We start from the raw sequence: 144,179 nt of genomic DNA, 5'->3' as shown, positions 1-144,179 counted from the left end.
TGATGCATCCAATCTATGAACATTCATGCTAATCTATTACTTTAAAATACACATATATCTTCAATTCAGCAGAGTATTTGTAATGGTTTACAGTAGCTAGTTTAATGCCACTTATCAATGTGTTGGGCTAATCCTGTATTGCCCGTGTTTCCGAAAACAGGATAAAAAGGAAAAACGGTACTGACAGTCATAACGTATGGAGAGAATCACAGGGTATTTGTCAGAAGTGTTCTACCATTACATAATGAATTATAGAGTAATAAAATTAAAATTAGGGCATGTGTGGTGTAGGTGTATCATTTAATTACATCAAAAGCATGAGTTCTCACAGTCACTAGCATGCTCAGTAGGCATTCCCATTCTGCTAGTAGTTTCTCTTACCCTTCCTGGCCAGTTCCTGCTATCACACCATTCTCCTTGTGCTATGAAGTTGTTTGTGCCTTGGAAGAATTGATCCAAAAACCATTGTGTTGGGCTTATGGATACCTCTCATTTCATGACTGTCAAAACAATGGTGGTAGCATAGTGGAGATATTCAGTTAAAGGTGAATTGTTGCTGGATTGTGTATACCAGCACAGAAAGCTGCTCTACTGCACAACGATTCATTTCACTGATGAATAAGTTTGGTTTCTAGGATGGGGCTGAGGGGTCAGAGCTGCAGTTAGCAAGGTGCATTTGGAGCATAGTTTCCTAGGGCTGAGTTGTTTATGCTGAGTTTTTTTTACTGTTTCTCAAGTTTTCTCGAGAGAGAGACTGAATTCAACCGTAGATTCATTCTGTGTCATTACAGCCCTGAACTACTAGCTTCAGAACAATCCAGATTGTGTAATAACCATGTTCCCTGTTTGATAACACAATCACAGAACAACTGTTATGTAATAATTAAAGAATTTTAAAATGAGATAAAATTGGAATGTTTTTTGTAAACAGCAGGAAAATGGCCCACATGCAGTTTTCCTTTTAACGGGAAGAATTTACGTAAGAGTAGTCGCTGAGTTTTAAAATCATCTTCTCTTGTGGACACAGTATTGTTACTTTTCAATTCTGTTATTTTCGATCTTTCATCTCTCAGGTGCATGTGCATTAAAAAGGTGTGTGCAGATTGTAGCATTGCTTACATTCTTGATAATTTCTCTCAACTATTAAGTGAAATATCACTTTTTTATCAGCAGTTTTGATATTTGAGAGTCATTTATGTATATAAATAAAACTTGAAGAAAAACATGAGTTCAAAATTCTTACAGTACCTTCTGTAAATGTGTTGCACACCTAAATGTTTTTTTATCATACACGTTAGGTATGACAGACCTAGACCTATGTGTCTCAAATGGTTCAGTCCAGCTCACAAAACCTGTCATGGTTAGGACATTCATACACAGTAAATGACTGATAGTTTTGGTCCATTCCAGGAAGCTGAAAGTGTCAAGTATATCCAACTTACCAGAGATGTAAAAATCACACAGCAGAATTTTGCTGCTGTTGTTTGTTTTTGAGGGTGTTAGGGGTGATATCTTGCTTTCACCCTAGCATTTCAATCCCAGCGCAGTGATCACTGAAGCCTTTGACTTCATTGTGCAGTCAGGTAGGCTTCAGGACAGGAATTCAAAATGGCAATTGGTACCACTTTCCAAAAGAAATATTTTACTGGGCAGTTCACTAAAACAGAAATTACAAAAAAAAAAAAAAAAAAAAAAAAGAAATTCAGAGCAAGCTATGTTCACTGGTGGAATCTTCATAGGTACCTGCAAGTATGCTGCAAGTGGTTCCTAATTTTTTAAAATTTTGTCTTTGGAATAATGTTTTGTTTGTTTTTATGTAACTTCATATTACTTCTGTCAGCCACCTGGTTATCTCTGCTATGGGAAGCTGTGAAAGACTACTCATGTCCCTTTTAATAAATAAATAAAATGAGGAAGTGTCTGTATCACTGACAAGGAGAGCATCTGTTCTGAAGCTGTGAGGGTACATTATCAAAATCATTCTCTTAAATCATATGGATCTCACCTGTTTTTATGGGTGAATGGGAAATGCCACATTCAAGGTGTTAGCATCCTGGAAGCTATACAGGGCTGTAGTCCCAGGTCACTCTGGTGAAATAAATGTGTGCTTTCACTGGCCCAGATGGCCCCCTCTTTACTTTCTGTATGTCCTGGCATGACTATTTAGAGGAGAATTCTGTTCAACCCAAATCTCAAAGCGTGAGCCTTCATGGGATTCAGTGGTCAGCGTTGTAGCAATGCTCAGCCCTGGATCTTGCTGAACTGCTTTGCTGCATGAGTGAAAGTGTGCTCGGTATACATGTAGCTTGTTGCAGTATCAGTAATACATCTTATGTTGTGCACCTAGGAGGTCTTAACAAAATAACTGAGTTAAGATTGAAATCTGTAGGGGAGAGAGAGCAGAAGAGAGAACGCAAAACATGTTCTCAGCCAAAGGATGAAGCTGTCTGGAGCACGAATGTTGTGAGGGGTTAGCAGTAGATGAAACTTCAAGAACGACAATTGCAGATTCCATCACAACATTCCATTGACTAAGCTTTAGAAATCTCATTAGTAGTGATGTTTTATAAACATCTAGGAATAGGTGCTCCCATCTTTAAATTACATGAGGATAAGATCAACTTTGTGCGTCTTGTTTTGGCTTTGTTTTTAGAAAAATATTTGTAGTAACTGCTCAAAGAAGTCCTTGGAAAGGGAAGAGAGGAAGAACATTTTAAGACTATTTTTTTGGGAAAAGAGGAATGGAGGAAAGGTTCAAGATGGGGAAATCTTTTACTTCTCCTGTAAGAGCTTTTTTTTTTTTTTTTTTGAATAGTTTTGTTGTTTTTGTTTTTTACCCAGTAAATTTGTTGAGCATTTACAGCATTTTATTGTCAAGTTTTCCTTCTTTGGTAGAAAGACCAGTTTTCCTTCTTTAAAAAAGTGTAATCTAAAGCTCTAATTTTCTGGGCAATAAAATGTCATTTTCATCTATCTTTTAAATAAAATTTTTAATAGTTATTTCTCTTTTAAATAAATTTTTAATAGTTTCATGAAGTCTTCTATATTCTTACTGTAAAAATGCCACCAGAAATTACACCTGAAGAAGCCATTCAAAACATTTTATTCAAGAGGAGGGCAGCATCAAGGGGAACAGTGATACCTCTGATAACGAGCTCCTTTTCATACCTTGTATAAGTGTAAAAAGGGTGTGAGGAACTTCAGCCTGCAAGTTACATTCCTTCCCTGTATTTAGCTGATAATTATTATGTAGACTTCAATATCCAAGACAAAGGCAAATTCAAATCAGATGCCTGTGAACTGTACATTAAAATAAAGGTTTCAACACACGAGTATGGAAAGGCAGACATGTTATTCTTTATTCCAAGTCATCGCTACATTTTAAGGCCTAAGACTACTATGCCAGCATCTCATTAAAATAAATAAATAAATACTGTTTTGTATCATATAACAAAAATAACAGATCGAGTTGTTAAGAAAATGTTTTGACATAAGCTATGTGAATGCAATACATATGGTTTAGGGAGTTCTATACCTTTCTATTTTAGTAGTTGTAATCCATTGAGATCTTAAACGTTGAAGTATTTGGGCACTGCATATGTGGTAAAAAGGGCCATGTAAATGTGTTCTGAGGGTGGCTGGCTTTGCCAGCAAGACTCAGATCCTCTGAAGGTTGCTGCTGTGGGTTGGTGTGTGCTGCCGATTTGTATTCAGCACCATGTTCCACTGAGAATTATTCAGCACTTCTTGCATCTGAAGTGGCAAGGTGGCAGGTGGAAAGCCAGTTGTCATTCATTTCCTTGTTAGAAATCCAGAAGCTTGCACAGCCAAAAGGGTGCTGCAGCACCATTCAGTGAGGTCCTGAGATGAAGAAACAGCTTCAGGACTGTGGAGCCCACAGAAGAATGAACCACTTTGCCTGTGAGATGCAGCTCAAGTGTTCTCTGCCCCTTGTCCTATGTGCGCCTTGTCCTATGTATCTCTTGGTAAATGAAAGCAACGAGTCTTGCTTGTTTTTGATGTATATTAAGTAAGAAAAGCCTTTCAAATATATATATATATACATATATATATATATATATTTGGTGCTTTCAAGCCATTACATCTTATATTATTGCAGTATCAGCAACTCTAAACACAAGCTAGGTATAAATGTGGATGCAAACAAAAATACCCATACTGTAGAGCTTTACCCCCAAGGAGTTCACAGTCCTTGCCAGGCTCACACTCTAGTTGTTGAGCACCATTTGCTGCCAGCACATCAGGGAAGTTTCTCATGAACAGTTTTTATTGTAATATAAAAATAATGAAATCACTTCAAGAACTTCTCAGGGTTTTGAACTGTGTGGAACAAAAAATGCAAGACAAGCAACATTTTGATATTACTCAGCTAATATCTCAGCTATTAACTTATGACCCTGTCCATTCCTTTTTGTTATGTTAGTGGTGGTGTTTATGTGACCACCATTTTTGGGTATTGTTTTCTGGTTTGCTATGACTTCGCCATGACCTTGGATGAATGTGAGCTTGAGGGAAGCTACAGGGAGTGTGTAAAAATGGGGAAGGAATGGCTGTTCCTTGCCAGTGTTGTCAGAAACAGCATCATGCTGTACCTTCGTGCTAACTGGCAATGTGAGGACTAAAGCAAGAACTGCTGGAATTGTTGGAATCAGAAGAAAGCAAATGGAGAAAGTCAATGAAAAGCACTTGTGGGCACATTGTTGCTGGGAAGATTTGGCTTCCCTTGTTCCTTCTGTATCTGTCTTCGTGTACTTTCTTTGTTGCCATCTTTTTTATTTACAAACACCTGCCTCCTCGTAGCAGAATAATGCAGCAAAGACTTCCAAGGCTAATGGGTAACAGCAGGTTATACAGTATAAAGTACAGAGAACAGATGACTGCTGGTAAACTGCTGGCACATGAGCTCCCTGCAGACACATACATGAGCCCACTAGCCTAAGAAAGGATGACACCTGGGAGCAGGAGCCGAGTTATGAAACTAATCTTTAGCATATCTTAGCAGCAAGCTAACAGGCTATAAAATAACTTCCTTGCTTGTATAATTCCTTGCTTGGTCCTGATTGAATAAATTATAATTTAAATAATTGAAAATGCGTATCTGCAAGCCTCCTAATGAATGTTTTCATTTTGTATGAGAATGAGCAATGCTTTACAGAAACTAAAATCGTCACAGAGGATGCCTTAAGTTGTTGAAGTAGAGGATGGTTATGGCACCTCAGCAGCCCGAGCTAGGCGATAAGCTGCGCCTCAGCACCTTCCTCGATTCCACTCCAAACACATCCTCACAAGCAGGATGTTTGTTTCTTGCTCAGTGCATCCTTAAGCGATAACAGGGACATTTTAAATTGAGAATGTGTACAATCCCTTTTTCTCCTGTAAAAAAGGAGGCTTTGTGGTGGCAGTACACTCTCCCATCCGCACTGTGCTAACAGTATGGACTACAGTTCTGTGTCCACTGTGTCCCCAGATGTCTCTTTTGTGAGAGTTTGCATTCATATGTTATAGCCACTGGACAAATTTGAACTTGAGTACCAGGTAAAATCATAATGCAGTATGAACATATTTCATAGCTTAAGGAATCTGAAAATGTGTATGAATTCAGCTGTGGTGTTGGCACTTGTCTTCCTGGGGATAACTAGTTACCAAACCTGGTTATACTAAGGTGGCTACAAAGAGAAATTTTAGTGCTAACAACACCACAGTCTAAGCTTCCCTCAGTAGGTTAACTTTTTGTTACAATAACCCAATATACACAGAAGAATTTAGCGTGGGAATGCACCAGGATGCTTGTGAGAGCTCATACCTACTGTACCAGAGCTGTACAAGTGCAGAGAGGTGCTAGCCCTGCCGCTCTGCCCTGAGTGGGCTGGAAGCTGTGCTGGGGAAGCTTATAAGAGCTGGGGGAGTGCAGGTTGTATTCCTCTAATTATGACCATAGACAGCATACATGGAAGTTACTAGGACAACAATCTTTTTATACCCATGTTGGGAACGCTTATTTGATGTCCTTTGGTGAGCAGAGGTTACAGTATTTATGGAAAACTCATGCCACTTACTCAGTGTTTAGAGAAGTATCAACCTTGTGGTTAAGCTATGAGACTGGATGTGAGAGGATTATGACTGTCTACATGGCTTTGACATGAATTTCTTGTTTAATCTCATGAAAAGGAAGCACGGAATCTGTGCCTGCACTTAAAGTACCTCTTTTGAGTTTTGTGATGTTAATTAATTTAATTATTTCAGTATGTTTTCATTTCCTGGTACTCTGTAGGGACCACAGAAATGCTAGGTATTATTAGTTCAGATGATATTTAATTTTTAGTTATTTATTTATTTATGTGGGGTGGGGGGACTATTTTTACTGCTTTAAGGAGCGTTTTTCTTCCCGTGTCACCAGATGGATATATTTATTTGACTAAGAAAAATGGTGACAAAATTTGCACACTGAGTTTATCCTACATAAAACTATAGTTCATCCTTCTATCTTATCTTATTCCTTGTGATGTATAATTTCCTTGATGTGAAAACTTTTCTCCTAATGATTTTCAGGAAAGAACAAATAATTTTTTTTTTAATGGAGGAAATTTTGGTTGTTGAGAATATATACAACAGTGAATAACCTGTTTATTTCTTTCCTGCAGGTTTACTTTTTACCTAACTAGGGACTATTTGTTTAGTGTTATGCTTTTCTTACCTTATATTTAGGAAAAGGCTTATTTCAAGTAATTTCCTCTCCATTCCTCACTGCATACTGCCTGAAGGATTTGAAACTCGCTCAAGGCAAACAGCCTCCAAAGTTTTGAAAACATTTATTGGAAAGCATTAGTACCAAAAATATAGTTCAATATGTTGTATGATTTCAGTATAAAGGGCGTGTTACCAAAAATGAGAAATGTCAGACAATTTCCATGGGACTACAGAAGGTTCAAATCAAGTTAGGAAAAACAAGGACACTCATCTATTTTGGCTTTCAGCATGGTTAGGTATTAGTTTCTAGTACTAATTCAACCGGTGTTTTCAAAGAATATATAGTTTCAGTTCTGAGAGCTATAATTACTCACACAGCTCAAAGGTAGTAATAATTTGCAGTGCCCCCACCCACCCACAAAGTAAACAGAATTTGTGAGAGGTCAAGCACTTGTGATCAAGTTATTATTGGTATGTCCAACTATAGATTGAGGAACCTAATTCAGACAGACATGCCATTTCAAGTCATGTTTATATTGTGTAAAGTGCCATAGGAGCATGTTGGATAAAGGTGCTTTATTTAATAGTAAGGTGAAGGAATACCCCTGGTGTGAAATGAGCTTTCTATTTTGACTTCACGCAATCCTCTCCTCCCACCCTCCCCACCAATATCTGACTGCATCTTGTTATATAATTTGTGTCAATTTTGTCAAAAAAGACAGCTTGTGTTACTTGGAGGGCCTTCATGCCAATTCTAAAATGAAAAGCAACGCACACTGCCAGTGCAGCAATTGCCTTCGGGCTTATTGAATTTCTTTTTTCACTCCCACTCACCACCAAAACCATCTCAGGAAAAAAAAAATCCCCAAAAAAGGCTTGTTAGAAGTCAGCAGAACTGAATGCTGATAAAGTGCTAAAAATTGAATTTCCTAGGGAAAAATAAAATTGTATTAAACATTATTTATAGCCTGATCTACATATAGTGATTTATAGAGCTAGACTCAATGGGACTGTTTGACATATAGGCAGAAGAAGCCACAAAGAGGTACACATTGTTTAAACACAAGGGTTTCAGTATTCCACTGTGTTCTTTATACCTTTGCTTTCTCTACCAGAATCTGACTTTATCCTGTGGAGGAGGTCACTGCCTCTGTCTCTTTCGCTCCCTCTATATGTTATCTCTATATGTGTCAGGAAAGTAAATAGGATATTAAAAAGATATCTATAAATTGTCAGTATCCATCTATTTATCTAATGGTATCCATCAATTTAACTAATGGTATCCATCAATTTGTGTAGATTGCATCAAAATCACCAACTATACCACAGTGGGGAATCTAAGATTTTTTTTCAGCTCTGTGATATACCTGAACCGATGAAATTTTATGGACTTGTATGAGTGAGTCCAGAGGAAGGATGCAAGGGGAAGCCATGGGGGAAAGCCTCTGTTCCAGAGGAGAGTTTGAAAGGGATGTTTAAAGAAACAGGACACAGCAAGTGATGGAGAATCCTGGGGAAAGTATAAATTCAGCATGAAACAGCAGGAGGTGTGTTAAGGAGGAGAGAGATAAAGAAAGAAGCTGTTGAATAAGAAGAATCAAAAAGTACTAGGCAATGGTAGGAGGAAATCAGAGCAGAGATGCGGACACAATAAAAAGTTGTTAAAAAACTTGTTAACGGCTATGGATATGCAGGAGAAGTGTTAAATCTGAACCAATGTTAGGGGGTTGTTGGCAAGTGGCACTGCAACATTTTTTCTAAATTTCTGTCTGCTTTAGTTGCAATAATGAGGCTGTAAGAGATGGGCAAAACAGGATGGGAAAAGAGAGGATAAAATAGGCTCTAGTGTTTGTCTCTTGATTTTATCCATTTTCTGTGTGTTGGCTCATTAAGAATCCCACCCGTCTTCCAAGAGAGAAACCAGTTTAGTTTCTCCTTGAAAAACTTTGTTTTCTCTCTAATGTAAGATAAGATATTTTAGGCACACCATACTGTTTGCATGGAAATATTACAGTTGAGGAGTTAAATGGCAGAAACTGCAATGGAATAATAAGCTTGAGGAAAGTAGTCTCTGGCAGCTGGTTGGAGGTTTTGGTTAGCAGCTGTAACAATCCAAAGGCTTCTAGTACCACAAGCTTCTTTCTTTCCTTTTTGGTTTATTTGTGATGAGAGAAGAATGACAGAAAAGGTCCAATTTTAAATTTCCAACATACTTGTATTTTTTTTTCTCTCGTGTTGGAAGGCTGATTTATTAAGTGACACCGAAGCAGGCTCACCGCTGGGGGAATGGCACACAACAGATCTTGCTATCAATCTGACAAAAGCTCCAAGCTAGAATTTGCATAGAAGCTCCTGTACAAAATGCCACAAATAAATAATATCATGTGGGGATGGCTGAGAGCAAGGAGTCACCAGAGTCCAAACCTCCCAGAGCTAGAGGAGCAGTCTGGCTGGGACATCACTGGTTTGAACAAAGGAGAGAATACTTCTCATTCTGGGGCAGCCTGCCAGGAACCATAAGAATCAGTTTGTTATTGCTAGATTGATCTGAAATGAGGATAAAAAATTATGGAGCGTGGTTGTTCCAAGCACTATAGGTGGCTTGTTGTCCTGATGCTGTCAAATGACCTGGAATATCAAACTAGAGATGTAGCTGTCATTTTGGTCAGGATCTGCTAGCCCCAGAGCTGCCTTTTAGGATCCTTCCACAAGTGTCCTCTCACATATATCTGCCAAACTGCTGAATGAAAAAGGCACAAAGTTAACTGAAAAAATAGGGTCTAAGCCTGTTCTTTAGATGCACCTGACCTGCCCATAAAAATGTTATGAGATAGCTGTGTGGTCACCCCTGTACACACACGAAATGGAGGTGTAACCGTACCACGTGAGGGTACCCCCATACTAGCTGATATACACCTGATCTGGATACCAGAAGCAATGCGGATGCTACCTTTCAAGACTCAGCAAAGATTAAGTATCTACATAAGGTCCCAGTGTCCTTGGCAGCTTGTACAGCCCATGGTGAAGACCACACAGCTAGATCATACAATGGCTTGGGTTGGAAGGGACCTTAAGGATCACCTAGTTCCAGCCCCCACAGGTCTTTTCTAATGTTTGCCTGCCAGGCAAAACAATCTGCTTGCAGTGCATATTTAATCTTTGTTAAAAACACCTGCCATAACCCTTCAAACTATACCAGTGTTAGGATTGCCCAGTAAGTATTAAAAAGTCGGGTTATGCCAAGGCTGCTACAGCAGTATTGTCCTAGCCACATTGTACATTCCTGAAATTTTCTGTCTGGCTTTGAAGTGAACAGTGTAGCTAACTATACTTTTACATCTGGTGTCAAGTATATGAGAGATTTACTGCACATTTTGCTTGGATCCTGTAAGACTGAGAGTATGGCTTTTTCTTCATTTTTAATTTTTGTTTTTAACCACAACTCTGTTGATAAAGAAACCAGAAGGGAGAAATGTGTTAGTTAGTATATTATGTTGTATGTGTTAGTTTAGCAGGCAGAAATGTGTAAGAACAGTCAGTGTTCAATCATCTTTCTTCAGCCAGCCAGTGGGATCACACTAATTTGGGAATCTTGTTGATAACCATTACACCATTTGTCACCAGCAGTGTCACCATGTGACACCATAGGATGAATTAGTGATTGAAAACCCTACTTTCGCTTTCAGGTGCCTAAATCCAAAATTTAAATCTGCGAAACCTTTCACAGCTGCAATCTAACCTTTGAGACTCTTGAACTTCCCACGTGGCTGAATTCCCAACTTCATGCGTGCAGGCAAAGCTTTCCAAGAGCTCACAGCGTGACCTGCGTGCATGCAGCGTCCAGCCTGCACCATGGGTACTCCAGGAGCATAGCCCTCGGATCTGGCCAAGCAGGAAAACAAAAACAGACAAAGAAAGGTATGTCTGGTGTATAGTCTGGGCACATGCCTGAGACACTCGGCTGCAGGCAGAAGTCCACCTTTTGCTGATTTGGAACAAGGATTTGAAAAGAAATATCTCGCCTCTCAGGAAAGCATCAGAGTGGCTTTTCCTTTGACTGTTTTTAGGCCTCCTATTTGGAGCAGTTCTGCTCCAGCAAGTTTTAGAGTCATTCCCTTACAATCAATGTTTAAGTGCTTTACTCAAAGTGAAACAACTATGTCTAAGAAAAAGACAAACTATTAATCTACAGGCCGCTAACCCAACCACAAATACTTTTTTTATACCTCGTGTACAAGACAGTACAGTTCATGGAAAGGTTCTGGTTTAGCCAAAACTCCCCACCACGGTAAACACAATGACAAAGTGGATGTTTTTGACTGAGAGATATCAGCTAGTGATATTGGAGGCCTCTGAGACATCCATGAAGAGAATCATTCTTAATATAGCTATTCTAATGGAGGACATCAGGTAGTTAGTTGGCTGGAAGGGTAGCTTTGTTCTAGTGCTTTTTCAAATAATTTACACAGTATTGCAGTATTTTGCTTATGTCCACAGTCTTAGCCTGGACATGTACAACATATATAGTTATATATTTTACTAAAATGATTAAGTTACTTTCATTAGCTGCGATGGCATATTTTATTTGCTATGGTACTGCTTGCTTTTATGAAAACTGCTTCCTGAGTATCTTGCTGGAAGACTGAAAAAGCAAATCATACAAATGACTCAACTTCTCAGTCAATATTACATTTGCATTGCAGTATCAAATGCAAGAGCAAAAATAGTTGTAGACCATTTGAGATTTAATTAGGCATGCTGCAGCTACATCAGCCAAATTCCTGACTCTGTACAGGCAAATGCTATCAAGGTAGATGCTATGTTCATGATGACTTATCAGCCTGCCTGCTGAGGTTGTCCATAACCAGGCTCAGATTTTTTGTCCTTGGGCTTCCTAATTGCCAATCTTATTTTGCTTTTCTATGCCAGCTCAGAAGAACCACCATTCATCTCCCTAACTTGATAGAGAGATGGGCTTACAGAAGAGAGCTGGGAGAAAGGCCACAAAGTTTATTAAGGAGTGTCTTTCGTATGAGGAGGGGCTGAGAGTGATGGGACTGTTTAGCCTGTAGAAATGAGGGCTCAAAGAATTATCATCAAAGTGTATAAATGAATACCTGATGGGAAGGAGGTGATCAAACACTGGCACAGCTTGCCCAGAGAGGTCTTGGAATCTTCATCCATAAAGCTATTCAAAACTTGACTGGTCAGGATCCTGGGCACCCTGCTTTGGGTGTCCCTGCTTGAGCAGGGGGTTGGACCAGAGGGACCTCCAGAGATCCCTGCCAGCCTCAGCCATTCCGTGATTCTGTGATAATCTTTTTTATATTTGGGACAGCTGAATGGAAATGTACCGGTACCAAACAGCACAATTTACCCATTCTTTAAAGTCAGGATGGCTATGCCAGGACTGAAGTCCCAGCTCAGGGTCACAGAGCATGCTATGTGTTCATTCTTCAAGGTTCACATGGCATGTGGAGGGAGGTTCAAGATGTCTATCAGCACAAACTGTCTGCACAAGGGCAATAGCTGGGAATGTCTAAAATAAATTGGTCCCTACCCAACAACTGTAATATCAGTGTGGCTGGGATCTGACATGGATCTGGCCAGTGCTGACTTCTGACAGAACAAATTTTAAGGACACTGATGGGTCCTCTGGAGACAAGAATGTCCTGCTTCTGTTCTGAACATCTGAGCCATACCCTGGGCATGAACAAGAATAGAGGGTATTGCTAATATTACCACTGGTGAGAAAGATGATTTGCTGCCCTCCCACCTGATAAGTTTAGGATTAGCTCTTCAGAAGTTTTATTCTCTTTCCGCATCCCTCTTTAATTATGGCTGATTTTACAGTTGTGAGTTGAGGGTTTGCTTTCTTTCGGCAGGTGATGGGTGCACTGCTGCTGGTAGGCCCTAGCTCCTGCTTGTGTCCCCCCTGGAGACAGCACCATTTGCCTTTCTCCAGGACTCTTCCAAACAGTGAGTGAGCAGTTTGGGTAAAGCAGCAAGCAGGACAGGCTTTCTTGACAAAACTATACGTTGTGACTCAATAAATCTGGTCCTAGGCCTCTTTCATGCCCACTGTTTTTGCTCCAAGTTGGTCACATCCCAGCACCTGGTGGAAAACTTGAGAATTCAAATGCAGACACAGACACAGCAAACATTGTTTATTACAAAAAGAAAGCGTGAAAAAACTTATCTAGCTGGACTGATTTCTGTGCTGTTCCCTGCCCTTCTATTCCATCCCTTCCCTGCAGATGATCATAATTTAATCATCAAGCATCTGACAGAACATCTGTGGTGATAAATGAGAATTTTAACCTGAGGTAGCAAGCCAGTGCTCACCTAACATTTCACAGAACAGCAGACTCCTTGGCTGACCCAGCAAGCAGTTGCCATATCAAGTAAATGATACCAGATAAGCAGATATCAATACAAAACCTATTGGTCTGGTATTTTTTAAAAGTCTTGAAACTGTAGGTAGCTGCAAGCCAGCATTGCAGAGATCTCTGCTCTGTTTATTAGAACCTAAAAGCCTTCCCTTATCTGTTGCATGGAGAGCTGCTCAGGAAATTGCTGAAGTCATGGTGGAGCTGTCTGAGTGACGTGGTGACTGAGGGTGCTGGGGAGGCAGCACAGAGTTCCTTCCTGCATAAGAGAGCCACCATAAGGGAGACACTACCCCAACCAGCCAAGACCTTTGGAAAGCACAGGCAACATGTGTCCTTACTATCAGCCACACTGTCAAAGAACAGATCAAATCTGACAATTGTATTATAAAACAAGGCCAGGGAACTCATATCTTTTGTCTGTGTGATAAATTACCCAGGGAGGGAGAGAGAGTAGGGTACTCAGACTTGTCCCGTTCTTTGTGTCCTTATCCACTTCTGCCTCCTGCGGGCTGGTAGCCTGATGTTTTTTCCTCACTGAAGGCTAGCAAGAGATGTGTTGCTTCTTTCAGTCACAGCAACTTCATCATTATTGGCCATAAAGAGAGTATTTGTGGTCTGACTGCTCCAAAGCAGATGTAAAGGAGACTCCAAGCAACCCCTTCTGAAATGGTTTTGCATGCTGCACTGAGGAAGGTAGAGATTATATAACCCCGCCTGCCTTCCCTAACTGCTGTACCTTCAGGCCTGGAGGTTTACATTTTCCTCTGATGCATTCTGTGAGTGGACTGTTCCAAGATATTTTCTCAGAATGCATCCAAAAAAAGCACTCTGAAAAGACTAGGATGATAGAGTGAAAACAACAATACGCATTTTGTGCTTGTTTTGCATTTGGGCTTTGAGAATGCTGCTGTGAGAGATCTCCGCCTTTCACATTTGCTGGTTTGAGGCAGAGGCATAACTCCAAAGCTCTGCTACTGAAGTATCCTTGAAATCAATCTAAAGGTTGCTTTTGAGGTCACAGCCTTCAGGGTGAGGATCAAGCTTAAAACAGTTTTAATTTTATTGTTGTTAGTTCATTTTTGGATCTAGGTGCATCAATTTGGGTGAAATTTAGCTGCAGACATTCAGATCTGTTCCTCTTGAACCAAGGTTCTTCAGGGGTTTAGCCCCTAGTTTCTATTCCACATGTATGCAAGGTATAAGATATAAAGTGTTTCATATTTTCCTACTATTAAAAAGATAAATTGTAAGATTTCTGATATCTAAAAAAGATAATGACAACGCTAAGGGGACAGCAATTGCCCAAGTTGAATTCACTTTTAAAATCCATTGCCTGAAACTGTCCCAGCCACATCTCTCTGCATCTCCCATGCTGGGCAGATAAAATATGGATTTTGATACCGCAACGACTGCTTACTGTGCAAGATGCTGTTCCACAGAAGGACTAAACAGCGGGGGGTGGACTTGGGCCCAGTGTTATTATTAGTTGTGTTCACCAAGCCAGCTATCAGTCAGAAAATATTCAGCTGCCAGCTGTGGGCCAAACCAGGGCTGGGGTGAAGGAAGGTTTGGGAGTGTCATGAGGGCATTGCAGATGATCAGTAGCTGTTTTTAGACTAAGCCATGTGATTTGTTATATTCCCTTTGTTAATTGTCATGCTGCCTGAAAACTCAAACCTTGTGCTTTATCCAGGGAGAGAAGCTGACATTAAACATGGAAATCAACACTGAGTTCCATCTGACCCAAAAAATCCATTAAAGAGGTGATAAAACTTCAGTGTTGAGTTCTGGGAAAACAAAGTGAAATATCTCTGTTTGGCACGGCCTATTTATTCTCCTGCGTTAAAGGGCTCTGTGGAGAAAAAAAAAAAAAAAAAAAAATAAAAGGACAATCCGAAGGAAAGTAGAAATTAATCATGGACATCATCTACTAGATTACCATATGTATTATTTTGCCAGTGCAGGACTGAGTCCTTTAATACTTCTTTAAGCCTTTCAGTCCCTAGGGAGCATGATCTATGGACTCTCTGCTGATCAGCAGAAGATAGGCATGGTTAAAGGCTAAAGCTACTTACATACTGTTGCTCCTCCTTTTGGCTTCAGCAGTGCTCTTCTCTTCCCTGGGGGACTGTAGAAATGGCAGACACCGCAGTTCCTCCACCCCATCTTAAAATTTCATTTTACTCTGAAGAAAGATGACCGTAAAATCATACCTTTTTCCTCTCATAGTTTAGCTTTATCTAACTGTAAGGACAGAAATGGGTCAAATGTTTGTTTCGACAGAAAGGTGTGATTTGGCTTTCTAAAACTTGTAATGGAGCAAAAGCTGGCATTCACTTCCCATAGTCATTAACAGAGTGTAGAGTCTAAACAAAACAGGATTCTAGTGTGGTTTGTGCACTTTTTAAATTAAAAATAGTATTTTGTGGCTCTCAAATTCTGAAAACACTTCCTTGGGTGCATCTGTGGAATTTCTCTGACAAAACTGAATGTAAACTCTTTTCTTGCCCTTTCACTGGAAACCTTCATTTCTGTATGTAGTTATTTGTCCCAACAGTGTGTCATGGGCTGGCATCCTGAGCGCAATAAGATCTTACATCTGTATCCCATTAATGTCACCACTGGTGTGACACATTGGCTCCTCTGGTGTAGGGTTGTCTACTGATCCAGGCTTTCTTTTCAGCTAGGCTAAAAAAGATGACTGTTTCAGAGAGGATGTTAATGAGTTCTCTTTTAATTTGTTTCCCTCAGCTTTGTTTGTTAGATAAATAAGACAAGGGGTAATCAGTGAAGTGGCAGTGGAGAAGTATAATATTCTACAGATTATACAAGTATCTTGAACATATGCTTTTATATTAATGCAGGCAACTTTACTTCTGAACCTCACTGCAGATAAACTACACAAATTGTTAGGATTTTATCTAGGGATTCTTAACTGTCCAAAATTCTTCTTAAACTCCCTTCTTTATTATCATTTGGCAGAAATGTTTCTTCTATATTCCAACAAATATTGCAATCACTTTATTGCTAAACAGATATGCTGGAGAAAGCATGTGCTTAACATCACAATATTTAGCACTTAACATTTGTTAACATTAAATAGTAAAGGTCTCTAAGTCGTACTGGAAGACGTTTCCAAAACCAGTTACTAAATTAGCAGGCTATTCAGATGAGCTGTTGAATACAAAATATGTCTATGCTGAACAACGCCTCTGTTACAAGAAAATAATCTGCAAACTGACGTTTTCACAGCCACTCATTATCAGTGCTCATGATTCTAACAGTTCTGTTTCTATTGGTATTCAATCATTCTTGCTCCTATTTTCTTCTCTTATCAAGAGAAACAGAAAACACAAGGTAGGTGTCTCATATATAGGGCTAGTCTCGAGAATGTCATTTAAAAATGACATGGACGGAGACAAAGAAATGGAGGAGGTGGAAAAGTAGAAATAAAAGAAAAACATTTTAAAAAATATCCGTGTGATATATAAATATAAATAGTTATATAAGTGAATACATAAACAATTATATAAATATACAGATGAAGATGGAGTGCACAGAGAAAGGCCAAGGGGCAGTGTTTACAGCTTGTTCTGGATACATGGAAATGGTTTTTCACCATGAGGTTGGACAAGTCCTGGAAGAGGTCACCCATAAAAGCTGTGGAATCTTCATTCTCGAAAATGTTCAAAACTCAGCTGGGACAAGGCCTTCAGCAACCTGACCTAACTCTGACGTCAGCTCTGCTTTGAGCAAGAGGTTAGACTTGATGATCCTCCAAGATCCCTTCCAAATGGGGTTACTCTGTGATCCTGTGTGGGTGTGTTTGTATATGTACAAGACAGAAAACAGTGATCATGTGAAGTGTGGGGGCAGAAGATGTAACATCTACATAAAAGTATGCAAAAGAATATGTAAAAAAAAAGTTCATTTTTCATCTTTGTATTCTACAGGTCTTTGTGAAGCCATTTTTGAGGCCATATTAGAGCAAATTTGAACTCACATATGCATGTTGCAAACCTCAACTCTACAAGTTAGGGTGTGATGAATCGTATCCCAAAACACAAAGTCTGACAGGCTTGGTATATACATTAATTTTTTAGTCATTTTCTGATCTATATGCTGGCAGCCTGAAAGCACCATTCTCCAAGTGAAGTGGATTATCGGCAGCTGCAGAGCTGGAATTTGAACTCTCACCTTAAGAATGCGATATCCACACACGAGCAAACTGGAGCATGCACTCTCCAAGAGAAATATGGTGTCCACAGCTGGCAGACAGGAACTGGTTGTCTTGTGCCAGTCTAAATTGGGAGAGGAGGATACACATAATTTAGAGCATACTTTTCTTATTACTTTTTGTGTTTCTTTTCTATTTATTTTTATTTTATTTTATTTTTTAACAGATGTAGCTGGAAATTAAACTCAAGAGAGCTATTAAAGTTATTTTAGAGATGTTACCTCTTCTTTCCATTTGCTTCACTGAACCCTTAATGAAAACATAGAGCTTTAATGATTTTGTTCTTGCTCAGGCAAAGTGCTCATGAATACTGCTGGAAGTTTTGCCTGAGGAAAGCCTGCACAATCAGGACAAAAACTGTGAAGTTTGGTGGTGGTTTGGAGGGGTTGGAGACTCAGTAGGGTGACAATCTTTGATCTCTTACTCAATATGGAAGAGAATTTAGGTAGATTTCCTTCTAGTTGCAGTCTCTTAATATCTATGGTCTTCCTCCATAAGGCATTGGGTATTTTTGCTGAGATCCAACATTTTTTAAAAATGAAAATAGTTTTCCACCTAGACTATTGTAATCTCCATGGCCTGACAGAAGAATTTGGGATAGTTTTGCTTCACTGGCTTTACACAAAATAAATAAATAAATAAAAGCTCACTGCAGCTTAAAATTAAAAATGGATTGCTTGGAATCCTTCCCTTTGCTTCAGACCCAAGAGACAGATTTATGAGTGTTTGTTTCTTTGTGTACTGTTGTACACTCTACAGGTGTACAGGTGGATGTTGTAGAGAAACCAGGTGGCCACATACGGCTTGAAGAGAAGCTTTGTGGGTGTATGGGACAGACTTCTCACCCTATTTTGGCAACTCATGTTTTTTCTAACATTGGCAGGGACCTTGAGAGGTCCCTAGTGCAACCTCTTGCTAGGCAGAGTTCAGAGCAGGTTGCTCAAGGCCTTGTCCAAGGAGGGTGATTCCACATCTTCTCTGGGTGAACCTCTTCCAGTGCTTATTGTCCTCACAGGGAAATTTTTTTCCCCTCATGTTTCTGGTGCAAACCCCTCCTGTTTCATTGAGTGACCACTGTCTCCCATTCTTCTGCCTGGCACATCCATAAAGGGTTCACCTGCCCTGCAACCCTCCTTGTAAGTATGAGAAGTAGCCACTACATCTCCCCAAAACTACCTCTTCTCCAGGCCAAACTAGCCCAGCTCCCTCAGTGTCTCTTCACAGGACAGTGCTCCAGCCCCCAGACATGTCGGTGGCCCTCCCATGGCTGTGCTCAGTTTTCAGGAGGAATTAAACAGAGCACAATATTCTGGTATAATTATTTATTACTTCAGATCACATTTTGAAGAATTTGTGAATTAAGTGTATTTTAAGAATTTAAAGGAGAGAAAGACTGACTTGAAAATACAGAGCTGGAAGCTGGGTTGTATGTAACTATTTCTTTTTAAACTTTAGATATAAAGCTCATCAGGATCTCTCATTTCTTTCACTGAAAAGATACATCTCCTCTACTGCAGCATAAAGCTGCATAGACTTTCATGTTATTGTTGATACTCTGGTCTTGGAACAGATTGTGATTTAAGTGTGGGAGAGCTGAATCTCCCAGGTATAGCAATATGGAGTGATATAGGAATATTTGTTAAATTAACTTTGGTATTGTTCATTTTAAGATCTCTCTCTGTTATGTGATGAAGTTAGGATACTTACAGATCACATCCTATGGAGCCCTGTAAAGAATGGATAGGTTCAATTACTCCATATTGCAAAAGCAGCAGTGCTTTGGCTTTAATACAGCCAAAATGTAGAAGGTAAAATCTTTTACAGTCAGTGAACCCCTGTGGAACACAAGACATGAAACTGAATTTTCAGTGAACAGGATTCCAGTTCTATAAAATAATGAGTTCAGGACAGTGTATAATGAATCATCTCAGCACTGTTAAAGTGCATTACTCAGGTTGCTGAGACTTCTGAATAACCTATCTAAAACACACCCCTTCCTAGCTATCCACACAGCTGAAGCTGTTGCCCAGACTCTCATTTGGTATTTCAATTATCGCCACATCATCTTCTCGGGCCTTGAATAATGTATTCTTTCTATGATGATGTCCATCAAACACACTACTGCTCAGATCATTTTCCCAGCTCCTCACTTTGACAAAGACTCCCCGTAGAAGGCAGCACACAGTAAACATTAATAACCTAATTGTAGCAAGATGACACACACAGTTCAATGCCTACAGTGAGTTCTTCTCTGCTGATTTCAGTGGGACTACAGACAGACACAAAGATCTACCATATAAATGTACTACAGAACCCATCCCAGTACCTTTCCTTCCCCTGCTCTTTAACCTCTCAAGTCACCTCTTTTCCCTCTTAAAATCAACATGCTCTAGGCTCTGCAGACTCTAGTTTGTCTTCTGAGCTACTGACATCATTCTTTCCAAAACCTTTAAAGACTTTTTTCTTAATCCAATCTCAGTTACCGTTACTCTTCCTGATTTATCGACCATCATAGCTAGCTAGCTATGTATTTGAATGTTTGTCCTGCACTAGCTCTGTGGTTCCTCTTGTTCTTTTTGGCCTTGTTTTCATGTTATCATTCCTTCAGAAGCTCACCCAAAGATGATCATGTGGTGATCCTCGCCCACATTCCAGATGCCAAACAGGTTGAATAGTCTCTTCAAGATACTTATTTTTTCCTCCTTCAACCCTCTATATCTGGGTAGTCTTCTACTGAAAACACAAATTCAGATATCACCTCCATAGTGGTGACGAACTGGGATGTATTTTTTCTGTCTCTTCCTGCTGAAGACATTATTTAGGCCTGTCTCAAATGATCATGCAGATAGTAAAAATAAAGCTCTAAGAGACTTTTCTTGTACCTTTAAACATGACATCTGTGAACAACATTGCTGTCTCATTTGAGAGGTGTGGAGTATTATGGTCATCATCTCAGACTTAACTGTAGGTTTGACAACTAAGCTATAGCCAGTGTACACCTAGAAAGATTATTTGTATGCAGCCTATTTTAAAACATGGATTTTCCATCCATCATTATGTCAAAATTATCATCAAAATATTTATTGCTAAATACTTTTTTTCAACATTGTATTCTGTGAATTTAAATCTAATTTTAGCCTGCTCCCTAGAATTTTTTCTTGGACATTAACTTTGATTGTAATGCTCTTTTCCTTGCATACTTCCACTGATTATTCCTCGTAAGAGGAAGCATTAGCTGCTTGACTTCTCTTCGAAAGCAATTCCTGCCTATCATATCTCAAGCAACAGTGAGAGTTTACCATTTGATCTCCATCTTCATTTGATCCAGGATGCAGGCTTCCATCACCCACATTCTGGTTCTTTCGAACAAGTACTTTCATACTGTCTCCTTAACAGCCCATCAAGCTTGGACAGAGCTCTTGAGAAGCATTAGAGTTATATATACATGATAATTATATACTTTTAAAGTCATCATCATTGTGATTCCTACCAAAGTCTCAAAAATGCCACTTGTGCTGAGCTGCCTGCCCATTACAGACCAACAGTGTCTCACTGTCTGCAGATGCTCCCCATCAGCTCTCTTGCCATAAATCGTGTTAAGAAGTCTCCAGGAAGGAATCATGTCCTCTGTTTATATGGCATGATAGGATGCTAGCCCATGGCAAGTGCTGCCAGATTTTACAAGGGTTTCTGGGGGTTCTCTAACTTTCCTGGCTCAAGATGTTAGTGTTGAAAGCCCCACCAGCTCCTGAACCACTGATTTCAGGCTTCCTCCACAGAGCTGGCTCCCATCTGGGCTACTGCATGCAGGAAAAACTGAGTGCTGAGGCACTCCTAGGCTTGAAGGTACTTCGGTACTTCATCTGGAGATACTTTGCTCAGAGGTATTTCTTCTCCAGGTCTGGAAGACCTCAAAAGGCCAGGCTAGAGAAGGGTGACAGGTTGTTCTACCTCAAGAACTGGGGAGATGGCTGAGACCTGCTTCCTCTGAAAGTCTGTACTACACTTGGAGAGACCTCAGTCTTCACTGTCAGCAGGGAACCTATCTGAAAGCCCATTTATACATTAATGTATTTCTGACATATCCAGGTATGGAGCTGTTTGGAGATCAGTTCCTGGAGGTCTCTCTGAGGTGTAATTAGTACCTCTGTTTGATTTCCGCCCCCCTCTTGCTGTCTGGCATACCTCACCCTTGCACTGCAGCTCAGAAGGACCTGTGGGGTGGTGCTACATGATCTATTTCTGCATCACAAAGTGCTAACAACACACCCTAAGGATACTGTTAGTGCAAAAAGTCTGTCTCAGCTTGTGGCATAAAATATGTCACATGAAGCTAGACTGGGTATGTGGACTACACATCCTGAAGAACTCTGGTTGCCAGTAAATATCCTCCACTAAAATAAATTATGGCCTCTGTTGCAACAAGTTGTATATGTATGTATGTGCATGTATATATATACCCGTTGGAAAGCTTCACTGTGTAAGTAGGCTGGAGAAAACAAAGACCACAAACCACATGTATACAAGCTTTATTTTTTGCACTGTTTCCCTCAGCATCCACTCCAAGTCCACTTGGAGACCACTGCCACTGAGCCAGAACGTGGCCTTGACTGACCCAGTTCTGAGGTTTGTGTTAATTAGCAGAAAGGTCCCATCCCTGCCGTGCTTAGGTTGTAACAGCACTGATGGGCATGAGGTGCCCTGTGTGGGTGCAGAGTGGGACCTCATTCACTGAAACCCCTCAGCAACAGTTATCATAAATACAAACTTATCATCAGAAGCTATTATTCTGTACTTTCATGTAATTTTTAGAAGTCTTCATATTTCATGCTAGCAGTTGCATGAGTACAGCACTGCTCCTGTGCTGCAGGTAGGTGTAAAGCAGGGCAGCCCAGGGCTTACAGCACTGCCCAAGAACTTGGGAAGCCCAGGATCAAGTTTTGACTCTGCCACACACCTGTCTTTGGGTTTCAGGCAAGTTATATCAGCCTCTTTCTAACTCACTCTTCCGCTGCCGACTGAGCACCGATGCTTCTCTGTGTTAGAGGAATATTATGCTGCTAAATGCAGTCTCAGGACAGTATGGCAAACACCATACAGCCAAACGTCATCTCTCTGTGGTCAGGTTGTCCAGGCCACAGCTGAAAAGTCAGCGTGGGTCTAACAGGATTTATTAGCTCAGGCACAGTGCCATGTGAATGCAGTTGGGCTGCTGCTCTGGAAAGAGTACATCTGCTTTTGTGAGCCCCTGGCTGGCTATGTCCCGAGGCAGCTCAGGGATTTCAGCACCGCGTTCCCAGAATCAGAAGTGTCGGGTGGAGGGGAAAAGAGACCCCCAGCAGAGAGCCAGCCCAGGGTGTGCAGGAGCTGGCTTGGTGCTGGCTGTGCCAGGCCCTCGCTGCCTCCCCACCTCGTGCACCTGCTCCCCGTCACCCCATGTCCTGTGGGGTTCGTGGGTCAACCCCAACAGGTCCAGCTCTACAGCCGAGGAGCCACGGTGTGTCGGTACCCGTGGTGCTGTGGGGAAGCAGAGAAATCAACGTGTCCCAGATGTGGGGTCAGTTTAGCCGATGCTATGAGGAGTTAACAGATGGGTTGGAGCTAAACGCATCCAGAACCTCCTGGGTGCTTCCTTACTTCATCCTCGCTTGTCTGTACTGTTGGGTCCCCGCTTACCAGGGAAGCAGAGTGCTTTGCCAAATAGAGATATGGCTAGAAACCGCTAGAAATCGCTCACAAAACTTATACTTCAGGACTTCATGAGCGATTTTCCCGGGGTAATGAAAGTGGTGTTTCAACGAAGAGGCTTGGGAGGTTGAGAGATTGTAGGAACCTGGCAGAAAAGAAAAAAAAGAGGGGAAAATAAACGGCTCGAGGTCTTAAAACCAGGGATGAAAGAAGGAAACAGATTTAATTACCACACACTGCGGGAAGGAAAAGAGGGGGGGGGGAAAGGGAAAAATGAGGGAGAGAAGCGAGCGGGACGAGGTTTCCCAAAACAGCTCAGGGCGAGGACAGGGCGGCGTTGCGGGGAGCGGGAGCGAGCGGCGGGGCCGGGAGCAGCCCGCGGGGGGGGCTCGGGCAGGGCTGGGCGGGCGCTGGGGGCCCCCGGGGCTGCGGAGGGCGGGGGCGCGGCGCCGGGCGGCGCTAGGGCCGGGCGGCGGGGCGGCGGGGCGGCATGGCTGGGAGCACAGCACCACCTACGTCCCGCGCATCCCCGCCGAGCCCGCACGGCCCCGCTGCCCGCGCCGCCGCGGCCGCCCCCCGGCATAAAAGGGGCGGCCGGGGGGGGGACGCGCACCGGCGGCCCGGTTTGCCGCCGAGAGGAGAGGATAAAGAGAGGAAGGTGGGGTGTTTTGTGTTGTAGTCTCTTTTTTTTATGTTTTATTTTATTTTATTTTTTTTGGAGGGGGGACACAGAGCTTGCATGTGGCCCGGAGCTGTCGCCCCGTCGGGGCTCCTCCGGCCCGACGGGGCGAGCTGGCGGCGGGGCCGCCGGGGGAAGGCAGGGGAGTAGGGGATAGGGGATAGGGGAGGCGGCTTCGCCCCGCCGTGCCCGAGACCTGGGCGAGTGTGGGCGGGGTGCGCCCCCGCGCCGGGATAAATAGCGCCTTGCCTCGCCTGACAGCCCGGCCCCGGGGCGCACCGGGGAGCCGGGAGGGAGCGAGGGGGAAAAAAAAAAAAAAGTTGGGGGGCTCTCTGGGACTCCGCTCCCGCCGGGACCTGGCTTTTTATTTGCTATTTGTTTTTATTATTTTTTATTTTTTCACCCACGGGGAGAAACAGAGGAGGGGGAGGACGAGGGAAGCCCCGAGCCCAGCTTTTCCCCGCTCTCTCCCCGCAGCGCAGGGGCGATGCTGGAAGCCGCCGGGAGGTCGCAGCGTGCGGGAAGGGGGGTGAGAGGCGAGTGAGCCCCCGCCGGGCCCTGCGGCAGCCGCCGAGCTCCGGCGCCCCCTCCCCTGCCGCCCGCAGCCCCGCACCGGCCCCCGCCGCCCCTCGCCGCCAGAGGAAGGGAGGGAGGGAGGCTGCCCTGCCCAGCGGCCCAGGATGCAGTTTCGCCTCTTCTCCTTTGCCCTGCTCATCCTCAACTGCATGGATTACGGCCACTGCCAAGCCAGCCGCTGGAGACGCAGCAAGAGAGGTGAGCAGGGGCTCCCGCCGGAGGCACCCCGGGCAGGTGAGCCCGGCCCCCGGGGGGCGGTGAAACTGGGGGGGGACACACCGTGTTGGGGACTCTGAGCCCCGACGGGGACCGCCGCTGCCAGCGCCGTCGGGCTAGATGTTCGTCCCGGGGGGGCAGCGAGCCCTCACCCCGAGAAGCCGTCGGGGGTCTCCCCAGGGGGCTGCAGTGTCCCCGGTGTGCTCCGCGGACACTGTTCAGGACGCCCCCCGGTCCCTCTCCGCGCAACCTGAGGGAACCCCGCGGGGCGCAGGGCTTAAGGGAGGGTCGTGGTCGCGCAGGGGGCTTGGGCTGAGGGGGAGCCCCGGGAGGGATCCTGAGCCCCAGGGTGCGGGTCCGGGCGGCTCGGGAGAGATGCTGGAGCCGGGCTTGCCGGAGTTGTGCGGGCGGAGCGGTGAGACGTGCCAGTACAGCACCCATGTGGACAAAAAGGTTACTGCAGCTCTGCCCTAGCTGTCAGGGCTATCGGGGGCTCCCGTTTGATTCCTTTTTTTTTTTTTTTTTTTTGGGGGGGGGGCGGCGGTGATTGACCTTCGGTGTAAAATGTTTTTATTATTTGCATATCCGAATTATTCTGTTGCCCCTTTTCCTGTGCTTTTCTGGGCCATGTCTGCCCCCCTGTTTCTAAAGTTAACTGGAAATCAGGTGGCTCCACTGCCAAGAAACTGGGTTTTCTCACCAAATTGTGCTAAAGCCTTCCTTGGAAGGGGAGGGAGCTGACATCTTCAATGTTAAGCCAGTACAAAACTTGCAAAAGGAAAATAGTTTGCACTTTCATGCATGTGTAAGCCTCAGAGTGGGTACAAATGCAATTGCAAAGCAATTTGGTTTTGATGGGTTTTCAACAGATGGTTTCCAGAATTTAATTTTTGTGTGTGTGGCTAAAACGATAGCAGTCCTTTAAAGTGACCAGGCTATCTGTGCTAACAAAGGGGATACTGTGTCTTTAATTAAATGTGGAACTACTTAGAGTGCTGGCTAGACAGCGGAGGGTGATAGTGGTATTTCTGCTTTACAACAGAGCTTAAGGATTGCATTGTGGGAGTACTGAAATGAATAGACATCTAACTTGAGTTGTGTGAATTGTCCTCCTGCAAAAACTTAAGCTGGTTTTAATTGATCTCATGTTCGCTGATTGATCTTAGACCAATTGTTGTGCTTGTTGAACAACTGGCTTTTCCAAAGGAGATTGATTTAAATTAGGTTTTAGTTTAGTTATTGGATAAAATAACATCGGTATTGACAGTTGACTTACTGGCACTGTTTTGTGCTGTCACCTTAGGGTTTTGGTTCGTGCTTTGAAGAATGCAGTCTTTTCCAGTTAATAAGCCTAAAGAAGTAAGCACAGCCAGTTTTAAGTACTGAAAGCAAAATCTAAGAATGTATTCAAAACTGTAATAGACATTTGCCATGACACATGCAGTCTGAAGTAATGCTTTCATACAGGACTCAAAATTCCAATAATTTCACAATTTTTCCATATCCCATCTGCAAATAATCAGGCATTCACTGTGGGGTACTGGCAGTTAAAATTTCTCTGGCATTCTGTTTTGTCTGTTACATGATCTCAGATGCTCCATAATATCATTTTCTTAATGAAATAAAATTTTTGGCATAGATTGAGTCTCCTGTGCGGTAGAAATCGATTGCATTCAGTCTGGAATCACGGCAAATATCACGTGTAGCTGACTTCTTTCTTTTCTGAAAAGCAGTTAAATTGCGTACCATAAACTTTAAGTATATATATATGCCTGTGTTGGTGTGTGTGTGGAATACTCTAGTAAACAAGAATTTAGTAAATCTGAGTGGACATTTCCAGACCTCTGTATCCCCTTCTGCTTTCAACTCTTTCTCAAACCAAGGCATGCAACATTGCAGTAGAAGGGGAACAAAAAAAAAATCTGTGCTTAGAATGTGGATCCTACCTGGCATTGACTTTTGCTTTGTTAGTCAATGCCACAATCTTAAAAGTTACTCTTTAAATACTTTACAATCAACAGATTCTGCTAGCTCCACTGCACGACTTAGTTACTTTTGCAGCTCATTTAAAACACTGCTTTGCCTAGTTCATTCAAACCGGAGCCTGTACTTCCCTCAAATCACTCTAGCAACTTCTCCCTTTGGAAGTCTCCATCCTAAGAAGGTGATTATGGTGGCTTGCCTTTCTTTCAGAAGCTATTCTAAAATATACTTAAGGGTTTTATACCATAAAGGTCAGTAGTCCAATTTCACAGCTAGTTTATTTAATATCAAAGCACCTTCTTTCCCTTTCTTGTTTAATTGTATAACTTGATTTCTCACTTCTTTTAGATACCTATTCGCTTGCTCACTTCAATGAAAAAAATTAATCTTTTCTTTGGATTTCTCTTTCTCCTTAGGAATCAGTATGAGCAACTTCATGTCTTAGCACTTCACTAAGTCATGAGAGACCAAGCATGATTCTCCTCCTCTTTGAGAATTGAGGAGAACAACTTTCCTAAACTTGAGATCCAAATGGTGGTATGTAGAAATAAAGACTGTCAGCCTGGTTTACCAGGAGGAGCAATGGGTTTCTGCAAAAGCATCAGCTGAAAATAATATAGGTTTCATTGTAAACAACCACCAAAAATTAGTTGCTAAAAGAATTCTCTAACAAAAAAGTCAACACGGTAGCAGTGTCTGCATTGACAGGAAGACTTTGTAGTACAGAGAGACTATCTGGAGTTGATGAGACCGCTGCTGGAACAGCAAAGAAGACACATTCATATGGCAATATTGGAATTTTCTTGCAGATCTTGGATATAAGTAAAGCTGTGAGTGTAGGAATTTTGTCTCTCTAATTAGTTCATAAGAGTTCGTACTTAAGGAGTGTGATAAAGGTTGCCATAAATACTCATCCTCTGGATGTTCTCACACTGTGCTGGATGTACATAAAGAAAGGGACTACATCTGCGGCCATATGTGAATGGTAAGTAACAATTGTGATGGCAAAATATCCACAGGCAGAAATAGGAGAGCCTGGGAAGGGAAGCTTCCTCAAGTGTCAGCAACCCAATATAGCTCTTTGTAGGGTGCTCATAGGATTACATGCATATATGGAGGAACGTAGTTGCTGGAATCAAAATTATGTGGATTAAATGTGTATCACCTTAATGGAAGATGGATATCTTGACCATGCAGTGGTAATTAATTTGTTACATGGATTTTCAACTAGAGGAAAACTTATTTAGATATAAGGGCTGTAGCTTTCCTAATATGCTTGCCTGAGAAGCAGGTAATCTTGGAGCCCTTCTCAGCTGCATGGGAAAGATTGAGGATTTGATCCTTAGGAAAAAGAAACCTGTGCTGGAAATACCTGATTAAGGTAAATACCACATCTGTTTTTACAATAATTTTACTGACTCCAAAGAGCAATGTACTACCTTAAACAACAAAAAATCATACAATAAAGAATATTTTTTCATTGTCTAATAGTATCCAAACATCTTATCTGATCTAACCTCCTCTCTTTGAACTTGAAATGTGTTACATTTGGAGGACAGTGAATTTTTTGTCTGTAGATCAAGGCTTAAAATCCTACTAGGAAGCTATACTTTGAACTCTATGTTTTCCTCAGGTTGTACATTAAATACTCGTAACAATTTGTAAAAGACATGTTAACACTTTCTGGAGTGATTACCCAGGTACCTGTGAGCAGTAGAAGGTAGCTTCCCTTTTTCAATCCTTCAGTCTTACCACTTAGGATAGTTAGTTATGAAACATTATTTATATACTCATCCTACTACACGAGTAAGAATATCGTAATACTGAAACTGTTGAAAAGTCAAGCTGTAAAATTTTTGGCTATGTATGCTCTCTTGTCTGGTAAGTCTGAGGAAGCTTCTTGAACTTCAGCAAAAGCCAGAACTTCTGTGTGAATGAAGGAATAACAAACTAGGTAACGATGCACCGTGCTGAAGTGGATTGTGAAGATTTGCAGAAGGGATGCTCAAAATGCCAAGAGTGGGATTCAGATTGAAAGTGGACATCTAAGTTCAGATGCTTGATTCAGTTGCCTCAGGTAGACTTCTAGTGCTGTGTGTGATATTTAAGATGCCCTTCTGTGCCTGGCAAGTTTGACAGGTGATGTACTTGATGTCCTGGAGCAACAACTGGAGACCAGGCAGGATAGCGTTGGAGCAGGTCACGTGCATCTAACACCCTGAGGTGTTTTGAGGCTTGTTATGATGGATGCTGAAAATGGGGAGCACATAGCATAATACTGATGTATGTATGCTTTTCCTTTCCTGTATGCATCCATTTGGCTTCCATTATAGGTCACTTGGAGTGAGGATACTGGGCTAGATGGGTGTCTGGTCAGACATAGTAAGTCTATGCTTTTATTATTTTGTATTAAAACCTGTAGGAAGATTTTCAAAGTGCTCTTCAGTGTGATGAAGGACATATTTATCTGCTTGACAGCTTTGGTTTAACTGTTTGCCTTCCAATTTTGGGGAGCATGCTTCCTGGGGCTTAACTGAAACCTGTTGCTAGAGCAGGTCAAAATTCATGACAAATACCTAAAGTGAGGGTGCTTACTAATTAGGGATGATAAGGTCATAAAAATAAGAATGTTGTTTCACACTTAAATGTATTCGCTACAGTATACAGGGCTGTGTAATTAGTATGATAAAGTAAACTAGCACGGTGTTGTTTTATAAAAGTTGCTTTTATTGAAAAAATATGATGTTTTCTAAAAGATAGAATGTGGAAGAGGTGATCAGTATCAAAACTGAAGGCATAAAGAAAGAGAATGGTCTTTCTTTAAACTCTTTTGTTTTGTTTCATTTTCTTTCTCTCCCTACTTCTGCCAAAAGTCTGACTATCCCATGGAGGTCTGCATTTCATTTCTGATCATCTAGGTATTTTTTTTTCATTATTAAAAAGAAAACTTTAGCTATGTAAGTTGATTTGTTTCCATAGATTAGAGGGCAATGTCTAGTCAAACCTGCAGATCATCACAGGTTGTGTATTTTTCCCAGTGGACTGTACATCAAAGTCAGAAACTTGTAGCTGAGTCATAACATCCCTTTCCAAAAATGCATCCTTGATTATAAACTGGGGGGGGTGGAATTCACGTGACTACACATTATTATCTGCAACAGAAACGTCTACGTTTTCTTTTAGAATGGATGGAGTGTTAGTCAGTGGGGCCTGTGGAGCTTTTAGTACAATTTAGTTCACCCTATAGTAGATGTCTGCCTTTGATCAGATAAAGCATTCCCCAAACTCAATAAAATTTAAATAAGATGAACATTTGCCTCTATCTATAATTGAAGTGTAATTCAGATATGTATTGTTGGCCTCTAAGGGAAGCTGAAATCAACACCAAATGAGAGGAGATGCACCACATCCAACCTTCTGACCTTTGCTATTAAAATTACATGTTGGTGCAGCTCTTTTAAAGTTAACAGATATAGTCCCTGAAGAATTTATTTTGTATTAGTTGTGTGTTTGATTTTTAGACATATAATACTAAATTAAATAACTTTTTTCCTCACATATGCCCTCTCTTTTAACCTCAAAGATTTGTTCAGGCACAGTTGGAGAACCTTCTGGTATTTGTCTAGACTCCAAGTATTTGCTAATCCTTTTCTTGGTGAAAAGCATGACTTCATATATGTTGGCTATTGATAATGCACAAGTGTAACAGCTTGATCCTTTCATCATAGGCTGCTTTAGACACCAAAATTAGGTGCTGCCATGGTGTGTATACTCATTGTCTGTGTAGTGTTTGTTCAGCAGATGCAATGCTTTGGAAAGCATTATTTGGGTGCTGCAAAGTTGCTTTATGCATGTGCAGTGAATCTATTGCTTTCTGGGCAGTGGTATTGGGTTTAAAGCCTGTTAAATCTCTTCCCAAAGAATTGTAGGTGTAGTGTGTGGAAAAAGGGTTGTGAAGAGAATCCAACTATAATAAAGTTGGATTCTGACCAATACACCTTACTAAGTGAAGTGTCAAGTGGATCCTGCTTCTGAGCACCATCAGACAGATGTGGAGTTTGGGTTGTACAGCTACTGCTCCTGTCTACACAATGGCTTTGTCCAGGTAGCTCCAAGCATTAAGGCCATTTTTTGACCAGGGTTTATTTTTTTTTACCTATTAAACTTCATATATCTGTGGGCGGTAAGATAACTTGTGGGTCTAAATTGAGAAAAAAGTGATGCAGCTATGTTTCTCTGATTCAGCTGTTGCATGGTTTACCATGAGGTGAACAATCCTGTTCATTTTCACTAACACTTCTCCAAAACTCTGAGGAGAAGTGAAGTTGAAACAGATCAGGGTGGTGGCCTCTCCTGTGTGTGCTCCCCCATAGGTAGATAACGGTGCATCTGGGTGTCAAACACAGGAGAGGCAAGAGTGAGAGTCTGATGGACAGAGAATTTAATGCCACCTTCCCAATATAGTTTCTCCATGGAGATGGGAAAGGGGGAATTACAAGAAATTGGTGTTTGTGTGTCGTGTATGTCGAAAGTACTTAGCTGAAATGAAGGTTGATATCCTGAGCATGGGGTGGAGGCAACCACTGTAACTCATCATGTGATGGAGTCATCACAATCACAATACTACTTACTGTAGATTTTCTGACATCCTGTGCAACTAGAAGGTTTTCGGAATTTAATTGTATGTCTTTAATTTTGGATTGCCCCATCTCAGCACCTTGATTTCAAACATATGCACACCTCTGAGCTTCATCCATCAAACTGTGGTCCATGGAGCAGACGTCAGCATTTTATGTACAAGCATACATCATCCTTATGCTAGTACTTAAATACTCTTGAAGACAAGGCTAGAATTAATCTATGTGGCTTTGTGCTACTTTATTTTGTTGGAATTCCTTGTTGTTTAAATGACGAGTTGTCACTTCAAATTTCATTTTGGGTGGTAGCGTGGGGAAGGTATTGGTGATTAAATTTCTGGGCCTTTCCTCTTAAACTTGAGTGTACAAATTGTAAGGAGTGAAAGAATGTAAATAAAGGAATAAAATAGTAGTATGAGCAAAAAAGTGATTTTTCTTAAGATATCTTAAGTACCCTGATCACAAAGAAAAGGGAGGTTTTTAAGATCCCATTTGTCAAGATGTGGTGAACAGTACAAAGATATTCATGATTTCTGCTTCACTATAACAGGAGAAGCTTGTTAAACATCTTTTGATAGCATGCAGTTTGGTATCCAGTAATTAAGCATGGCATCCATTAATTAATCAGTTATGTATTCCTTTTTGAAATACTGATTTCAGTAGAACCAAATACTTGATATATCTGCAAAACTTTGTCCTTTTATAAGTGAATGGAATTTAAGCTATCCACTCCTTTTGTTGTTATTTTGTTTTTATGGGATGGTGTTTGTCTGGTAAGGTACCAGACAATACCATACCAGACCATAATAAAGTGTGATTAATTACAGCCAATATTTAGAACAGGCATGCAATTCTGTAATTACATTTAAGAATAAACACTATTAATATGAACACTATTTGAAGAGGGCACCAGCAAATATTCTATATGGTTAATATAGATTCAAAGTGCTGTAAAAGTCAGTCTAGTAAAATTTTACTGTGTTTAAATAATAATTTTTGCTCTCTGGGGTTTTTAAAATGTAAACTGAAAAATAATCCAGAGTCTCACCGTTACTAGTCTCAAATTTACCTTGCAGAAACTTTTATTTTTTTTGATGAAACATCAAGCTTTTCTTCGCCTTGAGGAAAAAACAGACACAAATGTAGATATAGTGAGACAGAGTAAGAGACCTAAAAGATAAATAGTTCTGGGAATGTAAGCTTCTAGGTGTTGTCTAAAATGTATTTATTTTGTTTAAATCACTGAGAGGTTGCTACTAACTCCCACGTAGGTTGCAGCAATGAATACCTGTGCCTCTGTGTATACTGGGAAAAACTTCTACAGATATACACTGTAGAGGGACAACAGCTTTTCCGATAGAGAATTGCAGTGGTGCAGCAAAGTATAAACTTCCTGATCCAGATTTTTTTTTTTTTTTCCAGAGTTGAAATACTGGCTCAAATATGTTACAGACAAATATATACTCTGCACTAATGCATGGTCTCTTCAGCCGTATGGCTGCCACCTTTGACATACCAAAAAAAACCACCAAAAACAGCCACATCAGACAAATGGCTGTTGTGCATGCACAGATTAATCTGCACATGTATAGCAGGGCTGACAACAGCCAGCATGTCCGTTCTGAAATTTGCTGGGCAGGTTGGAAACCACTGAAACAGCAACTATGCTTAGCAAAGATAGGCATTACCGACTTGCACATTTCTTTTTTCAATTGCTGCAAAATTTTTGATAGATATGTTTTTATTATAAACCTACTGACTTTCCTGTTGAATCTACTGGCAATCATGTAGCTAACACTCTTTTGAATGGGAATTATGGTTTAATCATCTTTCACATTATCTATAATGAGGTAGCATTTAAGGATCCCAGCTACAATGGGGCTGTGCAGTGTTGGCATTACTTAGACAACAGCCAAGGAAGAAACCCTGAATTGAAGTCACCAGAGCAGAATCTAGGCTGGATTTCCCCCCACTAGCAGAAATGTTCTTTGGCCTTTCATGACAGCTAGTTCAGACCTGGTCTATGTCTCATTTTACACAGTGCATGCTAATAACATGGTGGGCATAGACTCAGTTTTGACTCCACAAAAGTAACTGTAACTCAGCAGGAGCACTATAATGCCTCCAAGATGCCTTAGGTTGTGCTTACAACATGAGACAGCAGCTTCTTGTTTCAGTTTGTTTAAAGTTATTGCCTGTTATTGCAAAATACTTTAAAATGGCCTCTGTGTTGGGATGCTTCGCTCTTGCAAGGGATGTAAAAGCAAATAATGTTTCATGGGGTGTTGGATTATTTATCTAGCCTCATGGAATTATGTGTTCTAATACCTTCATCAGGAGCATTCTCAGTAGGTGGTTTCACCTCTAAATTTGGCCTTCTGACTTCCCCGAAACAGCCAGTCTTGTTTCCCCTACTTTGCTGAACTGCCACTTGTGAGGAAAGTTGATGTAAGGAGGAACGGAACTTTTCGTAGTAAGGTGTTTGTGTGTCTGCGCTCTGGTCATCTGCTCCTGGGGCAACAGCTGATGGTGGTAGAGACCTTCATGTTAGATAGGCTCCTGGGCCATCTGAGTGTACATGGTCTAGATGCTTGTCTCCTTTGGTGGTTTTAAGATGTTCAACAAGTACTGATTGCACATGGACAGGTCATGTGGAGCATGCTTGGGATGTATGCCTGGCATAGTACAGAGCGGGGAAGCCTGCCATACTGGTATGTGGGTACATGCCGGATCACAGAGGCATTGCTTTCATTGTCAGTCTGTCCACGTGTAAAAATTTTGGTTAGCACATGTATGCATCAAAGACAGTGGTAACTAAATAAATTCCTGTTTTATGCAAATGCGAAGCAGTGTTTTGGTATGAAAAAATTAATGTCATGGCAGTATGGGAGTTAGTAATTTAAATGTACTTTTAATTTGAAGGTGCTTCTGAGGAGGTATTTTAGGTTAGGTTGGATATTAGGAAAAAATTCTTTGCCAAAAGGGTTGTTAGGCATTGGAATGGGCTGCCCAGGGATGTGGTTGAGTCACCATCCCTGGAGGTCGTTTAAAAGACGTTTAGATGTAGAGTTTAGTGATATGGTTTAGTGGAGGACTGGTTAGTGTTAGGTCAGAGGTTGGGCTTGGTGATCTTGGAGGTCTCTTCCAACCTAGATGATTCTGTATTTTGGGTTCCAGCTGTATTTCTCACAGCAGCAGTGCTGTCTGCAGGACTGCGATGACTTCACTGATGCTGAGATGACAGTGGTCATGGTTTCTTTCTTAAGCTAATAAAACCACATAACTGCTCACTGTAACTCTTTTATTCAGTCTCAGATATTGCTGGACTTCACTGTTGGCCTTCAAAGTTTTTTTTTTTGAGGAAATACATTTTAGGAAATACTTGCAACTGGAAAGTTGCAAAGTAAAATGAGAAAAATTACAAACACATTTTTAGTGTTATTTTTTTTATTGTTCTTTATTTTCCTAAAGAGCTACCTATAGTGTTTTCTATACTTATGCAAGTTTGCTGTGTTCAGTTTATGTTTTCTACAATAATTGCTATTCTAAAAACAAACAAACAAAACCAGAAAACTGTTAACTGCTTCAATGCAATTTGTGTGCTGTGAAACTGATAAGATGTACTGGGTCTGGCTGGAATGTTAACTTTCCCGGCAGCAGCCCATTCAGTGCCGTACTCTGTACTTGTAGCTGGAACAGCAGTGTTATCACACCAGTGTTGTGTCTACTGCTGAGCAGCAGTGGAACAGCATTGGGCCTTTCTCTAACCCTCCTAGGGGGTGGGCAAAAAAGTGAGGAGAGAAACATCACTAGGGCAGCTGACCTAAACCAATCAAAGGGATATTCCATACCATGTGGTGTCACACTCAGCAATAAAAGGTGGAAACAGGAAGAAGAGGGGAGGGGTGGGCTCTCGTTGAGAAGACGTTGGTCCTCCTCTCGAACACCAGCTGCGTGCGTTGAGGCCTTGCTTCAAGGACGTGGTCAATCATCGCTCATTTGTGGGAAGTAGAGAGTAATTTCTTTCCTCTGCACTTCCATATAGCTTTCATTTATTTTGTTTGTTTGTTTTCCTCCCTTTTTCCCCTTTACCCTTTTACTTCCCCTTAGTTAAATTGTTTAGTTCATGGTAGTCTTTATTTAATGATTATAATTATTTCCCTTTAATTAAATTATCCTTATCTCAACCCGTGAGTTGTTCTTTGCTTTACTTCTCCCCCTCCTCATCTAAAGGAGGGGGAGTGAGAGAGCGGTTGTGGGGTTTAGCTGCCCAGCACGGTAAAACCACCACATAAGAATCTTGCAAAATCTTTCCATAAATATAACCTGTGGGCTAGCTAGTGCTACATGTTGTGCACCTCTACTGCTGTAAAGATTTGTAGTAGTAAAATATATGTAATTCCCAAGGGTCTCTCACTACAGGAGAGACATGGACATAGTGGAGAGAGTTCAACACAGAGCCATAAAGATGATCATAAAAACACAGAATATCCTGAGTTGGAAGAGACCCACAAGGATCACCATGTCCAACTCCTGTCTCCACACAGAAACACCCCAAAATCAGCCCACATGTCTGAGAGTGTTGTCCAAACACTTATTGAACTCTAGCAGGCGCGGTGCTGTCACCACAGTGGGCTGTGCGTCTCCTCCTTGGAGTCCTTCAGAAGCCGTCTGGACATGGTGCTGGGTGCTGGGCTGCTCTGGGTGTCCCTGATTGGGCACGGGTGGCACCAGGTGGCCTCCAGAGAGCCTGGCCAGCCTCAGCCATCATGGGATTCTGGGAAAGGTAGTTTGGTTTGGTAATGTCTTAGGTACCTAGCTTGTCCCTGTTTGGGCACAAGAAGGAGACAAGAAACATGGAGAAGAAACATGGGGAGCCTGTGCCCTTCAGGAATCCCTAGGATACATGCACTAAATCCTGTGCAGTAATAACCTTAAATTTGTTAAGAGTACTGAGCAACCTACAGGAGCTTCCTCATATTCAGCGGTGACCCAGGAGTTCCCAGTTCTGTCATTTCTCCCCTCAGCAAGACTCCTTGGCCAGCAGAAGTCTTTAAATAGCACCTGTTCCACCTCTGACTTCCCTTCTCCCACCTATGTTAAAAGAAAACAAACAAACAAACGAAAAAACACAAATAGAACTGCACAGGGGAAGTGAGTGAAATGTAGGAGGCAAAACCAAAAAGAAGATGAAAACCTTGGTTTACCTGGGTGATTTGTATCATTTAAAGCTACTAAGTAACATAAAAATCAGGTTTTCCATCATGTTAATTTTACATCATGGGAATTCCTTGTTCCCCAATGTTATTTTTGGTTTTGTTTTGTTTTTTCTTTCCAGATAAATATTTTTCCAAATACCATAGAGTGGCTTGTGAGTGAAATAATTTGGATACTAGAACTAACTCCGCTCTCACACATTTTCTTGTAAGTCTGTGGATAATGAAAAACGGACTCTGGTGTAGTGAACACCACTGAAGTGGTGCTTGCTCTGGTGAATATTGCACTCGTACAATAGTACTGTCAGATCCTACAGAAAGACTGAAAGTCAGGCATTTCTCTTATTTTAGAGCTGTAGTTCACTTTTCTAATGCTCTATCTGAGAACTCAAACTCTTTTTTCATTCCATTTTGTTCTTTCCATCAGACTCCTGGAAAAAGTCTTGCTGCTTCCAACTTTTAGTTTTTGTAACATTAGCAGTGGCATAAATACATGCAGAGTTTTTCAGCTTTTGGAAAGGGGTTGAAATGTGACTCTATTAAACCTGAATCTGAAGACAGACTTGGTTTCGTATTGTTTTCTCTTAATAGCTTTCCAAGCAGCCGCTAAGTGAAACTACTGCATATTGAGCCTGGTGTAATATGAGGCTCATTGGGTAAAATAACATTAGTCTGTGCTACTTAAACACACTCTGGAAGGCTTAAGGAGGAGAGGAAGGAAAATATTTGAAGAGATCAACTGGGATGTGGTCGAATACAAGTAATGTCACCTGAGAAGGATTAGAATTTGCCAAAGCTTGACCTGAATGAAGACCTCCATTTAGGGCTTGTGTTCCTACCAGATGAGCTGCAGTAGTTTTTCCATGCATGGATTTCTACCAGCAATCATATAGTGAGAAAGTCGTGTGATTTACTTGGCTTCTGTGTCTTAGTGGCAGAAAACTTTAAAGAAAAAATTAAAGAAAAAAAAGAATCCCAGTTTAACATTCCTTCTCCTTATTAGCAGCAGCTGGCTTTTTCTAATTACTAAAGTCTTAACATTTTTTCATGTGCATTCTGTTGCTTTTATCCTCATTGGGAGCTCACTGTAAGCACTCTATCTGATAAACAGCTACACGTCATTCATATCTGTAGATGGAGAGAGCTGAAAAAAAAAAAAGTGCATCACACCTCAAAATCCAAGAGAAGACTCAGTGGAATGGTTTGTTGCACAGGGGTATTTTTATCTCTTATGATCTGTGTTTTTGGTAATGAGGGGTCAGCCAACTCAGTAGCCTCATACTCTTGTTATTAAGAGTATAGCATGCCTGCTATGATGATCTCCTTGAAAATCACTTTTTATTCTGTTTTGTGTTTTGGAGGTGCTTACAGCGCTTTCCTATGCACCTCTCTGAAGTGAAGGGTTATCTCTTAGAGGTGTAATACCAAGTCCTGTTGTTATAAATGCCTGAGTTCCTCTATAAGGTAAAAGACAGGTAAAAGGAGGACAGGAGATGCTTAGTGCTTCTGAAAAAAACAAATCACAATGAACTGGAAGAAGGCTAGAAGAAAACAAATGTTCACCACCACAGGCCATTATAGACATTCCTGCCAAGTCTTGTAGATCTGGCTATTGCAGGGTAACATGGGAAATCTTTTTATATGGAAATCAAAACAATTTACACTTACAAAAATTATAGACCTTCACAGGAACTATTTTATCTTATGCTTTCATTTTTAGAGTCGAGTATGACAGGTCAGGAAAACTAGTGAAAATATGCATTTGCCTTTACCAACAAGAAGTTTCTTACACCTCTCTTTGAACCATTATTCACTGCTGCTGGAGTGAGTAGTGCTTTTGCTCAGTATATCAATTTCCACGTAAAACTTTAATTACAAAGTTCTTATTTTCATAGAAAAACAATATACATCAAATGGTATTTGATTCTAGATTTTTGTGAGATTTAGTATAGTATGTGCCTTTCAGGACTTGATTTTTCTTTAGAATACCTTAGTCTAGCAGAAATGTAATGAGAAAAGGCAAACAGTGAAATGCAGTGCTGTGGAGGAATAACATGTCTCTTAAGAGGCTTGTATTGGAATGATTTAATGTCAGAACCATTTAATATTATCCTTCTTTCTCATTTATGTCTCTCACTGCTAACTTCTGAAACTTTGGCTAAGCTTTACCCATTTTGTTTAGCCACAAACATTGTTGACTTGTTTTTCATCATTGCTTTTTACTGTGTTAATTCATTTCTTGATTTTTGTCATTCATGCTTAGTTTGTAACAGAAACAGTATCTGCTCTTTCCATGTAGAAACCATGTAAAGATCTCCATGATATTCTACTTTATGGAATAATTTCACTGTTTTGTTTATGTATGTTTAGCCAAGGAGAAATCCGATTAGCTGAATGTTTGATAGTATTCAAATACATCCTAGAGCTTTGCATTTTGTGTTTGATGTTCCATTTTATAGCTTTACTTAAATGCTCTGCAGGGATTGTGGTTTAGTGGTGAGAGCATGAAATTTGAATCCAAGGTGCCTGGTTCTCTTACCAACAGAGCTGGTCAGTATGTCTTAAACGTCAGATTCTTCTATCCCACCACCCCCATAATGGATTTTTTTTTTTTTTGTGCATGTCTGCAAAGAGTTTTTTTCTCCTCTCTCTCCCTTTTTCCCCTATGTAAATAAATGCTGAGCATTAACAGCTTAAACAGGAACTGAATGTTTTTGTTTTGTTTCTGTGCCTCAATTGCTCTGTTGCATAGGGTAGTGTTTTATCACACTGCATTTTAAATTGTATCAGTGATTTGCATTGCTAAGAGGTCCTAGAGTGTTAATCTCTAGGCATGTATACAGTTATTATGAAGGATAATAAGCACATAAATTAGTTTCCTGCCTCCTCAGGTTCACTGACTGAGCAAACATCTGCATGTAGAACGTTGCATCCATGCAAATGATCAAAGAGATTTAGAAAGGGTTTGTTCTGGCTGATGTGATATCTTCTGTGTTCTCATGAGAAGATGCGCCCAGAAGTGTTTAAATGTGTTTTTATCCTGACATGTTTTACTAATTTTTCAGACACAAATATGAAACTCTTCATATGCAAGTAGTTATTTGCAGTAGACTGACTTAACAGCAGTGTGAACAATTTATATTTGCATAAAACTGGAATTACATCTTATTTCATATCTAAATAAGATAATTATATGATTAAGATTTTGAAATGACAAAAGACTTGAGACACCTCAGACTTTAGCTGTGAGTATATTATCAAAGAGGCCTGCTTTTAGAGGTACTTAGGTGAACACCTTACTGATTTTTACTATAACTTATCTGAAAATGGAAACAGATTTAAAAACTTAAGGCATTCTCAAAATTAAGAAATGTGTATTCCTTACATTAAGAATAGAAAATGTATATAGTGTATTTGTCTTTACCTCCTCAGAGCTGCCAGTGTCTTTCCTTTAATTCTTGAGTCCCTTATTATTCACATTAGAAACTTCATCTATGTAATGTGAGCCAAGTAGCTTTCAGCTTTTTATAAACATCTTACTTTCCTGTTTTTCAGACTGTATTTGCATTTCCACAGAATTACCGAAAAAATGAGTAGCCCCTTGCTAAATAGTAATTTCAGTTTCTGTTTGAAATATCCTGAATGCTAAGCATGCAGAGTACACAGGTAAACTACATTTTTATTTTTTCTCTTTTTTAATGAGGAAATTCAGATTTCGATTAATTAAAAAAAAAAAAAAAAAAAAAAAAAGCTCCTATGCTCATAAAGTGACAACCTTCCTTGAGACTCATCTTGCTGTGATTTGATATGAAATAAAGAAGCTCCCTTTTTTTTTTTTTTTTTTTTTTTTTTTAATGCGACTTCTGCAAGATAAGGAGATAAAGCTATACGTATCTGAACAGCAAATGACTACATGTGTTCCAATTCAAGATTTCAAAGTCTGGTCCATCATCTTTGTTTGATATCTCTAACTCTGATACCTTGGTTTGACAAAAGGGAAAGACTGACAGATTTGGAAGATGTTTTGAATGTGCTAAGTACAAGCAGGATGCAAAGCATAGTGCTGTTGAGATCGAATTAAAGTGAGATCCTGCAGTAAGCTGTGTATTTTTGTAGTGTGGGAATAGTGCGAGTTTGAGATGTCTTCTTTCATACATAGAATATAGAATACTAAGGATCAGACCTTCCAAGTTATAAACATGAGAACAAAATAGCAGAATATATGTAGGAACAGAACTAGATAATATAGTTGAATTTACTTCTTTTAGGAGATGTGCAGAGTCTGCATGATGGTTAAAACATGCCTCTTGGACTTTAAAGCAGGGTAGTTTCATTTGTTTAAATTGGTCTGTAGGTTCTTCAAGAGAAAGATACAGGAAGAATTCTGACCCTGCTAAGGCTGAGGCACATCCTCCATTGACCTTGGTGGAATGAGAATATCACCACTGGCTCACTTTTGATGTGACTGTTGGATTATATATGTCTGTGAACAAACTTCACATAGGCAGTGATTTTCATGGTTTCTAGTATGACTGTTCCTTTGCTTGTTTGCACAGTACTTTCCATATCTTGTGTAGATTATGATGAGTCTTTAGGTATCTTAGAAGTAGCTGAGGTGATCTAGAAGACAAGTTGTTTGCAGTACCGAGCCAAACTCGTTCCTAATGCTCAATGAAAATAAGAGAATAGAATTTCCTTCAGCTTTCTGAATTTTATTTACTCAGCATAGTTTTAGCATGTAAAATATTATGGGCATGAATGAGATTTAGTAAAACTCTCTTTTGTTAGCATTGTTTCAGATTTGGCAATAAACAAGTTGTGCCGTGTCCAGCCTCTCAGTAGATAGCTGCTTCTTATTTTATTAGAACAATTTGGCTCCTGACGTGAACTGTAGGCCCATTAATCCTGTCATATAGTGAATAGGATTGGAAAAATACAGGATGTAAATATGTTCTTCATTATGCATTTTAATACCAACCAGATATATAGAGTGCATTCTAGAACATGGTAGTCAGAGTGTACTAAGCAACTAGCAAATTGTTGACAAGGCTCATCTGCTATTGGTTTATTTTGGGGTTAGGAGCAAAAAGCATTAAGAAATCTCAACCGTTTCACATTATGTCTTGATGCCTATCACATCTTGTTGGACATAGCTTAAATAGATAGGGCCAGTGGCTTTATTGCCTTCAGCTAAATATTCATTGAATCCAGAATTGAGGCAATTTAAAGAATGTGAAGAGTTCTCCAGTTAGTCTTACAAAAGAAAAAGATTCCTCAGTGATGAGAATAGCTATGTTTGACAGAGGGAATAATTAATATACATATAAATTCCACTCAAAGAAACAGTAAATCCAAGCTCATCTATTTTACTGTGATCTTCTAATTTTGGACTAGTTATTCTTCCCAAGTTTAATGTGAGAGTTTCTCACTTCATTTAAGGAGAGAATTGATCCTATTGATCCCATAGCATCCAATAAATGAGTCTTAAGAGTCATGAACATAATGGTCTCAACAGCCTTACATTAAGTCAATTAGTAAGTCTTATTCAGTTGGAAAATGGACTGCACCAACCTCTACAATGAACTGGTTATAGGAATGTGCTACAAGAAATGTGGTCTTTAAAATATCACTTGGCTTTTTAATTTAGATTAAAAAAAAAAATAGGTTAACAACATGAGATGTTGGTGCCTTACATATACATTTTTAATTGTGTGCTTGTCTCTGAGATCAATTAATATCAATTCACATGAAGTCCCATGTAAAGTGTTTTCAGTTCATGCTTCCTCCAAACTTTGGTTGGGTTCCAAACTAGAAAGTATACTCTAGCTAATAGCCTATGTACTTTAATCTGTAGCTCATCTGTGAGAAGCGTGCATGTGGAAAGGAAGCTTGAAGGCCTTTGAACACAATTTTCATTTTTCCATGTAATGTTTTCCTCTTGGATTGGCACTAACACTGTTAAGGTGCTAGACTTCTGCTTTAAATTGGTGAAGGGCAAAATATTGATCAAGGGCCTTCATTATAAGTGACATTTCAAAAGTTGTACTGCAGAGTTTCATTCTGTTTATACCAAAAGCTCTTTCTTAATAAAGCTTCCCTTTCTGTCATATAGAGTTTGTCCTTAAGATCTTTCAGTATATGGGCTTTCAGGATAGAGATGGTATTTTGGGAAGATGAGAAATGATCCAGTGGATTTGGTGGAGGAAAATAGGAATGTTTTCCAGTGTGTATGTGGGGAGGCTAGGCAGAGAAATAGAGGTGTGGGGGGTAATGACACACTAAAACAAAACTTTTTCATAAGAAGCGATCAACTTTTATTGAAAGCAATATTAGGTAAAAGGAAAAATAATTGCCAAATGAGACATCAGTGTAGAAGCTTACAAGCAGTCACAAAAAAAGGGCATCTAATTAATTGATAAGTGATTTTGGGGTGCAGCATTTATTAGTGTGTTATGATCTCTTTGGAATGAGACTCCATGGAAATACACTAACAGCCTGTGCACAGATTCAGAAAACATTCCTGTATTTGAAGTGGTTTAGCAAAATTCATTTATCCATTAAATCAAGAATTGTGTTTAGGCTGCAGGACCTGATGGCCTACATAATGTGCACCGGGCTCCTAGCAGTCATATGTAAACTGTCTAATCACTCTCAGCTGTGTTATAACAAATAATTGGAAACTTAATATCTACCAGCAGTGGTACCTGTATCTGTAACAGTAGTAGACATTTCTCTTACTGTTTCTTAAAACTAAACTAAACTAAACTAAAATAAAATAAAATAAAAAAGAGAGAGAGAGAGAGAAAACCCTCAGAAAAAAATGTTTAGGTTTCTTTACTTTTCTTCTTGCTGCTACTGTTAAAAACTCCTTTTTACAGATAGGCTGCTTTTTATCCATATTACATTGTTTTCTTTGAACAAAAGCCAGGCCTTTTTTGGCAAGTACTTTGCCATTCGATCAACTGTCAGTAGAGAGAGATATGTGGAGACAATGATGATTTTAACAGGTCACTAATGTAGCAAAAGATGCTCCACAAGTGCTCCTGGATATACAGTTGCAATGCACTGTTCATTTTGAATCCCAAGGTGCTGTACAGTGGGCAACTCTATGTCTTGTCCACTGTGCTGGTTTTCATTTGGGTTAGAAGACCAGTAAATTCTTCTGCAACAACATTTGATATTACTCTGTGCTCACTATGTGTAGGTCTAAATGTGTGCGTGGGTTGCAAAAGCAATGAAAAAAATTGTACCCCATGTTCTGTAGAAAGATTGTTTCTGTTCTTGTAGTGTTATTTGATATACTGGAATTTTCCAGATATTGAATTGTGGAACCCAAGTCTGCTGACATGTATTACAAGGCCTGGGAGAGTAGTCTGAAGGTAGTATTATGGTGGGCAGATAATATCGTTGTTCATTTCTTTTAAAAACATAAAGGACGCGTTTATGAGAAAAATTGTGAATAGTTGAAGGAAAGTTGTAATGAGATCTCTTGAAAACTATCACTGCATAAACTTTCATTCTAACTCTAATATGAAACTTGCATCTGTAATGAGAAATCCTTTTTTTCCTCAACAGACGGGTCTGAGCAGATGTAACAATTTTGGTGTTCTATAGTTAGCCCAGTAATTAGCTGGTGATTGCTCAGCAAAGAATCCAACAAATCAAGAATACAAAGAATACAGTGACTCATCTAAGAACATTTGCTATGCATTATAGTCCAATTGTTAATTCTTGGTTATATGATTACTGCATGACATATTCAAGGTTTTATAAGTACACAAAGGAGATAAAAAGGAAGAGCTGGTTTTAAAGGAAGGTCTTTTCTTGGTTACATGTCGAGATGATCATTCTCTTTCCCATTCAGAATAAAGCCAGCAAGGCCAAAAATAGGAAAGGAAAAAGTTGCAGTAGTGCTGGTGATGGTACCTGATGGGTTAAACTGGGAACCTTACATTCACCTAAGCCTGGCTTCAGCTTTGTTTGCAATATTTAACGTGCTGATAAGTATTGACTGCCCACATCTTCCAGCGTGTCGTCATCTGCTCCTGGTCTCTTCCTGAGCTGAGCCCAAGCCGGTGATGGGCTCAGTGAGACACAGGTCTGCTCAAATCCTTGTGTATTTGCATCTTCAGGGCCCTGTAACACTTCAGAGGCTGAAGGTGGGCATATGAGGAGAACAGTTTTAAATGTCCTGTTGCCTCTCTTGCCTCCCATTTTCAGTGTATCCATTTTTATTGGCCAGCATATCTGTGAGATACCACATTTGCTAACTATCAGATTCCCTTAGGACTCATGGTAAAACCTCATAGTTCTTAGCGCATGATATTATTATGTTAAATTGAATGTGGTGGTCTAAAGGAACTGAAAAATTGAAGTTTTCATTAAGACAAGGAAGCTACTTTACTTCCATTTATGTATTTTAAAATCTTTCTCCTTAGCTACTTGAGAAACTTACTAAACCCAATAGTTATTTTGTTTTAGCTGAATTTGCAAGCAAAAGAATTCTCAGTAAAAATAAACAAGCCTTCCTGTCTTGCTTTCTTCTAGTTAGTTTCTGCTGTGAAGTTTTTGACTCAAAATCCATCCATGCATAAGTACATGTGCAGGTGCAAAGCAGATATACTTTTTTGGATAACTCTTAAGCTTTACTTCTTTTCTGTTTGTTACTTAGGTAGGATGCTCTGCAAGAAGATAGCCACTTGAACCTTGAGCATGCACCCTGACCCTTGCCTCTTGGGTTCTTCTATCATAACCCTGATCTTGAAGAAACCTGCAAGAATTTTGTAGGTTTGTGCTGAATTCAGGAACTACATATAAGGCTGAGGCCTAACTGCTTTAATCAGGAAGTCCAAAAGAATATAGTAAAGAAAGGAATGGGGGAAAAGACGATGCGGGAATAAGTGTGCAGAACATGGCACTGAGAGGAAGTAGCAGTGAAAGCAGTTTTTACTATGGAAGAGGGATCAGTTGAGTTGATTAGTTTCATATGTCACTAAGATTCTTTTTTAAAAATATTTGTTTATAAAATTAAATGTAAATTCCTTACTTGGGAATACTGTGGTTGAGTATGGTTATGCATGTGTGACAGAAGATAGAAATGTATACTTAGAAAAAAAAAACACAAAAAAACTGTTCAAAATGTCAGAAGATTTATAGGAGAGGAACCTCTTTGCTGACTTGTAACAGCAGCTAACTTGTGTGTCCCTGACTTAGTGTCAAAGTTCTTCAGTTCTCATCATGTTAATCTTTTGTTTGTTACAGTTAGCTGAAATACAGTTCTTGATGTTGTTCAAGTGTTAGGTGCTGATGACAAAGTCTCTACATCTTACAAATTGCATGCGATGTGTAGAACTCTTATTAATTGGTGGTGGAAGTTACGATCCATATTTTAAATAAGTAGCATAATACAGCCATTCAGAATTACACCACAAAAAAGAGAGTGTTTTAATGGACTCCATATGTCTGCTTTTAGAACTGGTTGAATAAAACTTTGCTATACCACATAATGGTAAACCATCAGTGCTATAATGTCTTTGGGGTCTTTTAAGAACCTTCTTTATAGACACTCTTCTGACAAAGATTATTTCATTAATGGATTCAAGCCAACAGTATTATACTGTTACAATAAGCAGGCGTTAAGTGTTGGTTGCATTGTCCCTTTAAATTCCTAAAAACTGAAATGTAATAACCCTGCTCTTAAGGAAAACCTCATTTTAAACAAGTAGTTTTTCAGTACATCACTTGTATTTTAAAACATTTGTTACAATGCATATCTTAGTTTATTCTTTTTCAGAATAAAGACTAGGAAGAGTCTTTAGGAAGAATATATAGGAAGTTATGGATATTGGATGTAGTCTTCCTGCATCAGTGACTTATTCATTTATTTTATATAGAAAAGCTAAGAACTAGTTAGCTAGTTCTTTAAAGTTGTTTTGTGGCTGAGCATTTAAAAATACAGCAGCTCTATCAATCACATTTAAGAAACTAATGCTTGCCTACTAACTGGTAGCTAATGTAGGGTCACATTATGTAAGTGGCTAATTGCCTGTTCCCCAAATCCAAATAATGTTTACACCTGGGAGTATTTCAGAGCCCACCGGACTTGGGCTACAAAGGCAGGGCCGCACTTACATTGCCACCCAGCGTAGCCACTTCTGTTGGGTGATACTTCATCTCACTGGCTTCTGTATCACCCTTCTTGTGGGGAGCATGTTAAAAGACCTGCAGCAACCCCTCCTTTGCTTCCACCCCTTAGGCACAGGCTGGTAAGGAACATCGGTGCCCACACTGGGGACGTGATTCTTGGCTTCCCTGGACAGAGTGAGCAGTGCCAGCAGTGTGGCCCTGCAGCACCTACGGCACCGGCTGCAGGAACCATCACCGGACCCTGAGCCTGGACTTCTGGGCCCTTGCATCACTGTACTGCTAACGAGACAAGCCTGGCCCTTCTTGGTAGAAGAGAAGGGCCATGACTTTATTAAAAGGATATAGACAGGAATCTAATCTTTCAGCTTTTCATTGTGTCTTAAAATGACTCTTACAAGCACTATTCTGAAATGAATATGTGTGCATGTAAATGTGAGAGCATACTGCTGAAGTTCTTGCTAAATTCTATCTATCTTGCTAAGTTAAGAAGTCCAAACTTTACAAAAAAAAGTACGTAGAAATGGACCTTTCAAAGACTTCTTAATAAAACTAAGAAATTTAACTTTCATTTGTTTTTTTATTTTTTTTTTTTCATATTGAATTAACTGCTTAGATTTGCTTAAAAAAGTAGACTGACTTTGAAAGGAGCTGTTTTGCTACTTGCAGGTCACCCTCTCCAAGCTGTATCCAGAACAGTTAGTCCTGTATATAGGGACAGACCCATGTTAAGGTGCATCTCCCACTTGTGTACTCCACATGGATGTTCACACGTCATCTCGTGACTGTTGCCTGTGGTTAAGTGCGGTGGCTTGGCCTTGGCTGGCTGCCAGATGCCCACTCAGCCACTTCTTCATCAATTTATCCTTTTCAGAACTGTTTAGTTATTTTTTCATAAGAAATACAGAATGAGCAACTATTGTTTGCTCTTTTATCACAGGAATCCAGAGACTGGGTATTTAGAATCCCATTCTCTCACATCCAAAGCATTGGCAGTACTTGTTTTTGGGGGCTCTGCTCTTGGGCATTAGCACTTTTTTGAATGGCAACTGGAACTAATTAATCTACCAGGGCAGGTCCATCCACACATTTCAACAGAAAAACAGATTGCTGCTGGAAGGAAGAGAATGATATAGCTGTCAGTCAGAGAAAGGAGGGCTCTCATCTCATGGCAGTTTATTTTTTAAGTCCTCCTTTCTGTTTTCTTAAAATGCTGATAATTAATTTACTTAGTTGCTTGTCAGCTCACATTTGAAAAAGAGGTAGTTACTGTAGAAACAAACATCCGTTCGTTATTTCAGATGTTGGGATTTAATACATGCTCCTAGTTACCTTCTGCACATATGCAATGCATTCTAGCTTTTTATAAGGCTGTTGGTTACAAATAGCTTTGAAATAACTACCATGCCTTCCAGCTATAAAATCCCGTAATAATTATTCATTATATCACCATCATTTTTATTATACTAAAAGTGATTCCCCTACAACTCCTCCCACAGCAGAATGATATTGTAGAAGAGATTTCATTTGCCCTCATTAATTCAGGACTGTTCAACACTGCCGTACAGCTATATCATCTTTGTTTTAACAGAAACTGGATGGAGTGAGACAGCCACTCCATGAAACTTCAGTAATTGGATTCATGTTTAAGTAATGTGTGGGCAAAAAAAAAAACCTTCAGCTTCCTAGCTTAATTCTTTTTATTATCTGCATGTAATCTGAGTAGGTTCTAACTAGAAGTTCTCTGAGAATTAGGCTAGCTGGCTTTATAGCTATAATTTAGGCATAGTTATACATACCTCTGACAATTCACCGCTTCCTGTTACATATTCAGAACATAAAAGACAAGGATGTTGAGATGGTAATTTGTTTCTGAAAATGAATTCTGATTCTTTCTCCTTTAACCCTTCTTTCCCCATCAATTTATTTATTTATTTATTTTTAAATTCTGGAGTTTAGGGCCATTTTATTTATTTATTTTCTTCCATTTTTTAAATGCTAACAGAAAAAGGCTGATTTTAAGTTAATTTTAATGTGTAAGTTGTTCTAAAATCCCACTGCTTAAACATGTTTTAGGCTTTAAAATGCAGTCATTTAAGCTGCTTTAGTTCCAGAGTATCTGATTTAGACACTTGTCTATTTGCTTCTTAAATAAAGTGAAAGCATATTGTGTCATACAAGATACTTCCCCCCCCCCCCCCCCCCTTTTTCATTATCTGATCCTTATGTATTTGAACTTGGGCTTCTATGACAAAGACACAGTTGTTTGTCTGCTGATTGAATTTAACAAGAAGCTGGTGTTCTCAGTGCCTCATTTCCTATAGCATAACCGTACAGTAATGCTAAATGCACATATGTACAAAAAAGCATTAAACCCCAGAAAATCCCCTTAAATCTCAAAGCTGGAAATTCAGCCACTGAAAGGTAATTGTATTGAAATTTAAGCCAAAAGTAATTTTCTTATGTGGTTAAGGAGTTTTAAATGTAATAAACGGTGATAAAAGAAATCTTTAGAGGCAACTTAAAAGTGATGGTAAGAATTCATATGCATTGAGTGACCACAGTTTGCAGCTTGAATGTACCAATAAATAAATAAATAAATAAAATAAAGTTCAAACCTCTTGTAAATAATAGCAGGATAGCCCTCATTTTTCTGCAGATTCTTAATTAATCATCTTAGATATTTATGTCAAGTATGTTTTTGGAGCCTCTGTCTACAAAACAAGTACTGCTCGAAGCATCTGTCTGCCTACCCTACAAAGCATACCCCCCTTGCATCATGTAAGTTGTTACAGCAGCTAGAGTATGAGAATGTCATAGAGTAAAAGTTTAGAGTAGGACTCACCTTATGCAGTTCTAGCCATCTGAAGGCTAGATTCAGTCTGACCTAGCCATTAGTCAGTGAAATGAAATGTGAATGACAGTGAAATCTCTGCTGGGAAGTTCAGCCCACTTAGCTTCAGGTCCTTCTGCAGTCGGTGGAAAAAGATGAGCATCTTCAGAGGGGAATTTATTGCATCCTAAGGGGCTGACCTAAGTGAATCCTTAAGATTTCTAGTTGACAAAGTTAGATGAGGTTAATTCCATCCCTAACTTGCTGGACATTGTAACTCATTACAAGTGTGTACTCGGTTCTAACTTAAAAAGAATCCAGGATATCTGCAGTAGAAATTAAAATTCATAACAAAGGTAATTTAGTAAAACAGGAAATTTGTTTTAAGTAGTTGATGAAAATATTTTAAGCTGAAAATTCATAAAATGAAATATCTTCATCAAGACTCAGAATCTCACCAGGTGGACTCAAGTCTAGGAAGTTCAGATAGAGGGTGGAGATAAAAGTTTAAGTGGATTTTTTTTTTGAAATAGCATTCCTTTATGGAGTGATGACAGAAGGAGTTATGGTTGAAAAATGTTTTAAAGATGAATTTTAAAGGGCTTATACGTATCTTACATTGTACAACCTGCATAGGTCCTTTCTCATTCTTTATTCCTATATTTTCAAAACTCTGACTTCACAAAAGTAGATTGGAGCCACTATATCATGCAAATCTTTGTGTGCATAAAGCTAACACAGTTCCTATTCCTGTTCTCACAATTGTAAATGAGTAGCACTTTTTAGATCAAAATACTTGCAAATTAAGAAATCTGCTTATCTCCAGTTCTGTTAGTGCAGCTTAAAAGTTGAAGCCTTTTCAGCAACAGCACTTGTGAAGACTTACTGAGGTAGGCTGAATTTCAAGATTGTTTTGAAAGCATGTTAGGATGTTCTGTTAAGCTCCCGAATCTTGTATGTTCACTTGCGCAGCAATATTGACTTGTCTGCAGTATCCTATATACTCAAATACATTACTCTTTTCTCCTCTGTTTCCTATTTGGTTCTGCATAGTTACCATCTTAGGGTGTGTATGTGTGTGGATTTTTGGCACTAGTGCTTGACTGGTTTCTGGCTTCTGTTTAATTCCTAAATATTTTTTCTTTGCATTGTAGTTACTGATTTCTATCTCTGACACTTATTTGTGGTGATGTGTTTGTTTTACAGTTTCCACACTGTGCTATAATTTGTTCTTTGTATTGTCACAAATATTCATTTGCTGAATTGGAGAGGAAAGAGGAAAAATACAAAAAAGGAAAAACGTGTATATGTTTTTTCCAACATTAGTAGTCAATACAAAATACACTATGGAAAACTGTTGTTTCAACAGACTCTCAAAGCTGAGACCTGGGTAAAGTTTACAGTTTCAATGGGACTCAAGGGACCATGCATTTTCTGCCAACACTAAAAGGACTTGAAAATGTGTTGAAATCTTATATGTATTGTATTTGTTTTGTCTGTGTAGGCAAATGCTTCTGTGTGGCCCCTGCTTTTCCTGATATTCTCTACAGCTGACCTTGTGGGTGGGTTTTATGTCTCCAGTGTTGATCAAGGGGAGTTTGTAAAGTGCATTTTAAAAGTGCTGTAAGAGTTGGTCTGACTCATGTTTCATACGTTGGAATGATTTATTGAAAATATGTTCAGCAAATTCTTTTTTTCTTTCTTTTCTTTTTTTTTTTTTTTTCTTCTTTTCTGTGAAGAATTATATTAGTGTCTTGAGTGTCCCCTCTTATTTTTTCCATAAATAAAATCTCATGGTATTTAAATCTTAATTGAATAGAAGACAGAGAATTCCCATTTTATGGTTTGATTTCTTTTACCTGAGCATGTAATTTTCTCATGGTAAAGTTACTGGCCACATACAGGTGTAAATACTTGACTTGAATACACCTGTGTGTTAAGATGGGATTTTTAGAGTGGAATGCATGGAACTACTTCTTCCTCTTTAGATTCATTATTACATCTGTGCTTGTCCTTTACTGTATCTATAAGTAATTGTTCCAGTTCCACAAACACATGTTGTTAATGTTAGAATAGGCTCAGGACAGCTAGGAAAGGACTGGGGTATTCTGCTGTGCCACTAGAATTGGCGACATGGACTTGCTATTTGATGTCAAGTGAAAGAACAGTACTTCATCTCTGGGACACGGCTTATTTGATTATCTCAGGCTTGCCTGTTTGGTTCCTTATACTGTCTGGACTCTGCTATCATTTTATTTCATATATTTCACTTGGAAAGTTAGTTTACAGACTCACTTTTCCAATTGAATTCAAATTTGCACAGATGTAACTCATTTTAAATATCTAATCAGGCAAGGGTGGTGTAAACACCCTTGGAAGTAAGGCATACTGATATGCTTTAACTGTTGACTCTCTAAGTGTTTTCATGGAACTGCTGTGGGAGGTGGATTAAGCTGGTAGTTGATTCCTATAACTACACATGGAGATGAATAGTGTTCAGCTTCATCCCTATGTTCCGGCTTGTTCTTTAGAAAGGTTCTGTTCTTAGTCTTTGAAAACACCGTGTAAGTATGTGAAGATGAGAGATCTTACAGGATCATACTTAAAGCTGCTCCATATTTGGACACAGATACTTTTTTGTGGTTTATAAAGATTAACTTTTTTTTTTTTTTTTTTTTAAAAAAAAAGACAAACATATATATATATATTTAATTTTCCCAGCTGTATGCCAGAATTTTTCATTTGTGTACTTTCTGGAATATGGTCTGAAGCTGATGGACCTGTTTAGTGAAAAATAGTCTGTTCTCTCATATATAGGTGCCTAATGTTGCCAAAGAAACTTACATACATTTAATTGAGCTTCTGGATGTATTTTTACACATTTTGACACATATTTGAGATCACATGTGTCCGTAAGAGCAGTAACAAGAAGGAAATGAGACAAAACCTTAGTGCAAACAGTTCAAAGTCTAAAGTGATACAGTAATTTGTAGAATCTACGAAGTACTTTGTTACTAAAATCATATATATATTATTTTCCCTATTCCAACAAGTGCATTTTTATTTAACCATTATCTCTATTTGAAAGAGGGGAAACTAGAGAAAGAAGTGAAGTGATTTGGGGTTGGAGTAGGAGTTGATGTCAGTCTAAATTGATCTCTACCTTTTTCTCTTTTCTGTAGTCCTAGTGAGTCACACTCTTCTTGTTTTAGAATAGCACTTCTCTCATCCCTACCTATGGCAGGGGAGTTGGAGTTAGATGATCTTTAAGGTTCCTTCCAACCCAAACCACTCTATGATAGCAAATCGGGGAGTTGTTCAGCTACAGAGTGTGTGCATCTCTCTGTGTGTGTACATACAATATTATTTGGAATTCTGCTTCTATTATAAAAGATTGGGGCCCTAAGAGGGAGTGGTAGAGTCCTATCCTTTTTGCAGAAGAGCTGACGAGCTTTCCTTTTGTGTCTTGGCATTGTTTCTGATATTTACATTAATTTCTGTTTCTAAGAATAGGTACTTTCCCCAAACTCTCCTGTATTACAGTGTTGAAACTTTGCTATGGGTGGGTGGAGAATGATTAAAAAAAAAAAAAAAAAAGGCAAATTGACTGGATAATTACTCCTGCTTCAAAGGCCACAGGAGCCTTTGAGGAAAAGCTGATGAATGGGCATGTATGTTCCCATTGCCCAGCAGGAATCCAGTAACACTTTCTGTCCCTGGAAGATCCCTGCCTTTCCAGCCAAGTGAAAGACCACAGGAATCTCATCCACAGGGATGAAGAACTTCCAAGACTCCTCTAAACCCTGCTAAGAGTGACCTATTCTTTCAATATGCCAGCAAGACAATATCTATTAAGCGGGAGGAAAAGTTTGGGATTAGCACATTTGTAATTTAGTTTCTGTCTTTCTGGTATGGCTCCTCAAATATTTTTGTTTTCTCCCTTTTTTTTTTTTTTTTTTTTTTTTTTTGTAGACTTTATGGGTAACCACATGAGGTTTGGTGGTTAGGTTCTTACATAGCCTAAGGTGCTCTGGTCTTAACTGTTGTGTATGTGACCTTGATGTCAGTTTGGGGTTTCTTATTGAGAGACAGTAGCTGCAGAAGCTCAGGGCAACCTTGAGCAATGTTGGAGGTCAACTTTTTATGCTCCTGGTTAACTTCCAGTTGGATCTTACCAGCTAGTCTGTCCCAGCAGTATGCAAAACAGGTACTTCTCATCTAAGAAGTGAGCATGGAACTGCAACTGTTAGAGAATAAGAGAAATTTGAAGCATCTCTTGAGGCATTGCCTGGAGTTTTGTAGTAAGAATTTCTCTTATAATCAGGTGTCAATTCTGCATCTGTATCTGAGATAGCTAGGGCTTAAAACCAGCCAGCATTGTGAAATAGTATAAACAAGCTCCTTTGCTGGTTTTATCTTAGTGTTTATTTTCTCTTCCCTTTCCCATGAGAGTTTTGTTTTACACCTACTTCTCGGCACAGCACCTTCTCCAAGAACCTCTTCTTGAAGACTGAGAAAATGGTTTAGCACTGTATACAGATACATGCACACAGGGACATGCAAGTGTAATGTCTAGTAGTTAGAAAAAGTGTGACTTTCTGTGCACAGCAGCATTGGTGGTAGTGGGAATGACACAGTTAAAATGCAAAGAGCAAAAAGGCAATCCCCAAAGTATATGCAATTCCTGTAATTTAAATGACCTGTTTCTGTGCCGTTAAACATGTTTAATTAGATACATGGTATGTACATATTTGAGCATCTCAGTTCCTGACTGAGGAGCTCCTAACTCTTCCCTCTGCACCATACTAGAGAACGTAGACCTTGGCCTGGGACTGGGCCATTCTAGGTTGTTTTACAGGGGCTGCAGGAGGACCCTGTAAGACAGCAGTCTGGCTGGAACTTTCACTTACAAGAGAAGGAAAAGGATAAGCTGATGGTGGTATGACAACTTTTTCTCATGGACCACTTTAGGGCCTTAGTGGTCTTGGTCCTTGCAGCACTCTATTGGTACCTGTACCACCAGTAGGAACAAAGCCATGAGGAGGATGTTCATACTCAAAGGGAAAGGATGATACCAACCTGTTCGCAATCAGAAATACGCTACAGCCTACTCATTATGAAGCAAGGCACTTCTCGTGGCCCAGCCAGCTAGTTATGGTGAAGAAATCCATTCTTGAAAAGAAACAACATTGAAACTGACATCTATTTATGTGAGACCCCTTCTGAGCCTGGTGGTTTTGCAGACTTCTAAGATAAACTAAGCAGAGCATAACTTGGACTGAAAACAATTCTTTCTCTCCTAATCACCACATGCTCCAAAATGACCACCCCTCCAATAAAGAAGCATTGTTCTGTATTCCTTGTTTCTTGTGCTTTTGAACATGATAAACTAAGTTTTACCCTTAGACAACCTTGTGTGCCTACAAAATTTTATTTAGATGTCTGCGTTCCTAAAAATAGCAAATGAATGAAATATTCCAAACAGCTAACCGCAGCTTCCTGAGGTAGCGATGGTTGTAGCAGTTTCTAGCTCAAAGACTGTATTGTAAGTGATATAATATTGCAGAATCTATACCCAGTTTTACAGCATTGTTTTGCTGTGCTGTTTGTTCGTATTCCTTTAATGATAATTGAATGCAAAGTATGTGTCATTAGTTGACTAATAGAACATCTCTGCTTTATGTACTTTGTGGTATAGGTGCCCACTCCACTACTTAACAAGGCTTTTTATCTTATGTGTTCTTTACTAGCCTGTAATGCTCAAAATACTGCCCACACATTTTGGTCATATAATTTATTGCTTATTACTGAAAGTGCACTTTATTTTATTTTATTTTGCACAATATATTTAAGACTAAAAGAGAACTTGTGTTTCAGGTTTAGCACTGACTCTTTGTATAAGTACTCGTGTCTAAAGTCCTGCTTACTCAAACTCTGGTAAAAAGGGACCTGGCTGGGATTTGGTTGCCAAATGTGTTCAGAAAAGGCATCGTAAATGATAAATAATGATTTCAAGTCTGGGAGAAATCCAAGCACAATACATGTTATGTTCCAAAATTAATTCAGCAAAATGAGGTGGGGGAAGCAAAAAAAGAGAGAGAGAAGTAAACATTTATTACTATCAAAGTACTTTGCTTTCTTGACAAAGTTCTTAATATTTTAAAACATTTCCATCTTTTGTAAAGAAACCATACACTCTCTAATTACTGGCAATAAAACTAAGTAAAGGATTTAAGACCTCTGAATGTTACAGTTTTAGGAAACTATAATTAAGGCTGGCAAGACTGTTTCCCTAAGGAAATGGAGAGTTCAGACAGCTTTTATAATAAGATGCTAATTATTTTTCCCACTGAACTTATTGATAAATATGTGCTCTCCAGACTTTAAGCAGTAAGTTAAGCACTAATTGTTTAAGTAATTTCTTGTGTTTCCCAATTAGCTATTTTAGAGGATTTATCTAGAAATAAATATAGTCATTATTATTATTATTGTTTTGTTATTGTTATTATTATTTTCCTGATTCTGAATTAGGAATGTTCTATTTTATACCTTATGCTATTTTCTGGAGACAAAAAGTGTTGTAGAACAAAGTGAAGTTTAATGGCTGTGGTTAAAGTGTAAGCTGGCTCTAAAATACTACACTATGTATGTATTTCTTAAAATTAATAATTATTTAAGTGTTGAGGTAGGGATTTGCATGCTTGCTCTTGCAGCCTCTCTGCTTCCAGTGAGTCAGGGGAACTATGCTACCATTGAATACAATTGCAGAAAGACTGTCAGCTATGAAAGAAATGTGGGTGCATGTAAGTGTTGCCAGTCAGGTCATTACCTACATCCAACTCTGGACCATCTCAAAACCACTGCAGAAATCAGTAGCATGTTTATAAATCCTTCTTAGTCTGGTGGCTTAGTACAGTATTTCTTAACAAGGAAAGATACCGTGGAGGCTGAATCCACTCTGGGGCTCCCATAGCGCTCCAGCGCGAGCAGGACTTTGGCTGCACAGGTAGCTTCCGAGGTGGCATGAGAAGAGCAGACTGCTGTGCCATGGTGCTGGGCATCAGGGGCTTCACTTCTGCCCACTGAGTGTCACAAAAGGGAGTGAGTACCTGGGAAGTGCTAGGGATGCCAAGTTGTGTTCCTGTGGCAATTAAATTCTTCTGACAGGTGGACAGCTCCTGAACTTGTTTTATCTTTAAGGTATTTATTCCTACTTTATTCTGCAGTGGGATGAAGTGGGATTTCCTGAATTTGGAAACAGCAAGGGCTTCTGCAAAATGGGATTACAGTTTCCTGTACATCCCTGAAAATGACAAAGGCCAGTTTGTACCATGGGGTTTTCAATTATTAGGTGTTCTCGGATAAGAGTTATACAGTTAGGGAACAGAATACTTCAAACAAACAAACAAACAAAAACTCATACATAGAAAGTCATCATACAACTAAGTGTAAAAGTGTAATATTTACTCTTACTTTATATAACTTTTTAATCAATTCCTTTTTTTTCGCAATTGTTATTGAATTGGCAGATTAGTTGTCGTTTGAAGAGTAAAGCTTTTGTGTTTGTTTTATTTTTGATGAGCAGAGTTTGTGGATGTGTCATGATTAGTTGATTTTGTGAGTGAGCGAGTTCGTGTAACCAGATCGTTTTGCATGTGAGTGAGTTCATCTTTGAGTCAGCTTCATCGGAAAATGAGTGGCTCCCATTAGAACTGAGTGCAGATAAATCGGTTGCTATAATGCTGTGGAGAGGAAGTGTAATTTGTTCATGCATCCTTCTATTTGTTTCTCCAGATACAGATTACATAGTTTTTAAAAGCTGAATTAAAATGGCTGTGTTTTATGGTTCTTGCATCAAAGCAGGGCTAAGCATTGCACAATGTTTTCCTGCAGGTCTACGGCACAATTCTGTTTTTCTTTCCATCTTTGGAGATGGAGGAGGCAGCTGTTCAACAAGGACCATAGTGGACAGTGTGGGAAATCTGTGAAGTTTTGGCACCTGGGATTCTTTTTCAGTTTTTAATTTTCACATGTAATCAACCCTAAGAAGGAAAAAAAAAAAAAGCTAAATCACAAAGTTTAAAAATGTTTTTCCAGGTCACAGGCTGTTTTAAACCAGAGTTCTTGTGTTACAGTTCCTCTTAATATTTCTAGTGTTAGAAACCTGACAGTGCTTCCATTTAGAGTGAAGGAACCATAACTGAACATAAAGATATGTTCCCAACCAAAGCATGCTATGTGAGGTTGTTGCTGAAAAGCAATTAAAATCTAGCAGATTTGAAGTTAGAGGAACATCAACAAGATGGGGAAATTTGCTGCTTTCTCACTGTGCTGCATTCCCAGAAGTCAGGAAATGTACAGTGACAGGTGTATGGTGGCAATTTGGGGTCTGTTTTTACAGGTCACTCTGTGCAGAAACAGGTCTGGATGTATGATTTTGGTTTGGATAGATGTCTTTATTGTTAGATTTTGTTGTGCTCTGGATGTCATTCCATAAATTATGTTCTCGATGGATATTTTAACACCTTATATCCATTTCCTAAATCTTTTGTGCAATTGGTCCTTTTCCTCTGGTTCACCACAACTTTAAGTAGCTCCAGCACACTCTCCCAATTTACAATGTCTCCCTGACTCGCCAGCTGGACTCCACACATAGCCATGGTGCTCCAGGAAGGAAGACTTGGCATCAAGTGAGTCTGGGGTTAATGAAAGCCTGGAGTGGGAGGTTATAAAAATCAGATGGTTATAGTAATTGTAAGGAGCTATACACTGAGTTTAATAGCTCCACGGGGAATGGTGATATATGAGGAGTGTAGGAGGAGAGAATAGGCATAAGAAGGTGCCATTATATATATACATATGTATATATATCCCTCTTTCCCCTACACTTCCATTCCATCTTTGCAGAATATTTTATGTCTTTTTATCAGAATCCTAGTCTGACCAGACTGCACTGCATCAAATGGGAAGCTGTTTCCAAGATCCAGTCTTTTCCTCTGGCTGCAATGAAATATGTAAGCCTGATAATCCTGTGTGATTATCTATCTTGCATATTCCGTGATGGTTCTAAATCATCTGCTTTATCTTTTATCTTGATCAGATACTTATCTGGATTTATTTATTTATTTATTTATTTATTTTTGTTTGGGCAGCTGTATTGCAAGTGTTTTAAAAGGAAAACAGCCACAAAATGAATGTTGCCTTGTGTGTCCCACGTTCAAGGTTGTTCTTGGTGTTCAGATAACACAAGGGTGTAGCTGGAGACAAATCGCCTATAAAGGGTTGGGTAGTCACACACTTCCCACCACTGGCTCCCTGTGATGACCAGTGTGGAGGAAGCAGCAGTAAGCCAGGAGTTTAGAGCTCCACATGGAGACACTGGCAGTTGCTCTACATACAGCCCTTGGTACTCCCATTCCTCTCCTTTCACAGAGGTGCTGCCAGGTCCCTGATCTTAGACATCCGGACCACCATGTCTCATCCCATGACCCCAGCTGTAAAGAGACTCTGATGTGACTTTATAATGAGCATCAAAACCTAGCCATAAGAGAACACTATACTGTACTACACTGAGATGTAGTTTTGTATTTTTGAATAAAGAAAAAGATGAAATAGTATCTTAAAAATATCTTATATAAAATAAAGCCTTTACTCTGGGACTTCCTTGCATGTATAGACTTACTTGCTTCATAGACTTAAAAGTTGCTTGCTTATCTTTTTGGCCTTGTAAAGCCAGAATTTGTGTTAAAAAATGCTTCAGATGCCTGCTTGTATGTTTAAAGAATAATTAAATAAATTTGCATTGTTGATCTCAATTCTACCTTTACTTTCATCTCTTTTTTTTAACTGGCCATGTTTTTTAATTGCTTTAACAGAAGGCATAACGAGTACAACATCTTTGAGGGAGATGCAAGAACCTTCCATGTCATGATTTAATTAGTTGTTTTGTAAGGCTGGTTTTGGCAGGGAGTATGTATGCGTGTGTATATGTGTGCATGTACACATTTACATGTGTGCAGCTCAGAACTTGAGCAAACTTTCTTGCCCTTGAGGCACAAGTGCGGAACACCACAATGTTGTTTTTGCAGTCATGTTTTGGAGAAGAGCTGCACTTTGAAGAATATTCTAATTGCATAATTTATTCAATTTTTTATTTATTTTTTATTTTTTATTAAAGCTTAGATTGGGATAGCCTGTTCTCTCTGTGTTTGGCAATGTCAGGGAAAAAAAAGAAAAACAACCTGCCCTCATACATTAAAAACCCCAAACAAAAAACAACCAAACCATAGAGACTGCTCAAGTAACTGAAAGTTTCAGCTTAAGTAGTTAAGTATTTACATATCAATTTAAATACTAATGTGTTTTTTGTAGGCAGAAGTAACTGTCATGGACTTCCTAAAAATTGGCGTCTGTTGGTAGAGATAAAAATGTGCTTATGATTCTCAGCTTCAACTTTGTGTGAAAAATATCTCATAAAATTCTTAACTAATTAAAAACTCAAGTACATCTGAGATAATGAGAGATGCATTTAAAAATTTTTATTTCTTCCTGTGAAATAACTGTTCGAAGAGAACAGATCACAGAGTGTATTTTGGGATCTTCTGAGGTAATTTTCAGTTCTCATATTAAAGTCCAGTCCTCTACATACCATTACTTCTTTCCTTTTACAGATACTTATGTGAATGTCTTGAAGCTAAGATTTTTTATTTATTTATTTATTTATTTATTTATTTATTTATTTGGAGATTCTAGCAAGTGACTACGGATGTGCTAAACTTTGGACAAGTATATATGTGAGCATGTCTAACAGTTTAATACTGCTAATTTTTAGGATGTTCTAGTTAAATAATGGTATGGTTAGCATTGTCTTTACTCAAATGCTGCTTTTCTGGTTCTCCAGGGGCTTTCATAATAGCCAAATTCTTAAAGAGCTTTTGCCTGTCTTTACAGAAAACTCATGTCATCTGTTTCCAGTGGGAAAATATGTTCTCTTTCTTCCAGTTAATTACTTCAAGTAAAAAATGTAATAATGAGAGTTGTAATCATGATATGAATTAGCTGTCTGAATTAGAGACCATAGTTGCGCCGAAGCTGTACTACACAGTTTTCCTCACAATTAACAAATATTTATCATTTAGAAACTACCAGGAGACTCAGCTGGAGTGGTCCTGGCTCCTACTGACTTCTCTGACATGATTAGAGTATGTTAAAGTACAAAAATGTCAACGAAAACCTCTTTGAATGTTAAAGTATGCATTTAGCTGCCAGGTTTCAGGCACCTCATTTGAAAATAGTGGTCTGCATTTTTCAGTGATTTTTTTTGTTTCTTTTCAATGACTTATACAGTTTTTTACTGCTGGTTTCTCAGATAAAATGTTTTGAGAAATGAGTAAGGGGAGAACTATAAAGAAATAATTTCTTCTCTAGGAAATATTCCAGAAATGATTTTTTTTTAAAAAATTTTAAATGGATTTTTTTTTAATTTAATTTATATATTATAGAAAAATAAAAATATTTATTTTATATTTTAGAAAAATAAAATCATCCAATTTCTTACTTTAAGTCTTTGAAACTCCCTTCCCTCTGAGATTAGTAAATTGCTATTATCTCAATTTTAGCAATGAGGAATTCAGAGTTAAAAAAGCAATGCTACTTGCTGTTCTGGTCTTGTTTGGGATAGAGCCAAGCCATGAAAACAACTGTGGCTGAATTATGACTTGAACCTAGGTATGTTTTATTCTAAGCTGAGTGCTCCCTTGAGTAGTTCATTCCTCCCCTCAGATGTACAGCCTTTATAATAAAAGTAAATTAAAAATTAAGACCAGGAAGACTGTTATAATATATTGCAGATCATACTTTTTACGCAGATCTGTGTGCAGTCTAAAGACTTGAGCTGGCAGAAAACACTTAAATTCTCTGGGGACCCAACTATGTGCCATAGACCATAGCAGCAACCTAGGAGCCACAGAGCACTTAGCGTCCATAAAGGTGATACTTTAACTAAATGAGAATTGCCCAGGCAGTCCCAGCAGGTAAACCATGCCACATGCAGCAAGCCTATGGTGATTTGATGGAAGAAAATTCCAATTTGAATGTAATCTGGTAACTAGCTTGACTCTGAGTATATGGGGGACATACACAAACCAGACATGAGTGATCTAGCATGTTATTTGCCTCTAGTTATGGCCAGTCTGATAATTCAGAGAGAGAAAAATAATTTTGCCTTGTTCTTGGGAAACTACAGTTACAAATTGTGGGTTGGTAAGTAATAATTTCAGCTTACTGGTTGAGTCCTGAAGCATGAGACTCTGTGATTTATAACTACTGTCTTAACAGCTATAGAATCAGAATGGTTTGGGTTGAAATGGACCTTAAAGATTATCGAGTTCTGCCACCCCTGCCATGGGCAGGGACACCTCCCACCAGACCAGGTTGCTCAAAGCCCCATCCAGCCTGGTCTTCAACACCTTCAGGAATGGGGTATCCACAACTTCTCTGGGCAACCTGCACTACTCCCTCACCACCCTCTGATTGAAGAACTTCTTCCTTATATCTAATCTAAACCTACCCTCTTTTAGTTTAGACCATTTACCCATGTCTTATCACTACATTCCTTGCAAAGAGTCCTTCTCCAGCTTTCCTGTAGCCCCCTTTAGGTTCTGGAAGGCTGCTTACAAGGTCTCCTTGGAGCCTCCTCTTCTCCAGGCTGAACAACCTCAACTCCCTCTGCCTGTCTTTGTAGGAGAGGTGTTCCAGCCTTCTGATCATCTTCGTGCCCTCCCCTCTGGACTTATTCTAATACTTCAATGTCCTTCTTGTGCTGGGAGCCCTAGAGCTGAATGCAGGGCTCCAGCTGAGGTATCACAAGAGCAGAGCAGAGGGGGAGAATTGCCTCCCTCACCCTCTCTCTATTGATGCAGCCCAAGATATGGCTGGCTTTCTGGGCTTCAAGTGCACATTGCTGGCTCATGCTGAGCTTCTCATCAACCAATACTACCAGGTCCTTCTCAGGGCCTCTCTCCATCCATTCTCCACCTGGCCTGTAGTTGTGCCATGAGACTACCAAGCCATGAGACTATCAAGGGCAGTCCAGACATTTGTGTCCTGCCTGGGATGAGGGAGACAGGCTGGATGTATCTATGATAGCAAGAAATGAGGCCCAGTGGGGTGCATTTATATATCTGAATAATTAGTTCTGGAGACCTGGTGACTACACTTTAAACAGTGTTTAGGCATTTCAGGGTTTTACTTGGGGCTAGCTTTAATGTGGTCCTGTGAACTGAGTGTATGCTACATGTTGAAGCATGTTAGATGCATAGTTGGAATGCATTTTTCAGTTCAGGTTAATTTGAAGAAAATACAGCTCTAAGACTGTTCCGTGTTGATGAACAAAGCTCAGTTTATAGGGGCTGATTAGGATTCCTGATTTATAAGCACACTGATGATAGACACTCACAATTCACGTATTCTGAAGTGCTTGCTTGACATTTCTAAGGGCAAGAACCAAATATGTTATCCCAGAAGTGGATTGTAAGAATATATCCTCTGAAGAGAGAGGAAGTCTCATAAAAAAGGGCTCCAAGACACTCCAAACCTCTTCCCACTCTCTTCTCCCCTTGCTTCCATCTTACAGGCAACACATTCCAGTGTTTAATTGCAGGGTGGATGCATCCAGTTTTATTTCAAACCTTACTTCATCGTCTAGTTGTCATCATCAACAGAACGGACTGTCTCCATTCCTTCACCTGGATAGCTCGCATTTACATTTGTTCAATTGCATTTGCTGGATTTTGTGTAGTCTTGAGGTTACTCGTACCAGGAATGGTTGCTTCTGATGACATGTTAACCCATCAACTTTTGTCACCTGCAGATGGTACTAGGAAAGATTTATGTTTATTTATTGATCCTCTTTTTGGTAAACATTGAGTAATTCCTAATATATGTATATGTTTAGAGATTTGTTGGTAAGCTAGATTTTAAAATCAAAATGCCATGTCATACTGTCAAATGACTTGAAGAAATGAAATGATAGCTTTGTCAACAGTTTTATTTCCTTCCATGCTCATAGAGAGTAACAGTTTAATTTGATTCCAAACCATGCTTCTTATACCTACACATACATTGCACACATACGTATGTATATTTAGTATCTCTTTCTTGATGATGCAACACTTTCTTAAAAAATTATTTTTTTCCCACCTGAAATTGATGGTTGGTGATTTGGTGGTTTGGTCTGTAGTTCCGTGCTTGGTACATAAGTTGTCCACAAGCTGTCGGGCTTTCCTCTGTTTTCTAACACTTAAAAAAAACTGTAAAGGGAAATAGTAAGTGCTTTTAGCAATTCAATGGAAGTGATAGTTTATTTATTTATCTTTCTCTTTGGCAAATGGTCTTGCATAGCTTTGCTTCATAGGGGTGGCAGCCTTTGGAATACAGCTATGTTACCACATTGGGTGGATACATCCTGCTTTATTCCAAACATGAGGTGTAACTGTTAGGGTCTTTTGCTTTCTCTGTGTTATTTTAAGTGTTAGAAATATGGTTTGTTGTTCTAGTCTCTATTCAGTATTGAGTTTGGGGATTTTGAGGATTTAAAGAGGTGGAGTTTGAGTTATTTTCATTATTGTTTTTGAACCCTTTGAGTTTTTTTTTTTTTTTTGGTCAGTTATCTCAATTTTTTAACTTACATTATTTGTTATTTGTCTTGTTTTCCCATCCTTTGAAGCTTTATTTTAATGCCATTTCCACATGTTTTTCTTTACTTTTTCAGTCAGAATGGTCTTTCGCCATACTTTGTTGTTGTTGTTTTGTTTGTTTGGTTTGTTTTTTTTTTTAGTACATGTGGAACTATGGCTTGTTATTCATCCAGTAGAATTTCCTTTAAAAATTCCCTATTTTAACTCTTCCCAACATCTAATTTTTGTTTCCAGTCAATTATGCCAACAAGTAATTTAAGCTTGGCAAATCTGGCCCTTGCAAACTTCCAATAGTCACATTTCTGGCTTATGCTATGTATTGCTTGGACAGAGGAAATGCAGCCAGACCAAAACTCACAGAGGCATTTCCAACTGCTAATTTGTGATCAACGATTACCTGTTTCTTGTCTTAAAAGGTAATCTAATTTTGAATTACCCCATAGCAAGCACACTAAATTAGCGGTCTTTAAATCAACATAATGAAACCAAACCAGCCAAACAAAAAAACAGCCCCAAATCATATTAGAAGAAGAATTTAGAGCTTCTTTCATTATCACTGTTTTTAATGCTCAATCAGACATATTTCATATCAGATTTCTCAATGCCAAAGTTTTCTGGGATGTCATTTTTCTTTTCTGATAGCTGATAACTAAGGAAAAAATTATCCTGGTCTCTTCAGAGGGCTGGAAGTCCTCTGAACCCCACAAAGCTCTAGTTTTGTGAGTGAGAGCTTTATATGTCTTGGAGTTGCTGTACACATGTTGCCTGTGACATTAAAGGGTAATGGTTTGCCTGATGCAGAACAGTGTCCCCATCACTACTTATCACAGCCTCATCGTGTGGAACAATTGGGCATGGGTGCAATTTTTAGCATTTGAACATACAGCCCTTTCTACTGGTAATGCAAAGTGAGTATCCATACCCACATTCTAATTTTAGGTGTGATTTTAATGAAACCTTTGTTCTGGTGAACAAGACAATACAGGGCATAGTGGCTTTATCCTTGTGCAAAGCCCTCTGTTCACAGGAGGCAGGAAGTTGCCACCTGTCATTCTGGCACATCCTCTCTGCTCTTTTCAAAATGAAGGTATCTGTAAGGGGAACTTTCAGAATGCTTTGGACAGTGGTAGATGTTGTCTTGTGTTTTTCTGAATTTCACATGGTTTGAGCTGAGCTGCATTGCTACCTGTAGGCCTTTTTCCTTTGGTAAGCTTTTGCAAATTTTTCTCTCATTTTGTCTGGGGAGAGTTACTTCCAGTTGTGAAGATAGTTTTTGGTTCCCTTATTAGTAGTTAAAGCACATTTCCAAACTGATTTGTTTCTATTTCATTCCTTGTGAAACTTTCTGCCTTCCTCTGTGGGATCTCCTGTGAAATGGGATACATCTGGACGTAGAGAAAACCTCCCATATTCCCATGTGCTTTGTTACCCATCCCTCCGTCAGAGCTGTGTTGCACATCACGTAGCTCAGGCTGCCTTCTCCTTCAAACAAGAAGTGAAACCTGAGACTTCAGATGCAGGTCACAGGACCAAAGGGTGAAAGAGACCTTGGGAGGGCTGAAAGAGACCTTGGGATGTCCCTTGTCCAGCCTCCTGCTATGTGTGTGATTATACTTTGTGTGGTCCTAGCTTCATTCTCAACCTAGTGCTTAACCTGAAACTCAGGCTACCTCTATCAGGCTTGGACAGCTGGCAACAAGGCTTGTACAAACTCCTACAGAAGCTTTGCTAGGAGCTGTCTTGTGTCCAATATAAGGACCAGTACTGCATTTATGTTGTAAAACTTAAGACACTGTGAATATAATCTCTCATGCATTTTAAAGATTCCTACTCAGCTTTTTATGACTGATGCTGTTAAATTTTACAGACTATTCCCAGTTATCTAAACCTTAGATTTCTTCATTCTTAGGTGGTTTGATTTTCTGTACCTTTCAGTTTAATATTTTTTACCTTTTTTTAAAAGCTGCATGTCCATCCTGCTCAACATTTCAGAAGTTTGGTATTTATGAAACACTAACCAGTGTGTTCACTGCTATATAAACTGAAGAAATAAGGCTTGTTCTTCACTATTACAGATTTACAATCCACAGTCAAATATTTATTTGTTTGGCATTTCCGTTACATGCCAGTTCCTGTTGCACATAAAAATGTGATAGTAAACAATAGTTAAGCATGTGGTCATTAGTGGTGCCTAATCTAACAATGAAAAAGAAAATACAATTTTTCCTTTTGCTTATTTCTGTTGAAATTGCTATATGTATTGTCCAGCCTAGGAGTCTAGATTTAATATCTATCACATTCAAAAATATGTTAAATTTAATCTTCCAGGAAATGATGTTCCAGGCTTCAGTTTTTTTTTTTTTTTTTTTTCCCTCAATCTTTTCTACCTTTTTAAGGACTGGTCAGTAAAAGTATGAAGTGGCAAAGTGAAATGTCATGCATAAAGTCTTATATGTCATTGTATTTAGTGTCTTAAGCAGAGTGTTCTGGATCTTCACCTCTTTAGCTTTAATGCTTCCAATAATGTTTTGTCTTCAGCGGTTTGGGTGGATCTTGGTTTGGAACTCTGTTTTTGTTGGAATGCCTCTATGTTGGATCCCTGCAGCTTTCAGTGCTTGGAAAAGTTATAACGTACAATAAAACACAAAGTAAACACACCACCAAAGGGGAAAAACTTTAAATCTCTATTTACTCACCTGCATGGTAGAGATGAATCTTTTTCACAGCATCTAAGTGAAATATTCTAGATATGAAAAGGTTTGACAAAATGAATTTATTTAAATGCCTGGGACTATATTCCAATAGGATTTGTGGACCAGATGTTGATCTGCAGCAGCAACATGCTGGATGAAGTTTGATGATGAGTGTGCTGTCAGATAGTGGCACTCATATGTAGATGGGGAAAAAGCATTCCTCTACAATTTTGTAATTAAGAAATAGGCTGTGACAGCCTGTGCATTTTTAGATGATTATAGCATGGGAACTTGAAATGGAAAGCTCTGGAACTGGTGACCAAATGAGTTTTAATCACCTGAGAGGTGGAAAAACAATGCTTTGTGGTCTCACTGCCGAGATCACCCTACCAGCAAGCATGGTGTTATAAGGAAAGTAAAAAAGTGTTTTTTTGTTTATCTTTGCAGTGTCTGCATTAACACAGTAAATAAACACAGTGTTTCCAAGGTATAGTAAGTCTCTGAAATCAGTATAACTATTTGTTCATAGTTATACTATCAGTATACGCATTAGAACTACCAGCATTTGAGCATCTGCTCATGCTTCCAAATGAGATTTCCAATGGAAAACAGGTAAACTTCCCACTCAAAATGAACTGGGGAACACAGGGGCTATGAGCAATGAGCAATCATTCCCAACACCCTCTTCCTGCATATAAGTCCTACAAGGAACTCCTGGGCCTCATCCATAGGTGAGATAGAGCAGATATAAGTTAAAAAGATAAAGGTGAAAGTGGATGCTTTAGCTGAGGAATATGAATTTTATAAGTCTGTTCAGGAGGAGCAACTTTCAAGGGAGACCTTATTGCTCTCAGGGGAGACTATTGCTCTCTACAATTACCTGAAAGGAAGCTGTGGGGAGCTGGGGGTCAGCCTCTTCTCACTAGTGATAGGACTAGATAGTGATAGGACTAGAGGGAATGGCCTCAACTTGCACCAGGAGAGGTTCAGGTTGGAAATGAGGAGACATGTCTTCTCAGAAAGAGCAGTCAGCCATTGGAACGGGTTGCCCAGGGAGGTGGTGTAGTTACTGTCCCTGAGGGTGTTCAAGGAAAGGTTGGATGTGGTGCTTAGGGACATGGTTTAGTGAGTAATATTGTTGGTAGGATTGGACCAGATGATCCTGAAGGTCTTTTCCAACCTTTATGATTCTATGATTCTAATTATTCTGTGCAGTCGTCTGCATGTTTGAATTGCTGGCCTTTGGGGAGCAACCATGAATCTCAGATGTGATATTTTTTGTCTTTTTAAGTACTGGCTTTGGAGGATTTCTGTGTTCTACTCTGTAGACCTGTAGAAAACTAAAGGAGTAATTAATGCAAAATCTAAATAAGATAAATTGGAAGGCAAGTTATCCTCCAAAAATGCTGAATGTTAAAAATCCTGTTAGCCTTTATGTTTAGGATTTCTGAGGCTAGTGTACATGAAGCTTCCAGCATTTAATCAAATTATCTGGGGTTTATAAAGTATCCCAAATCATAAAACTACTTGATGGAAGTTTATTTAAAGCTTATGTTATGGGTACTTTTACAGAGACTGAAGATGCCAGATAAGATAGGAAATTTTGAGATTGTAGTAAAGGAAAACTGCTCACAGCTGTGCAAACAGTACAGAGATGGGCATCTATTGGCCATATTTTGTTATTGCTGTTCAGGGTTCCTTTAAAAAAAAAAAAAAAGAAAGAAAGAAAAAAGAAAACCCAACATGATTCTAACAGCTCATAAGCAAATGAAACAGAGGGCATTTTGGAGGGGTTCTTGTGTGATAGGAACTGAAGCAGCCACTCAGTGTGATAATACTGAAGCTGCCACTTTACAAATCAACAACTTGAATGCATTAAATTAAATGGCTGGTCTGTTAGTTGATTTAATGCAATTTCTTACTATAACCGAAGTGTATTGGCCTATAAATTAAAACTCAGAAATGGGATTGGAAACAGGTACATGAAAGTAAATCATATATGACTTCTGAACACAAACATAGGTATTTTGGGTGGCAAGGCTTCAAGATAAATGACCTGTAAAAGTGGCATTTGTAAACTTGTGAACCAGTTGGTTGGTGAGGCTTTTTTTCCCCTCTCCTAGGCTGGCTGTGTCACTGCCCTTGTACATGAACATACAGGGAGGATTTTTTTGTTTGTTTGTTTTTATTTTTAGTTTATTTCATTTTATTTTACTTTGTTTTGTTTTGTTTCTGTATGCACTCTGGCTGTGACGCTTGAGCCTTTTTTTATCCCCAGTGTTTCAAATATTAGTGTTGTATTACTCTGCCAGTGACAACAGGATGACCTAGGATAAAACTGGTGAACCTGTGAACAGCAAACAGCAATAAAAGCTAATGTTTCCAAGGGCGTTTGAACAGGGAATGGGAAACTTTCCTCTCTGTATCTATTTCGATTCTAAATATTTAGGATGACAGGTGATAGTGACGTTTGTGACCTGCAACAGATGTTCCACAGTTCTGTGGTGTTTTTTTTTTTTTTTATTTTATTTTTTCCATCCTGTAGCCAGTAATGACTTCCTGTGCATAAAATGTAAATTTGGACAGCTCTGGATTTCTAGACTGGAAGGACAAGTATAGTCACTGGGGAATGCTGGGGAGATGGAGTAACTCTGAGCAACCAGGCTTAGGAAACAATGCTATTCCATTTTCAGGGAGAAAGGAACTGTCCCCTTAGGAACTAAATAGAAAGAAATTGTGGAGGAGGATTCATAACTGAAATAGAACCACGAAGCACCATTCAGTAGAGCTGAAGGCTCTACAGATGAAGGTGAGGATTGATAGGCCATAAGTAGCAGAAGTGGAATAGGGGAGTTAAATGTTTCCAACTGATGGCAGATATCCAGAAAGTAAATTGCAAGAGATGTCTGTAAAAGATCTAGATGGATGAATGATGTAAGATGGCTAACACATTTCTGTGATTGGTTAAGCTAAGAAAGAGCATCAGTAATGTTCTCAAACTATCTGAGCAACCAAGGCATCCTGAAACAAACATACCATATGTTGTCATTTTATTATTAAGTAGGCTTCTGAATTTGGTAGCAAGTATCCAGTGTTGATAGTGTCTATGGTTTCTAAGTATTGCAGAATATCTCAATGTATAGGCTATTCCTTAAGACCTGCCTGGGTGCTTGACAGCAATGGTATCTTATGTGTCTTTACAGTGATTATCCCTACCACAGTGGTAGGGAAAACAGTACAGAAATCTCTGGAAGTATTTGACCATGTAACAAAAGTGAAGTATTTTGATCTGGAAGTAGAATAAAAATGCACTATCTTTGAAATATAGGTAGTATAAAGAGAAAGCTTCTGAGGCAAGAATAATCAGAGAACATTGTATCGCTAACAAAGGAATGAGGATTACAAAGGAAAGGATTATGAATGTTAGCGGCTTAAATGTAAACTTATGATATTGAAATATAATTAAAACCTCTAAAGGAAGTCAAAAATGGTTTCATAATGCCATACAGATAAAATTGCTGACTTACGAGCTATTGCAATATGTGCTTGCAGCTCAGAAAGCCAATTGTATCCTGGGCCATATCAAAATAAGGATGGGCAAGACATCAAGGGAAATGATCCCCCACTATTTTATTCCACCCTTGAAAGACCTCAGTTGGAGTACTGCATTCAGCTCTGCAGCCCCAGCACAGGAGCAGGTCCAGAGGAGGGCCATGAAGGCATATCAGAGGGCTGGAACACCTCTCCTGCTAAGACAGTCTGAGAAAATTGGGGTTATTCAGCCTGGAGAAGGGAAGGCTGCAAGGAGACCTTATAGTGAGCTGCCAGTATCCAAAGGACACTGCAGGAAAGCTGTAGAGGTACTCTTTGTCAGGGGGTGTAGTGATAGAACATGGGGGAATGGTCTAAGTTAAAGATTTAGATTAGATATAAGGAAGAAATTCTTTACTATGATGCACTGGCACAGGTTGCCCAGAGAAGCTGTGAATACCCCATCCTTGGAAGTGTTCAAGACCAGGTTGGATGGAGGGTTGAGCAACCTGGTCTAGTGGGAGGTGTCCCTGCCCATGGCATCTTTAAGGTCCCTTCCAACCAAACCATTCTGTGATACTGTAAGCATAAATTTAAGGAGATTTGTACCATATTTATTGAAGTGAAATGCCACCCTACAGTTTGTCTTCAGAGGAAGAGTGGCATCCTGGGAAACACTCTGGGCTGTGGACAACTTGGAAGAGAGTGATCCCAGGTGTTTAAGGATCGGTGACCTGAAAATGATTAACGCTGGGTGATCTGCAGTGTTACTGCAAAATGCACTGGGGAACAAAATGTCTGCTTCCTATGCAGAGCAGTGTGGTACTTGTGAGCCAGTATTTTTGTGGTCAAAAGAAGTTACATAATACGTGAATGTTTCAAGCGAGTAATATCTAGGAATAGTAGAGAAGCTGTATCGCTTCTGTATTTGGCACTGGTACAATCACTTTTCCACTGCTGAGTTCTTTTTTGGTGTCCATAAGTCTGTTGATAAAATGGTAAGGGATTGATCAAAGGACTGGATACTTTGCCTTGCGGTGAGACATTCTGGAATCTTGCTCTGTTTATCTTGCCCATGAGAAGGCTAAGAGTTGACCTGATCAGAGTGTCTACATTGGGGAAAAAACATTGAAAAACTGTTAACAATCTGGCAGACAAAGATATAAAAAGGTCCAGTGGTTGTTATTTGAAGTTCAAAATTCCATTGCAGGTTTTCAACAGTGAGAGTGATTAGCCCCTATGATATCTTAACAAAGGTTGTGGTAGTTTCCTTGCCACTGAAAATTTTAAAATCAAGTCTGAGTGGTTTCTTAAATGATATGTTTTAGTAAAGCACAAGTTCTGTGGCTGCTTTGTACAGGGCAGTGAACTAATTGATCACAAAAGTCCCCTTTGACCTTGAATATCATAATTCTCTTAAATTAAGACAATGAATGACTAGAGTTAACTAGTCATTTTTTTTCTTTTTTTTTTTTTTTTTTTTTTTTTCCTGAAGTTTTCTATCCAAAACTTACTTCCCCCCCCCAGCTCTAATGAAAAATATGTTGTTCTCTTGGCCAGCCAAGAAAATTATTAACCAATAAGTTAATAACCTATTAGATAGTTTTTAACTATAGTATATAATATTGGTGCACCTATATGGCTGTAATCATTGTTCCATTCTGAAGTCATATGCCAAGCAAGAGTGTATTCTTGTTTATTTGCTTGCACTGCAGATATATGTATAGTATGATATATGCTATCTTTATAGCATTAACTGAATTCTGAATCTATTCTTTCTACTTTAAATGCAGCTAGTAATGGTGTTTTAGTTGCTTTGCTCCTCCAAGTACCATGTGCACACCTCATGTTTGCAATGATAAATGTCTCAGAGGCATTTCTGCTAGATTTGAGCTAAACTCCGATTATCAATGTTCATGTAGCTGCAATCCCAGTCAGGGCAAGAGTGTCATTAAGTGGGCTGTTGTACCAATAACCCCAGTTTCTGGCTTCAGAGAATTCAAAAGGCCAAAACTAAACAGGTAAGTAGTGACACAATGAACAGGCATTGAGTGATTTTAAGATCACAATGAGCAAGCTATTCTGACCCTTTAAAGAAATGATGTTAAAGTAATGATGTTTTCTAGCACCTGTTCACTCTGCCAGGTCCTCGTCTTTCTTTGATTGGTTTTGTATCCATTTGTCCATTTCAACTTGGTTTTTACGGGCATGTTCTTGGGGTGAAGTGGAGCACTAGGTTTTGAAGAGATTTGTGACAGCTAGGAAGTGGGTATACAAGAAAGGCTCAAATTAGTAGCAGTTATTGTGGTGTGGGCTGCAAGACATTAAAATCCATAGGAATGCTGTTAGTTCTCTTGCTCACAGAGCAACTTGTATTATTGTGGGGAACAGACTAGACTCATTTTGTACTGTTGGTTCTCTTGTGATTTCAAATAGTCATAACAATTCACTTTAAGCCATATTGCTGAAGTGGTTTTAATACATTTGATCCAGACAAGAGTTAAAGTAATTAGCTGACATTTGATTTTACTTGATATGGATCCAAACCATGAAACTTTGAACACTCTTAGAGTTCAGAAGTGTTTCATTCAGTGTTTGGGTATTAGTCTGTGTTCTCAAGTAACCTTTTCTAATGGTGTATTTAATCCCAGATTTAAAATAAAAAAGCAACACAGGGAATCAAGTCTGTAAATGCTTTTTATTTAAATACAGAGGATGCCCTATAATGTAGCTGTAGAAGCAGCAAGCAGAAGAAATAGAAAACACACTATCTATATAAAGGTGTGTGTTTGTGTTTATGTGCAGTGTTCACACCCAGATACATACCTGTGTGGCTGTACAAAACGTTGCTTCTGCTGCAAGGAGCTCACAAAGTTAACAGACAGCCAGAGCAATCATGTGCTTTGAGACCAAGAGGATGGTGCTAAGTTAGAGCATGTGTGCATTTTTGGTTTTATGATGTGACGACAGCAGCGTTCTGACACTGGTTAACATTTGTGGGCCTTGTGGAAGGAGTGAGTTTTCATGAGGGATTTGGATGGAGAAAATCTGCCTGCCTGGCACACAGAGTCAAGGAGGGTGTTCCAGGCAGAGCTGAAATCAAGATGTGAGAACTGAGTATGATGTTTTACATTGCATATGATGCAACTGGTAACTTGGAATGTGATTGACCAAGTTTTATAAGCTTGTTATTTTTTTTTTCTTGCAGTCTAATAGAGAAGGGAAAAAAAAAGTTATGAAGAAATTCAAAAGGAAGTGTATAGATGTTCCTGCTGAACACAGAGGCATTCACTTCCTCATTCAAGGAGCAATTCTATGAGAACTGAAAAAGCTATATACAATAAGAATATATTGTATTTGTTGTGTTAAAGCAAGATGTAAAGGGAAAACTTTCTGAGGGGTTGAGGGTTTTGTAGAATTTCATTATAGCCTGTGAGTATAGTTAAGTTGATATCTTCAAGATGGCATGCTTATGTGATGCTGAAAAAATTGCTGGAGCATTTGATTTGTTAAAGCATGTGTTCAGTATCCAAGTAATTTAGCAGTAGAACATGTCATGATTTTTCCTGCTATGGGACAAGTTGAACTGACAAAAAGGTTGCAGAAGAAGCCAGTATGCTTGCCATGAAGCTCTGCAAGAATATAAGCAGCAACAAAGTAGAAGAAAGCTGTTTCTGTGACACACACTTTACAATAACTTACTGTATGCAAAATACTTTGAAATTGTTCAGTTTGTTGCCTAAACAGCACATTCAGAAGTTTTCAGATTCTGTCATAAAGTCTACACTCTTTATTATAGCATACAAATCTTGTTCTCTCCCCATATTTTCTCCCCTTATCATTGTATAACTCTTCACTATTTTATTTTTTTTTTTTTTTTTTGGGGGGGGGGGGGCTAGTGTGGTAAAGAAAAGAGAAAATTATCTGATGTATTTTTAGTGTTTTTTTGTTTGTTTGTTTGTTTTGTTTTGTTTTGTTTGTTTGTTTTTTATATAACTTAGAAACAAGAGAGCAAGAGGAAAAGTCATCACTATGTGACGACTGTTATCCAAAATCAGTGTTATCTGTTATCCAAAATCAGTGTGTCTAATAATCAGACATTTAAGTAGTAATACATGTGCCTCATCTATAACAACTAGCACGTGAGGATTTCAGAGCAGTTTGCTAGTTTTAATACTGAACCTCATAACATTTGTATCAGAGGAAAAACTACAGGCAGAGAAATTTTCAAATTTGTTAAGGTAAAGAACAGGCTAGATGTGACAATTTGGGGAACCTAAATATGAGATAAAATTTGGGGATAATTATGCACAACTTACAAAATAGCTGTTACTGAACCTTATCATATCCTGTGTTGTTGACCTGAAGTTGTGAAAGATTTACCCTTCATCTCCTAAACAAATAGTAACACAAAGTAATGGATGATCATTTTTATGCTATTAGCTCCATTTCATGTGAGAATATGCCTGAACATCTCTGAAGCCCAAGTAAGTCAGCATAATTAAATTTGTCTGCAGAACAAAGGGTGAACACCAAAAGCATTTTACCAGAAATAGAGAAAGAAAAAAAAAAGAAAAAAAAAAAAGGAGAATAACATGTGGACAGTCATAGATAAAGGAAAGGTGGACAGTAGAGTCAAACAGAGACATGTTTTGTAGCCAAGAAGTCTGAATTTTGTCAGGGGTCAGTGAGGGAAGGGGATAAGACCAACATGGACATTACAAATACATCTGCTCCAGACTGTAATCCCTGCTCCCCAAACCACACTCTTGAGAATAGTAGCCTTTAGCTATGTCCATGCTGTTTAACATTTGGCCTTATATTTCTTCTTGGCCCCAGATGGTTGTGCTAAGTCAAATCATAAAAAAACAGCTTATATGTTCAGCTTCTGAAATAATGCAAGGATCATACTTTGTGTTTAGATAGTGTTTTTTTATGACAGGTCTTGCTTATTGGGTGGTGAGTCTACGGGGCACCCCTAATGAAAGTTGTACCGCTGGTGTATGGGGGGACGCCTGCACAAAACTGCTAGAAAAGGGTGTGAGGACTGCAGGCATCATGCTGCCTACTTGGTGGATTCCCCAGAGCAGACTTCCCAGAGGTATGTGTGGCTTATGTTGTGGAAAGAGTTAGCTTACTCCAAAAGAGAGCATAGGGATAGAGTGACAGTTGCAGAAGGCGGACATGCAAGGCTGAAACCTGGAGTGAAGTGGGGGAGCTGGCTTCTTTGATGACAATATTGTGCAGCTGCTCAAGAGGGACAGAGAGGAAAAACATCCTTGATTTGTGGTAGAAACAACATGCTGGATATGAGATCCTGACTTCTGGTGTTTCAAACTCCAAAAATTTCTGAGTAATGAATTAATTGAAGTATCTTGCAGATTTACTTTTGCTTTGTTCTTTTCAATTCCTTTGTTAAAGTACAGGTTTCTGTGAGGAACCTTGAGCAAGCTGAGGTACAGATTTGCTGAGAGTCAGATGCAAGGAGACTAAAAGGGGACCCAGAGGTCTACAGGATTGCCCACCACGTGTTAAGCAACAATTGCTTTGGAGTACATGGTCACATACTAATTGATGTGGTTACAGAAAGGCAGTCCCTGCTGACAGTGAGATGAGGGATGCTTTCAGGCCTAGCTCATCTGTTTGTTTCCCTTCTCGTATGTCTTTGAAGAATGAGAGTATTTGCGAGATGAATGATAGGAAAAGTTAAATCAGAGGTCTTGTGGACAACAGGATGTGTGCAATGTTCAGGTATTTAAGGCAGTTGGTCTTGTAGGATGTGTCATTGCAAAGGGCTTAAGATAGCTGAGGAGTAGCAGTATGTGTACCATAGAGGATAAGGGTTCGATTCCCATCAAGAGAATATCAGAACATGAGCCTAGTGCCAGAGGACTCCAACATTCAGAAAGTGTCCCACTGGCCGAGCCGTTTCATGCCAGATTGCTTGGTTCCTTGTCCTGCCTGCCACCCACCAGGAGTGTTTTGTATAAGATAGAAACTGACTGCTGTCGTACTGAACTTGGAGAGGCATAGTGGGGGGCACGGAGCAGTGAGGGAGTGAGAATGTGGTGTGCAGATGTGCGAAGGTGAGAGTAAAGCTTATCAGCTACTGGTTCCAGAGGGTGGTGGGCTTTTTCTTTTCTTCTTTTCCCAGCTCTGCTGGTGAAGTCAGACATTGAACAACCATTTTTATACTTCTATATATAATAATATTACTGGAGTACTATGTTAGGGTGTGGATACTTTTAAATACTTTAAAATATAGCAATTAAACATACTCCTGCTTTTGTCCAGCTGCTGTCAGAGTGGCCTCTATTAAAAAGATGACGACGCCTCAAAGATGCTTTCCTTCTGTTGCATAATCTCTCTCTCTCTCTCTCTTTTTCTCTCTCTTTCTCTCTCTTCTTTCTCTCTCCTTTCACAGTAAACCAGGTTCAAACTGGCAAATTTCTGTGAGGTCCTGTGGCCAATTTAATATTTAAAAAGTCCTATTAAGTTATTCTGGTTTCAGGAACATCTTGAGCCATCGTTCCTCTGCTAACCTGCTGTGCTGACTCAGCGCCTCAGAACAAGTTGAGTGCACATGGGGGCAGGGGCGTGTTCTGTGACTCTGGAGAAAGACAGGGTACTAAAGATGCTGTTAGGATTTGTGTTGCAGTATCACTCAAGTCATAAAAACAAACAATAAAACAATTTATATGAAGACATAATAGCTGTTGACATAAAATGATAATTGTATCTAGATGTAGCATCATGTCTGTGCATTTTTTTTTTTTGACCCATTTTGTCTAGAAACTTGTAGATAGCTGCACTAAGACCCTCAACAGATATGGGATGTGCATTGCTAGTGTTGTACCTGTTCTGCAGAGGGTTTGCTGCTTAAGTTTGCAACTCAATGTTGCTCTCTGTTCAGGAGCAAGAAATTGCTGTGGTTTCGGTGCTGTATTTCAATGGAAATATCATTCCAGGTGCATAGATCAGGGTGCTGATATTCTTATATTTTGCTGATAGTTTGTGCTAATATGCTCAGGTTCAAACTAGAATTCAGCATATGAATTTTATTTGTGTTGTAATTGTGAATTTTGTATAGCTGGGTCTTCACTTGCTTGTAGCTTTATTTAAAAAGTAAGCTCATTAAATTGCCCTACATACTAGTGTAAAATACAGAGATTACATTTCTTTTTATTCACTTGCCAGTGCAGGTGTGTAGCAGCGAGTGTAACCTTTCTTTTAAAACTACTTGTAATCATGCAGTAGATAACTAACACTTTACAGGAAAGAGGACCTCCAGCCAAAATAATTTCTAGATGATCTTAAAGTGTAATTTTTTTTCTTATTTTGCAGCTAGCTATGGACCAAATCCAATTTGCAAAGGCTGTTTATCTTGTTCAAAGGATAATGGGTGCATCAGATGCCAACATAAGTTATTCTTCTTCCTACGAAGAGAAGGAATGAGACAATATGGTGAATGCTTGCATTCCTGCCCATCGGGGTACTATGGGCTCCGAACGCCTGATATGAACAGATGTTCAAGTGAGTTGTTTTTTTGTTGTTGTTGTTTGTTTGTTTTGAAAGTTTACATTCACTTTTTATAGGAAGGCCATAATTCACACTCGTTTTTAAAATTATATGTTGTGGAACGTAATGATGTTTTTACAGATGTCTTAAGAGCATCATAAAACTTCTTTCTTAGGAATGTCCTGGCTCACGTCAAGATTTGTAACATTCAGTAAATTAAATTGTTTATGTATTAACCAGTTTTTGTTGTTGTTGTTTTTATTTTAGTTATAGAGAAATTTATGAAAGAATGATGATTTAAGCAGATATTTTTGGTTTTAACAAAAAAACAATTCCTGTTACAGGAAAATAAAAAAGAGTAAGCATTAATTTAATAATGGCTCATGTAGGAACTAGCCTAGTTTATGCACTGAGATATGGGTGGGCTTCCCTTCATGCTATTTGTTCCCACACAAATTTCAGGTGACCAGACACCTCACACCAGACATGTTTTAATATGTAAGTGTTGCTATTTTAATAAAACAGATGTACTATTAAAAACAAACAAACAACCTTTCACTTTTAGCACTGCATTTTATTTGGAAATTTACAACCTGCTAATGTGCAACAAGATTCCTTGTTTGCATGTTTGTGCCTAGCAGCACAACTGTTAAAACCAATGAGTGCTCTGGTATATCTACACATTATTTCACCACTATCTGGCAGTTGTGCCTATTTGTATCGATTTTTCCATATGCTCATATGTGGACAATTACCCATATGGATTATTAATCATTGCTACTACCTCTTATTCATATTTTTTTTTCATGTGTAATAGTCAAACCAGAATTAGGTCACCAAACCTAAGAACCTGAAGTGAAAAACAGCTTTTCTCTGCTTCCTGAAATAATCAAAAGTTCGTTAAATGTATGGCACTCTCCCCCTCAGTCCTGCAGCATGTCACTGGGATGCACTGTGTTGTGAGAAAGTGGGTGCTGTCCTTCAGATCACACATAATCTTGACAGCCTTATGAGGTCATTCTGTGGCACTTTTGGCTAGAACATGAACATTAACTGCAGTGCTTTGGCCACGTTCCAGCCCACGTAATGACATCCCGCCTGTTTCTCTAAGTTCCCTGCGCGGGCTTGGTGGATATGGTGTCCTTCGCTTTGTGTTAGGTAACATTGCTGAGTGCTGCCTAATCTGTACCAGGTGGCTAGTTTTTTGATGAAAAATTAAATGAGACTAGTATGTAGTTTATATATCCCTTCTGTAAAGCAATTTAGGATTTTGGCCTTCATTTTCATAACACAGTTGTGAATTCAGCAACTTGTCCACCTTCTTCCTTTCAAAACTGGGCTGTAAAAATGCCTTTGAATATTTTACAGTTTTGGGAAATAGATTAATAGGTAGCCTATACTTTGTTTGTGAGATAGGAAAAATTATGGTCTTTACTGGTAGTTGTTCCTTGCATTCATTTTTTTTTTTTTTTTTAAGTTATTTGCAGAAGGTGGATTGTGAATTCAATACAACTTTTTTACATTTTTACCACTTACAGAAAGTGGCCTTTTTTCCCTGAATTACAGGATTGGTTTTGAAAAGCACAAATGAGGTTGTGTCCAATCCATACTGGCATGTGTTGAGTGCTGCATATTTAACTCACCCTCATGCCTTTGACAGTCTCCCCCTCTGAGAATAATTATGCAGTTGCATTTACAGACCAGTTTTGGTTCCCCTCCAATGATTTTTGACCTGTATATTTTTGTTTTGGTGTAATCGCCAACTGGTGTATTTATAAATCATACCCACATTTTTGCTCTTGGTTTGGTGATCTTGCACGGCACACACACGGCATTGTTGAAACACAGACATTTTGTGGATTCAAACAGACTTAAATAAACATTCTTAAAAAGTAGAATAGGTTTCTTCCTACTTGATGTTAGATAGTTTTAGGTACGGCTAGTTACAGCCTATTGCTCAGATAGTATTATCTCAGCTAAAAATAATAAAAATTCTGGCAATGTTAAAATCCGTCTGGGAGTTACAGGGCTTAAATTACATAAGCTGAAATGATTTCTGCCCTATTAATGTCTTTACAGGCACAAAAGCTGTTTAACATTTTATTACTGGAACATTTGCCCATTTTTGTTAGAGAAGCTATAGAACATTTTTTTTTTATGGAAAATGTTGACATGATTTTAAAAGCCAAGCATAGTTAGTGCCAAATGTAACACAATAAATACTACAGCCAAGTGCAACGGCTCCAAAAATTACGGAAATTTTGAATTTCAAGGCTAATTTTCTTTTCTACATGTAAGCAGTATGTGTCTCTTGAATTTGCTAAATGGTTCTAGACTGTTTTTCTAGTAACAGTGAATCATGTAATTTTTAAACTACTTGTCCCTAGAAGTCGATGTAGTGTTTCCTTCTGGAGTTGATTTTCATCTTGAACACTGAAGTATAAGAATGCAGTACATTTGGACACCAAATTGGAAAGTGTTGTGTCTTTTCTGTAAAAGCATGCCCAAGAGATGAGCTACAGTTTGTTAGTTTTCCAATAAATTTTAATAATTAATAACTTTGAATTATACTCTTCCAACAAGAATTAAAAATATTCCAAGGAAGAAGAAGAAAACACAAAAAATGGAATGAAATCTGTCACCTCAGTGTTGGTTTAACGTTGGTCTGATTAATGTATTGAGCCTATCTTGAATGTTTCAACCTAGTCAGTATCCATTGTAATCTTTTTGGGGGAAGACATACTTACAACTTAGAAATTATACCTCCCTTCAGATTTGTCTGGCTACTCCATTTCTTTATGTCCACTTTCTTTCTCAATGCTAAATTTGTTATTACCTCTTCCATGTGCCTTAAGTAAAATAAACAGAAGCTTTTAAACAAATAATTTATTTATTAAACACATGAAATATAAAGAAATATGATATTTTTTTCAAACTTTGTTACAAAATTGTAAGGCATCATTGACATATGATAGCTTTATTATTCCTTGTGTAGTACTGCAGAGTATATGAAGCTCTAAGATGATTGTAGTCAGTACAATTCATACCAGTCTGTCAAGGGTTCAAAACAAGGAAACACAATTTGTCTTAAATAAAATCATTTTATTCTGACTTTTTAGCAACCATTTTCATGACTTTCTCTTATAAAGAAAAAACAGTATTTGAAATAAAATAAATAAATATCAAAATTTGGGATTTTGAAAGTCAAATCGTATGGCCAGATATTAACTTTTAACTATCATTATGTTATAGACATTTTCTTTTTTTTCCTCTCTTTTATTTCATCTCTTCTACTCTCTTTTCCTCCTTCAAGTGCTTCTTGGTAAAGATTTGGTCATATTCTTAATTTTTTGATTTTTGGCCAATTTTTGTATTCTGACAGAAGACCTCCCATTCAGCTGCCAACAAAAAAATCTTAATAGTGTTTTGAATTAAGATTTCTTAAATCTGTAGTGAATAGATTTAATAAAATTTAACTTATTTATTAATATATATTAATAAATTATTTATTAATATAATAATATTATATATAATACATAATATAATTTTATATTAGATATAAATATAATTATTATATAATTATTATATTAATTATATTATAATAATTAATATAATAATTATTATATAATTATATAATATTATATATAAATATAATTATTATAATTATTAATATATATTAATAAATATATATTTGTAAAATATGAGTTGAAAACACTATTGTTTGGCATTTGTTTAAAGATCTCAATAATATAACAGAAATGTATTGTTAAGTTTTTATTAAGTGAATTAAAAAAAGAAATCCTTGTTATAGTATTTTATAAGTAGCATTGATCTCTTTAAAATCATGGACCTGTGGTAAACTTTAGGAACCATTACTGTCAAGTGGCTATGTAACATTCTCTAGAATTTATGTTCAGCTCCTGCTGAAATTGTAGGTTAGAAATGTCTATTTTTATAATAATAAATAGTAAAACAAAACAACCCCCCCTCCTGCACTCCTACTAAGGCTACTTTTGTTTGGGATTTTAAATAGCTTCCATGTAGTTTGAACCTCTTTTTCTTATGAATTTCCCCCTCTCCTTACTGTCTCCTCAGTGACCTTTCTGAAAGCCAGTTGATGTTTTGGTCTCTTTTTTCCATTGGTCATTCAACTCTACAGGAGCTGCTCACAGCATAGCTTACTTCAGCTCTGGCCACGTGTCTCCTACTCTTAGTAGTATTAACAGTCTTTGTCCCTCATGTGCCTTTGTCTTCTGTCTTCCAGGTGAATTATGAAATGCATGGGTTTTTGAAATGTTTCCTAGTTCAGGGAATTCTGCAGGGGATTAGTGTAAAAGTTGGTGCTGGTCAACGGATGAGGCACTGGCACAGGTTGCCCAGAGAAGCTGTGGATGCCCCATCCCTTGAAGTGTTCAAGGCCAGGTTAGATAGGGCTTTGGGCAACCTGGTCTGGTGGGAGGTGTCCCTGCCCATGGCAGGGGGGCTGGAACTAGGTGGTCTTTAATGTCCTTTCCAAACCAAACCATTGTATGCCTCTAAGATGCAATGTCAGGATGGCAGCATGAAGTTAAGAGTGGAGCACCAATGGTGTTTACTGAGAAGCAGAAAAATGAGAGAGGGAGTTGCCGAATTGTATTCTTCAGCTTGATTTCCAAAGGCATTATAGTTTCTCTACAATTCAGCTTATTCTACATCATCTTAAATCAGGTGGTAGATTTACAATGGAAGGATAGTACTTGTTCTGGTAATGTTATGCTTTCTGTAACTATAGGATAAAATTAAGCTATTGTCAGATACATGTACTTCTTCTCTTCCTCTTCCTCTTCCTCTTCCTCTTCCTCTTCCTCTTCCTCTTCCTCTTCCTCTTCCTCTTCCTCTTCCTCTTCCTCTTCCTCTTTTTCTTCTCTTTTTTTCCAGTCATAGCAGACATATGTACCTAGGTCTAAATTTAATTCAGTATCTGAATTTATATTTTGAACTCCTGGGATTTTGATTCCTTCTCTAAAATATGAGTCTGTCAATTCTTATATGCTTATTTTAAAAGAAGAATTAGTATAAGTGGCTTATCAGGACTGTCAGGATGTCAAAACTGCTCAGGAAAATCTTTTAATATTACTGTATTTCATCTGCTTAAAATGTATCTCTAATTTGGGCATGATGTGTAATCCAGGCTTTTTCCCTCCAAACTTCTTTAATGTAGCATTCTATGCAGTTTTCTATAAATATTGAAAGCTTCATCCACCTCAGTTACATTTGTTTTTTGTGATATTCAGAATGAATATATGGATCAAAATAAATGAGACTGTAAAGTCTAAAACCAAATATTTTATTGCTGGCCAGCCAAGATAGGTTGCCCTGATCTTGACTGAAACATGGTTCACAGCTATTACTTAAAAAATAGAAATAATAATAATAAAAATCTGGTGTGTATGTAGAAACAGTTTAGAAGAAAATTATTTCTGAAGTGCCATGGGGTGCTAAAGCTCACTGAAAATTAAGTAAAAAGGGGCATTGGCTCCTAAGCTCATAACTAATCTATTCCTACTCTGTTTCAGTAAGCAACGTCTAAAATGTTTTAAATTTCTGTATTTGGATTCTTTTTTTTTTTTTTCTTTTTTTTTTTTTTTTTCCAATGGCTCTTTTGAGGGAGATGTGATTCTCTTTCTTTTTCTACTCTGGAAAACCAAAAAATTTGGTCCTTCAGTTCTGTAGGTTTCCTGGTCATTGAGGTCCTGGTCAGCTGTAGCTCATGGAATTATATTTCATTTTTGAGTATATTCTGTAGCTGTTCTAAAGCATGGAGGCACTTTAACATACTGCAATCTGCCTTTGTGCTGCATTGAAATGTCACTCACTCAAGTCCTTACTCTTCTCTCAGGTTAAATTAAGAGATTGCACAGTATCAATAGACTTTCCATTGGAGAAGGTATGTATCTTGTATGAATAAATAAATAAATAAATACATTTCAGAGCTCTATTGAAGGGATACATTTTTGTTTAATTTTGTTTTGCCTAAATACTGAAGATAGTTCAGCAGAGCACTCTAGTCTAATTTCAGCCCAGTGTAGCTTCACCAGACAAAGCAATGACTTCTTTTCCACCCTTTCCCCTGAGGGGTGAAGTCATGGTGCTGTGATTTTATAACCACTCCTGTGACAGTTTGTGACTACACATAGACTTTGTAGAAAGTTAGCATTTCTGACTGTTGGAGTACTGCTCTTCTTTAGTTCTCAATTTTTACTTTGTGAATACACATTTATCATGAAAGATTGTCTCTCTTCAGAGGGGTTAATATTGTTTTTGCCCATTAAGGTAGTTATAGTGGGCTGTGATCTATCTGTTGGTGTAAAAAAACTTGTAAGTTGAAAACTGCCCTTGCTGAAGCACTTAGGACTTTTGCCATGGATTTCAATGAGGTCAGAATGTTGAGCTTTTAGTGTTTACATACTGCTCTGGTGGGAAGTCTGGTGTAACATTTAAAAAAATGGCATCTGTTTAGAAATAGGCTGTGCTAATCAGACATACCACCAGATTTCTCTGGGGGTCCCTGAGTGCTTTTTGAATTCTAGATAGGTGAGGGTGGTACCAGAGGAAAATATATCACTTCCACATGGGGATGACTTTCATAGTTTTATGTCCACTTCTGTGACTATGACTGAAAATAGACTCATAGAAAAGTTAGCATTTCTAAGTTTTGGAATTCCACTTTTCTTTATCTCTTTAGTTTAGTTTATTGAAACTGTACCTAAAATAAAATAAAATAGTATTTTATACATTTGAAGTGGAAGAATGGAAGCAAGAATGTGACATTACTTTTAGTGCTAAGACAGAGACATTAGCCAGAAAATAGGTTGTGCTAGAAGAGATGAAGTATGAGTGTTATGAGAGTTCCTGACTGTGTAGTAGTAGTGGGTAGTAGGTCCAGTAGGATATAAGGAGACACAATGCCAAGCAGGAATAGAAGGTACTTGAGGTCTGATGGGAAGCAGACCCACTGCAAATCGAGTATCAGAGAAGGAAGCGGTAGGGATTCTAACATACAGGTGTCTTGCTGCTAGGTGAATGGGAGCAGCAGCACCAAAGCACCTCTTCTTCACTCTCAGGTTCTGAAAATGTACTGGGTCTGGCTGGGATGTTAACTTTCCCTGCAGCAGCCCATACACTGCTGTGCTCTGCACTTGTAGCTAGAACAGCAGTGGTATCACATCAGGGTTGTGTCTACTGCTGAGCAGTGCTGGCACAGCATTAGGACTCTCTCTAACCCTCCTAGGGGGTGGGCAAAAAAGTGAGAAGAGAAACATCACCAGGGCAGCTGACTTCAACCAACCAAAGGGCTATTCCATACCATGTGGTGTCACACTCAGCAACAAAAGGTGGAAACAGGAAGAAGAGGGGAGGGGTGGGCTCTCCTTGTGAAAATGTGACCCTGAACAGCAGCTGCATGTGTTGAGGCCCTGCTTCAAGGGCATGGTCAAGCATCGCTCATTTGTGGGAAGTAGAGAGTAATTTCTTTCCTCTGCACTTCCACATAGCCTTTATTTGTTTTGTTTGTTTGTTTGTTTTTTGTTTCACTTTCTCCCTCCCTTCCCCCCCCCCTTTTTTTCTCCTTTAGTTATATTGTTTAGTTAATAATAATCTTTCCTTAATAATTTTCCTTATTATTTCCCTTTAATTAAATTATCCTCATCTCAACCCGTGAGTTGTTCTTCACTTTACTTCTTCCCCTCCTCATCTAAGGAGGGGGAGTAAGAGAGCAGTTACGGTGTTTAGCTGCCTAGCACGGTAAAACCACCACAAACATTAGGTATCCTAGCTTCTTGTTGCCCTGCAAGTATGGTTGGCCTGCCAGAGGTGTGTGATTGCTCTTAAGGTTTCTTCTGCAAGCCTGAACTTATCAATTCATTCTCTCCTCAACACTAGCCTTATCTTTCCCCCAAAGCCTCTAAAACTCCACTTCTAGACTTCTCCTTGCAAATTCTAAAATCTACCAGTTATCCCCAACTTTTCAGAAGCATATACACATTTTTATGTTTATTTTTAGAGCAAAAATCAAAGCATTTCTGAAGAGTACTGGGGGTTTTGCATCATCTGTTTCTTTCTTTTACAGAACAACTTGTGTCTAAAATCTTAATAATGCTCAAGGTGTTTTTTTTTTTTTTTAAGTTTGTATTTTTTTTTTGTGGTGTTGTAAACTTCTAAGTAGTCTTTTAAGTGGAAAAAAAACACAAAACAGTATACTAGCAGTATCGTTTAGCTACTGGAACAGTACAGAAAATGAAATAAACTAGTGAAAAAGGCAATTAGATTTACAGCTAGCAAGTTAAATTCATCCTTTGGATGTCTTTTCCAGATTAAAAAATAATATCTCTTTTGTTCCAGTTTATTATAGTTGTCAGTAAACTGGCTAGTTAATTTAAAGTTATTGAGAAAAATAGTAAAGGTTTTGCTTCCCTTTTCCAGAGTTAGACATAAGATGCTAAGATCAAAAAATTAGAACAGTTGACAGCTATGGCAATCAGAAGAAAGCAATTCATTATAAACAGTATAAATATAATATAAATGAAATATAAATAAAAACAATTCACTATAAACAATATTTCCTTGTTTTCTTATTATGTTATTTTGTGTAAAGGATAAAGCCGTTTTGTAAAATGCTATTTTTTTAACTATTGAATATGATGTCAAACAGCTCTTTAGATTTCATACCAGATTACACATTATTTAAATGATAGAATACAAAAAAAAAAAAGGAATTTAGAATAGAGTTCTGTTAAGACTTACATTTAATAACATATATGTAGATAATGCTAGTAAACAAAAAGAAATACTAAGTTTAATACAGTTGTATTTAGTTGCATACCAATGTATCTTAATATTGATAATGAAGAATCAGTATTCTTTAAACGTTCAACTAAAAATAAGTATGCGTTCTTTCTCTGTCCATGTTGATAGCTTTAAAAGCAAAAGAGTTTTAAGAATTAACTTATTTTGATTTACTTGGCTTAGACACAGTTAAAATTATTTATTAATATCACATTGATTTAAAATATAAGTAATGTAAATTTGCCCCAAAAGCATTTAAACAATGTGATAAAATTAAGCTAGGCACCAAAAATAATCCACTTAAAAAATTTCTTGGTTTTATAACCACTCCTGTGACTGTGATTGAAAATAGACTCATAGAAAGTTTTGGAATACCACTTTTCTTTATCTCTTTAGTTTAGTTTATTGAATCTGTACTGAAAGAACTCCTTCAAGTCTTAGAGCTACACAAGCATCCTTCATGATTTGAAACATTACAAGTAGTACCCGGTAACCCCAAGCACCATGCTGGATCACTCTGGGGAATTAAAATTTTAGTGTCAGAAATCTTAAAGTATTCCTAATATATTTTTTAGTATTTTTTCCCTAAACTGCATCTGATACAGATTAAACAATAGGTATTTGATATTTGGAGTAATTTATCTTTATAGGAAAAAATTAAAAATAAGTTGCTTAGCTGGAAATCTCAGCCCACTCTTAACCCAGGAGTCCCTATTAATGTGTCCAAAATATAATTGTCATGATAAGGGCTATACTGCAATACAAAATAAAATTGACATAGAAGGCAAAGCAAAGGATATAAATAGGATGGAAATTTGAAATACGATCAAAGAACTAATAGGAGACTGATCCATTAGTTTAATGCTTGAATATAAGGTATTCATATATGTGTTATGTACCCCCAGTGTAAGGTGAGACAGGATTTCACCTGATCAGCATGTTTATATATTATCAGCAGGAAATGTTTTCCATTTAATCTCTCTTTGACTCAAGAGAGTTCAAATAGAATAAACTTTATATGTATTACTCCTCAACATAATTTGAAAGCAGTAGTTAAAACACTATTCCAAAAAAAAAAAAAACAAACAAACTACTTGCGTCATTTAGATATGAGGGAGGGTCACATGATGCTAATTTATCTTTTAATGTTCTGTTCTTCACCTCATCATTGGACTAAATGGTTTGGAAAAACCTTGATGTCTTTTCAAGCTGCCTTGTGTGTGTGGGCAAAAGGCTTTTTTTTTTTTTTTTTTTTTTTTTTTCTGAATATTTAAACACACTGAATGTTTGATTCAAGCATTGCAATTGATAAAATATTTGCAGTACATATTGAATATAACAAGCCAGATTTGCGGTTAACTACTTCAGTACACCCAGTACAGCAGAGCAGCTCGCCTTATTTTACCTTGCAGATGCATTAATCTAGGGAAGTGATTTTGCAGAATTATTGTATGGGCATTGATCTTTAGTGCAAACCTCATGAAAAGGAAATGGTAAATCTTGGGAATTTCCTATAAAAAAGACTGTGGGTAAGAAACCAAGCTTTTGCTGTTGATGTGCTGGTAGGAGTCCCTTTGAGAAATGCTGGGCACTGGATTTCCTTGCAAACATGTTGTCTGATTGTGTCTGCACACAGCCTGAAATGCGTACCTTTTGCAGTGGGAAACTTCAAACTGATTTTTGAGTTTTCTAACCAAGGGTATACCAGCGTTTGAAATATTTTTTTTTTCCTCTTTTCCATGCACTTTGCCTAATTTCTTGTCCAATGTCATAAGAAATCTGATCTGATAAGTGTCATGTTTTCCTAGTTGCTACAATAAATAATTTCCCACAATCACCCAGACTAATTGTTTTGGTATGCTTAAGATTTGGTGATTAAGTGTTTTGGTATGATTTTTTTTTGGTAAAAAAAAAAAAAAAGCTGTTTTTTAGTAAAATTCAATGTTTCAAAAGGCAGTAGCTATATTTTTATTGTTTATTATAGCTGTATATGTTTTGTCATTTAATACATTTAATATATTAATAAATAAATATATATTTATGGATTGACTTCATTAATGATAGAGAACAATTGTATGCAGAAAACTTGACTTTTTTACTTTTTTTTTTTTTTTTTTTTCCTGGTGGCACATCCATATGTGCAGATATGGAAATCAGACGTAACACATGAAAACATTCAGCTGTTTATTGGGTCAAGTCATGTAAAAAATGTGGATCCTTCTTGCAGGAATAAATAATAAACCAACCAAACAAATATGTGGAGTATTTGCATACTTCCCAAAATAACTTCTGTCTTACTTCCCCTGATATCACTTAAACAGAAGATTAGTTTCTATTTGATATTTTTCCTCCAGAAAGATTACATGAACTCAAAAATCACTTAATTGGAAGTTTTATCTACAGTTTTGATTAGCAAATAGGATCAAAAGGATGTAAGGAAATGTGGTACATACCGTTAACTGATTTCTCTTATATAGTGAATGGATTTTAGGATAACTGTTCCTCATTATAGTACTTGTGGTTTTGCGATTCTATTGCTTTATAAATCCTTTCATTTTGAGTCTAACTTAGCAGTGTCATTATTCCTTATGATCCTTTTGATTCAGGATGCAGAATAGAAAACTGCGACTCCTGCTTTAGCAGAGACTTTTGCACCAAATGCAAAACTGGCTTCTACTCACACAGAGGCCGCTGCTTCAGAGGATGCCCTCCTGGATTTGCTGCCTTGGAAGAGCTTATGGAATGTGTGGGTGAGTCTTCTAGCACAGCAGTGCTGCTGAAGCTACTCCTTTGCCAGGTGGCCAGGTTCAAATGCTGATGACAAATTTTTTAGGCTGATGCTTAGCAGTTCCCATCAAGAAATATTCACTAATGGATTGTGTCTGGAGCTCTTTCTCCATAATAATAATATATATATATTTTTTTCCAAACTTTGAAATAATGCATTACTGGGAATGCATCTCTTTTCTGCATCAGGAAGTTATGTCCCGTGAATTATCTTGTAACTCAGAATTTGCAAGATTTCATGAAGGACATTATTTGCATTAGCATTTGAATTCAATAACATACTCACTGAATTCTTGCCCTCATAAAACTACCTGATCCTCTTGCCTTTCACAAAGTCCAAAACCCAGCGGCAGGGCAGATTGAATTGCTGTAGCACCTGGGCTTCAAAGTCATTTTTAATTCCTCTGTAGCTCTCCACAATTCCATTTAGTAAATAAAGGGAAGCAAAGGAGGAGTTTGATATACCAGCTCATTTAAGTCGCTGTATGGCATCATCTATGCACACTGGGCATTCTACAACAAACACTGTTGGAGGGGGAAATAAAAAAAATGATGTGTACAAGTCCTGTAATCAGGAAGATGTGTTGGTAGTCACATCCATGTGCAGGACAAATTAGAAAGATGAGAAGAACTGGAAGAGAGAGTAATAGAAGCTGAAGTTGATCTTACACATTTTCACCATCTCTTGATGCAAAACCACGGTGAATATTCCTTTGCAGGCTCTGTAAAATATATAGCACTGAGATCCTGTCACCAGCTCAGAGCCTTTTTTTCCTCTCTATTTTATTTTTTTTTCCAAATGTAAACTAGCAAATTAGTGTGTTTAGTAGAAAGTTGATTTATAACTTTGAGCCAACACTAGCACTTGCTTGAGTCTCACAGCTTGGTGTTTTACCTTGAAGCCTGGCAACTGTCAGAACAGACTCCTTTCAAGAATGGTCCTTGTATTTCATGGTAGGGAGGACCTAAAAACATGAACTCTTGAGCTTTGGAAATCTAGTTGACAACTGAATAGGATTTATTAAATAAAAAGAGAAAAATGTAGATCAATCTCATGATTTTAGGAGTGTTTCTGAGTATTTGGGACTGACATGCTGTTTGTACAAGCAGATTGATAGTCTGACTGTTTTATGCTTGAAATGATATAGACTGAAATGATTCAGATTCTGTAAAATATTTTGTATCCAAGTTTTTGCTGGTTAGCAGAAAAGCTTTTAAGTGGTGCATTCTAGTGGTGCTTGCTGATTGCAAAATTTTATACAAGAGAATGAAAGAACCAGAAGAATTGATAATGTGTTTTCTTTTTTGCTTTGTCAGAAGGCTGTGAAGTGGGTCAGTGGAGTGAGTGGGGAACGTGCAGCAGAAACAATAAAACATGTGGATTTAAGTGGGGCCTGGAAACGAGAACAAGACAAATTGTGAAGAAGCCAGCAAAAGACACAATACCATGCCCAACCATTGCAGAATCCAGACGGTGTAAAATGGCTATGAGGCATTGTCCAGGAGGTAAGCCTAGACCACACCACAAAAATCTTTGAGTTTTCCTTAACTGAAATTCTATTTCTAACTTGAAAAAAAGAGCTGTTTCATTCCAGCTGAAGCAGAAACCCTGTCTGCTTTGCCAGATGAGGCTGAATGGCAGCAGTACTACTGCAGACCTAATTTATGCAGCAAGACTTGAGGGAAAGGCTTGGATGGGAATGATCAGTCTCTCAATGGACTGTGAAACTGTGTTCTTCCTGGTCTATTTTTTCAAAGAGGTGGCTCATCAAAGAAATGGAACAGTTTGTATATTGTGCTGCAGCTTAGAAACTATAGTGAAATAACTAATTGCTCTTCACATTGTGAAAAAAGATCGTGATTCTAAATCTTTCTGCAGGTGACACACAGTGCTGGTGTTATGGGTATTTAAACTAAATGAAGAAAATTACACATGGCATTGTTAGCTGGAACTATTAGCTGAAATGTTACCTGTTCTGAATATCTTTTCTGATCGGGGCCAAACTATGCTATATTTGAAACAAACAGAATAATGATAGACATTATGCTTTTTGGCATGAGACCAGCTTATGGCAATTGCCATGAGCAGATAAAAGAATCATATTCCTTTATTATAGTGTTCTAAGACTTAAACAGTGAGGCAATTTTAAAAAAGCAAATGAAGTTTCAAATTTTTCCGTTTTGTAGATCCCAGCTTGGAGACATGTCACTGGTGAGAGGTGTTTTTGTTATCTTTTTAGTTGAAGTGCTTAATCTTTCACTTGTGAAGACTGAACATTTACAGTTTCCAGAATTTGGAGGAGAGGCGAGTGATCAGCAGGTGATAAAGATGCCATTTCTTTTGTAATTGTAGGATTAAAGGAAGATTCAGGCTCAAAGGGACATCAAGAGATCTCTAGTCCAACTTGCTGCCGCAAGCATGGTGAACTGTGAAATCAAACAAATCAAAAGGAATAAAGGGTGGTGGAGTCCTGAGATTAAGCCATAACCCAAAGAATATGCTAAAATTAAACTAAATTTAGAGTAGGTGCATAAATAACTATGATTTATGTTCTGGTAGTTTTGTCTCTAGGACCCTGGTATCACTCTGGAAAAGAATATAAAGTTGATTCTCCAGGTTAACTGAATCTAATTTATACACTCTTCTTCCCTGTCCCACTCTCTATATTCATAGACATGTCCATGCATGCATATGCACTTACACATAAAGTCATAGTAGTACAGGGGTGCATAGTACAGCACAGTTAATCTGCAACCTAAGTAAATCTCCCAAAGTCAGTCTCACTGAAGAGTTGACTATAATGATGTCGATTATTTTTTTTTTTGGGGGGGAGGTGGAGGGTATTTCAATTGTGGAAATGAAATGCAAATACAATACTAATAGTCAATTGTAAGCCAACAAGGAAAAAAAACACAAAACAAAAACACAAAAAAAACACTTAACACTGGTGAACAAAAGGCAACTGAGATGACAAGTAAGCGTCATTGTCACACTATACACTTTGAGTCTGATTCATGTTACATGCAGACTGACCTCCATGAGTAGCAGCAAAAGACTATAGAAATATCCTGAGCAAGTTAAATATAGCCCAAACAAGAGATTGTATGGACTTCTTATGCAACACCAAAATGATCTATTTTATACGTGATATACGGCCAATATAATCTTTTACATTATTTATATTTTCTAACACTTTGTTCTTACATTTTGAGTTTAATGGTTAATTTTCTAATATATGTAATATACAGTAGTTTATGTAATAAAAAAAGGAGAAAACTTTGGTTGTCCAACAGAAAGACTGGTTTTGATATCAATTATTTTAGGATAAAAGAGAAGCGATGAGTCTAGAAATGAGGTGTTAAAAATAAAATAAAAAATGAACTTCTTTGGAGGAGGGAAGAAAAAAGGTAAAAATCAGGGCTGTTAGGCTGTTTTGGACTTTCTTTTCTGGAAACTCAGGCTACAGATTAAAGATTTACCTCCCAAATTTTATGTTTTTGAAGGTACATAGAAGGCTTTCCTTAGAGTTAGGAAATTTATTCTGTAGTCTACACCAAGATCTTTGATCAAATCTATGTCTTTTTTTCAGCATGTTCCAGAAAAGTTGTTGCTGCAAATACAAATACAGTGTGAAAGACTTGTAATATTCTTTCATAACTATTACTTCTAATAAGTCCTGAAGTTTATAGTTCTTTCTTGTCCTTCCATGGTGTGGAACTCCCTGTCTGTATTCTCTGAGATAAAATATAAATATGTACAAAACTGCAGGTTTGAACTCCCCACACTGAGTCCTGATGATTAATACTGATTCTGTACAATAATATAAATCACTGATCAGGGTATAAACTCCTTTCTCTCCACTAAGAAACTCCTGGGAGGAGATATGTTAGTAGTATTTTAAGTGCCTGGGGTAAGTTTTCCCCTGACCTGGCTACCTCTGCAGGTGAGAGACACTGAATTTGTCTTAGAATCTCTGGCTTTATTATATGCTTAAATTACAATTTTACACATAGTTGGTCTAAGATCCAATTCCTTTATCATATTTCATTTAGTTAGCAGGTTGTCCCTTTAGTCACTCAGAATGCTTCATTACTTTCCTAATGACGGTGAAGTACCAGGAGGCAGACCTGTTTGCTACAGGGAAGCTCAAATCAAGCAGATTCGGGCTGTTAAAGATGAGATTCTGTCTTTAAAAATACAGCATTTTTCTGATGTTAGAAATTTTGTAATTGAACTTTTAAACTGAGGAAGTAAGAGGGGAAAAAAAAGCAAGGTTAGCAATATTTGATGACTGAAGAACAGTTATCCCTGTAAGTATCTGTTGAAAGGCTATACTAATAAATCCTTTTGTCCTAAATTTCTCAGTACGTAAACACACAAACATGTAGGCTGAGTATTGGCTAAGATGGTTATAGATTGTGATGGATTAAACTGAGCACAGGAAGTAAGGATATTTTTGGTAGAACAGGGTCAAATAAAGTGCTTGTGACATATGTTTTCTACTTCTGTACATTTTTACAGTTACTATTTATGGTCTGTATTACACAAAAACTTCCGAAACAGATTTTATGCTTGCAAAAGTGGAGTTAAATTCAGTTTTCCTACTAAGTACTTCAGTTTCGTATTTATCAGGGATTAAGATGTTACCCGTCTGGCCATGTGGCTATAATACGAATCTTGTTGATAAAGAAGAATTCTTTATCACTTTCCTGGTATATGCAGAGTTATAGAGATAGAAGCTGGAATGTAAGTGAAAGATGATATCACTTCTTTCCTACTGAAGCCAGCAACATGTAAGAGGATACTCTACTTGATTTCAAAGTAGATGTTACTTAGTAATATTTTCTTATTGTCAGTACTAATTGATTTAGCTGTTATTACCAGATGGGAATGTCACATTTGTATATCTGTTCATGTTATGTATGTTACCCTGTGGCTTGGGTGTAACGTGACTCATACTACAAGAAGTTAGACTTAGAAAAAGATGGCTTGGATCATTCAGGCCACCTCCTACCCATGCTGGTCTCTTCCTGACCAGGAATCTTCTAGTTTATAGCTCAAAAAGAAAGAAGGAAAGAAAAAAAATTAAACAGCGATTCATATACAAGAAATGGGAAAATTAGCAGCCAGAATTGTTCTGTGGGATGATTCATCTTGTTGTCTTGAAGTTTTCCTGTATATGTATTATAATTCTTTTTTTTTTTTTTTTTTTTTTTTTTTTTTTTTTTTTTTCCCTCATATGTTTGCATGTTCCTTATGTTCTACACAGTAAATTACTTCTCTTTTGTTTGTACCCTCCAGGTACTCACAGATTGTTTTCACGTTTCATATTAAGTATTACCAAGTCAAGTGAAACAGTTTTACTTTAAATATTCCACAAATATTATTTTACACAAAATAGTTATTTCCGGTAAAAAACACTATTTCATTCGAGAATGCTTACATCTTTCTCTCTTCATTTATGTCTGCATTAATTCCCTAATGGTGAAAGGGGGAAAGTCACGAGGTGGGAGGGAGTTCTTTCCTCAACACAGACATGTAATTGGATGGACTTTGTGCTATTCGATTTCATTTTGAATGCTTTTTATGCAGTAATCTTGTGTCTTCCTATTGCTGCAATAGAATATAAGACTTCTACAAGAGCAACAGTGAAAATACTCAATCAGGCTTTCTATCCTTACACTGTAGTTACGTTTTATTATTAATATGCAGAAGTTATGACTGAAAATATTAAAAGACAAAAATATGTACTTAAATACAGAGAGCAAATAAATGCACAGAGCTACAAGATGAATGTTAAAATGTTAAATAAGTAGTGAAAGTTCTTTCAGTCAGGTAAGCTACCAGTGATGTGGCAAACAGGGAGTCAGTGATCCTGGTTTGCAAATATGTATAAGATAGAACAAGAAAATATTCAGGTTAAAACTGTCCATACACTTTGATGAAGACATTAAGTAAGTAGACTTAAACTATGTTAAACCGGCATAATTTCTAATAGTAACAATGTTACAGGTATAGTTTCCTTTGTTAGATAAGGAAAACAACTTGTCCTTAAAACAGTATTTTCTCTGAGAATGACTGCAGTAAAAATGATCAATGTCCTTGTCATTCTGCCTGCCCACCCCCCGTCTTGGTCCTAGCTATGTTTGTTCTCTTTTGAAACCTATCAAGGGGAATTTTCAAATCTCTGAATATTTATATATATGGTTTAGAAGAGCCTAACTGAAGAAATTTTTGGTTGTACACCCAGCAAATCATTGGGTGAATCACTGGATAATACATTTTGGAAAAGACATAGAGGTCACATCCTGCTTAAAGTAGGGTTAGACAGTGTGGCCCCGTGCTACATCCAGTCTGGTTTTGAAAATATCTAAGTGGGCAGTCTGCACAACCTTTCTGGCCAAGCTGGTTGCAATGCTTTGCTAACCTCACATTGAAAAACTTTATATTCGGACTGAAATTGTGTTTCAATTTGTCTGGTCTCCCTCGTCCTCCCACCATGCACCATCATGCAGAGCATGAATCTGTGTTAATAGAATCAAGTACTGATGTTTGGGATTGCACTGATCCAGGTGCAGGACCTTGCATTTGGCCTTGTTGAGGTTTGCATATGCCTACCTCTGAAGTCTGTCAAGGTGCCTCCAGATGGCACCCCTTCACTCTAGGGTATCTACTATGCCACTCAGCTTGATGCCATCCACAAACTTGCTGAGGGTGCATTCAATCTCACTGTTCATGTTACCCATGAAAATATTAAACAGTACCAGTCCTAGGTCCCCCTGAGGGATGCTAGGCATCACCAGTCTTCATTTGGATATTGAGTTGTTGAGTATGACTCTTTGGATATGTCTGTCCAGCCAGTTCCTTATCCACTGAACGGTCCATCTATCAAATCCACATCTCTCTAATTTAGAGACAAATGTATGGGATCGTATCAAAGGCTTTGCACAAGTCAAGGTAATTGACATTTGTTGCTCTTCCCTTGTCCACCAATGCTGTTATTCTGTTGTAGAAATCCACCAACTTAGTGTCAGACATGATTTGCCCTTTGTGAAACTGTCTTGGCTGTCTCTAATCATCTGTCTGTCTTCCACATCTCTCAAGATGGTTTCCAGGAGGATCAATCCCATAATCTTACCTGGCACAGTACTGGAGAGCTCATCAAAGCTGTTTTATTCTCTAGGTTCAACAGACTCAGTTCCTTCAGTCTCTCCTCAATGGACAAGTGCACCAGCCCCTAACCATGTTGGTGGCTCTGTGTTAAACTCTTTCATCTATCAATATCTTTCTTGAACTGAGGGACACAAAGCTTCATCTGTTCTCCCAGATGTGGTCTGATGAATGTCAAATAAAGGGATCACTTCCCTCAGCCTGCTGTCTTATTAATACAGTCAGTATGCTGTTTGCCATCTCTGTTGCAAGGGTGCACAGCTGGCTCACGTTTAGCTCAATTTCAGCAGAACACCTCAGGCCCTTCCCAGCAGAGCTCCTCCACAGTCAGTCAGTGCCCGGTATGTATTTTTTCAAGGTCTACTTCCTTTCCATATGCAGAACTCTGCACTTGTCTCTGAATTTCATGAGGTTTCTTTCAGCTACAATTAATCTCTTTTTCAGAAGATGTACAAAGAAGAGTTTAAACTCAATGCAGCACAAGAACACTCAGTTCAAAGTGACCTCTGTTATCAGACAGACTATGTTCATTTGAGCTTTTTGACTACATCTACACTAAAGAGGCATTCTTGAAAATTTTGCTTTCAAGACCTTTCTACACTGCACCTGTACTGAGTTCACAATACCTGCAAACGCCATCTGCCCTTTAAGAGTCAATACTAGTGCTCTCTCTGGGTAGGACTCGGTAAACATCATTACCACATTTTATGTCTCCTCTTGGTCATGTTACAATGCCACAAGACCAAATAACCTAAATGGCAAAGGCAGTTATTGCTGTTCCTGGACTAATCAACTTCTTAATGGGGACAGTTAAGCGCCAGGCTGCGTTTGTCCAGTGGACTGTGCCCTGACCATCCTTGGAAATTTCTGAAACCTGACCTGGCCTGAATGGTCTTGACCCTACTGAGAGCAGGAGGTTGGACTGGGGACAGAATCACAGAATGGGCAGATGGAGTTGGAAGGGACCTCTGAAGATCATCTGGTCCAACCCCCCTGCTGTGCAGGATCACCTGGAGCACATTGCGCAGGATGGCATCCAGGCAGGATTGAATATCTCCAGAGGAGACTCCACAATATCTCTGGGCAACCTGTGCTCTGTCACCTTACAGTAGAGAAGTGCTCCCTCTTATTGAGCTGGAACTTTCTGTTCTTCAGTTTGTGCCCATTGCCTCTTGCCCCCTTGCTGGGCACAACTGAAAACAGACTGGCTCTATCCTCTTGACATCCTCCCTTCAGATGTTTATACACATTAAAAAGATCCTCTACCAGTCTTCTCCACCTTAAACAAGCCCAGCTTCCTCAGCCTGTACTTGTATGACAGATGCTTCAGTCCCCTGATCATCTTCAGAGCCCTCCGCTGGACTCATTCCAGTAGCTCCCATGTCCCTTGTGTACTGGGGAGTCCAGAGATAGACACAATGCTCCAGGTGTGGCCTCATCAGGGCTCAGTAGAGGGGGAGGATCACCTCCCTCAGCCTGCTGGCAACACTCCCTAATGCACCCCTGGACCTTTGACCTTCTTGGTCACAAGGGCACATTTCTGGCTCATGGTCAGCCTGCTGTTCACCATGTCCCTCTCTGCAGAGCTGTTTTGCAACAGCTCACCCCCCCAGCCTGTGCTGGTGCTTAGGGTTATTCCTCCCTAGGTGCAGGAGGACCCTGCACTTGTCCTTGCAGAACTTCATGAGGTTCCTCTCAGCCCAACTCTCCAGCCTGGCAAGGCCCCTCTGCATGGCAGCACAGCCTTCTGGGGTATAAGGCACTCCTCAAAGCTTTGTATCATCAGGACCAACCTGAATGATTCTGTTCCTGTGAAAGGCAGAACATGCTGTGGTTTTAGGCTGAAAGAACAGTATTTTTGCGATTCAGATTTGAAAATTTCTGTTACCTGCTACTCCCAATTAGAGAAAGGCTAAAGTGACTGCTCAAGGGGAAAAGAACAAAACATGTATTTCCCATATTTACTATAGTACTGAGATCTCCTAATTTGGTCTTTTTTTTTTTTTCTTTTTTAAATATATATATATATTGAACTAATATGCATAATATGTCTAATATTTTGAATATCATGGTAATTTTTAAATGTTTTTCTGAATCTAGCTTTAATCAGAATAAATGCTTAGTTGATAATTGTTAGTTTACTTTATTATTATTTGACCCCTGTTCATTTGTCTGTCTTTGGCTAAATGCCTTACATTCATAATCTCAAAATCTAAAAGATACATAGCATAGTGTACATTTATTTTAAATTAATACACCATGGCAATCTAAGAAAACATTGTAAGACCATAAGAGATGTTATAGCAATACTAATATAGTAATTTTTCTATAAAATTTCTTTCTATAGAATTCCTTTTTTTTTTTTTTTTTTTTTGAAGGCTGTATCAATTTTCAAGAAACTTGTCAACATTTTTTTAGTAACTTGAGAATTTCATTCCAAAATTAAATCAGGACATAAATGTGTGTGGCATGTTACAGACAAAAGAAAATGGTCCTGCTTTAAAAAGATTATCTTGTTTATTGAGGCATGATCTGAAGAGGGTTGGCAGCAAATGTAAAGATCTGTGGTTTTGGGAAAGTTGAAATGATTTGCAAACAGTAAGATCTTATTGCTTTGTTTAGTATCGCATGAATCTTGAAGAAATTGGAATATTATTTATCACTGATACTAAAAAACAGTGTTTACAAGTCTTATCAGCATTTAAAATGAGATTATAGTACATAGCACATATATTTGCAACGGGATACTGCCTACTGCAACTCTCTGTTAACTTTTATTATTAACATTTATTATTATTATTATTATTATTATTATTATTATTATTATGTTTTGACATCAGCAGAAAGGTAGAAACTGCAGTAAGTGTAGCTCTGCTGAACACTGGTTCTACTAGAATATTGGTGTCAACAGTCTTGCCTCCTTGATGCATTTTGTGAGCACCGATTACAGTTTGACCAAGAAGGCTTGGCCTTAGCTTGTCTGAAAACATAACCCATAATTTGCAGTTACAAAGCATGACTCAAAGGTTCTGCAGGAAAAAAAAGGAAAAATAATTTCAGCATCAGCAGAGATGTTACAAGAAGTAATTCCTCCAAAGACAATTATTTGCACAGTGCAGATTGGGAAAGTAATAATAATGGGCAAATATTTACATAAATATTTAAGTTGGTGACCATTCTGCACATTTTGTGAAGGAGCTAGCAAGTGGGAGCAAGAAGGGACATGATGAACATAGTTTGGAGACTTTCCAGAAAACAAGAACTGTTTTATAGTGTGGCTTAACCCTTGGAGCCTGGCATGCTTGTTAGTGTGTTTGTTCAGGAAACAAGGTTTTGTCAGCTGCAGAATCTGCTCGTCTGGATTGTCAACATCTGCTTCATACACAGAATGTTGGGATTAAAGCATTCAAATGCTTTTTCTCTACCATTTTGCTGATCACATTCTGAAGGGGCTGCTGGAGATGAAAGCCAATAACAAAGGAAATCTAGACCATAAAGAAAGTGAAATCTGTAATATTGCTCATTTCAGTAAGAGTGCCTGCAACTAGACTTTTAAATACTAGTCAAGTACTTTAAATTAAGATACATAGGAAAGAGATATGGCTATATTACCATAGCCATATGATACTATAGATAGAAACTTCTTGTAAACTTCTAAAAAGAACACAAAATTTCTCATCTCCATTTCATAATAATAAAAACTTAAAATTGAATCATAAATAGTTCAGGGTAGAAAGGACCTCAGAAGTTCATCTATTTCATCTTCCTGCTCAAACCAGGTAAACTGTGAGAAAACCAGAATGATCTATTATTCTGAAAATACACAGAGATTCAGTATTTTACCTTTTTTTTCGTCATAGCTCTTCTCCTATTCATATCTTCTTTTGTGAGATGGCGATTGATAAATTATCAGAAAAGTGTTGTTATTTTTCTTTTCTTCTAAGTGAAAGATATGGATAAGTGCAGTAAATTTTAAATCACATTTTCATGATATTTGCATTCATTGGCACGTAGGTGTGAAAACTATATAATGCATGGAAGTATCTGCATCAAAGTGCTTTTGTATCTGATGCCACATACATTTGCATATAAAAGGTGTACCTCTCAGCCATTAAGTTACTCAGTATAAAGTAATTGAAAAATAGCAGGAAACCCTCATCTTTTTATTTTCTACATTAATCCATTCAACTTATTTTGTATTGTCATTTCTTATAAACAAAAAATACCTGTACTGATACTTCTTATGTGTTTGTCTTAATTCCCTCCTGCAGCTGAGACAGGAAAATTAGTAATATGTTGTTGGAAGAGTGGTGTCCTCCATAGTTTCATATCAAAGCAGTAAATAAACTAATACATGAAGATAGGCAGATATTTTCTTAGTGCTGAAGAATAACAAATCCATTAACTCCTGACAACATAGTATGATGTGTTGCTGTCTTAGCTCTAGGGCAGAGATACAGAAAGCTTAACATAAATAATACTTTTCATACAGTGTAATATATACTACTTAGTCATATGAATTTGGAAATATGATTTAATAAATTGATGAAATCTTGTTTTAAAACTTCACTTGCACAAAAAATGTTTCAGCTGAATATGTGTAACAACACTTAAAAAAACTACACAACAACAACAAAACACAAGAAGAGCCGACAACACCATAAAATCACCTCTCCATCTAGACACAAAAATCCCAGAATGGATGCAGAAAAGGAAGTGCATATGCATTTGTGAGCTAAGAGTTAAAATAATTGTGTTAGGTATGCATTGGATTTGTATTCATTAAAAAGAGCTGAAGTATGAACTTAGTGTGACTTTCTAAAAACTGCTGTTATTTTTCCATTATGATGTTGGAAACAATCCATTCCTTAGTTATTTTCCAATAAAGTTTTCTAATAAAATGCCACCTGATTAGAATCATATCTGAAAAGTAGTTAAAAATTATTCTTACAAGCTATATAATGTCAGCTGAAGTAGCAGTTATGTTTAATTCTAAAATAAAGTACTGCCCAGCAAGGACCAGCATCCAGGTTTTCTTTGCAGATTTTAGAGGAATGACTTCTGTTTGCTGTGATTAAATTACATCACATTGCTCATTGTTCTTAAAACTCTGGGAACATAATATGGCTGTTGATTCATCCTCCTCCATTTTCTATGTGTTTGAAATATGGTCAATTAAGTGGCTAAGCAATTAAGTGTCCTGAAAGGCCTTCTGATGAGTTATGAAGTTTTTTTGACAAAAAGCTACAGTGTTATGTTGTCTGTATCATCATTTGAATCATTTGAATTCCTAAGAAAAAGGGCATGCAAATTCATGTGTCTATGAAATCACTGAAATACTTTATTTTAAAGCCCCTGTGCTCATGGTAGTTGGTTAAGCATTTCTTCACCAAGAAGAGTGAAAGAAACGTAAAATGTTTCATACAGTCATCATACAGAAGTTCTGCTCTTCTGTTGTGACATGCACAGCAGGAGGTGATGGGCTAGGTATAAGGGAGGACCCACAAGATCTTCTTCTGAATTTGCCCAGATTCTTAATGTACCTCCCTGCTAGCCACTTAAGGAATCTTCACATGACTTGTATGAGGAGCTGTCTGGCTTGCAGGATTAGTTCCTGAGCATCCTGAAGTGCTCATTCTCCTTTATGTTTAGAACAAAACAAACCAATCAACCAAACAGAAGTTCTTCTAAAACCAATTGAAGTGGTTACAATAGAGTTTAATTGACTTAAAACATCATGTGGCTATTTTCATTGAGGTTGGTCCATTAAACGTATTAAAAAAATAATATACAGCTGGCTTCTCATCTATCACTTTTAAAAAAGTTATTTAGTGAAATAGTATTCACTCAAAATTAACATACAAGTGCAAAGAGCTTTGTGTCAAGTCTAAAAGTAACTATCATAAGGAGTAGTATGGGTTACCTGTCCATAATATCACAGAAAGCTCTCTGGACAGATTACGTATGCAAGTTTTTACGTATGCAAGTTTTGGGAACTGGATCATACTAGTAGAGGCTGGGATCACAGAATGGCCTGAGTTGGAAGGGACCCTTGAGGATCATTGAGTCCAGCACCTGACTACATACAACCTGAAAATTAAATCATGTATGATTTAAGAGTGTTGTCAAAACACTTCTTAAGCACTGCCAGGCTTGGAGCTATGACCAATTCACTGGGGAGCTTGTTCCAGTGCTTGACCACTCTCTCACTGAAGAACGTTTTCCTAATATCCAATCTGAACTGGGATAATAGGATTTTTTTAATTTGGAAGAGAAATAGCTAGTTGGGCGTATAATAGTCTTCCACTATCCAACAGGCAGTTTTAAAAGAAAGAACAAAACTGATCTCAGAGGTGCATAGCAAACGAACAAGAAGTAATAAGCACATGTTGTAACAAGGCAAATTACAATTGGGCTGACGGAAAATTCACAGTGGGTGTGTTTGAGCATTCAAACAGGTTATCCATGGAGGTCCTGGGAATTCCATTCTTGCAAGCTGTCAAAACTTGAGATGGCCCTTAGGAGCCTGGTGTAACTTTGAAGTTAACTCTGTTTGGAGCAGGAAGTTGGGCTAGATGGTCTCCATAGATTCCTTCCAACCTAAATTGCTCTACAATTATATTTATATTGCCTATCATATTTTTAATAAACGCACATGATCATGGGATCTTGCTAGAGATGCTGTGCAGTTTAGGAGAAAGCTATGAGAAAAGACAGCCATATAAACCTTATGATATGGGTGGATGGAAAAAGAACATCAGATGAAGGAGAAACTGAGGCATGAAAAGATTTGACAATCATACCAGTTGAAGAAAAGGGTTAAATAGAGAAATCAGTTGAGACAAAAACAAAACAAAACAAAACAAAACAAAAAAGAAGGCAAGAACTGGGGGGTAATGAATCATGGGGAGGCCAAGTAACAGTAAGAGTAAAAAAGAGACTAAGATCATTGAGAAAGGTTGCATGATTGTCAGTTGTAAAACTGACAAAGCTTCGAAAAATATCAATGCTGACTGTAAATAACCCTTCCAAGTAATCAGTATTCTCTGTCTTTGCTTGTACCCATTCAATGTTCATAGAATTTCTCAATTTTATTATTTTTTAATTTTATTATTATTATTATTTTATACATGATTAGTATTTATTTTAGTATTTTATTTTCCTTGAAGGTAGAATGGCAGATCTTGTGTGGCAGTTGAGCAGTTTGATATTATGGAGTCTCCTTCTCTGGAGATATTTAAGGCCTGTCTGGACGCCTACCTGGGCAGCCTGCTTTAAGGAACCTGCTTTGACAGGGGGGTTGGACTCGATGATCTTTTGAGGTCCCTTCCAACCCCTTCAATTCTGTGATTCTGTGATATCAAGTCACACGGCAGCTACAAATGATTTTTTGCTGTCTTAATCCAGATAAGTATTAAAAAGTGTTTTGGTTCAGTGTGAATATGGTAAAATACCTGTTATGTATATGTACAAGTTACGTATTGAAACCTGTAACTTGTTTAGATACAAATAAGTAGTGTAAATTTCCTTGGAGTCTTGTTGTGAAACCTGGGTTAGATTTGCTTCTTTATTTAACTGTGGGGTCATTTTTTTTAGAAGGTTTTAAGAGGCTTGGTTCTCTTTGACAAGCAGAACTCGTAAACACATGGACAAAAAACTTGTGGAAAAAGTTTTGTCATCTGATTTCTGTTTTAATTTTCTTTCTTAGGACCACTGCCCAACACATATCCTGTAATGGACTACATACACTTGAGTGCAAGGTTTTAGCTTTACTTACCGTATCAGGACATTTCAGCCTGTGGAATTTATGCATTGTTTTATCATATTGCAGCATGATAAATTTTCAAGTTATTTTCAAAGGATTGTCTGTACTGGCAGTACAGAAGTGCCAACTCAAGCACATTTTCCCCTTCCCTTTTTCTATAAATTATCTTCCAATCTTCCTTTTTAGTTGAAGTAAAGCAATAAGAAACATTTTCCTGGGAAAGCTTTCAAATAGCTTTTCCAATCACTAAGAAGTTGTACATGCAATTTATCTATTGTCATTATTATATCTTAGACCAGATAAATACTTTTGACATGTGTGTTTCCTGAAGTATATTGTATTTCAGAAGTAGCATGAGTATCGTATGATGCAGTATCTCCTATGGGAGTTTCCTGTTTTTAATGAATAACTAAATAAGTACCAGTGCAAATCCCCATAAATGACCAGACTATGAGTTAGAATATGAGTTAGAACCATCCCATGGCAATTACACAGTTCAAGGTTGTTTAAAAATGTGGAAAAAGAGCCAGATGCTAATCCACATGGAAATACAAATACTGAAAACAGTTGTAGCTGATCCAAGTGCATAAATTGCATTTGTCCATAAAAGGTGCCTGACAAATTTTATTGTCCATGCCCTTATGAAGTAACTCCTGTTGGCTTAGTCTTTTGCTCATTCTGAAACTACAATTCACCTGTACATGGAAAAAAACATACACTTACTCATTTCTCATTTCTCAGCCAGACAGCCTTTTTTATACAGTATAATTAGCTGTTTCAGCCACAGCAGAGAAACCAGCAAACACTCACCTACCTGAGATTATTTTTTCCCTCCCTAAGGATCAATCAGTGAGCCACAGTTCTATGCATATTCTCTCCCAAGCCGCAGGCCTGGGTATGACAGGTCTGGAGATCCATCTGCTTCAGGTGTGGTATGTCTGTAGAGCAGTTGGCCTAGCTCATTTTTGAGGATTCTTAGGTTTCACTAAGGCTTTCTTCTCAAAGAAGTCTCTTCTAAAGTAATACATTTATTAGGCTATACAGATATTCATTTTCACAGCATTGATACAGCACCATATCCTGACAAGCTCCAGACAGAATCTTTCGGTGATTCCAATACTCATCGTCTGTACCATTCATCTTTCCGGCAGAACATGTGCTAACAAGGGCAGTGTTCAGATATAAGAAATATTATTCTGTAAAAAACAGCAACTATGACTGAAGTAGAAAGATTTCACTGCAGCATTATATTAAAGAAAATATGAATTATTTGTACATGCGATATTTAGATACTGTCTGGCTTAAGCATGCTGTGAGAAAATGTGTATGACTCTGCATGTTGGGCCTGCCCTACAGGCCTGGATTGGTGATCTCTAACTAGTTGTAACAGAAATAAGGTTTTTTGGATGCGCATCTGATTGCCAACAGTTAAATTATTAGTTGAAGTAATTAGAGCTCTTCAGCAAAGCCATAGCTAACTGGGTGCATACTTCTTGCACAGTACCAATGGAAAGTAAATTATCTAAGCATACATCACCCTCTGACTGGCTAGCAGTGTACATGCAGCTAATTACAGCTGCTTGGCTGTTAAGTTCGGAACTCATTATACTCTGTAACTTGACTGATTGTGATGGCCTGTCTGGATGCTTTACAATAGCTTTCTTCTTTTGGAGGATCATTTTGAATGCTCTGTAGCCTGCTTGCTTGCTAGCTAGAGGCAACCTAAGAGAGGAGCCTCATGTATTCAGGTTGAATTCAGCAGAAATGTTTTCTTCATGTCTCACAAACAAAGAGCCTGAATCTGGAGAGTAAAGAATCCAGCTAAAAGGATGAGAGAGGAAGGAGTATGAGAAATTGGTAGTTAGGGCTTCTTCATGTTTTTTGCTCTTTAGACAGAAAAAGTTCATGCAGGTGCATTTGAATCCTTATTAATGGCTTTGTTAGCTGACTACAAAAGGTAAAGCCCATCCATACATGCTACTTCACCCACTGGTTTCCTTCTAAAATCTGACATATATTGAGCACATACACGATGATGTGCAGTTCAGAGGCTCCCAAGCTGGTGTGTTGAATAAGCCAGCTCTGGAGACAAAAATATTTGAAAAGTGTTAGTACAACACTGTGCAAGCGTTGATTACCTCTACTGAAAGACAGAATTTATTAGGTTTTGCACAGCGCTATGCAGATATAATCCTGCAGGACATGAGGTTGTGTTTGTGATAAAGAACTGTGATTTGCTGTATGGATGCATAACTCATCAGTGCTAACTTGGGGGTTTCATTCTTATTCCTCTCAAATAGTTATCACAGAGGGGCTCACAAAATTCTGGAAGGGGATGCTGCTCAATTCATAAATGCAACAGCTTCCAGTACTCTGCTGTAGGCCAGATTTAATTAAATCAGCTTGCACCAGCTGGCTACAGGAGTCAAAGGGGAATGCCAAAAGGGAATAGGTGGAGGAGCAATCTCCCCAGCTGCTTTCATGTGATTAAGTTACCACCAGTGTTAGAACTAGTCTGGAGTCAGCATCACTGATTCTTAAAGATGTATTGTGGAAATCCTTTATTGATTGCTTCTAGATAAGTTTACATTCTTTACCTCTGGTAAGCTTCAAGAAGCAGTGGAACAGAGGAAATGATCTACTGTGATTATTATTATTTTTTAATTATTATTTTAGAGCTTTCTGGGGTAATTTTTACCTCACATTGGAAAACTTCAACACCATGGATTTCTGTAATACTTTTCGCTTAACATGTCATAGGTGAATGAAAAGAACCTCCTCTTAAAGGATTTGAATTCCAGGTTTGTTCTGAAGCACTATGGATGTGACTGCAGATAATGTTTGGAAAAGGAACAGCAACAACTAGCAGCGAAGAAAAGCAATAGAAAGCAATTAGTACTAATGATGAACAGGGCTTTGCTGTTCTGCATTGATATTACATGGTATTATACTCTGTCATTCATAATGGGTATATTTAAATAATCTGGGCACAGTCTTAAAAATGCATGAACCTTAAATGAGTAGTAACATGTAAAATATCAATGCAATACCACAGAGGGAGCTCAGTACTGTATCTGGGTCAGTATAGCGTTGTGCTTCAAATGATCTAGGACAGAAGTGGTATTAATTATGATGGAGGCAATACTGGACTCGGTATACTTGGTTCCCAAAGGTGCTCCTTTATGCCTTGGCAGTTAGTCTTCTCTCTTAAACATATTTATTTGTGGTGTCTAAACTGCCATATCTTAGATTCTGAAGGGGCTGTAAAAGTCTAATATAAAATATCTTCCACTCTATTAACATCTTACATACATGTGTTCTATGCCATTTAATACAAAAATATGTTGGTTGGTATTACTTTGTAGAGAGTTAATCAAGTATAAGGAAATTTAAGTTCAAATTAACACTGCGTTTATACCGCCTTACATATAACCTCCAAGTTTAGCACTTCAGTCTTAGGTTGTACACATCTATTGTCTGCAATATATTTCTGCAGGAAGAGTAGCCAACTGCTACTACATCTGTTAAGACTGTTCACGTGTGGTCTTTTTTCTTGTAGAATGTGGTTAGCTTGGCTGTTCACATTTATCCGTTTCAAGCCTTTTTACTCAAATTATAATTTATTGGTTTCCTGTGAGCATTCCTTGTCAGTTAGCTCTTCAGAACTGCAACTCTGATGACTTCTGAGAAACTGGTAAAAAGTCTGACTATGCTGGAGAGCAGAAAAGCATGCAGGTATCTAGCTGTAAAGAGCAGTAGCAGTAGGATACCAATAAGAACAGTTGCTTTGTGTCATGCCAGATTTATTGAGAACTTTTTAAAAGAAGTTCAAACAAGGGACATGACTTTCAGGAACCTATGTTTGAGTTGCACTATCATGTAGCATAAAGATCACAAGTATTTCCAATGACATTAATATCCTATGATAATACTGTGGCATGTATTATAATGAATTCCTGATGAAAATGACAGGTAGCTCTTAAATTATTTTGCTTATCTGTGAACATCTTGAATGGGCTGCCAATTGTACTTACACAAGCATTTCAGAATGGTAGAAGTTGGACTGTAAAAACTGTACTTTTTTTTTTTTTTTTGCTTATTTCATTGCTTTTACAGTTGCATTATACCTTAGCTGTTGACTAGATGCAAGTGCCAGGCAGCGTTGATCAGTTCTGACAGAATTGTATTGAAAGTAGATTTTATTTAGCTTTAATACTACAGTATCTCCAATACTGAGAAAATGTCTACATTTATCTGCTACTTAGATGACAAATGCCTAAAGGGTTTCTAAAACACAGCTAGTTAAACTACCACAAAGATGTTTAAATTCCAGCTTTGTATTTTTCCTCTGAATTTGTGGACTAGATTATTTTGTTACCTCCTGATTTACCATCTGTTCCTTATAACAGCTAAACTAGAAGAAACAACTTCTATGAGGCCCAGCAAAGAAAACCCACAATTTGGCAAAATACAGAGAATAAATTTTCAGTATTGCAAAAGATTGTGCAGGAGAGACACACTAAACGTCAGTTCACAACTCTGCTGTGTAGCACTAAGGGTGATATATAAGAACTCTTCTGAGTGTATTTACAATAGAAGAAACGAGATTGTGTTTGATAATGGATTGCTGAAGAAATTTATGGGCCATAAAAACTCCACTGTTAAAAAAGATCTTCTGAGCAAGTCCTGTGTCAGGCTTCAAACCATTGCTCTGGTTAGACAGCTAGAACAGATAATGGAAGGTTTCTGGCTAAAAGAAAGCACCATGGCAGAATACAAGTCTAGAATCAAAAGGAAGTTGGTTTCAAAATCATTACAGTGTCATTTTTGTAATACAAAATACTCAGCACTCAGTACATGATTTTTTTGCCACCAGGCTTTCCTAATCGGCTCTGCAATCCGATGCCAGCTTGAGCGTAGGCTGTAGTAATACCTCTTTTGAGAACAGGGAAAACCAGTGGATCATGAGTCCTAGACATATAAATGGAAAATTCCTGTGAAATAAGGTTCATTTTTGCTGCAGCTAAGGCAATGAAAAGGAGAACAGGGATTTATATTTTCTGCAGATCACAGTAATAAGAGATGGCCCAAAGAAGGTCAATGTGTTTCATAAGGAGTTTTATAACGTGCTATATATTTATTTCAACTGGAGTTTTTTAAGTGATTGTTAATATTTCAAACTCTAAAAAATGTTGATTAATGCATCTTTTCTAGATAGTTATTTTTTGTGTGTGTGTGGAGTATGTTTTGAAAGAGTAATATATTAATTTTCTCTTTTCTTCCAACCACCTGAATTATTATTATTAATTATTATTATTTCAGAGAGAGAAAATAAACTCAATTTCTTTGGAGGGAAAACAAACAAATAAACAAACAAACAAAAAAACACCTCTTTTATTATAGTATTTTAGGCTTACTTTATCTAAAACTGTGGTTTGAGTTTGTAAAGCAGTCACAGCTTAGATCTTTGGATGAGATATTCATCTAGAATAACTCAGTATTGTTCTATAGATGGGCACCTATTGATCTCTAACTGCACTGATGAGCATGATCTTCTTCATTCTTATAGACAGAAGTCATGAAAACCAGCAAAAATTCATTGTTGTAAGATTAGTTTAAATCTGGCTGCATTATAATCATTAGTTATTCCACAATGGAATAGGATCTCAGAACTTAATAGTGAAATTCAAATAGGAGACAGAAAATAACTTCAGTCCTTCTCACTTAATTGAGAAATTCTGGATCCTTAAGACCAGGATGGTTGTCTTAGAAAAACAATGATTAAAAAGAAAAAGAAAAAAAAATACACCTGCCTCAACTGGATGAGTATAGAATATAAGAATTTAAAGAGTTGTAGCAGAGTTGTGTCACAGTGTGCGCTTCAAAGCTGGAAACAATATGTTGCAAAGGAACCACTTAAAATATTTTATACAGTCGTCCAAGTCAGCATCTCTGTATCATCTTTCAGGGCTATTAAAACAGGGTGTGGATCTATTGATAGGGGTGTGTTTTATTTATTTTCATGTGAACCAAAATTTCATCTAATTATACAATTAACTATGGGAGCTGGAGGGACTGTTCAGCATGTGGTAAAGGCTTCATGTCAGTTCACTAGCAACTATTCTGACTACCTTTTATAACACTTAAAGTAATTTTTCCAATGTTTTTGTTCTATGACGATATTTGGGCATTAGGGAAAGCTTACTTGCTGTAAACAGTGCTGTATGGACAGTTTGGCCTTCTTCCTCTTCAGAAAATATCTGATTAGGAATGATGCCTTTTCTGGAAACAACTCCGGTAGTGTCAGTGCTGCAATGCTTTAGCTGCCAATGAGAAAGAACATTGTCTCAGCAGTGGATCCATTGTAATCTATACGGTATTTGGTCACAGAATCACAAAATGGCCAAGGTTGGAAGGGCCCTCTGAGGATGATCTAGTTCAACCCGCCTGCTGAGCAGAATCACCCAGAGCTTGTTGCATAGGATGGCATCTAGGTGGGTTTTGTATATCTCCAGAGAAGGAGACTCCACAGCCTCTCTGGGCAACCTGTCCCAGAGCTCTGTCACTCTCACAGTAAAGAAGATTTTACTCATATGCAGCTGGAACCTCCTGTGCTTCAGTTTGTACCAGTTGCCTCATTGGTGGGCACTACTGAAATTAGATCACATCACTTTTCTGGTCCCATCCTCTTGACACTCTCCCTTCAGATGTTTATACACATTGAAAAGATCCTTTCTCAGTCTTCTCCACCTTAAACAAGCCCAGCTTCCTCAGCCTGTACTTGTATGACAGATGCTTCAGTCCCCTGATCATCTTCAGAGCCCTCCGCTGGACTCATTCCAGTAGCTCCCATGTCCCTTGTGTACTGGGGAGTCCAGAAATAGACACAATGCTCCAGGTGTGGCCTCACCAGAGCTGAGTATTGGGGGAGGATCACCTCCCTTGGCCTGCTGGCAACACTCCCTAATGCATCCCAGGATCCCATTGGCCTTCTTGGTCACAAGGGCACATTTCTGGCTCATGGTCAACCTGCTGTCTACCAGGACTCCCAGATCCTTCTCCACAGAGCTGTTTTCCAGCAGGTCAGCCCCCAGCCTGCACTGGTGTTTGGGGTTATTCCTCCCTTGGTGGAATAACCTAACTTCATGAGGTCCCTCACTGCCCAACTCTCGAGCCTGTCCAGGTCCCTCTGAATGGCAGCACAGCTTTCTGGTGGATCAGCCACTCCTCCCAGTTTTGTGACATCGGCAAACTTGCTGAGGGTGCACTCTATTCCATTTTCTAGGTCATTGATTTGAACAAATCAATGAACAAATTGAACAAGACTGGACCCAGTAGTGACCCCTGGAGAACACCCCTAGCTATAGGTCTCCAACTAGACTGTACCACTGATGACAACCCTCTGAGCTCTGCCATCAATCCAGTTCTCAATCCCCCTCACTGTCCACTCATCTATCCCGCACTTCCTGAGCTTGCCTATGGGTCCCCCATGAATGCTTGCAGAAATCGCAGCTTCTTGCTTGGATAGAATTCTTGGAATCATGGAAGCTGCCGTGCATCACTTTTGCAGTAATTGTTATAAAAAGGTGATTACTTGCTTATTACTTTCTAAGATGATTCAGTGAAGAGAATAAAACAGTAATGAGGACACTAGTTCCGTACAAAGGAATTCTTTCTTGCATGAGTTTTGTAACCAGTTTCCTGATTTCTTAAAATTGAGCTGATGAAACCACTACATAATAACAGTTTTCATATTTTAGTTAGTTTTCCAGTCTTTGTAGCTGTAGGGGAAAGTCTGGAAACACAGACACACCAAATATTTCAACACCAAAAATTAAGTAAAAAAAAAAAACAAAAAAACCAAAAAAAAACCCTGGAACTTAATTATTTAAAATCTAGTGGTTTTAAATCTTACTCATGATATTGAGGCTGACTCATGATTTTTGACTCATTGGGTTGTCAAGCTTGTACCTGACATCCAACCTAAAAAGGTGCCGGTTAAGTTTTCAGTGTTTGCCAAAATGCTGTTTCTCGTTTATATATTCGTATGAAAACTCTGATGTATTTCTGTATGAAAGCATTTGTCACATATTTTATGAAGAAGATAATGTTGCTGTGTAGGACTGTAGACTTGGCATATTTTCAAAGAGCTTGCTTTCATTGTATGCAAGTAAAACTTAGTCAGCAACAATAAATAAATAAATAAATAAAAAGCAAGTGTTATTGCTGAACGAAAATGTCAATGCAATAATCTAGCATGCTAATTTGAGAAGATTAGAAATTCATATTCTAGTTTAGGGTTTTAAAATGAGATAACATAATGAATTGTGTCTGAGCTAAATAGCTGGTAATTTACTTCCTTGCTTCCTGTCAGTAGTTTCATTTGTGTTGAATAGGTATAATTGTGTGTCCTCAAAGAGATTGCACTAAAACTGGGTATGAAATAGTCAGGTTTTCCAAATGCTTTATTAAGCACAGCAATTTCCTGCTACACATAAAAATACTTCAGTCTTTAGTTATATTTACATTCTGCTAGTACAAAGTAGCTATTTTAAAAATGTTTTATCTCATCTTCAAGTTTGATTTAAGTTATCCTATCACATTAGTGTACATACGGACATGGAGTTTAGCTGAGAAATTTAAAATAAAAAATAAAAATTTTAAAAGGCCAATGAACAGTAATGATGTTACCATACTACCAAGCATGTTGAAAGCAAGTGCCTTCCATAATAGTCTGGAGTAGTCACAAGGAGAAAACATGGGCGGTTTCAAGCCTAAAAAGTTTTACAGAAAATGAAGTGATAATAGTTACTGCTGTTCTCTGTATGATCCAGTAGTGATTTGCAGAAAAAATTGTTTACATTTGGCAGAAGTTAATACTAAACAAGCTCCATAATATCTCATTTTTGCTAGCAAACATACATATTTTTTCTTTAAGAAAGGAGCTAAAACATAGTGATTTTACACTTCTGAAGATAAGTGCAAGAGGTACTTTGGCTAGGATGGAATTTTCTGCCAAATTTAAAAATAATAATAATCAGATCTGGATCTCCCTTGCTTGAAGATGCTTATTACAGTCTATTTTTTATTATTATTTTTTATTTTTTTTAAGGAAAAATAGCAGGAAATTGAGCATTTAAACATGTATATAACATTAAGATTTGGAAACATTTTTGTTTGAGTTATTGTAGCTTAAGAGCCAACATTTATTATTCTGCTTTGATTTTTATAACTCTCAACACATTTGGCTAAGATATGAATACTTAGATTTTGCGTGCTTGTTTTTTTTCTAAACAGGTTTGTCATCTCTCATATTTTTCATTTATACCTAAAACTTATTTTATCCCCCCAAAATAACCCTCCACTTTAGAGAGACTGGGGCAATAAGTATTTATTTTTTATAATACTAATATTAGTTTGTGTGTGTGTGTGTGTTTGTGCTGGCTGCTATTTCTTAAATCAGGAGATGCTTGCAGCTAGAATAACTTAAATCTTTAGCTATTGTTTTTCTTTGTTTTTTAGTTATTTTAGTTATTAATTTAGTTATTGTTTTTCTCAGTTGCTGTTCAGGCCCTTGAAAATTCACCAGATATATTTGTTCAATAATAATTCTGTTATTAACAGGCCCTACTGAGTGCTGAGCACTTTTGAACACTTGCTACTAAAGCGTATCTTTTCAGAAGAGTGTGTTTTAACAGATACTTTGGCTTCTTTCAAAACGCTCTTCTAGATTCTAGTTGGACTTGCTATTCTGAATCCCTCAGGTGTGTGTGAAAATGTACATTTTAAAGTTAGCCTTTTTCTGTCTAAAGTAATGATATAAAAGTTGCTATGGGGTTTTTGCGGTCTTACATTTCTCCATACAAATATTCAGGATTGCAAACTGCTAGATTACAAGTAGTATTGTAGATGATGTTCTAATTATTATTATTATTTTTTTTTTCCAAAACAGTGAGCTAATTTATGAAATATTTATGTTGCGGTTGTACTTAGTCCAAATAGGGCAAAATTATCTGGTTGTCACATGTGCTGAACACTCTTCAAGGAGCCCTCCATGACTTTGTCTTAAGAATTGGATTCAAATCTGGCAAGAAAACTTTCTTTACACTATTCTTGGAATTGGTTGACATCAGTGAAAATTTGCTCACTTTGTTTTCAAGTATTATAAAACATATTTTTTACAAGGCTAAATCGAGCAGTGAAATAATAAAATGGATAGTGAGGGACAGATTTCTTTATTGTAGATAGTAGTGAACTGTGTATTATTTTTGAATAACGATAGCACACTATGTCTTTAAATACAGTCCTGATATTAACCCACATCCCTTCAATCCTAACCTACCATTTTGACATCAAGAATACTTACCTTCTATATTATTGTAAAAAGTCTTCAACATGAGTTAATTTATCTTAGCCTTAAAAAGAAAGGATAAACGTTTCACTAGGTGAAAAACATGTAGAATCTTTCCTTGAAGTCATGCCATAAGAACAATCATTCTTTCATTATTTTTTTTTTGAGCTTCCAGTACTGGTTAAAAGTAGGAATTGCAGAAGCATATGAAAATATTCAGATGGTGGTTAAGGGATTGTGTTTTGTTTTGTATGATTATATTGTTACTGTACTGTGTATAATTGTGTTACTTGATATGCAGATATTTTTCTAAATGTCAAGATGTGGCTAGTAAATAACATTAAAACTCTATCTCATGGTAAGAACAATAAATGAGTTTCAATGGAATAACACAGTTTTGGAGAGGAGACAGAGCTGTTGTGCACATTGTGCATTTTTCTTGGGAAATTTCTACTCTGCCCCTCCCCCTTCCCCCCCATCCCTTTTTCTCTTAGTTCTCTAAACATAACCACAACAAAATTCAATATATATATATATTTAAAGTCAGTTGAGAAAAAAATGTCTCTTAATACTTCATAATGACTCCATGCAAATCTTCTGCATAATTAGTCAGTTCTCTATTGAGCTAAGCCTTGGTATTCTTGTCTGATGGAGCTACACTGCACTCAGGATGCTTGTACAAAGACAGATTAGCTGTGCATGGTGCATGCTGCAAGTGACAGCTCCAGGTATATGTATCAAAGTGTAGGAGCTGCAACAAAAACTACATTTTTGAAGTTGCTGAGCTTAGTAGATGAACGTAATGATATTAGATTACTGTCCTCCTATGAAATAATTACAGTGTTTTTAAAAAAAGACAATAATATATTAGGTAATAATAGGTAATAATATATTAGGTAATAAATAGGTAATTCCTTCATCAGAGGGTGATTAAAAAACAACACTTAACATAAATTAACCCTAATTCCTCCATGCCATTCCCCCTGCCTTTAGTTGGGCCTAATGACTATCAGGCTCTTAGCACATTTCAGAATTATTTTGTAAGATCCTCAGTTCCTCTGCATGCATTCTTCTTTGTCTTTGACATGGTTCTATCTGTTTAATGACATCCCTCCTGCCTTTCCCAGTTTCCTTCTGCTCCCTTTAAAAAAAAAAATAAATATTTTTTAAATAACCAGTGTTATCCACTCTGTATGCCTCATTTATTTACTCATGCTAAAAAGCACTCCTACATTTTTGTGAGCTATCATTCATTTTGCATGAAATAAATTCATTTATGTAACTTGTCTAGGCAGGTTTTTTTTTTCTACATACAAAATAATTTTGATGTTTTGTGATGATACTGTTCTGTATTTAATAGATACTCTGAGTAATGTGTGGATATTTGTACAGCCTTTAAGTAAGAAATCCTGATCAGTGTGTATGTAGGCTAAGTTTGAATTCAAACTAATGTTTGAAGAAGACAGTAAGTAACAATTGTATTGTTTTCTGTCTTACAAGTGTGCCTTGAAGGTATATCATTTAGAGCACATGATGTTTTAGTTCAGCTGTAGATGTTGCCCTTATAAAAGACTTAAGTCTCAATGGAAAACTGCAGGCAATTTTAAAACATGTAGAGAGCTATCTAAAAAAAATACAATAAAAATGTAATTAGAGCTTATCTAACATACAGTAATTCAAGCAAAATATCTGCAGCTCATTTGGTTTATCTGAAGATCATTTTTTGTTACATCTGTGGATGCTCTGTCCTTACAACTGAGGTACTAAAACCATTTCTGTCTCTTTTCTTTTCTACAATCCTAAATCATCTGCTCTGTTGGCAATCTCTGACTCTCTACTACAATAATAATAAGAAATATCATTAGTGACTGTAGAACCTGAAAAGATCCTGTCTTGAAATGTCAATGTTAAAGCCTGAAATCTAATAGCAACTTGTATCTTGGTTTCTAAGACAGTCTATATTTTAATCTTCTCAAAATAACATTTACAACTGAAAGTTTGCAGTGTTGGTGGTTGTGGCAGGGTTGGCAGGAAGGTGCTGTGCTTAAAATTCTATTTTAATATATTTATTAAACCTACCATCATCTTCTTGGAGAAGATTCTCAATGCAAAAAGACCAGATGACTTGACTGAATTATATATAGCTGCACATCTGCAACAAACTCTTAAGATTTGCATTACTACAATAGCTGGATGAATAAGTGAGCATCAACACAGATGCTTTTCTCTTTTCTGACCCCATTTAAGCATCAGGAAAATAATTTTCTGTTTCCTTTCCCAATAATGAAAAAGTCCTTATTTCAGAATGTTGTCTGATATCAATTTATAAAAGAGGTAATCTTAAAAGTAGAGGTCTGCAAGAGAGAATAAAGTTTTGCAAAATATTCAGTCATTTTATCTGAAATTTGTGTCTCCACATGCTTTCATCTTTTGTAACCAACATTCAGGATAAGTTTTCAAAACTGTAAGTAATTGGAAGTCATAAGCAAAAGTATGCGATACTTTCTATGGATGTTAACCTAGGATAATTGAAATACAGATCACAAAATCACAGAATAGTTGAGGCTGGGAGGCACCTCTGGAGGCCACCTCCAAGCAGGGACACCCAGAACAGGATGCCCAGGACTGTGTCCAGAAGGTTTCTGAAGGTCTCCAAGGAGGACAACCCACAACCTCAGGGCAGTCTGTGCCAGGGCTCTGTCACACCTACAGTAAAGAAATACTTCCTGATGTTCAGATGGAGCCTCTTGTGTCCCAGTTTATGCACAGTGCCTTTTGTCCTGGCAATGGGCACCACTGATAAGAGTCTGTCTCCATCCTCTTTGCCCCTTCCTTTCAGGTATTTATAGAAATTGATGAGTTCTGAGCCTCCTCTTCTCCAGGCTGAGCAGTCCCAGCTCTCTCAGCCTTTCCTCCAGATGTTGTAAGCCTGATTCATAAATCATTTAAATTAGAGTTGCAGTGATTCACATGATATGAAGGTATAAGTTTTTCACTGACAGCCTCTGTACAAAATGAGTGATACTGTAGGTTGGTGTTGGTAAAAAGTTGGATTATGTCGATCATGTCCCTGTAATGTTTAGAATGGATCTGATGTGAATCATGGGGCTATGAAATAAGGTCTCCTGATTTTAACCTGGGAACACTGTTATGGTTAGCTTAACTCCACTCTTTACCCCTCTATCTTCTAGTCTTATTGGATACAGTGGTTTAGATTTTTCCTTATCATTTCCTCACAAGGGGTTGTCAAGAGGCAGGAGACCTTTTCTCCATTAACACCAGTGACAGGACCCGCGGGAACGGGGTTAAGCTGAGGCAGGGGAAATTTAGGCTGGACGTCAGGAGGGGGTTCTTCACAGAGAGGGTGGTTGCACACTGGAACAGGCTCCCCAGGGAAGTGGTCACTGCACCGAGCCTGTCTGAATTTAAGAAAAGATTGGACTGTGAACTTAGGCACATGGTCTGAACTTTTGGGTAGACCTGTGCGGTGTCAAGAGTTGGACTTGATGATCCTTAAGGGTCCCTTCCAACTCAGGATATTCTATGATTCTATGATTCTATTTCTGATCTGTCATGTCACATGCAGTACTTGTGAGATTTGCAGGTTCACTACGTCTTATGCTTTTCCCTTGTTAAAACTAGGTTTCATGCATTTTCAGTGTCATGCAAATTCTACTGTCCCTTCTGTGCAAAGGAAATTTGGCATGGTCTGTAATCAGCTGAAAAATTAGGAGCCTAAATGTCACAGATACATGATCTTAACCAGCTTTGCAGTGTGACAGTCATGAAGTGGCAAAGAAGATACTGAGCATCAGAAAGGCAGATATTTCAGCATTCACTTCCAACTATTCTACAAGAAAATGCATTCCCCAGCAAAAAACTGCTTGTAAGCCCATATGCTGAAAGTGACTCAGTGTGGCCATTTACACACCAGGCCTCACACATGATGGTGAAGTTTCTTGTGAAAGGTAGCACTTATTTTTGTCCGCTTATACAGATACTGACATATAAGTTTGGGGCCACTGCTGCAATAGTGGTTTTGGTAGATCTTTGTTTGACCCAGAGCAGCCACTTCCATGTTCTTGTGTTCTGATGCTACCAGCTGTTTGTCTCAGCCTGTAACATTATGAACCCATGTTTTTGAAGATTTAAGAAATTCAAGGGTCAGTCTTGCTCAAGACTTCTGGCCAGCATGGAGTGAACAAACTTCTTATATCTGATCTGTTTGAAAACTCAGTTGTGTTCCCAAGCAGAAATTCTTGCACGTAAGAAGAGAATAAGTCAGCTCTTCAAAAATGACTATATTTTCATTACCAAACAGTTGAAATGAAAATTCAGAATGGAATCACTTATCAAACAATATTTGATGAAATCAGACCAGTTAAGTTCTTCACTATGTAAATTATGGTTCAAAATCTATTGCCATCTAGAAAAAAAAAAAAAAAGAAAAAAAAAGTTGTTTTCCCACTTTGTAACATATTACACTGTTCATTGTTAGTTTTAGCTTCTGTTCTTGGCCTATTCATAGATCTGCAGCCCATTGCAGTGGTGCCTGTTAGAGCAGATACTGTGAAAGTATGGCCAGTTTTTTCTCTGATAAACGGTGTTTTCCAGGAATCTATACTAAAAAAAATCCCCATATTTGATGCTTGGCATGGAAAGCCTTGTTTCACAAGGATTTCAGTTGTATATTTATACAGATTTAAAAAAAAAAAAAAAAAAAAAGAATCTCATTTATTAAGTCAAAAATATTTTTAAATATTGTGTAAAGAGCATTGAATTGTATTTCTTGGAAAAGAACAATGTAATGGTCATTTAATATAAATAAACACATTTCCTAACAATTGCTTTGTTGCTCTTATATCACAGATGACTCTTAAACGTTTTTGTGTGGTTCTTCTCTTGGATAAACCCATGCAGAAACTGCTCGGTAGTTTAAAGTGGTTGAATTATTTTCAGTGTTACAAAATATACAAGTGACAAAGGTATTTTCTTTTAAAAACCAACTGTGTATGAATGAACCTTTAACTTTAAAAATAACTAATTTACCCAAATAACTTGTGGCATTGGTGCTAAATTTTAATGTTCATTTTAAAACTTAATTTTTTGTGTGGCATGATTATTGTATAGGTGGCAGGATTGCTGTGTTTAGTTAACCACATATATATAAGTGCATTCTGAAGGTTCATCATAGAGTATGAGTGTTAATCTCCTTTGTAATTCATAGCTTGCTAATGCACCAAAAACTTTTTTGAAGAGAAAATTTACACATCATAGGAACTAAGTTACTACTTAGTAGTAACTAAGTACTCCTAAGTCCTAAGTATTCACAAACAAAAAAATGTGTACATATGACAAATAAAATTAACAGAGAGTATTATTCTACCTAGGATGTTTCTATAGTTCTGTTAGAGGAAAACTATAATACTGACAATTTCTAACTAATAATTCATATAATTGTGGAAAATTGAATTCTCTGTGTAGACAGGCAAACCAGGGAGAAATACATACTTTTGTTACAAACATATATTTTTGACTGGATATTAGTACTTTATCTTTACCATTCAATTCTGGTCTGGGATAGTGCTATTATCTAAAGTTTATTTACACAAAAAATAACAACAACAGAAATTACATCAAAGCCAAATGTGTGTACAGCACTTTAAGGAGAATAAAGGATAGTGTTAAGGAGTCAGTTATCACTTGGCTACACAGAAGGAAATTATCATGATATTAAGCACAATAAGAAGGAGAATAAATTCCAACAGAATTTTGAAAAGAATTTCCTGAAGTCAGCAAAGGAGAATTTTAAAATGTTGTCTTCCAGTCTTATTTAAAGAGAAGGAAAGTGGCATAAATGGTAGATTAATTGTCTCATTAAATAAAATAAACAGTTGAGTGGATGTTTGTAACTAATTTAATAAGTATGTCACACCCTAAAATGATCCAGTTGTCACCCACTATTAATCTTATAGGACAGTTTACATCAACACATGGAACAAATTGTAATGAAGACACTGGCCAAGAAATGAGTATTTGCTAACATGATGAAATAATTAGCATTCAGTAGAGATCAACTATACTTCAATGTGCGAAGCTGATAATCACTTAACTGAGCTTGATTCAAATAAATACTTCCTTCCAGCATTTGAAACAGTGTCAGCCCAGGCTGAATATGCAGTCAAAGTATGCACTCAGATGTCTGCCTTTAGATCCATATATTGCAGTCTGGGGGCTTATCACAACTGCGTCCCAAATCAGAAATGTAAAAGTTGTTGCCTGAAAAACAAATACTAATCTGAAGTTAGTCAAGAGTTTTAAAGTGTTAAGGTTTCTTTCATCATCTCTTGATATTCTGCAAAAAATGTACAGAAAGGAATGTACCATTTCTGGGAGGATTACTATTTGGCATGAGTCAGAAATGTGCCTGGGAAGCTGCTGGTATTTCAGGACAGCGTTCAAAACTGTACTACTTGTGTCTGGCCACCAGCTTAGCAAGGACTGTGGTTTGTCCTGCTGTACCAGCTGTAGTGTTCAGGATGGGCTCTCTATTATTGGTGGAAATACCGCTGGTCCACAGAGAACTGTTAGCATCAGGGATTTGTTTTCTAAGTTTGAAATGAATAGATCTCGAACAATTTCAGTTATGCAATATCTATAACCTAACACTGTCACAGAATAATGAAGCCAATGAAGCATCTGTCAGAAGCACACCCAACGTATCCATGAGAGTGTGATGATGTGGAACAGGAATAGCATATACACTGATATTTTCATATGGTTAATTAAACCCATAGACTCATTCTGTACATACTAAGGTTTTATTGGTATTAGAATAAAGAATTTCTTTTTGGAAGAAAAATAACTGATAATTACTTCTCTCTGTGCTTCTAATCAACAGCCTTTGATGTACATCTGTTTTTTTAAGTACATCTGTAACTTCCAGTCAGGAAAAGCCTTTTATGGCAAGTGGCCTTTAAGCTACATGCTGTGTTTATTTCATATATTCGTTTTCCGTTTCATCTAAAAAAGCATCCACACTTTTTTTTTTTTTTTTCCAGCTTTATCAGTGAATACATATTTTAAATATTTTATGCAGAAAAAAAACACCCTTCAGTATTTATTTTAGTTTAGAATTATTTTAAACTGATGGAGGAGATATAGTTCTGTCTTTCTTGCAGATGTAAATCAGAATATGAAAAGAACCTAATTTGTCCACTCCATATGTATTATTAGACACCACATTATACTGCTTCTTATCATTCAGCCAAGGCTGAATCCAGCTGCTGTGTATATGAGGGGGGAAGACAGCCCCCTGTGGTGCTGAGAGCATCTGCAGCAACAGGCTGTCAACAGAGGTGCTGCAGACCATTCATTCCCCTAACAAATCCATGTCTGTAACCTCTGGGTAAGAAAAAAATGGATATGTTCAAACTTGGGGCTTTTATAGATCTATAAAGTTTTCTTATCTTTACCACAGTAAAATTAAACCACATGCTGGCTGGATGTCAAGGAGAAAGTTATGATGGCCTTAATATGGTATTATACAGCATTGCTGTTTGTTTCAGTCAATCCTATTTAAAAATTAAAATAAAAATTCTGTTTATAATAGTGAATAATGATCCAGGATAAATCTAAAGACAAAATAATTTATTTGCTTTGTAAAGTAGTCCCATTCAAATACAATTAATTTTCATGTAGTTAAATATAATGCTATACTGGAAGATCAAATGGATCCTGCAGGAATGCATACCTGCAGGATGAGGAATTGCATATACATACAAAAAAAATGTTTCTTAGAAGAAATATTGAGTCTACTACAACGTTGTGAGGAAAAAAAAAAAAAAAACAAAGAAAAAAACCCATGCGTTTCTTGGCTCTGTAATGATGTAATATGAAAAAGCACAGTAAATCAGTTCTAGCCTATACATGAGCAGAACTGAAACATCTGCTCAGAGAAACATTATTTATAAAAGTGACTGAAAAACTGAACCAGAGATGAGTCACAAACTTTTTTTTTTTTTTTTTTTTTGAGGGCTACAAAATAACTTTAATGTTATAAACACAAAAACACACTTTTCAAAAAAGATGATGATATATAGTGCATAAAGAGAAAAAGTCCGACCTTGAAAGGTATAATGAGAAATAATAGCTGGATATTAAAATTTAAGTTAGGAATTGGGTGCATATTTCTAACTGGAATGATTAACTGCTGGAAAAATTACCAGAGGAAGTGGTGGATCCTTTGTTTCCTTCAGATCTATACCGGATGCCTTTCTCCAATAAGTTATTAACATCAACAGCATAAGAGAGCAATATATGATTGCTCATATTTATGTAAGAAATCTCAGTAGACTTTCTCTTGAAGCTGCTTCTCACATGCAATTAGCACATCTTCTTTAGTTTTAAGGGATAAACCGTGTTTTTAATCACATTAATATAAAGAATGGGCATTCTTAAAGAAACATGCAATGTCTAATTTTCTTATCTAGGTATTTATTATTTCATCTGCAGACTTTGTAAAGATATACAGGTTTGAGACAGTCTTGATGTAGTGAACTTCAAGTAAGAACTGCTTCTGTTGATCTCAAGGCAAACAAGATACCTGAAGTTGCTAAGTCTAGTAATAAGCCTAGAGTAATTTGATTATTTGGCTTACTATGCAGAACCCAGTCAGCAGATTTGATGTTCCTAACTTAATTATAAAGCATTCTCTGAACGAAGAGCAAACTTAAAAAAAAAAACAAACAACAAAAAAACACACAACAACAACGTTTTATTATTATTTTTTCCAATACTGCTATAGTCAACAAAGCTATTTCTAAAATTGTGACAATGGTTTGATGATACTTGTGCACAAACAAAAGTTTTAGCAAGATACAGTGCCATATTGGATATTATACCTATTTATTTTCTGTCAATGGCTGTGCAGTATCAATTTTAACATCTGTGAAAAACTGATGTGTGGCTATTGGGAAATAAATAGGATTAAGGCAGAAAAGTGCCCTTTTACAAGCTTCAGATAGTGAATAACCCTTCTGTATCTATATGATGTAGAAGTAACTGGTTGCAACATAAATACACCTAGCATGCTTATGAATGTTAGCAGACTCCATGTGCGCAGTAAGTCCAAGAGCCCTCATAGGCTGTCATGGAAAAGTGCTAATGTTTAAGCAGGAGGCTCCCTGGCCATGGAATTAGGTCTTTAATGTCCCTTCTAACCCAAACCATTCTGTGATTCTAAGCTGGGAAGAGAGCTACTGAAATACATTTAGGGATAAAGACATATACATAAGAACATCTCTTAAATCCAGATTGCCCTTGACTCAAAGATAGTGACTACATCAGTAGCAGTTAATTAAATGTGCTGGGGGCTGCTTTGTCACCAGCATCAACAGACAAGGATCCACATCTTCATTGCTCTGCTTAGAGCTCCCCAACCAGGGACATGCCTACAGGAGCATGGTCCTGGCCTGTGCTGTTTCCTGAGACATCTCCTAAAGGGGCAGGGGAAGGTGCTGGCTGCCCAGCCAAAACACAACAGACAGCTGAGGTACAGTGCTTGGGGATATTCTCTGATACAGTTTGATGACGACCTGGCCCCTACACGGGAAGGATGGGGAACAAGCTGCTGTGAGGGAGGTGAAAGCAGGAAGAAGGGTAACTCCCCCTTTTCAGTGGCTGCCTGAATTTATAGTAGATTAAACGATTACAGAGTTACAGCTTCAGAAGAATTATCTGTATCTGCCTTGATAAATAACTGCAGAGAAGTCTTTCCCACTTGCTTCGGGTGGTGGTGGTGGGGGGGTGCTGAATCCTTGAAAGGTCAGTAACTGGATATGCAATAACCTTGGAAACTTTCAGCAATTTACTCTCCCAGGTAGAAAGGCAGTAAATCCCACGGGACCCCTTGACAGACTTAAAGTGAATGCTGTGGAGAAGTCTATGGCCACAGTATACAGGTGAAGGGAGGTCCTGAAAGCTAAATTTAGATCATTAGGTATAGAGAGTGTGTTATGGTGCACCAGCACAGGGAATGTACTGGAAAAGATAAGCTCATACAGAAGACCAGTCTTCTGTAACTAGACAAAACTGAGACAAAAACTAGACAAAAACTGAGACTGATCCCATCATGACCATAGTACAGATAGTGGAAACTATAAAGGATAGAGTGAAGTTCTAGTTGCAGATCTAGTGAAGAAAACAAGTGAAAGTATTTCCTCTTTCTGCACCAGAAAAATGTCTGAGGAGAAGGGGAAAGTGTACACATTGCATACTGGTATAGCTAAGGAGAAACAGAGACCAACCTGACTAAAGTCAGGAAGGCAGCCTTAATATCTTGTTTCAGCCCCTTCTCAAGTATAAACCAAATGAGCATATGTGAGCAACTCAGGTTTAACAGCTGATCTAGTACACTGCTCTTGATGAGCATATATAGGTAATGATTTTACATCATATGATTAGAAATAATATATAAAAAACCAATAGGTTTTCAGTTGCAATTCATCAGGGGTCCTCCTGTTTGACAGTAGTTTATTCAGTAGTCAGGTGTGCAGTGTAGCCTCTCTTCTTACTAAGTCTTGGAAAGATCATCTTTGATATTCTGCTTAAAGAGAAGCAGAATATACAGTTGAAACTATTATCTGAGCTGTAGTTATGGAACAAAATTGTTCCTGTATTCAGTTCTGGGTCAGAATCCTTAAAGGGAAATAAAAAGATAAACCCTTCAGAACTAAATAATATAGAGCATATATAATATAATATAATATAATATAATATAATATAATATAATATAATATAATATAATATAATATAATAATATAAATATTTACACTGTATAATATATTATTATCGTATATATTATATAATTATATATAATAGATAATATATAATATATATTATATTATATAGAACATATAGAACTAAATAATATAGAACAAAAATATCTAGATAAATAAGTAAATAATAAATTCAGCTTTCCAGTGTAGTCTCTCTCTGTAAGAGACCTTTGGTGGAACTTTTAGTACAATGGATGGAACATTCCTTGATGCAATTTCTAATATGAAATTAAATCTTGCAGGTGCCACAAATAAATGTTATATCAAGAAAAAATGTTTTATATTGACTATAAGAAGAGATAAAAAAATGAATTAAAGTGGGCAGAAAATAATAATAATAAAAAAGAATATTTTGAAGAAGTACCGACAAAAGAGTTTTAAGTCACATTAAACATAGAAGTTCAAACCCAGTTAGAGTTTTCAGTTCTAACTGTTGCCTATATACATAAAGTATATTTACATATGAATGCAAATTCTTGACTGGGTATATGTATATTTTTATTATTATTATTTTGAAATTTATATTGAATTGTGAAAGGAAGAAACAAAAAATACTTCCACTGGAAATATTTTGCTTGGCTGTGCTTTTAAAGCATCTGATCTGACATGGTGCTGACTGAGATAAGGTTGGTGAGTAACCTATTTGCCACTAATGTCCAGAACTTTTGAATTCTGAGCTAAATCCACTTTAGATTATCATTTTGACTGCATTGGATAACGACATATTTTCACATAACTGTGGCTAAATGGGGTACAATACCCAATGTTTGAACATCTATAATACTCAGTTAAGCTTAGGTCTTCTATCAGAGTTTTTTTGTGAGTTTCCATGTAACCTTTTTTTTTTTTTGCTAGTTTTCCGCTTCCCACAGTGTGCTTCTTTTTGCTTTTTCTGAGTGTGTATGTGTGTAGTCCTAATTTTTATGTTCTATCAGTTTTATTTTTCTAGGCAGAGTAAATGTGTATACTTCTGCAAAGAAAAATGAATGTTATTTGATGGAAGTGGAAACCATTTTTCAGTTAATATCTCACTGCCATCTACTGTGCATGTTTTAAAACTGCACCGTGGAGAAAGCTGTGTTTCAGCAATGTAAGACTACTCTTAGTCAATTTGCTCTGAAGTTGAGGAAAACTCCTCAGAGCTCTTAGTAGACTGTGACATATAAATTCCATTCTTTGTGTAGGAATCTGTCTCTTAATTAGATGACAAAGTCTGATGATACTCAATATTGTCTAGAAGGAAAGAACATCAGATTTTGCTTAAGTAGTTTTCATTCAGGGCAGATGAAAAGTAGATACATACTTTTGGGAGGAAAAGAGTATCTCACTTTGCTTATTCTTGCCCTAAATAATAAAACCATTCACTTCTTAGTGGATATTTTGACATAAAAAGAGCTAGTGGGATTGAGATACAGAAATCTACAGATTTTTTATTTTTATTTTTTTAAGTCAAGAAATTATTATGTTCTTCTTTTAAATGATCTTTCATCTCTGTCTGGCAACATACAAACACCAGTCATATGCAATGTTGTGTGTAGGATGGGATATAATCATTTACCCTAAATTATGAAATTATTAAGTTGAAAATAAGATGTCAGAATTATGACTGCCAGGAAGTGAATAAGATATCACACAAGTTAGCTCTGCATTACCAATGCTTTCGTACCAGTTTATGTAGAAATTACAAACTCTATTCAAGGCAGAAATTTCCCTGGTTTTCATCAGGAAAGCTCAGATCAAACAGACAAGAATGAGTAAAAATCATCTAACTGTGCCTTTTACATAAGGGAACTCATTTTCTTAGTCTATTATTGTAATAGCTTTATTAGTTTCAATAGACTACAAATATTTATAACTTACATCATTAACTATTAGTATTGCATGAAAAAGTAAAAAATAAGACCATTAAGTTTGCAAAATCAAGCACTTAGAAGCTGAAGAAATGCCTTCATTTCCTCCTTCATATTGGTTACGTTACAGCATAATTAGATTTTTTTTTCTTCTATTTTTACTCAGTAATTGTTCTGAGGCCTAGTTTGCTCAACATTATTCAACCCTTAGAACATTAAATAATTCATGACTTTTCTAAGGTGTTCATTGTTATCATACTTCAATGCTTTGCAAATATTAACCCATGTTTATAAAATGTGATATTTTGGGATTAGAAATGGTGGCATAGACAGATTATGTACTTTATGTGATCATAACATCCTTTCTGTTATCTTCTGAGGCAAATGTGTTTATGTAAGAGTTCAAGCAACAACAGAAATTCAACCAGGAGAATGAGGCACTGGTTTCTGACACTTGCCCCCTTCTGTCCCATCTCCTCAACCCATTTGCCTTTTTTTTTTTTTTTTTTTTTTTTTTTGTCCAGTGCCACCATCCAAGTCCCAATCTCTTTCACTCCCTACCCAAAATGGCTATTTATTTTGGCTGATATTTATTTTGGCTGACCTCCCCCTAGTCATATTTTTTCCGTAGAACACACTGAGCATAGACAATTTAAGCCAAAATTTGATAATGTTAAAAAATAACTTCAGACCAAATTCTTATTAGGAAAGCTGTCATTAACTCCGTAACAGGTAATAAGAGTAGTGATGCCCATGATGTAAGGTTTACTATGCTACTAAAGTTCGTTGTGTTCTCTTTGTCTTCCTGTGAACCACTTGTCAGAGTTGGTCTGTAAATCATCCTTTAGCCACACTTTAAGCTTGAATTAGTAGCAGTGGGGATTTTCTTTTCTCTTTTACTGAATGTGTAAGATTTCTTAAAAATTAGTATATTTTTCTGGCACTCTGGCACTTTTTTTTCTCTCTCTCTATATTTTTTTTCCTATTGGAGAATAATTTCTGGACTGAATCCTTTGTTGTTGTTGTTGTTGATTTGAGTATTATAACTTTTCTAGCTCACCCTGCAGAGGAGATGCTGCCACACTCAGGATCTTAATTAGAACTACATCTGTAGGAGAATGTTTTACAAGTATGTAACATTTGGCTCCTAAAATGCCAAATGAAATGGAAGAAAAGGTCAAAATGTGCATTTAATGAGGTATGCTATTATTCCAGGACAACACTGTGCAGTGCAAATTCTGCATATGAAAGTAATAGAAAGGACATTTTAAAGTCCCATCATTCTGTAGTCATCAATGGAAGAGGAAAATGTTTTAAATAAAGAAGGAAGTATTAGGCATTTTGATCTCTCTGTAATGAAATAATTTTTATGTGAGTACACTGAAAATTTGTGAAGGAATTACACTGTGAAGTAAAGATGCAGATTTTTTATTTATTTATTTTATTTTGTTAAATGTTTTAGATTGAAATCCTTACTGCCCTCATGTGGATGAAAACGCATTTCATTTTCTCTGTCTGCTGAAACTAGAAGTGGACATGTTTCATTAGAAGAACTGTACGTACAACAGTATTTACACAGCAAATGAAGGACAATTTGGCCACTGAACTGATGCTGATGTCTGATGCCTCAAGCAGTATGGCTAGGAGTCTGTAAATATATCTGCTTCGTTTAATTCTGAAGAATCAGGTGTGCCATGAGTGCTAAGAATCTGCCCCCCAAATTCTGTCTGGAGAAAGCCACTTTTGCAGCTGACAGAAGCTGATGAAGGCTCTTTCTGAACCAAGTAATGTGTATCCTGAATTGACCAGAAGGGTCTGTCCAGAAGGTACATGCAGTATTTCCAAATCCCTTTGAGCTCAGGGTAGGAGACAAGCCAGGGAACTGAGCACGCATCTCTAATATAGCAACATGCATCTGCTTTAGGAGCAATGATAATAAAGTGGTACGAAAGCAACAACATAAAAAGAAAAAATGTACTTCACATACTGACAAAGCTGACAAAGTTACTCACAGCTATTACTCTATGGTGTATAGACAATTGCCGTGTATATTGGCATACTTTTTTTTTTTTTTTTTTTTTTTTTCAAGAATTGATGTTGGAATTACAATGTTACCTAGATGTTATTATACCTTTGCCTGTATATTATTATACCATTAGAAATTGTGTTACATTATTATCTAACAATAACATTTCATTGCACAGCATATTAGTTGACCATACACCTGCCATAAACAAGTAGTCCAAAAAAAGTTTAATGAATAACACTGTAAAGATACAGATGATTGTGATAATATACTTTGTAGAAAAAGAAAAAAAAAAGAAAAAAGAATTAGTCATTAGTCATTTACAAAGCAAACAGCAAAACCTAATTTTATGACATTGAAATAAAGGATTTGATTGATTGTCTTTGCCAGTCTTGCTTTTGTGCAGAACTGTGAGATACAGAATGATAGATAAGCTTTTTAAGGATTTTATTTTCTAAATAACTGAACACCAAATCTAACTATATTTCTGCTCTTTCTTAGGCCATAAACATATTTCAGTGTCTACACATAACTGTACAAAGTATTGAACATGTTTCTCTAAATTATGTTCTGAGCTGACTCAGATAATAAAAATGGAGGTGCTCTTTTTTTAGGGAGTTTGAGATAAAAAATGCTTTTCAAAGCATTAAAAAAAAAGTTAGTTACCTTGTTAGCATGCAAGGGAAAAGTCAGTTGAAATAGAAACAGGAATACAGTAACTGAACAGCCCGTGTTCAGATATCCTGCTCTTTGATTGAATTATTTGTATTTTCTCCCACCGCTGTTCACACCAAGGTCTTTCAAGGATATGTTGTCTGCAGTAATAAAATAAAGATTGAAAATCAGATCTGATGTGGAGGCCTGTGACTTAGAAAGGGGAAACAAAGCTCACAGCTATCTGCCAGCTGACAGGTGGGCGAGTTATCTCTGGAGACGATGCGTTGTCACTTAAAGAGCATTGCTGGCTGCAGATCCCATGTGCTGCGCTCAATGATCTGCTCTCTGGGGCTCTGTTTCTGATAAGGAGGGTTTTATAGGCTATGTGGACCAGGATTACTATCTTTATTGTCACTCTGTGTCCTGTACAGTAATGCTGTAACCTGCTATTGATGGGAGAGAGCTGGAACCAGTCTGGGAGGAAACGCTGGGCTGAGTAACAGGCTGTGGAAGAGCCTGATGTGAGGCCTCAGTGCCTCCTAGGATGTGTGGAGGGGGACTGTAGGGTTTTTCCCTTTCTAGCAACCCTATTTTTACACAATCTGGGCTGTATAGTTTTCAGCAGTTATTACAAATAGCTTTGTCACTCTTACTCAAATGGGTGGCTTGCTTTTCTTGATGATAGTGGAGGCTTTTGCAGAGCAAGGCTAGTCCAACTTTTTTATCCACCCTGTTCCCTCTGAGGGCTGGCAATCCACACAGTAGAAGTAAAACCTGTTCTTATGTTCTCCCTCCCTCCCCCCCCACCCACTTTCTCTTCAGACAACTTGCCCCAAGCCAGGATTTTCCTTCTGTGTGCAATGATAAGTTCTGGACTAAAATAAACCACTGCTAATACCACAGAATCACGGAATCACAGAATTTCTAGGTTGGAAGAGACCTCAAGATTCTTTTCAACATGGAATGGGTTGTCCAGGGAAGTGGTGGTCTCCATCCCTGGAGAAAATAGGTAGATGTGACACTAAGAGACATGGGTTAGTGATGGGACTTGCTACGTAATGTTGGACTAGATGATCTTGGAGGTCTTCTCCAACCTAGATGATTCTGTGTTTCCATGATAACAGCCTAAGCAAACCTAAGAACAGCAGAGCCCCAAGGGAGAAAGGGCCTTGGAGTCAGGGCTTTTGCTCTCAAGATCAGGGAGCATGGCAAGACACAGAGGAGGAGGCCACACAAGTGTCACTGTAGACAAGGTCCACCACCCTGGAACGTCTTCTGGAGTGGAGGGAGCTGCTGCCATGCTTGCTTCTGGTACCCAGGGAAAGTCTCCTCAGATGGCCATCCTCACCCTGTGGCCCTGCTGTTGGGGAGCCTGGAAAGTCTGTCTCTCAGATCTTCTCTGGGGATCTTTCTGTATTGTGTTCTTCAAAAGAAGCCTATAGCAAGAATTTGGAAGTTACTTCTGTTGACTGTGCTTTTGCTGATAAAATCAGGACTGTAATTGAAGTCTGAATTTAATAAAAGTTTTCATGCATTGGGACCTCAGCAACATAGTCTTTATAGTCACTGCTTTTCTGCTAATCTCTAATCTCTATTGTATCATGGTAGCAATACGGGAGCTGATGTTTAACCAAGGAAAACTGTTCATATTCAATTTTCTGGTTAAAATGACAGTTGCCATTTGGGACTGTGTTAGCATTGCCGATCATCTGGATATTGTTTGTGTAGTTTAGTATTGTCCTAAAAATAATAAAACTTATTATGTACAACACAGCACTTGAAATTTAGTGAGCAAACAAAGGTGTCAATAACATGAGAGCAAGTTATGAGGCATGCAGGGCTCTGTGGTACTGCCTTTCCACAGGTTTCTACTCCAGGGCATGTGTAAAAGAAGGTGAGTTGCCTTCTCCATGCAGGCAGCCAGATGGCTGATGCTCTCAAATCATCATTATGATTTGACACTTACAGGAGCTATTTTGTAAGGCTTAAACATACACACCAAGCAGGCTGTGTGTCTTTTTACCTGTGCATGTCAGACTTTTCAGAGGTAAAATAATAGAAACTGTTACTACCTGAAACTTGCAGTAAGCTCTTGCTTTAGTTTTCAGGAGGACATTGTAGAGAAAATTAGATGTGGCACTGACTGGAAATTATATTTCTTTTTACTGAACATTCTGTACAGTGCAAAACTTCACAATGTGAGATCACTGTGCAAACTGTACAGCAAAACTCTGGTAAAATTCTGTCGGTCTTCTGACTGGATTGCCACTTGTTTCAGTTCGATTTTTCGCTCATCTGCTGCTGCCTTAACAATATTTCAAAGACTCAGGTGAAAAAGAAAAAGTGTCTTTAAAATGCAATACAGAATGCAGTGTTCAACTATATATTCATCCCAGTTCTGATGCCCTGCAATAAACCAGCTAATAGAATGACAAAACAAAATTGTGATATGGAAATTTGTGTAATCAAAACCATGTTGTTGTAATGCCCCTTAGCGTCAAGTATTACTTCTCTCTGACCTCATTAGGTGTGCCTAGTCATTAGATACAGTGTTACTAAAGAGTTTTAACTTAAAAGCAGCTTTGATTAATGATTGGTTGGACTGAAGTTTTACTTTGTAGGATTAACTAGATTTAAAAATGGCAAAATGCCATAGTAGTATTAATACCAGACTTTAACGAGAAGCAGAAGTAAACTCCAAGGACCCTTGCGATTTTAATATGGGCTAAACTCATGTTCTCATTACCTTAATGTCCTGTCCTGTTTTAAAAGGCAGTATTGTAATAATTCCTAAAGAATAGTAACATAGGCGGCAGATTAGGAGATTACAAATATGTAATCTCAAATATATATCTTCCTATGTGTTTAATGATTTATTTATTTATTTTTTTAATGATTTTGGAATCAGATTCATTCAGCCTTGTTATCAAATAGAGAAAAAATGTTTCATACTGGTTTGGGCCTTTATTCTTTTAGTTAAAAAACAATGTGGAAGTAAGTCAAAGTCATACTAGCAAATATTTCTCCCAATTAATAATGTGCTGTCATTGTAGTAAAAAAGAATAAATAATCCTCACATTTTTGTGTTATCAGCTATTTGAAATTTCTTTTTTGTTTTCTTACATTTGTTTACTTTTCTTGAAAGTTTAGGGTTGGCACCTCTAGAGATTAATGTCATTTTTTCTCCATTGATCACATATTTCAGTGTATCATACTGCCAAGAAAAAACAGACCACTCTCACTCAAGACAAAATTTAGTCATCTCCTTAAATCCTACTAAAGTTTATAGAATTTAAACATATATAGGTAACACAAAGCTGAATTAAGATCTGTCTATTTATTTTTATTTTTATTTTTATTTTTATTTTTATTTTTATTTTTATTTTTATTTTTATTTTTATTTTCCCATGGGATCTTTGCTAAATTAGTCAAAGGGCACTGATTTATTATTAGAGGTGAACAGCAAAAAAATCTTTCTAATTTCAGGAACTCTGAGAATGTCTGAGAATTCTTCCTGTATTGATCCTGATTTCATCATTTTGGTTATTTTTCAGTGAACTTTCAGTAACAGAAAGTGTGTAATGAATTTTGTGTTTCAGCACAATAATGTGCTGTGAGAATTAGGCAGAGTGTGCTAATCATCAATAATAGCAGTTCTTTACAGAGGTGGCATTCCTTCTGCCAAAGCATGTAAGACTATGTCCAGCCAAATACTTGGGCTGCAATGCCTAATTTCTCATGTAAATCAGGGATATATTGGACTTGACTTAAATAGGATTACTCACTCAAGCAAATTTACGCAAGGGTCTAAGGCACGTATCCAGCTTTTAGTGAGTTAGAGTCTACGTACTTGTTTGGCTCTGGGCCCTAGGCACTTGCATAACATTGCTTGCATGAATTATCCCATTAAACTGAGACCCACATAAACATTATTACTCATACCAGCAAAACTGTGCATGTGGACAAGTGCTGACAGTTGGGGATCCTGCTGCCTCTTGTACTGTATTGAAAAGTTCTGTTTTCACTGATGATCAAAGCTTATTAACCAAGCATTACATCTGCAGTCTCCATCAGTAATTTCTGTGCCACTGAGTTCTTTGACTACATTTTAATATTGCCTTGTATTCTTTACTTAATTGACTCATTGATATTTTTTTCTATTTATTTATTTATTTTTTAGGAAGAAGGGCAACAAAAACAAAGGAGAAAAAAAAGAAGAAAAAGAATTTGATGGAGAGGGCTCAGAAGCAGCACAGCATCTTTTTAGCTACAGATAAAACAAGCCAGTAAAGACTTGATTTTTTTTTTTAATATATTTTTGCAAAGTGCACAAAAGCTGCTATACGCTCCTGCCCATGGATGCACTACAATTCAGCTGCTTTAACAGTATTGGTGGCAAATAACTTGTGAAAAGAAGCCCACAAGCTTGTTTGTTTTATTTATATATTTTTTATTTTATTTTTTCGTCTTATTTTTGACCTGAAGACTTCAAGGTCAGGAGCGCACTGAGTTGAATCAGTGGAAGTGGTGCTGAAGTGTGTCAAAGATTTTGTACTGAGTGCTTGGTCAACATGTTGACACTGAATGGAAGCAGGAAAGAAACCTATGTATACCTATGTATCACCATTAGGCGGACTTGTGCATATTTAAATAAAAAAAAAAAAGGAAGTCTTGGAGGTGTAGGTACTATTGCATTTATGGCCTTTTTCCCCTATATTTGTACATTTCAAGATTCAATGGGTATGACTTACCTACTTAGTGTTAATGTGCATTGTTCTCAGCACCTGCTACATTGAAACAGTTGTATAATAAAACTGCTTTAAAACAATATACCACAGGAATTACTGCTTAGAGTTATGGATATGCAACAGACCCTATGTGTACATATTATGCTGTCTACATATAAATGAACATATTTACTGTACATCTATGCATTTTTATGTATAATACTTTATACAGGTTTAAAGTTATGTCCAATTGGTTCTAGTAATATACTTTAAAATAACCCGGTAATTGTTTACTTTTTACTATGTTTTAAGTATCTTTTCATATTTCTCAGTAGTTCCAAACTGGATTTTTTTTTTCTCATTTGTAAAGCACATTCAGATGGCTAAACTACCTTGTACTGGCCCTCATAGTGGACAGTGGAGTGTCAGCTCTGAAGTATACTTACCAGACTAGTGAAAGAAAAGTTTTTTCTGCTATTCTGTACTCCTATCTCATCCCCTGTGTATTTTATCTAAGAAGAAGAAGGGTAAATTTTTAAGATGAAGCATAATGATGATAGATGTTTTGAGTATCAGGAAAGAAAGTTTACAGAAGTTCTTGGTATCTAAGATTGTATGTGTAGTTTCTCAAATATGATGCACAATGATTTATTTCTGTTAGTCCTGATCCAGTCAGATACAACAGTTGAACACCTGAGTACAGAGAATCAAAAGAAAAACACTGTAAGAGCAGTCATTCAAAAGTATATCAAGCACCAGTCAATATTCCAGAATTTCCAGTTACTTGTAGGTTTAGAAAATTTAATCTGCATCTGGGTTGGGGACAGGGGGGCAGGGGTATGTCTTTGTAGGAAGTTAAAATGGCTCAGGATGTCTAATTTGGTAGTCCTGCATTATTGGGCTTGTATTTGAGGAGATCTTTTAATATCTGCTTGGAAAAGCCCACACTAAAATTACTGTCATTTATGCTGTCAGTTAGAGAATTTATTCTAGTTCTAGGACTAAACCTTGCATCGCTACCTACACAAACCAAGGTGTGGTGTTAAAATTATTTATATTGAAGTTGTGATAGGTCCGTCTAACATGTTTATCCTAACAAAAGGTTACTTCCTTTCACATAAAATCTAGGAATCTGTTGTTTCTATCCCCCACTCACTTCAACTCACTTCTGAGATAGGATAATACTGAATGTACTGGATGCGCTGCTCGTATAGGATCCACTGAGAGCCATTGCTCCATAGTGTCAGCTGTGGCAGTTAGCAAACTACTGAAGGAGTCCATCTCTCCCAGGCATGGATATTTGGCCTTATTAACATAAAAAGAAATGATTGTCTAGATCCCATCCCTCCCAAGGATTGCCATCTGGCTCAGTTAATGTCAGAATGATTCTCCTCAACTCTTTTGTTGGTTTTACAGTAGGTAAGTGGGTCCTCTACAACTGCTTGCCCAAAAAGGGGGAGCAGAGGGGAAGGTGCTGTCTGAATGCTCTCTCACTGTGATCAAGTCCATAAAACTTCTGTCTGACCTGGCTTAAATTGTACTTGCGTTACTGCACATGTGAAGTCCCAGTGCTCTCCAACAAAGAAAAAGGTAAAAGAGACCACAGAACCCTACAAATCTCTCTTTGAGATATACTTTAGAAAAATCCCACAAATCTTATTTTTAGTTTTATGGGTTGTATGCTTTATGAATAAACTAGGGAAATAAAGCACCTATGAGCACAAATATATTCATACTTACAACACGTATTACTAAAAAATGTGCAGAATTTAGACACTTACAAACATTCCATGAAACTGCTTGTGGACTTCCACTTAACCATGAGGTTTTCCCCTTTCATTTAAAATATGCTCATATTTACCTAGAACATAATAATGTTAAGGACAGTAAGATTGTTCTGATCCTGGGCTGCTATTTTGGACTTTAAATGCTCACTTTAAAATAAAAATAATAATAAAAAATAATAACAATAATAGAAAAGGACAATAAGAATTGTAGCTGCCTTTTTGCTTACTGGTTATCAAATTTGGCTGTAAGTGCCGTGAATACCTGCGTACCATCCTTCTAGTAGTGGTTACAAATACTGTATTAGGCATGTCATGGAAAGAATGCTACAATATACAATAAAATGTTGTCACAAGCTTCTGACTAAAATATTTTTGGTACTTTTTAATTCAAGGAGTGTATTCCTTCGAAATAGCATGCAGACAGAATAATTGGAGAAGGTATGTGAATGCAGATTTCCTCACACTGGAGTGGAAAATATGGAGATTTTTCCAAACAGATTTGTTTTTGTTGATATTTACAACATGTTTGAAAAGGATACAGGCACTATATATTAGAAATACATTGATTTTTTTTTTCCTATTCATCCTCATGTTTGGATTTTCCTTGAGAGTATAGACACAGGAAACTCATCTCTAAGTAACAAGTGCTCTCATGTGTAGTTTCTTCTTTGACCTAGACATCTATTTTTATCTTGGTTTTGCACAGTAGATTCTATAAAAGCACTCATAGTATTTGGGATGTCATAAGATCATACTTCTCTTGAAGCTGGCAAGGACCTTGATAGACCATCTGATCCCAGTCCCTACTTGAAAGAGGGCTAACCTCAAATTTATTCAGGTATGTCTGAGGTGGAGGATTTCACAACCTTTTTAGTCCCTGTTTCAGTGTTTGACCACCTTCACAGGGAAGTTTTCTCCTTTTGTCCAATAAGAATTTTGTCGTCATGATTTCTGTCTGTCATCCTGAACTCAGTCTCCTCTCTAAACCCTGTTCAGGCAGCTGAAGACTGCAGCTAGATTTTCCTCTAGCATCTTCTTCAGGCTAAATAACCACAGATTACATTTTTTCCTTTTCAGAACTGTCACTACTTTTTGAATCCAGTTGTTTCTTTAAATACTGGAAGGATTTGGAGCTGTGGAGCTTCTGTCTTCACATTGTTTGTATGTCTCTACTTTAAACATTAACTATTGGAAATTTGTTTAAAACTAGGAAAGATTCAAATTAGCCGGACAAAACTTCCCATGTTATATTCATTTGTTAACAAAAAAATGTTTCATTGAGATGATGTCCAAATAATTCATTTTCCAAAACATACATTCTTTTATTCAGTTTTCTCAGAAGAGAGAATTTCATAGCCTCACCCTCCTTTTAGGACTTCTGTATCCTCTGTATGCCCTGCATTCTCCTAGCCTTCTAGTAAAAATACACGTCAACATTTAAAGCAATTATTTTGTGGCTGGCTGGTCTTTAATGCATCTCAGCTGTTCTTGCTAGTGATATAGTGATAAATTATTACTACATTTTTCTTTCCTTATTGCTGGGTTAAAAAAAAAAAAAAAGTTGTGCTCCACATTATGTTAATGCAAACCTTCCATATTATTCCATATTACAAATGTCAGTATTAGGAAATTTTTCTCTGACACTATATACTATATATACTATACTATATATATATATGTACTATATATATATATATATAAAGATACACATGATATTAATATCTATAGAACATATGAGATGTGTCTTCTCTTAGTAATATGAGTTTATAGTGCAGAACAGAAATAAATATGTTAGATTTTCATTTGAGTCAGCTAAAAACAAAACAAAAATACATGAAACATCATGTTAACTTTGTTTCTTTTTTGATTAAAAAAAAATCTTAATTGAAAGGTTCTAAATTGAGAAGACTTTTGCAAGCAGACTAAGACCAAAATTAATGTTTCAATTTTCTTATGTTTATGAAATAGCATATAGAATAAAACTAACTGGATACTACCTGCAAAAGTGCCATGATTTTTTAAAAACATGGGTGATGCTACTGATTACTGATGCTACCACTCAGCAGATGGTATAAGAGCCTTTTGAATTCAAAATGCACATCTCTTTCCCTTCACCAACAAAATGTACTCGTCTCTTGACACTACTAGTTCACTTCCACTTCTGATGGTGTAAGCCAGTATGAATTCCAGTAAAGTTTAGACTGATGTTATTTTGGACTGACACCAACAAGAACAAAATGTACCCTTCTCACAATGTAACCCACAAACCACTATCAGCTTTCTGTTTAGTTCTTCACTGAAGCTCTACACCAAGCCTGGCATTGTTTCCTTCAAGAGAAGCCTCTGTCCAGGAGTGAAGAAACAATATTGAATTTAAGAAGTATTAGGGCAACCTGACCTACAGGATGCCTTTAGCCCATTGTGTAACTTTTCAAGGCTTCAACAGATTTTTTTATTATTATTTTATTTTTAGGCAAGCTAGCACTGTTTATGTCTAATATGTCCAGTGAAGTTCTGAACTCTAGGGAAGTTGGAACCTTACCTAAACTGGCTGGTAGTATCTCTGTGGTTATGCCTCTGGAGAAACTGCTGCCCAGACTCCTTGTTTTCAACTTATGTCTTCAGTGACAACCATGTAATCTTGTTGATCTAATTGCAAAATACCAATGAAACTAACTAAAAGTTTATAAACCACAAATGAATAAACACTGAAAATGAGGCTGATTTGTTTCTCCCCAGTCACTTCTCAAAACGGAAATTCAGTTCAAGAGAAAAAAGTGATTGCCCAGACAGTGTCAGTTGGAGAATATGTCTTGGCTTGCAAATATGTCTTAGTTCTTTCCTATCAGACTTTAGACTGTAGGGGTGTGGGGGGTGGGGAGGTGGAAAATGTAAGATATTTTTTTCCTCTGAAGTCCTCTTTTTATCAGAAGTTTTGGTGACAGGCCATGTGTTCTTTCTCTTTCTGAGTGGACTTGGAGGTATTGGTTACCATTTACAGAAGCTAAGTTCCGTAACAGCAGGGGGGCTTCTGATCTTTGCTCCATAATTATTTCAATCTTTTATTGAATTGCTGTATATACACAAAAAAGTCTCAGGGACATGGAGTACAGCTACAGGATTTCTGTCTCCCAATTTGGTGCTCTCCTTTTAGCCTTGTTTTCTTTGTTACACTCTGGCCTGTCTTTAGCAGAAGGAATGGACTGTGCTTCTACCAGAAATGCTTTATAGCTTGCTTATTCTGTCAGGTAAGGCATTTCCTTTACCATGCTTCAAGGAAATCCTATGATCTCCAACCTGCAGATGCTTTGTAATATGTGGCAGACTTGCAGATGTTTTGGAGCATATTTCCTAGTTATACAGCCAGCCACTCTGAAGAAAATCCAGAAATTATTTCAGAGACAGAAATTAGTGTATGTATTTTGAAGAAATATATTAATTCTTATAATTTATCTGGTGAGCTTCAATTTTGAAGTGTGATATAAAAAGAAAGGGCAGACATGATCTGAGAAACATCTAATATTTTTTTTCTTAGAAAAGCGAGATCATTAACCATAATGGCTCTCAAGAATATCAGTGTGTTTTTAAACAGAACCCTAGCATTACTGTCCTGAATATACAGAGGAGCTGGAAAACTCAGCTGTACAACTGAGCATTCTGTCACAAATAACCTTGTCATAAAACCAAATTACCATTTCCCTATTAAAATGTCAAACAGGTATAAGTATAGATTCAGACTGAGGATTGTTGGCAAATGCAGGCTATTTAAGGACCCTTTGTTAACAGTGAAGATGTATGATTTATTTCAGCCTGGGCTATAGCATCACCAAGGCTTTATTCAAGATCAGTCTTAAAACTCAACATATGTTTCTTAAAATTTAGAGTAGGACATGAAATTAAGACTGATTTTGATTGCTAAGCAGATTGTTTTTTATCCCCGCTGTGGAATATAGCAGGATATACAACGCAATTCCTGACATGTGCTTTCCTCCATCTGACTTTGTCTCAAAAACAGCAAGCTATTCTTCCTTTCCACATCAAGTGGGAATGCCTTTCCTCTTCCTGCTTTTGCCTCCCTAACTTTTCCAACACCTAAACTGTGCACAGGCTGTAGCCCATTTTAAATGCTACATTTGTCAAATGGAAGTCGCTTTTCTCTTCTGTAGAAACTTTTGTACCTCCCCATCCCTCTAGAAATACTTTAAAGGTTTTGAGAGCAGATCATGCTTCACAATACTGTAGCAGTTTTGACATTGATTGACAGCAACAAGGTCTTCTGTATACACTGTATTGTGTGTATTTTCTGCCTTCCTGGGAACTGAGCAAGGGTGGGTTGATTAGATAGGCTGAAATGAGTGAGATTCTGAATTTGACTGTCATGGTGTTAATTGTAATGAATTTCTTTGTCACTGATAAGTTATGCACAACACCAAGCACACATATCCTCTTCTTTGTTAGTTATATGCTATTCTAGTTCTCTCACTGTAATACAGAAGTCCTTTTATGCTAATTCTTGCTATCCATTGTTTTGTAAAATTTGGTTCCACAGAGCATTCAGTGAGGAAAAGAGTTGCACAGAAATTTTTTTTGATGAAAGATCTCATACAGGACCTGCTTCAAACATGACACACACACATTTTCCACATGGCATCAGCTACGCAAAGTGCACCTGGGTCAGTGAATCACAATTTAAAAACTCTCAGAAGTATACTATTGTTTTTGTAGGAAAATAAAAGTACATGTCCAGGTGAGACTTAATAGCAAATCTACCTAAATATATATAAAATCACATTAACACTTTATATGTAGAATTTTAGAAATTGCTTAGCCTGGCCTAGCCTTTTAACAATTATTTTGTCATCCATTGTACTGAAAATAGTATGAACTGGAAACCCATCTAAGTGTGATCTAAGCAATTTGCAAGGGAGATTAGTTGCCTACATGAAATATGAGAGCTCTGCATGTAATATTCTGAAAGATTAGATGTGCATATGGACAGAGAGAAGGGCAACGCACAGCCAGTATCTAGCTTTTAATTCTTGTATAACGGTGTCTGTACAGTTGTGGTGGTACTTTTGAGGACTGACTCACTAGCCTTCTTTAAGTTGCCTGTGGCAGCCAGATACTTTGGAGTTCACAGCTGTCTGCTCCACAGACTGCCAGAGATCATAGTCTCTAGCCTTGCTAGGGTTGATGACAGACATATATTAATCTAAATGAAAATAGATGGAGATAGAAAATCTGAGTATAGCAGTCTGTAAACCGCAGCATCCCAGAAACAGATTTACACACCCAGACCGACTACCTGTTAAAAAATGCCGCAGTTCAGGTCACCGGATGCAAGGAGTGTCTGAGCCTGTTGCTGCCATCAGCGGGAGGCAGAGAAACTGCGTGCGTGAGGTGCGAGCAGGTGGATGACCTGGTCCGCATGGTGGCGGAGCTCAAGGAGGAGGTGGAGAGGTTGAGGGCCATCAGGGAGTGTGAGCGATAGATAGACTTGTGGAGTAACTCCCTGCAGGGCCTCAAGGGGAGGTACCGAGGTGAGACTCCTCAAATGGGGGTGGACCCCCTGCCCTGTAGCCATCGGGCAGAGGGAGGGGATCTTGGAGTTCAGGAGGAATGGAAACAGGTCCCTGCTCGACATCGCAGGCGACGCCCTCCCCTTCCAGCCCCTCATTCCCAGGTGCCCTTACACAACAGGTTTGAGGCCCTGGAGCTCGACAGACCAGTAGCTGAGGAAGAGGTAGCAAGTGTTCCCAGGAGGATGCCTAGGGCAAGGAGGTCGACTCCACGCCTCAGGACTGCCTCCATCAAGAAAGACAGGAGGGTTATTGTTGTTGGAGACTCTATTCTTAGGGGAACAGAAGGCCCTATTTGTCGGCCTGACCCTACCCATAGGGAAGTCTGCTGCTTCCCTGGGGCCAGGGTCAGGGACGTTGCCAGGAAGCTTCCCAACCTGGTACGCCCCTCTGACTATTACCCTCTTTTGATAGTCCGGGCGGGCAGTGACAACATTGAAGAGAGAAGCCTGAAGGCTATCAAAAGAGACTTTAGGGGGCTGGGTCGGTTAGTGGATGGAGCGGGAGTGCAGGTGGTGTTTTCGTCCATCCCTACGGTGGCAGGGAGGGGTTCAGAGAGGACACGGAAAGCCCACCTGTTAAACACGTGGCTCCGGGGCTAGTGCCAACGCAGAAATCTTGTTTTTTTTTGATCATGGGGCACTTTACTCAGCACCTGGCCTGATGGCCGCAGACGGGTCCCTATCTTTTAGGGGAAAAAGGATCCTGGGCCAGGAGCTGGCAGGGCTCATTGAGAGGGCTTTAAACTAGGTAGGAAGGGGATGGGGCTGAAGCTAGTATTGTTGGGGCTGTGCAGGGGGGAACAATGGCAAGGCTGGAGGATAAGGCAATGGCCCAGCTGAAGTGCATCTACACCAATGCACGCAGCATGGGTAACAAACAGGAGGAGCTGGAAGCCATCGTGCAGCAGGCAGGCTACGACTTGGTTGCCATCGTGGAGACGTGGTGGGACCAGTCTCATGACTGGAGTGCTGCAATGTCTGGCTATAAGCTCTTTAGAAGGGACAGGCAGCACAGAAAGGGTGGTGGTGTGGCTCTCTATATTAGAGAGTCTTTCGAGGTTGTAGAACTCGAGGCTGGGAATGACAAGGTCGAGTCCCTTTGGGTTAGGATCGGCAGGGACAACAAGGCTAGTGTCCTGGTCGGGGTCTGCTATAGACCGCCGAACCAGGATGAGGAGACGGATGAGGAGTTCTACAGGCAGCTGACAGAAGTTGCGAAAACGTCAGCTCTTGTACTCGTGGGGGACTTCAACTTCCCTGACATATCCTGGAAGCACAACACAGCCCTGAGAAAGCAGTCTAGGAGGTTTCTGGAGAGCGTGGAAGATAGCTTCCTGACGCAGCTGGTTAGTGAACCTACCAGGGGTGGTGCCCCGCTAGACCTTCTCTTCACAAACAGAGAAGGACTGGTGGAGGCTGTGATTGTCGGGAGCTGTCTTGGGCAGAGTGACCACGAAATGGTGGAGTTCTCTATTCTTGGCGAGGCCAGGAAGGGGACCAGTAAAACCGCTGTATTGGACTTTCGGAGGGCTGACTTTGAGCTGCTCAGGACACTAGTTGGTGGAGTCCCTTGGGAGGCGGTTCTGAAGGTCAGAGGGTTCCAGGAAGGCTGGGCGCTCTTCAAGAGGGAAATCTTAATGGCGCAGGAACGGTCTGTCCCCACGTGCCCAAAGACGAGCTGGCGGGGAAGAAGACCAGCCTGGCTCAACAGAGAATTGTGGCTTGATCTTAGGAGAAAAAAGAGGGTTTATAATCTTTGGAAAAGTGGGCAGGCCACACGGGAGGACTTTAAGGATGTAGCGAGGCTGTGCAGGGACAAAATTAGGAAGGCCAAAGCTCATCTGGAGCTCAATCTGGCTACTGCCGTTAAAGATAACAAAAAACATTTCTATAAATACATCAACACAAAAAGGAGGACTAAGGAGAATCTCCATCCTTTACTGGATGCGGGGGGAAACTTAGTTACAAGAGATGAGGAAAAGGCGGAGGTGCTCAATGCCTTCTTTGCCTCAGTCTTTAGCGGCAATACCGGTTGTTCTCTGGATACTCAGTACCCTGAGCTGGTGGAAG

General features: G+C 38.0%; 1 protein-coding gene across 6 annotated transcripts; it reads left to right on the top strand.

Annotated features, from left to right (window-relative positions):
* Positions 1-23,526: 23,526 nt before the first annotated feature.
* RSPO2 (R-spondin 2) lies at positions 23,527-136,890 on the top strand. 6 transcript variants are annotated; one of them, XM_082752769.1, is made up of 6 exons: positions 23,527-23,683; positions 24,182-24,514; positions 77,573-77,761; positions 89,176-89,319; positions 90,674-90,862; positions 134,195-136,890. In XM_082752769.1, exons 2-6 carry the CDS (start codon positions 24,385-24,387, stop codon positions 134,302-134,304), a joined length of 762 nt encoding a protein of 253 aa, XP_082608895.1. In that variant the 5' UTR covers positions 23,527-23,683; positions 24,182-24,384; the 3' UTR covers positions 134,305-136,890. The 6 variants fall into 6 exon arrangements, with proteins under 6 accessions (XP_082608895.1, XP_082608896.1, XP_082608898.1 ...); XM_082752770.1 differs by lacking the exons at positions 23,527-23,683; positions 134,195-136,890 and adding an exon at positions 91,710-91,832 and having other exon boundaries at positions 24,044-24,514; XM_082752772.1 differs by lacking the exons at positions 23,527-23,683; positions 134,195-136,890 and adding an exon at positions 128,794-128,919 and having other exon boundaries at positions 24,045-24,514.
* Positions 136,891-144,179: the final 7,289 nt, after the last annotated feature.

This window comes from Aythya marila, assembly GCF_965140915.1.
Source record: "Aythya marila genome assembly, chromosome: 2".
NCBI lineage: Eukaryota > Metazoa > Chordata > Aves > Anseriformes > Anatidae > Aythya > Aythya marila.
The sequence above is the reverse complement of the archived record's forward strand: the minus strand, read 5'-3'. Positions and strand labels throughout refer to the sequence as shown.

Excerpts from the sequence above, each read along its gene's own strand:
- RSPO2 (XM_082752769.1), top strand. The coding sequence starts at position 24,385 with ATGCAGTTTCGCCTCTTCTCCTTTGCCCTGCTCATCCTCAACTGCATG. Across the intron at positions 77,762-89,175 it reads TGATATGAACAGATGTTCAA|GATGCAGAATAGAAAACTGC; the intron begins GTGAGTTGTTTT and ends CTTTTGATTCAG. Across the intron at positions 90,863-134,194 it reads TATGAGGCATTGTCCAGGAG|GAAGAAGGGCAACAAAAACA; the intron begins GTAAGCCTAGAC and ends TTTATTTTTTAG.